At 45.2% G+C, this 144179-nt stretch overlaps 2 protein-coding genes across 2 annotated transcripts; one reads left to right on the top strand and one right to left on the bottom strand.

Moving 5' to 3' along the window:
- Positions 1-55413: 55413 nt before the first annotated feature.
- On the bottom strand, positions 55414-91467 carry EXOC5 (exocyst complex component 5). Its single transcript, XM_035103761.2, has 18 exons — positions 91303-91467; positions 81373-81467; positions 79989-80136; positions 78662-78856; positions 70285-70349; positions 68067-68095; positions 67833-67942; positions 66801-66845; positions 66572-66712; positions 65122-65204; positions 63629-63838; positions 62549-62696; positions 60658-60766; positions 60108-60228; positions 58751-58837; positions 58176-58284; positions 56233-56448; positions 55414-55684 (listed from the first exon to the last, which is right to left on the bottom strand). The coding sequence occupies exons 1-18, from the start codon at positions 91411-91413 to the stop codon at positions 55496-55498; spliced, it is 2211 nt and encodes a 736-aa protein (XP_034959652.1). The 5' UTR covers positions 91414-91467; the 3' UTR covers positions 55414-55495.
- A 110-nt stretch (positions 91468-91577) lies between these two features.
- Positions 91578-112226, top strand: AP5M1 (adaptor related protein complex 5 subunit mu 1). The gene is made up of 8 exons (XM_035103736.2): positions 91578-92674; positions 98199-98847; positions 99681-99908; positions 101115-101254; positions 101715-101800; positions 105905-106020; positions 106671-106767; positions 107762-112226. Exons 1-8 carry the CDS (start codon positions 92607-92609, stop codon positions 107842-107844), a joined length of 1467 nt encoding a protein of 488 aa, XP_034959627.1. The 5' UTR covers positions 91578-92606; the 3' UTR covers positions 107845-112226.
- Positions 112227-144179: the final 31953 nt, after the last annotated feature.

Here is a 144179-nt window from a genome sequence, read left to right as displayed (position 1 = left end):
CCATCTGCTGAGCGTAGGGGGCATATGCCATGATTTATTGGCCCATGTTTGGGAAGTTGTTATTAAACCTTGTAAAGATATATTTGCATCTCTTCAGTGTTTCCATCTGTGTGGTCCACTCTGCACGCACTCTGTGACATGTTTCAATGCCCAATAAAAATTCCGGGAGCATGTCAGATAAGGATTCAATCTGTGTATCAGCAACAAGCTCTGGTGAAAGGTGGGTATTGCATGATGAGCAGCCGCGCTAGGAAAGAATCCTTTGGAGCAGCAACAAGCCAAAACTTCCCCACATGAATGCTTCCAGGCCACGACTGCTCCCTCACATGGGCAATAACAGAGTTATGATCTTCATCAAAAGGATGCAAGAAGAATTATCCTGGATGAAGTCAAAGCACCCTGGCGCCCTCTTTTCAGCAGACCCTGCATGAAAGCGATGACCATTTCCAGTTAGCCACCTAGACCTGAGGGTAGACTGTCTCTAAACGAGGAGCTTCTGATTCACACCCATGGCTAACCTATCCTCAACGGGATTGTCTAATCCCTTTCAAAGAGACCAGTGCTGAGGGATCAACACCACACCTTGAATTACATAAGTTGACTGGAAGGACAGATCCTGAAGCTGAGGCTCCAATACTTTGGCCACCTCATGAGAAGAGAAGACTCCCTGGAAAAGACCCTGATGTTGGGAAAGATTGAGGGCACTAGGAGAAGGGGACGACAGAGGACAAGATGCTTAGACAGTGTTCTCGAAGCTACAAACATGAGTCTGACCAAACTGCGGGAGGCAGTGCAAGACAGGAGTGCCTGGTGTGCTCTGGTCCAGGGGGTCACGAAGAGTCAGACACGACTAAACGACTAAACAACAGTGTTCAGGTGTATTTTGTTTGGTCTGACCAGAACCTGTTCCCAAGCAGTTTCACTGAGTTTTGGGGAGGGTGCAGAAAGAGTTTCCCTGCTTCTCTCTGCACTGAGCGCATGCGTTTTATTTTATTGTTAATTAATTCTATGCCACTTTTTTATTAAAAAAACAAAACAAAACCCAACAACCTAGAGATCCTCCCAAAACAGCTCACGGCCATGGAGAAATTATAAGCAAAAGACAAGAAATGAAAAACAACATCTTCTGAACCCAAACACTCACAAATAGGAAATTAAAAACAGCCATAAGCTAACAGCAAAATGAAAACAAAACAGCATATGGCATCGTAACAGCCAGCCTAACATAGTCAAATCCCAGGATACAAAAATAATAATAAAATCAAGTGCAATATTAAATGAAGACCACTCTGACTTTCCTGGCTAAAAGCAGGCTAGAAATTTCAGGAGAGCCAGTGTGGTGTAGTGGTTAAGAGTGGTAGACTCGTAATCTGGTGAACCGGGTTTGATTCCCCGCTCCTCCACATGCAGCTGCTGGTTGACCTTGGGATAGTCACACTTCTCTGAAGTCTCTCAGCCTCACTCACCTCACAGAGTGTTTGTGGTGGGGGAGGAAGGGAAAGGAGAATGTTAGCCACTTTGAGACTCCTTCAGGTAGTGATAAAGCGGGATATCAAATCCAAACTCCTCCTCCTCCTCCTCTTCTTCTTCTTCTTCTTCTTCTTCTTCTTCTCCTCCTCCTCCTTCTCCTTCTCCTTCTCCTTCTCCTTCCTTCCTCCCTTCCTCCCTTCCTCCCTTCCTTCCTTTCTTTCTTTCTTTCTTTCTTTCTTTTTGGGGTGGGGGATATAGCTCTTGGGGAAGGATCCCACATCCTTGAATGCGTTGATCAGGTCATGATGCCATGGACCAAGTTCAAAAAACATTGAAAAAACCTGAAAGAATATCATTTGTACCCTGCCCCCCTGGCTGGGTTGCCCCAGCCACTCTGGGTGGCTTCCAACAGATATAAAAACGTAATAAAACATCAAACATTAAAAACTTCTTGAAACAGGAGAAGCCCAGTGGGACTGCCAGTTGAGTCACCCACACCATACATTGAAAGCACTCTTATACAACTTGAACAGTCATGGCCGTGTCAGTGTGTTTCGTATGATGGCTGAGCCAGCTGGCCTGGGGTGCATTGCAAGGGGTTGGACTAAATGACCTTTGGGGTCCCTTCCAACTCTACAATTCTATGATTCTGTGACTGGCTCTCAGTTTGCCTGCTCAGTCAGGGGCCTTTCCCAGCGGCGTTGTCTGTGTGATGATGATTACTACTATTTACTGCCGCTCCCAGGCAAATCTCTTTTATGGACTTTTAATAATGACTTCCTAGAACCGAAGACATTGGGAGAAGGCAACAAGGCAAGAGAGCCGGCCCAGGACAAGAGTAACCAAATCCGCTGAACGAACCAAATCAAATCTGAAATGTTTCGCAACAGCATCTCACTCTTTGGAAAACAAGGCTCGTTTCTTCTCTGGCAACGACCAAACTGTCGCCAAGGACATAAATCCTCGCCGGTTGTGTTTGAGGGCATCCCATGAACCTTAACAAAAACCACAAAGAGGCTGTATTTACATTCTCCGCAACAGGAGTGCAGCTTAGTCAACAGAGATACCTGGAAGCAGGAGACTTCTTCAAACATTGCAGGCTGGGCAGAAGCAAGCAGAGGCTGGGCAGCGGGGAGGAAGACAGAACAAAACAGAATAGACAAAAAGGTTGGTGTAAGGCTAAGGAATAAGGATAGATCTGCACCAGCTACCTGAGCTCTCTGTAACTTACCCTGTAACTTGCAGCCATCAATCCTTCTGCCTCTACCCAGAGTGACGTTTGTTCCAATGCAGCAGTAAAGAGCAGGTTTTCCTGGGGAAAGAGGAAGGGCAAAATGAAAACCTCTCAGACCCACAGAATCATAGAATCCTTTATAATAAAGTGCAAGTGTCTCTGCGTCCAGTCCCTGTGTCTGTGGGATTGCGCTATTGTGCATGTGCCCCATGAACAGCCGTTGGGACTTGGAGTGCAGAGACTTCGGACAGCCGGGCGGAACTGTTGAAGCGGCGGGTGTGCACAGGCACGCGGCGGGCATGCAGGCACGCGGCGAGCACACAGCGGGATGCGCTCTGCGCATGTCCCCGAGGTTGCTAGAGCAACAGGTCTGTACTAGCACCCGTTAATTTAACAGGCTTCATGATACAAGTGCAGAAATAAAGGGACAGATGGAAATGTGAATGAACCCTAAGTTTCTTAGTGTGTGTGATGGAAACTACCCCATAATATAATTCCTTACACTTCTGCACACAAAATAATGGTTCCCCTTTCACTTTTTAAAAATATGTTGCTGGTTTTTTATATATATAAAAAGCACTCTGGAACATGCCAAAGGTGCATGTCATTCAACTGGGAGCTGCCATTTTAATTTCCCACAATGCCCCTGACATAGCATTGTCCCAGGCCTTGTGGGAAATTTAAACGGCAGCTGCCTGCGTGTGTGTTTGACTGAAAAAAGAGGTGGCACCTCCGCAGGACACGTTTTCAAAGGTTCCACCCCCCCCTAAAAAAAAAAAACACCTACAGCACGCAGTTGGTGCTAACTCTGAGCATAGCTGGAATGGCAGAAGACTTTTCTGGCCTGGGTTCAGCAGTTGTCAAAAAGAACTGGCCTCTTACAAACGTTTGCAGATGGATGAGCATAAAGCACAGCTGGTCTTTCTGCTCGCATTGATGCAATTAACCAGCCTGCCAAGCAGTGATTTTTCTGGACTTGAGCATTCCCAAAATGTGACAAACAGGAACAGAATGTTGTTACCCATGGCAGACGATGCTACACAAAGGCCGAAAAACCAAGCTGATGCAGGGGCCAGGAAACATCCCCTTCCCACAGGACAGCGCATAGCGCCTCCTGAACGCTATTCAGGTGTGTGTTCATGCTGGAACAAACAGGGCGGGGGGGGGGGGAGAGAGACTGAGCCCCAAGTGACACCATTCAGCTCTTCCTAAACAGGCGTCATGAATTCATCTGTTTGTCTTATTTCAGGAAATCTATGCACCTCTTTATTGTAAAAGCAAAGAAACCTCGAAGCGGTTTACGAAAAAGATAAAAACAATAATTTAAGCAGGGCTGCCATATGTCCAGATTATCCCGGTGGTTTGCCCTGGATTTTTTGGGCATTTTTTTGCCCAAACTTTGCGGTTTGTCTAAAAAAGAAGCTGAACAACTTTTGGGGTTGTTCTGGTTTACTTTTTTGAAATATGACAACCCAAATTTAAGACTTTCAAAAAGTTAAAACAACAATAAACCAAACACAGATTAAATCTTCTATCAACTTTCCAAACATCTTGGTAGGCTTGCAACAACAACAAAAGGCTTTTAGCAGGCATCTGCCTGATATCAATAGGCAGGGAGTTCCAAAGTGTAGGTGCTGCCACACTAAAATAACCATTTCTTACAGATGTGTAATGGGTGTTATGTGGCATCTGTAACAGTGATGTTTCTGGAGACTGAAGAGGTCGAGTGGACGCGTAGGAAGCGACCCAATCTCATAAGTAAACTGGTCCCAAGTTTACTTACTTACTTACTTACTTAGTTGGTCTTTAAGGTGCTACTGAAGGAATTTTTTTTATTTTGGTCCCAAGTTGTTATGAGCTTTACCTATACAGTATATATATATAAATGTAAACTGGCCATGTGGGTGTGTCTCCACTTTTCTCCGAAACCACTTGACCGATTGCGTTCAAATTTCGACACAACATCCCAAGTGAATATGCGAGTGACCATATACAGATGTCACACCTGGGCCACGTAAAACCCCAAAAAACCTATGTTCCAGAACTCACAACTCAGATGAAACTGCATGCTGGGAAATAGAAGCCAGAAGCTCCGTCTCCAAGGCCAAGCCGAGATCGTGACGTCACCAACCGACATGCTATAACCACCACAAAGGCCATTCCTCCACAAAGGCCGGCGCCGGGATTCTGCCCGTAGCCCCCCACGTCCAACCGTCACAGACAGACCACGCCACGCTGACACTGCGTCGAAAAGCAGACCACGTCCCTCCGTTCCCTGCCCCCCCCAACGCCGAATACCTGACATACAGGCCGGGATACGCCGACACCAACGGACTCATAGGGATGACCCGGGGGGACCTGGGAGGGGGTGGGGAAAGTCACAGGGATGAGCCGAGGGGTGGGGGCAGGAGGGGGAGTGCAGGGAGGGGGTGGGGCTGGTCACAGGGATGTGCCGGGGAATGGGGAGAGGAGGGGGCAAAAGATCTCAAACAAAATGAAGGGGCACTCTGAAGCTGAGGGCAGTCTCAAGGGGAACTCTGAGGCTCCATTTAACAGACTGAGCCACAGCAACGCATGGCTGGGCCAGCTAGTATACTATAAACAGCAACTTGGACCTGACTAACAAGTTGATATGTTTTTGTTACTCACATTTGTATTGGGCGGGGTGCACCTTTCTATAATAGCAGTGGCAGCAGAGCTAATGTGGAATTTTGTGGAAGCCACCAATTTTCTCCCAAGAATGCCCTGGAATTGCACAACATCTGAAGCATTCTTTTGAAAATAACATGGCAGCCCCCAACAAAAGCAGCTGCCCACAGACAACAGAAGGGGGAAAAAGACCAGTAGCATTTGATTCTTCCTCTCAACATCTTCCTATTCCAGATGTTTGATGCGACGGGCTTCAAACTGTAACTGAGCCCAAGGTTGTCTGTGTTTCCTCCTCCCTCCTCCTCTCCGAATTCCTTTTCCTTTTGTGATGTGTAAGCCAGAGAGAAGGAATGATGTCGTTACTGACATTTGGCAAGAAAAGAGTGTATGTATGTATGTATGTATGTATGTATGTATGTATGTATGTATAAATTACCTAATCCAGGAACCTTTATCAGCTGAAAAGTGGAATGGATATTATTTTAATCCTGGTGTACATTTTCGTTGGAGAACAGAGCTCTGGGCACCACAGCCCCATAACAAGATGTGCTGGGGGGTAATATCCCATGGCCAGCACTGACAGTTCAGTTGGTTTCTGTAATATAGAAGAAGTGAGAAGGATAGAACCACGACACCCCGTGTCACTGAAAAGGGGGTGTAAAAGAAGAGATGTACAATGTGTGGAACAGCAGCTGCAGCGGGAAAGTGTGTGTGTGTGTGTGTGTGTGTGTGTGTGTGTGTGTGTGTGTGTGTGTGTGTTCAAGGCCTTTTGTCAGAAAAGGGGGTGGGGGGAGGCAGAAAGAGAGAAATCCTGTACAGCAGCATTTCAATTAACAAAGTAGGATTGGTTTACCTGATAAAATGCTCCCCGTGTGAGTGTAATTGCATATTTATGCCCCACAGAGATTTTTTAATTTCTGTTCAGTTTGTTTGCCTTGAAAGTATTTGTCACTAGAAAAGGGTTCTTGATGTGTAATTTTTAAGGCAGTGTGAGCCGACTGCGCAGCATGTTTTCGTTTTAGATTTATTTCACCGCGGAAGGGTTTGGGAGACGATGCCTTTTGCAGCCCTGTAAATACAATATAATCTTTCTCAAGAAGAGAGGCAATATTTCAAAAAGCAACAGAGAGAAAGCACACTGAATGGATACTGTCAAGGACCTGTTATTATAGTTTTCAGACTCTGCAATGTTTCCTATTTTTCTTCCTTTAAAAAAAATCCTCTGTGGCTTGGAACAACTTTTATATCCCTTCCAATATTTTATTCTTTTGTCACTTGCCAAATGGAGGCATCTCCCCCTGTATCAATTACAAAACAAAACTCAAAGTAGCATATCCCTTTGCATATTGTAACATGAAGTTTGATTTACCCCTCATTAACTCAGCGTGTAGTGAGTTCATACAGAAATAGTGGAAGACAATGCGTGGTGTTAGAAGTGGGATGGACTGTGGCCTTCTCAGAAGAACACAAGAAGTGTGCCACCCACAGAGTCTGAAACGGGAAGTGCAGCAGAAAAGTGGGTAAGATGAAAAACGGGTAGTAAACTCTACTCCCCTAACACCCATTTAGAGGCCCCATGCACTTTTGACAATGCCTTGGACGAAAGGGCACAGGCAACTACCAACTATAGATGGATGGCAAATGAAGATGATGGACTTTATTGAACTCGCCAAACTGACTAGGAGACTCCGCGATCAGGAAGAAGAGATGGTGGAAGAAGATTGGAAGAAATTTAAAATATATTTGAAGAAATATTGTAATATTTAATTCTAGAAACCTTAGGGAAGTGGAGACAGGCTTTTGGGGTAGAATTTGGAGTTATATTTAGTGTTTTACCATATCGATGTGATATAAATATTAAAATGGAATAAATTGAGAATGGATAAATTTTCAAATAGTGAAATTGCTCGAGAGGATTAGAATTGAAATTCAGGTGGGAGGGGCTAGGGGAAGTCACCAAAGGATGTTAAGAAAAATTATGAAATTGTAAGAATTATGTGTGTGTTTTTTTTGTGCTTGTATTTTTGTGTGTGTGTTCTTATAAAATGAATAAAAATTATTTTTTAAAAGAAAGAAAGAAAGAAAGAAAGGGCACAGGCAATAGTAGAGCTTTGATCTCCAGCTTACAGGAGAAAAGACAAACCCGAACAGGCTGTCTGAACTTTTTGAGGCCTACTGTGTGGCGAGGAAGGACTCCTCCATAACAGAAGAACCTTTTCAATGAGAGAAACCAGAGCCCAACATAGACAACTGACCAATGGTTAACCCAACTGCAGTTCATCCTCAGAGATGGATCTTTGACCGATGGGGATGGCCTGCTAAAGGACAGGATCCTAATGAGATCAAATGCAAAAGGCATCTAGGAGAAACTGCTCGTGAAGGATAACATCACATTAGAAAACGCCTTAAGAATAGCCAGAGTGCATGATAAGAGGTTTTCTGCTCTGGTCCAGTAAAACGCTTGCGCTGCGCAGACCAGAAACAGTTCTCTTTGCAGAGCATTAAGCACAGCGGCTGGATTCTTGTTGTGGTAGCAAAAGCCTTGTAGCTTTGCAGAAACAATCCATGGAAGCCCAACTTTCGAAGACAGCTTTATTGCAGAAAAATAACAGAAACACTTCCAGAGCTTTCAGACATGACCGCTCCATACCCCCCAGGCAAACAAAACAAACACTCTATATATACTGAGCATCTTAACAACTTAACGACTTAACAACTTAAATCACATGACCTTGCTAATTTGCCAGCGTCTTAGGTTTAAAGTCCTAACACATGAAACATCTAAAGCACAAATGAAAATGCTCAACAGCAATAAGCAAAATGTGTGGTATGACAGAGAAGCAAGGGTTCAATTGCACAGACCGTGTACGGAAAGAAAAATGCACGGCAAGAAAGCAAACCTCTGAGGTCTGCAGCAGATGGGCACTGTAACATGTCAAGGGAGATTTGTGTCCAGCTATAGGGCGATATGAAAGAATTACCACAAAGCAAACCGTTCTGCAAAGGCATGCCGTGGAAATGGACCTCAATTAGTCATCAAAGCCATTCATTTCAATGGGTCTAACTCTGAGTATGACTAGCATTGACTATACTGTATCCCCATATGTTCAAATAGATACCCATACAAGGCTGATTATGATGATAAGATATACTCTTAAGTTCTTGTTTACTTCAAGGCAGAGCGGTTACTCACTTTTTATGCCCATAAGAAGAGGCCGTTGATTGATGAACAGGCTAACACAACTACATAGTTGGCTTGCAGCCATTGCAAATGTCTATTCTCTTTAAATAGTCTTACCAAGGATCTGTGGTCTGTTATGACAGGGAAGGGAACGCCCATACAGGTACTGGTGAAACTTCTTTAGGCAAATTATTAGTAGTAGTTATTTGTACCCTGCCCATCTGACTAGGTTGCCCCAGCCACGCTGAGGCATGTGATTGCTGTACTTTTCATTTCCAGCTGAGAATAGACCCATTCTGATTTATTTAGTGTCCTGCAGCATAACCAAAGAGGCATTTTCCCACTGGATCTATTTCATGGGACAGAACAGCCCCAGACCTTAGGATATCCAGTTCTTCTCTGAAGTCTTTATTATTTGCAGAACAAGTGGCATTAACACAACTGGTCTACAAATGAAATAAGAAACTAGAGTTATATATACAGATCTCTGCTCCCTTCAGCCATCCGGCCGGAGAGACAGGCTCACAGACTTTCCCATATTCTGGCCAACAAACTGACCAACACTGACTGTCTCGCACTAAATTGCATCTCTCCACAACATGCCCTCATAAAGGCACCTGTTTCTGGGGAGAATTCGCGTTGCTAAGCAGATGCTTTAGGTGTGGCCTCACAAGGATGTGCTTCAAGGCCATGCTTCAAGGCTCCTTTCAAGTTTATTTTGGAAACACACCAACAGTAGATGCTTGGGGGTTGGGAGCAGCCTAAGGACACTGCCTTGTCATCGGTGTTGAATAAGATTTGGCTGCTATTCTGATCTGCTTTTGTGGGAGGGGGGTGGAGAGGGGGCAGCAAAATGTATTGTCCTGGGGACCAGTTATACACATCCATACCCTCCAACATTTCTCCAATGAAAATAGGGATGTCCTAGGGCAGGCATAGGCAACCTTGGCTCTCCAGATGTTTTGGAACTACAATTCCCATGATCCCTGGCTAACAGGGCCAGTGGTCAGGGATCATGGGAGTTGTAGTTCCAAAACATCTGGGGAGCCAAGGTTGCCTATGCCCGTCCTAGGGGGAAGCAGGACATTCTGGGATCAAATCAGAAACCAGGACAGCTTCCGTAAATCTGGGACTGTCCCTAGAAAATAGGGACACTTGGAGGGTCTGCACATCTGGTGACAGTTACAGCTGTTCCTATTTTATCTACAAGCCGCCTTGAGATAGAAATAATAATAATAATTATCATAGGTTAGCAGTTCACAATGCCTTTTCAACAGCAATTGGGACACTCAGAAGTTGCTGTTGCAGCGAGAGTGGTGCGGAGGGGGGACTTAACACTCATTACTTTTTGTGCCCCACAGGATCTGAGAATATGATGCTGCCTTTAAAAGGTTTTCAGATATATTGACATGCAGGACTGGCTAAATATCTGCTTTTCATTTGTTTTCAATACTTTGGGCCCCTGTGCATTGCAGTGTCTGTCTGTCTGCAGAGTCTCCAGTTCAGTTTGGTGATAACCACTGAAATGCTAAACAGAACAAGCAAGGTTTTGTAGCCTGAAGTAACCCGTAGGTGCCACATCAACCCATCTCTCCCTTTAGACACCCACGTGGAAAAGATAACACACCATATTCAGCATAAGGACCTTGTCAATTCTCTTCTGAATTTAAAATTCACAAATATATGCATGTCTATAGAAAACTGGAGTGGAGGCATTTGGGAAGGAGGAGGGAAGGGGGAAATGGGAGAGAAGCATCATAATCTCTACAGTCAGAGTTACTGATACAGGTTTGGTTTGTTGTTTAATATTTACCCACCTTATCCACTGAGACTCAGAGCAGGGAATTGCATTTTCAAAGGCAAGGAAGAATATTGATGAATCTATACACTAGGGGTAGGGAATCTGTGCCCCCCCCAAGATATTGTTGTATTCCAAGTCCCATCAGTCCCAGACAGCGCTGGCCGAAAGTCAGGGATGATAGGAGTTGGCAACACCTGGAGGGCCAGAGGTTCCCCATCCTTGCTGCACAGAAATTCCAAAATCTCAGACAGTCTGTAGGTAAAACAGGTTTCATTCTGCTCTTAAAGGATATCACACACAAGTTAGAACTATACAGACTAGGACTGTGGGCAAGAGTGGTATTCTCAGTCAGAGCCGGCCCACCCATGAGGCAAGATGCAGCAACTGCCTCGGGCAGCAGAATCCATGGGGGTAGCAGATCCCAATGTAGATCTTTATTCCCCCCACCCACCCGCTTGTTGCTGATTTAGATTTTCATTCATCCCTTCTTCCCCGGTGGGGTGGTGAATGTCTTTTGTGGTTTGCCTCAGGTGCCAAAATGTCTTGGGCTGGTCCTCTTCCCAGTCCCCATAGGCCAAAGATCTGCTACGCAGAACGATTATACATGAATCCTAAGCATGCCAACTTGAAGCAAAACCTTTAGGATCCCATCCTGAACACTACAACAGGAGGCTCTTGCATGTGAGCAAGGAAAAAAAAACTTTCTAGCCATGTCTGGCATTCACGTTGGCTATCCCTGCTATTAACTTTCACGGACTACAAGCCCACTTTAGACGTTTAACGAAGTCGGCTGTCATCCAAAAAGCATACGGCTGCATTCAGACGTGGAGTTTATCATGCTTGTTTTACCAATTATAATGCTAGGTTCTTCGGTCCCAATTTCTAATGTTCCTTTTGCGCTGCACTGCCTGTTGCATTATGAAACTGCGGCTCTTCGGTTGCTATACCACCACGCCATGCTGCATTTTAAATGGTAGGAAAGGAATGTGTGTCAGGATACCAGTCCAAATTTCGTCAGGTAGCATTACAACGCAAAACACCCACAATCTTCGAAGTTATCACGGTTGCAAATGGATATTTTTTTCCGGGGGGAGGGGGTGTAATATGGAAATGAGTGCTGAAATTCTGGATTCCACTAGATTTCCGCAAGTGGTGTTATGCTGTGTGAAAGATCCCATGGAACGTGGAAAATATCAGGAAAGGAAACAGCAGTTGAACAGAATAAAGTGCTCTCTGAATGCGACCTACTTCATGCAGATCAGTTGCCTTTAGGGCAGTGCTGGGTTGCCTGCTGTTTTTGGACCACAACTCACATCATCCCAAGCTAGCAGGCCCAGTGACCAGGGATGATGGGTATTGTAGTCCAAGAAAAAAAACCTGGAGATATTTAGGGTGTCACACAGCTCTTCGTTGTTTTTGTTACAACTGACTTAACACGGCTACCCATCTGGAATTCGTTTAGACAGGGTTGTGAAACCTGAGCAGCCCTGCAGATGTTTCTGGACTACAACTCCCATCATCCCTGATTCCATTGGCCATGCTGGACGAGACCGATGGAAGCTGGAGTTCTGAGGGGCACCACACTGGTGACATCTGTATTAGACATTACTAGACTAGATAAGCCAATGCTCTTACTTGGTATAACTTTCTTATGTTCAACACGTGTAAAGATGTTTCCTCGGTACAAATGCAGAGTTAAATTAAAAGGATTTGGAGAAATTCTGCAGAGAGACTTAAACTGGTGTGGGTGATAAAGGCAATCTGCTTTAGTGTATCTTTAGCAGAATGTGATAACCCCAGAAAATTCCAGCATTGCGGGGGGGGGGGGGTGGACTAGATAATCGTTGGGGTCCCTTCCAACACTACAATTCTAAGATTCTATGAATGCTAGAACAAAATGATCGTGCTTTTTAAAAACAGAGGCTAAAGCGAATCGAGATATTCATAAATATTTTAAACGTTAAAACATTTGGGTGCTGCTGTTTTATTTACGCCTGAACATTTGAAGGTAATATTTCAAACTGCCCTCTCCTAACGGCCCCCATGTGCATAGCTGCCAAGTTTTCCCTTTTCTCGCGAGGAAGCCTATTCAGCATAAGGGAAAATCCCTTAAAAAAAGGGATAACTTGGCAGCTATGCCCATGTGTGCTCTAAACCACTGAGCCTCTTAGGCTTGCCGATCAGAAGGTCGGCGGTTCAAATCCCCGTGACAGAGTGAGGTCCCATTGCTCGGTCCCAGCTCCTGCCAACTTAGCAGTTCAAAAGCAAACCAGTGCAAGTAGATAAATAGGTACCACTGCGGCGGGAAGGTAAACAGCGTTTCCGTGCGCTGTGGTTTCCGTCACAATGTCCCGTTGCACCAGAAGCAGTTTAGTCCTGCTGGCCACATGACCCAGAAAAGCTTTCTGCGGACAAAGGCCGGCTCCCTCGGCCTGAAAGCAGAGATGGGCACCACACCCCATAGTCAAATTTACTGGACTTATCTGTCCAGGGGTCCTTTACCTTTACCTTATATAGCCTTATTATTATTATAAATTATTATTATTATTATTATTATTATTATTATTATTATTATTATTACACCCCACCCATCTGGGTGGGTTTCCACAGCCACTCTGGCTGGCCTACAACACATAAAAAGTTGTAAAACATTAGACAATTGAAATTAGTTTGCTTGCAAAAATTCTCCTTTGACAGCTATGAAGTTAACTATTGACCAGATACTCTGCAGAATATATTTGCCCGGTAGTCAATGAATATTGGCCTTTGCTAAGAACATTCCTGTTTAAGCAAGCCTACCCAGATGCTTAGAAAGTTTGAGGTCATTTTAATCTGTTTGAGTATTTTAACTTTTGTATGTTTTAAAAGCAGGGTTGTATATTTTTCTTGATTTTCTTGTTTTATCTTTTGCAAACTGCTTTGAGGTTTTGTTGTTTTTTACAATCAAGCAGAGTATAAATTTTGTGAAATAAATATATAAAATAAAATTTGAACCTGACTTTGGCACGTGACACGCAGTGGGTGAGATCCATTAAAATCAATGGGCTTTCATTACTTGCGTCCATTGATGTCGATGGGTCTACTCTGAGTAGGACATAGTTGGATCTCACCCAATGATTTCATATGTGACTGAATGAGCTACTAGACTGACGACGATATTTTATTTATTTATCGGTTGATACCTCATGCGGTTTCGTGCCTCGTGCCTGCCCAGCTCGAAATATCTGAAGTAAAAAAATATAAAATAATAATCTGAGGTAAAAAAATTCAGTATCTGAGGTAAAAAGAACTCAAAAACCAGCATCTGAATGTGAGTTTCAAAATTTCACATTGCAATTGAGAAACTGGGAAAAATAAATAAAATCCAAATGTTTGAGTGAATTTCAAAGATTTATGAATATTCATTTCAGCCCTGGCTTCCATTACAAATGACATTTCCTCGTTCAGACATTGCCCCGGGTTAGCGGTACCATAAGCAGCATTCCGATAAAGATAAAGAATTGTCATTTAAAAAGACATTTGCCCACGCAGAGAGAGAGAAATGGCTGTTGTGGGCAGTTCTTTGTTTTCCTCGCCCGTTTCCGAAATGCGACTGAGTCACAAAAGTGCTTGCGCGTTTGCAAGCGATGCGACGAGGCTGCAAAACAATTGGTGGCTGTGGAATAAATACCTTTTTTTACAGTCTATCAAGGTCAACCTTTTTGCTTGATGTACTTAACTAACCATGTAAAATATTACATCAGCAAGCCTACGGGGCACTTAGAGATAGATCCCTATTTGCATAATGTCCTCTGTTCCCTCCTCTGTGGTCCTTAAGGGTGTTTAGAATAACGGGCTTGCAAGAACATACTTAATCCAATCTCATTTTAGCTTTTTGCTCTTTTAAGATTTCAAAAATTAATAAATCCCCCAGATATTCCAAATTACCATGCGCTTTTATAAGCATAACTTTGTAACTTTAACCCATTTATGAACATGCCCTCCAGGCATATGTACTAATGAATAAGAAATAACATTAGAAGTTTAAAAAGATGGGCTCTCTTTATGAAGTAATGTAGGAAAATCCTGTTAGCTGGATCAAGTACAAAAGTGCGATTTCTTAAAAATAGAAAATCCTTCGCAAAATTACTTGTAATTACAATAACCAAAGGATAAAAAGTAAGAATAGTTGGAGTATTGTCATTATTTCACACACTTTGTGGGGTATTTTTGTGCGCGGAGGATGAAACTCGTCACTGGGGGGGGGGGGAGAGAAACCTGAGGTAAAAGTAATCTCTCAAGCAGAGCTGGCCCACAGTATTTCAGCGCCTGAGGTAGAAAATCCAAATGGCAACTTCTCTTCCAATAATTAACATGGAGCCCACCCACCCACTGCCCTTAATGGCATCCTGAATCTGCCACTTAAGATGGCTCTCAAGTCTACAGGATTCCTCACAGCTCGCCTTTCTTGTTTAAATTTCTCACAGAATCACAGGGAATTAAAAATGCCTTGGGCTTTGGGAGCACAATGTGTGCTTAGCATTTAAGGAAATGTGTGGCAAATAAAACACACATAAGGACCACTTGGGGATCGGATATTCTGAGTTCTAGGCAAAGAATTGACCCCATGGGCCAAATCCTCACCACATTAATTCCCCCCCCCACGAATAATACCCTAGCAAAGGGACACACCAGTGTCAAAAACTGCAGACATCCTGACTCCTTTCTCGTGGTTTATTGTTCTAGGTCAGGGTTTCCCAAACTGGGGTTTCCAGCTGTTTTTAGACTACAGCCACCATCATCCCTGACCACTGGTCCTGCTAGCTAGGGATGGTGGGAGTTGTAGTCCAACAACAGCTGGAGACCCAAGTTTGGGAAACCCTGCTGCAGACCAAGGGCAAGGAGCCTGTTGCTCCCAGACTGTGGAACTCCCTTCCACAAGAGACTTGCCTCACACTTTCCTTTCACTGATATATAGAGATTTTATATTTAAACAGGCCTTTGGCCACTAGCTATTGTGGCCGGTTCTTCTGAGGATGGGTGTTCTACTACAGTATTTGGGGAGGGGTGCTTTTAAATGGTTTTGAGCGTTTTCAGTGCTGTTCACAATAGGGTTGGTTATTTGTGGGGGGGGTTAATATTGGCATTGACTGTGTGTGTTTTAGTTGTACCAGCAACTCCCCTCACGGAGCTACAACTCCCAGAGTTAAATGGGAAGAGGGGTTTGTTGTTAAACCACTCCGGGAATTGTAGCGGTGCAAGGAGGGGGGGTCTCCTAACAACTCTCTGCACCCTTAGCAAACTATAACTCCCATGATTATTTGGGGGAAACCATGACTGTTTAAAATGGTATCGTATTGTTTTGTATTTATAGTGTGGATGGGGCCTCAGTAGGAGACAACTTAGTATGTTCCTTCTTAACCACTTTGGAGTGGTTCTGTCTTGGGCCCAGTCTTATTCAACATCTTTATCAATGACTTGGATGATGGGCTTGAGGGCATCCTGAGCAAGTTTGCAGATGACACCAAATTGGGAGGGGTGGCTAATACCCCAGAGGACAGGATCACACTTCAAAATGACCTTAACAGATTAGACAACTAGGCCAAAGCAAACAAGATCAATTTTAACAGGGAGAAATATAAAGTACTACACTTGGGCAAAAAAAATGAAAGGCACAAATACAGGATGGGGGACACCTGGCTTGAGAGCAGTACATGTGAAAAGGATCTAGGAGTCTTGGTGGACCACAAACTTAACATGAGTCAACAGTGTGATGCAGCAGCTAAAAAAGCCAATGCAATTCTGGGCTGCATCAATAGTATAGCATCTAGATCAGTGGTCCTCAACCCCCGGGCCACGGACCGGTACCGGTCCGTGGATCAATTGGTACCGGGCCGCCCAAGGAACATTTAAATACAATTAAATTAAAATTATTAAATCAAAACAATCTAAAGAAAATATAAACAATCAACGTCCCCCCTCAGCGGGCCGCGGTAAAATTATCAAACATTGACTGGTCCACGGCGATAAAAAGGTTGGGGAGCACTGATCTAGATCAAGGGAAGTAATAGTACCACTGTATTCAAGCTCTGGTCAGACCTCACCTGGAGTACTGTGTCCAGTTCTGGGCACCACAGTTCAGGAACGATACTGAAAAGCTGGAACGTGTCCAGAGGAGGGCAACCAAAATGGTCAAAGGCCTGGAAACAATGCAGTATGAGGAATGGCTTAGGGAGCTGGGTATGTTTAGCCTGGAGAAGAGAAGGTTAAGGGGTGATATGATAGCCATGTTCAAATATATAAAAGTTTGTCACATAGAGGAGGGAGAAAGGTTGTTTTCTGCTGCTCCAGAGAAGCGGATATGGAGCAATGGATTCAAGCTACAAGAAAGAAGATTCCACCTAAACATTAGGAAGAACTTCCTGACAGTAAGAGCTGTTTGACAGTGGAATTTGCTGCCAAGGAGTGTGGTGGAGTCTCCTTCTTTGGAGGTCTTTAAGCAGAGGCTTGACAGCCATCTGTCAGGAATGCTTTGATGGTGTTTCCTGCTTGGCAGGGGGTTGGACTAGATGGCCCTTTTGGTCTCTTCCAACTCTATGATTCTATGATTCTATGAGACTCTTTGATGGATGGATGGATGGATGGATGGATGGATGGATGGATGGATGGATGGATGGATGGATGGATGGATCCTACTACTGTTAGGCCAAGGAGGGAGTTGACCACAAGGATTAAAAAGTCACAATTTGACCACATGGTGCTTTCAAGAGGGAACACAATCCAACAGAGAGGGTTCCATGTAGATAAGGCCTGGCCTTGGCACAGACATGAACCAGAGGAACCAAGACAAAAAATGGTAACCATTCATGAGCAAGACCTACCACAGCCCACCAGGTGGAAGAGTCACAGCTTCCAGACTAGGGATGTGTTCCTATAATCTCCAGCCAGTGCAGCCATGTTGGCCGTGGTTGATATGAGTTGTAGTCCAAAATACCTGATGGACAACACCAGGTTGGTTAGGTCTATAATAGTGGAATCTCCGAGGGTGTCATGGAGATCGGGTGTTTTCAGATAAGGGGGCTTTGAGGAGGCTTAGATGCCATGTTCTTGGGGGAAAGGGTGCCCCCTCAAAAAAAGGGTGGGGCACATTAAATCTGCATCTTTTATAGACACACAGAGAAAGTGTGTTCCTAGTGTGGCTAATCCAGAACAACGCAGAATGAATGGTGCCTGGAATGTGTCCTGCACCACACCCTCCTTTAGGTTTTTGGAATATAGGATTTGCTCTTGTGCTTTTCACAGAAATGAAATTAGGCCGACAGAAGTCTGGGTTCTGGCTCCTGCTCTGCGCTGCTGAACTTGCAGGGAGAGCTGGGAGCCAAAAGTTTTTGGAACAAGTTGCCTCTCTGCAGATGCTGCCATTCATTTGTGTGAGAAACAAGGCCACTTACATCTAATTATGGTTTCTGCTCAAATTAACAGGACAGGAATGACAGCCCCAGAGCAGGGGGTGGAGGAACAGTCTCAGGATGAACTGGGAGACCTTTGCCCAACATGGATTAGGACATTAAGTTGGCTTTGAAGGACACCAAGACGGGGCCTACTTTTCAAAATTAACGGAACGCTTAATTTGTGTCAAAGTGAAGGGCTTATCCATGCAGCCCTGCAAAGCACACTCCAAAAAATTCCCCCCACCACTTCGAGGAATCCTCCCACAAGTCCATCAGAATGCCATATGTGGTTCCCATGGGATAGGGTCGAAAGCTTTGCCGTATCTACCTAAGGCCATTTGAATTACCAGGTCGAATTTCCCTATTTTCACCAGAGAAATGTTGGAGGGTATGGGACTGGTGAGAGTAAGGTTGCATGTTCCGAATGCATTCCCTGCACATAGAAAACTAGTATGTCAGTCAAAAGGCTTCAGTCTAGTTTTCTCCCTGAAGTGCTACATTACTATATGCGCTGAGTGATCCGTTTGCTGATTCTTCCAAAACATGATTCTTCCACCTGTAGGTGAAATCAGTCCAGGAAAGGCATAATTGGATTCGACTGAACATTGGTGTTGGTGTTTGGTGACCTAACACACAAAAATCATATTTTATTCTGCAGCCTTTACTATTTTACCTCATTTATCCTCCTCCTGCTGGGCATGGAGGGGGCAATGAGCTTAACCAGGGCACTGGGGCCACACCTTCTGGGCAGCAGCACTTTCTGGCTTCTGAGACTACACCTAGAATTGCTCTCACAAGTCATAAGGACTAGAGCCTTAAATAAAATTTAAAAAACTGAGATCCTTAGGAAGCTAGATAGAGTGACCAAGCGCTCCATTGTACAGCTATTCTGTGCTTCCACTGTACACATCCAACACTGGTTCTGCTTGATTTCATGGTTAAATTAATCTTCTTTCTCCCTTCCATATTTTTCTTCATTGCTTCCATGCAACCATAAAAAAGACTGTTTTCAGAAGTGGCCGAGCAGTTGCATTCAGGTATACTACCTCTGAACATGAAGGTTCCATATAGCTGTCATACCTGGTAACCATCCATCTTATCATGAACCTGTCTAGGGGGAAGTGTCCTAATTCAATGGCAGAATGACAGAGCACATGGTGGGCAATGTCCCCTACAGGGTGGGAATGTCCCCTGCCTGAAACTCTGGCAAGCTGCTGCCAGCCAGTGCAGGCAAAACTAGGCTAGATGGACCAACAGTCTGACTCAGAATAAGGCAGCTTCCTATGTTCCTAATCCTTAAACACACTCTCACACACACAAAACAAAACAGCTAAGCTAGCGGCCATCAGCACAGCCTGCTCCTCTTGTAAGCTTGTTACCAAGCTCCAAGCTTTCAAGAGAATCTGGAAGATGCCATGTTTTCCTCTGCTGGGAAAACCTTGAACACTCAATCTGTGAAATGAAGACAGCTACCAGCCTTGTGTCCATCCAGCCTTGGACACCATTCTATTCCCCCAGCAGAGACCTCTCTCTAGCCAGCCATTAAGGTTACTGAAACTCGGTTCCAAGGATAAATTCCTGGTGCCACTCTGGCTCGTGTCGACAGGATGAGCTTATCTGGAGGGAATTTGCCATGGAATGTGCTGCAAAACAGATTTCTCATTTGAAGTCCAGTCCAAGTGCAGCAGCAATGGCAAGGAGCAGCTACCCAAATTTTGGACATCCACCCTTTGCTTGTTACCTTTTCAGCTCGTGGTAAGATAATGTTTTCATTCTGCTGCTGCTGCTGCTCAAGAATTTTTACTATTTTATTTTTTGCGGAGTAACCATAAAAGAACCGTTTCTGTTCACAATGAGTTTGCAATATGATAATCATCATCTGAATTCAATGTAGCAATGTGGGGTATGCAAGGTTCACTTTATATGGGAAATTCCCCTTGGAAATTCACACTGAATTCCCAGCTAGTCTGACTTGATTTAGTAATAAATTACTGGACAGAGTCCAAAGAGTATGCGAGAGAGCATTTCCATTAGGACACACGCTGTACAGAAAAATGTGGGATGCAATCCAGTGGGAGCAGTCAAGTACAACATTCCTTGTTTTCCTAGAGTGGACATGCAAGAGAATGTTTGGTCCAACCAGTCGAAACTTCCTGTTCCTCCTGGCCTGGAACATCCTTCCTTTGCATGTGATAGAAGGTGGGTGTGACCTTAACCTGTCCAGGTAACAAAAGGACAAGTCACACAACACACCTCTCTCTTTTTTCCATCTTCTGCAGCCTGCAGCCACTGGGATTATTCCCCCATATGGGGTAAACCTGTTTGTATATGTTTCAAACTTTAAGCCTTAAGCCTGCCTTCAGGGACCACACTGTGCTCTGCCTGATCGTGAGTAAACTTTCTTATTGTTACTTATGAATAAGACTGTGGTGTCTTTATTCTTTTAGGAGGGATTCAAGGGAACTTACCAGGAATGTACAATTCAATCTGAGACAGAGTGAATTGTATAACAGTCAGAGGCTCACACGAGCCTGCAACCAGCTATCTGCTGTGCAGGTGTAAAGGGGAATGTAAACTCTGCTAAGTAAAGGAACTTGCTAACGCAAGTTATGAAGGAAATAAATAAACAATATATCCTCCCCTGCCACCCTGAACATTCCCACAAAAAACATATGTCATCTTAGCTGCTCATCCTCCACCCAACCACCTTCTGCCACCCCAGCACCCCACCATCTCTCACCCAACCAGAGTCCATGAAAACACTTACTCAACCCTTTTTTTTACTGTATGTATCAGAACATACCTTGTACTTTATCTGAACTTGTATTTCCCTTTAACATTCAGCTGTTAGGTTCCTCCTCAATTGATTCTTACCCGTTTTGTAGTCAGGTCACATTCTTGCATACGTGACACTGGTGAGCCCGTGCAATACATTTCCCCCTCTCCCCATGTGCCCCTGCACATCCCCTAAACCCGCTCTGCGGTTTCTGCCAACGGTTCAGAGCAGATTTAGGGGGCGGAGGTGGAGGAGAGGAGGGAAATGAGCAAACCTCATTCCATGCATGCAACAACTTAGCTGAACCCCACTCAGTACTTGTTAGTTGCTTGCTACTCAAAGGTCTTACAACACATTTAAAATACATACATTATTCCATAAAACAGGGGGCGGGGGACAAGTCCCGTAACAACCACAGGAAACTTGGGCAGCACACTAGTAACAAAGCAACACCATTGAAAGCCTTGGGAGGGAAGAAAGTCTTTATCTGGTGCCAAAAATATGTCAGTGAAGGCACCAGGCAAAGCTTGATGGGGAGCACATTTGACAGATGGGGAGCCACAACTGAAAAGGCCACTCCTTTGCAACCATCTTCCTCAAGTGCCTTTGGCTGGCTGGGATGTGTCCTTGAAGTATGATCATATGTCTTGCTCATGTGGAAAACAAGAACGAAGAGATCTTTTGGAGGACGTGAAAGATCATCCCGCTGGAATGTGGGCTGCTAAACAGAGAGAAGAGCCCCATCCATCGTCCAGCCCACTTTGGGCACTGGCCCCAACCCCTCCTGTCATGCAGCCCCCAGAAGGGAATGTGGGCCTCTGGATGAAAAAGGTTTTCCCCACACTTGCCAGAGGGGCATAGGAGGAGGACTGAAGGGAGGGCAAACAGGGGGAGTGTGTGATCAAGCTCACTTGCATGTCCATACGTTTGTCTCACAACCCTTGGATCTGTCTCCCATCTTTCAGGGAGAAGAGCAAAGATCTAGCAGAGGCGTCCGACTCAGTAATGGCTGCAGACGTTTCCTACAGGCATCTGGCTCACCACTGTGAGAGCAGGACTCTTCTTATCGCCACTGTTTCAAGTCTAGTACAAAAGAAACCCATTTTATCAGTTCCCGTCCAGCCCAGGCTGCCTCTGAGTCTGGCAGCTTGAACTCCCTACATGAGCTGTCCAAGGTGCTATTCACATCCTGTTCTCCTGTGTTGCCTGGCCTGGCCTTATGCTGCCTTGCCTTGCCTTGCCTTGCCTTGCCTTGCCTTGCCTTGCCTTGCCTTGCCTTGCCTTGCCTTGCCTTGCTGGACCCTGATGTGCTATGCCAAAATCTCGACTTTGCCCTGCTCTTCAGCTGACTACAAAAAAAAGATTTGATTAAAAAGAAAATACAGGGTATTTAACTGCTATATTACACATGAGGAAAAACTAAAAGTTTTGTGTTTTAACTGGTCAGCTCCAATATGTATTTTATTTATTCATTTATTTATTTCTAAATGTATGTACTGCTCACCTATATAAAATATCAATGTGGTATAAAACAATGCCTACTGATACAGTAAAAGATAAAACCAATACAATATTCAGGCAGTGGTCCAGGTATGGAGAAGTAGCTCTGTGTGTCATTAATCTATGGATTATATACACAAAGTATCAAATGTGGTGACAATAATAATAGTACAACAAAACAAATCAACAACACCACAAACTGGCTAGTTAATATAAAACCAAATTTGCTGGAATAATACCTAGCATAGAGATAGGCTAGTAATCATTCAAATGATAAACATACTATGAACATGAAATGAATAGAAGTACAAGTATATCTAAACAAATACATGCACAGTAAACGTTATATAAACTGGATTAATGGACCGTTCAACAAGTGGCGTGAATCCAAACACGGAACGGCAAACAAGGAGCATCCAGTGGCAGGTGGTGAAATTCTCCCCCCCCCCCAATATATTAATTTTTATAAAACTGAAAGAAAAAAAGCAAACATAAAGAACACAAGAATACAAGAATACAATAAAGAATCACATAAATCACAAAACATAAAAATACAAAATACACATTACAAAAAAGAAGCATATTAAATCCCTCATATGTCTTAACATTGTTGACTTCCTCAACTCCCTCCTTTCTGCTTTCCCTTATATATCATCCTTAGTAATTTCTGTATCATGCTTCAATTATCTTATTATTACCTTAACTAACAAATTTCTATATTATGTTTCAATCATCTATTTTTTTCATATTAATTCTTTAACAACAATTCTTATTATACCTTTCTATCTAAATCTTAATATTCTACTCTACCTCTACAAATCCACCTCTACAGCCTCCCTATACTTCCAAATCTTATCTTAAACATTTCTAATATTACAATTATTTCTTAAATAAATTTTAAATTTTTTCCAATCTTCTTCCGCCGAAGAAGTCTCCCGGTCAACTCGGCCAGTTCCATAAATTCAATCTTCTTCAACTGCCATTTGTCCACTGTAGGTATGCCTTCCGTCTTCCAATTCTTAGCTAAAAGAATCCTTGCTGTTGTGGCGTACAGAAAAAATGTGGTATCTTTTTTTGGTAATTCCTCTCTAACTATCCCAAGTAAAAAAGCTTCTGGTTTCTTAGGTGGTGAAATTCTTTTGTAGGGGAACAGTTAGGGCCAGAGGCACCAGCTTGTGAGGGCTCTGTGTGTGTGTGTGTGTGTGTGTGTGTGTGTGTGTGTGTGTGTGGCTTCAGGGAGCCCTATCCCTCCCACGGTGGCAGCCAAGAGGCAAATAAACAAGAGTTCTTACCAAAGTAGTTTATTCAATATTCACCGAGAGAGGCGAAGGAATGTGGTCTCGCTTAGACAATGGCGTTGCTCCAAGAAAAGTCCCACCCCGTCAGTCCCTCCTAATTCTACGTCATCCCTGCACCAGCTTATCAGTGCCTTCTGCCTCCGAGCTTTCTATTCTACTACTCTCAATGCACGCCTGGTCCTTGGAGAGGGGGGGGGTCAGGAATTCTTCCCAAAGACACTGAGTTTGTCAGCTGCCTCTCCCCTGGTGCTTCCTCCTGCTGCTCTCCCAATATTTCCCTGCTTCTCCCCTCCGCAGCGTCTGAACCATGACCTTCTGCAAACCCCTGTTCTAAATCTACACTGCCCCCCTCTTCTCGAGAAGTTTCAGGGATAGGGGGGCGGTCCCCACCATTCCTCCTCAGTCCCTGACATCGGGTGACGCCACAATGTCCTGACATCATGCAAGCAAGTATCTCGCCTCCCTCCCTAAGCCGGGTAGAAGCTCCCCGGACTTTGGGAAGGCGGCAGGAGAGCTCTTAGACCCATCAGAGCATCATGCCTCCCTCCCTAAACCAGGGAACTGCAACCAGGGATGCTAACACCTAGGGCAGGCATGTCCAAAGTCCATTTCGGGGGCCTAATCCGGTTTAATCTGGTTGGTTTTTCTAATTATAAAAAAGGTCACAACTTCAATTCTTAAAAAAGGTCAACAACTTTGGTCCTTTGATCGGCCCTCACGGCCCTTCACTTCATCAAATCTGGCCCTCTTTGAAAAAAGTTTGGACACCACTGATTAGGGTCTTATCAGTCTCTCACACTGTGTGCCCTAAGGAGTACATTTAATCCTACATATGGTAAACCTACAATCCCCATGTGTCTCAGTCCCATATAACAATGCAATAATGGCAATATTGAAGGTGTGAGGGGGGTGCCTTCAACGTAATCCCACCCCCAAATAAACAATTACCTTTGGTGTCTCCTCTTCAGGGTCAAAGCATTACGGTCAGTCCACGGTTAGCCACAGCAGCCCCAACTGTTGCTGGACCACAACTCCCATTATTATTTACCACTGGTTCTGCTAGCTGTGGGTGATGGGAGATGTTGTCCAATAACAGCTGGGGACCCATGTTTGAGAAATAATAGGTGGGGAACCATGTTTGCTCTAGGGGCTGGCAACCATCATAGATCAAGCTTGCTGCTGTAGCTTTTGCCTCTGACCGGAGTCTAGCGAGATGGCAAAATAAAGAAACAACAGCCTTGTTGGTGATTAAATGAGGCAGGGAGGGGAGGAAATTACAAGAATTACAAGCCTGGTAGATGAAGGGAACGCTTTGACTAGGTGCCCCATGATATTCTTGTAAAGAAGCTGGTAAAATGCGGGCTAGACAATGCTACCATTCAGTGGATTTGTAACTGGCTGACTGACCGAACCCAAAGGGTGCTCATCAATGGCTCCTCCTCATCCTGGAGAGTAGTGACTAGTGGGGTGCCACAGGGTTCTGTCTTGGGCCCAGTCTTATTCAACATCTTTATCAATGACTTGGATGATGGGCTTGAGGGCATCCTGAGCAAGTTTGCAGATGACACCAAATTGGGAGGGGTGGCTAATACCCCAGAGGACAGGATCACACTTCAAAATGACCTTAACAGATTAGACAACTGGGCCAAGGCAAACAAGATGAATTTTAACAGGGAGAAATGTAAAGTACTACACTTGGGCAAAAAAATTGAAAGGCACAAATACAGGATGGGTGACACCTGGCTTGAGAGCAGTACATGTGAAAAGGATCTAGGAGTCTTGGTAGACCACAAACTTGACATGAGCCAGCAGTATGATGCAGCAGCTAAAAAAGTCAATGCAATTCTGGGCTGCATCAATAGGAGTATAGCATCTAGATCTAGGGAAGTAATAGTACCACTGTATTCCGCTCTGGTCAGACCTCACCTGGAGTACTGTGTCCAGTTCTGGGCACCACAGTTCAAGAAGGATACTGACAAGCTGGAACGTGTCCAGAGGAGGGCAACCAAAATGGCCAAAGGCCTGGAAACAATGCCTTATGAGGAACGGCTTAGGGAGCTGGGTATGTTTAGCCTGGAGAAGAGAAGGTTAAGGGGTGATATGATAGCCATGTTCAAATATATAAAAGGGTGTCATATAGAGGGGGGAGAAAGGTTGTTTTCTGCTGCTCCAGAGAAGCAGACACGGAGCAATGGATTCAATGGATTCAAGCTACAAGAAAGAAGATTCCACCTAAACATTAGGAAGAATTTCCTGACAGTAAGTGGAATTTGCTGCCAAGGAGTGTGGTGGAGTCTCCTTCTTTGGGGGGTCTTTAAGCCATCTGTCAGGAATGCTTTGATGGTGTTTCCTTCTTGGCAGGGGGTTGGACTGGATGGCCCTTATGGTCTATTCCAACTCTATGATTCTATGAAATGGGTGGCAAATCTATGGCTTATATTCCTCTGTAGTGCAGCTGCCTCACCTCAAAAAGGATATTGCAGAGTTGGAAAAGGTTTGCCCAAATTATTGAGGGGATGGAACGACTCCCCTACAAAGAAAGTTTGCAGCCTTTGGGACTTTTTAGTTTAGAGAAAAGGCAAGTGAGAGGTAACAAGATAGAAGTTTATAAAACAGCATGGTGAAAGTAGATGGATAAAAGGTTTTCTCCGTTTCTCATAATGTAGGAACTCGTGGCTAAATGCTAGAAGTTTCAGAACTGATAAAAGAAAGCGCATTTTTCACACAGTGCATAGTTAAACTGCGGAACTCTCTCCCACAGGAGCTGTTGACAGCCACCACATTAAACGGCTTTAAAAGAGGATTAGTCTAATTCACGGAGGGCAAGGCTGTTGGCTCTTGTGCTCTGGTCCCGTTTGAAGGCTTGCTGCAAGCATCTGGTCGGCCATTGCGAGAACAGGATGCTGGACCATTGGCACTTCTTATGTCCCTATGGTCCCTACTCACCTGCAACCCCTACATGGTCTTCAGCATCCAAATGTCCCGGTTCTAGGTCAAGGATAGGCAAGCTGTGCCCTTCTAGATGTTGCTGGGTGACGACAGCGCCCTTTGTTCCTGAGCATTAGCCATGCAAGCTGAGGTTGACAGGACTCAGGGAGCAACAGGCTCCTTGGCGTTGCTCTGCAGCGGGGCTTCCCAAGCTTGGGTCTCCAGCTGTGGGGTTTTTTGGGGGGGACTACAACTCCCATCACCCCTAGCCAGCAGGACCAGTGGTCACGGATGATGGGAATTGTAGTCCACAAAAAAAAGCTGGAGACCCAAGTTTGGGAAACACTGCTCTACAGGCTGTGTTCAAGTATGCAACATAGCTGCCAAGTCTCCCGTATTCCCTGGGAAATCCCCGTTTTTCCAGCTGTTCCTAGCTGAAAAAACAGATTTTTTTTGTTTTGCCCCGGTTTATTCTGGTGCGGTGGCCATTTTGGAACTGGGCGGAGCATGCTCAGAAGCGACTTTTGATGCTGCTCTGCCCAGTTCCAAAATGGCTGCAGTGCGACTTCTGGTGCGACGGTCATTTTGGAACTGGGCAAAGCAGCATCAAAAGTCACTTCTGTTTTTTTTTTTTTAATACATTTTATTCCAATTTTCCAAATTCAACAAATTAACAAAACCAATCTTTTATACAAGATCTTATATTCACATCTTTTACCTTGCTCCGCCGAGCTATGACTTCCCCCCCTCCCTTCATGCGGGTTTCTTGTTAATTCCTTTTTTTTGCAGTTCCTTTTTTAACATATTGGTCAATTCGTAAGGTTTATTTTAGTCCTGCGAGAGTTTTTAATGATCTACAGTTTTTCTCCATATAGTCCACATATTTACTCCAGTCCTTTTGAAACCTTGTCTCCCCCTGGTCACGAATCTTGCATGTCAATCTAGCATGTTCAGCATAGTCCATCATTTTTATCTGCCACTCCACAATTGTAGGTAATTCCTGTAATTTCCATTTTTGGGCTAACAAAGTCCTAGCCGCGGTTGTTGCATACATAAACGGTGTTTGATCTTCTTTTCTAATCTCTCCTCCTATTATTCCTAACAAAAATGCTTCTGGTTTTTTTGGAAAGGTATATCTAAACATCTTTTTCAATTCATTATATAAACTTTCCCAAAATCTTTTAACTTTTTCGCATGTCCACCACATATGATAAAATTCACCATCTTTCTCTTTACATTTCCAGCAACTTTTATCACCCATTCTATACATTTTAGCTAACTTAACTGGAGTTAAATACCATCTGTACATCATCTTATATACATTTTCTTTCAAGGCAGTACATGCTGTAAATCTTAAAGTTTGATTCCATAATTTCAACCACGCATCATATTCAATATTATGCCCCAAATCTTTTGCCCATTTAATCATCACTTCTTTTGTCAACTCATCTTTTGTATACCACTCCAACAACAGATCATACATCTTTGCCAAAAGCTTTGTTTTGCCTTCTAGCACTTCTATTTGAAATTTGGATCTTTTATCCTCAAAACCTATTTTTCTATCTTCTTTAAGCACATCATTTATTTGATGGTATTCTATCCATCCTGTTAACACTCCTTTAATGTCCTCAAAAGGTTTTAAACTCCATCCTTTTTCAGTTTTCGTCAAGATTTCCTCATACGTGGCCCGCCTCTTTTCCATATTTACTTTCTTAACTGTTAATACCTCTGCTGGTGAGACCCACCAGGGTGTTTTAGTCTCTAACAGCCTTTTATTTCTTTCCCACACCTCGTACAGAGATCTTCTTATCACATGATTCGTAAACCCGGTATGTGATTTCTTTTTGTCATAACATAAATATGCATGCCATCCAAATCTATTGTTAAAACCTTCCAAATCTAACAAGTCCGTATTCTCTAGAGTTATCCATTCTTTTATCCAACAGATACAGGACGCTTCATAATAAAGTCTCAAGTCTGGCAGGGCGAATCCACCTCTTTCTTTCTTATCTACCAAAATCTTATGTTTTATTCTAGGTTTTCTCCCCTGCCAGACAAATCTTGATAAAATCTTTTGCCACTCTTGGAATTGCCTCGTACCTTTAACCACAGGTATAGTTTGAAATAGGAATAACATCTTAGGTAATACATTCATCTTTATTGTTGCAATTCTTCCTAAGAATGACATTTTCATATTAGTCCATCTTTCCAGGTCTTTCTTTATTTCCTTCCATACTTGTTCGTAATTATCACTATAAAGATTAATATTCTTTGCTGTCATCCATATTCCCAAATATTTTACCTTTTTAGCCACGTCGAGTCCATGTTTTAACTGTAATTCCTGTTTTTCTTCTTTCGTCATATTCATTGCCATAACCTTGTTTTTTTGTCTATTTAATTTGAATCCTGCCAATTGACCAAATTTCTCCATTACTTCTATAGCTTCTGCAACACTTTCCTTTGGATTTTCCAATGTTAAAACCAAATCATCTGCGAAGGCTTTCACTTTAAATTGCTTTGCACCATCAAAAGTCACTTCTGAACATGCTCTGCCCAGTTCCAAAATGGCGGCAGCGCTACTTCTGGTCTGCTACTTTCGGCCCGGTCCCGAAAGCAACTTGGCAGGTATGGTATGCAACCATATTTTTTTCCTCTGTCAGGGCCAAGTATCTCTGTTCCACTGCTGCAACCTACAGCCTTTCCCCTCAAAGCCAAACAAGCCTTTAAAAGCTGCTGAGCATATGAGATAAGGAGGTTTAATCTCACCTGTACTATTAAAATGATATCACTGAGCCCCTTCCCTTCCTCTGCTTTGGCATCTGTGCTAGTTAAACTAATGCAAAATAATAATAAAAAATCATGCTTTTTCTTTCTTTGTGGGAACTCAGATCAAGCACCTATGCCTTAAGTACCATGAGCCCAATAAACAATTTATTTTTAATTGCCAGCAGATATAAAGATGTGTGAGGTTTATGATTAGTGGTTCTCGATAGTATTATCATCATCAAATCAGGGTTATGATAGCCATGTGTACTGCCTTTCTCTTCTCTCTGATTTGAATTTGTATAAATGCCTACTGTCCCCCCGAACCCCTCCCCAGACTGGCATTCTTCCACCCAGCAAGGGACATTTTAATTTCATGTGCATTTTGAAGGAGTTGTTAAATTGCATCCATGCCTATTTGCTTTTGTTTTTCCTTAATGGATCCGGCGATGGATACTCTGAATGGATACTAATCTGTAGGTATCCAGAAAGTATCAGAGCAATGTACTGTAGCATCAATTGCACCAGGCCTCCGTTTATTTGGAGTTGAATAATGCCACACAAGAGATGCACATAACATCAACTTTGCTGGATTAGAGAGGGGGACCTCGTGCTCTAAATCATGATTGTCAATCATCGCCCGGGATTAAGGGATATGGTTTAAAAACCTAAAAAGGTAGCACTTCCTTTTAACTTCTGCCTACTGTGCATTTTGGATTATCGCAGCCCAGAAATAGCCTTGCTTGAGTCAAGGCTGCCTCCCTTCTTCCACGGGAAGGAATGCATCTCTTTTGCCATCTGCCCAGCTCACTTTCAGCTGGAATCGGAGCCAGGGAGGGATGCAATGGAGAGGTTTACTACATCTCAACCCGAATGACTGAGCTGCCGTTCAATTGCACTGTCGTCCCCCCCCTTTCCCAGTGAACTGTGCCCGGCACATGAGTAGATTTTCTAGGTGTAGCAATTTCCAAAGCAAAGTGACTCCTTGTCAGCAGTCTCAGCTGTGGGCTGTCAAGACAGAAGCTAAATAAAAAAATTCCTTCAGTAGCACCTTAAAGACCAACTAAGTTTTTATTTTGGTATGAGCTTTCGTGTGCATGCACACTTCGTCAGATAAGTATCTGGTATCTGACGAAGTGTGCATGCACACGAAAGCTCATACCAAAATAAAAACTTAGTTGGTCTTTAAGGTGCTACTGAAGGAATTTTTTTATTTTGCTTCGACTCGGACCAACAGGGCTACCTACCTGTAACTAAGACAGAAGCTGTAAAGCAAAGATTTGGGGAAAATATTTCTTGGATTTCAGACCCTCCAAGTGTCCCTATTTTCCAGGGACAGTCCCGGATTGACAGAAGCCACCCTGGTTACTGATTTGATCTCAGAATGTCCTGTTTTTCCTTTTGTTGTTGTTTAGTCATTTAGTCGTGTCCGACTCTTCGTGACCCCATGGACCAGAGCACGCCAGGCACTCCTGTCTTCCACTGCCTCCCGCAGCTTGTTCAAACTCATGTTCGTAGCTTCGAGAACACTGTCCAACCATCTCGTCCTCTGTCGTCCCCTTCTCCTTGTTGTGCCCTCCATCTTTCCCAACATCAGGGTCTTTTCCAACGATTCTTCTCTTCTCATGAGGTGGCCAAAGTATTGGAGCCTCAGCTTCACAATCTGTCCTTCCAGTGAGAACTCAGGGCTGATTTCCTTCAGAATGGATAGGTTTGATCTTCTTGCAGTCCATGGGACTCTCAAGAGTCTTCTCCAGCCCCATAATTCAAAAGCATCAATTCTTCGGCGATCAGCCTTCTTTATGGTCCAGCTCTCACTTCCATACATCACTACTGGAAAAACCATAGCTTTAACTATACGGACCTTTGTCAGCAAGGTGATGTCTCTGCTTTTTAAGATGCTGTCTAGGTTTGTCATTGCTTTTCTCCCAAGAAGCAGGCGTCTTTTAATTTCGTGACTGCTGTCACCATCTGCAGTGATCATGGAACCCAAGAAAGTAAAATCTCTCACTGCCTCCATTTCTTCCCCTTCTATTTGCCAGAAGGTGATGGGACCAGTGGCCATGATCTTGGTTTCTTTGATGTTGAGCTTCAGACCATATTTTGTGCTCTCCTCTTTCACTCTCATTAAAAGTTTCTTTAATTCCTCCTCACTTTCTGCCATCAAGGTTGTGTCATCTGCATATCTGAGGTTGTTGACATTTCTTCCGACAATCTTAATTCCGGCTTGGGATTCATCCACTCCAGCCTTTCGCATGATGAATTCTGCATATAAGTTAAATAAGCAGGGAGACAATATACAGCCTTGTCGTATACCTTTCCCAATTTTGAACCTTAGGATGTTCCTATTTTCATCGGAGAAATGTTGGAGGGCATGGTAGGATGTCCCAGTTTTCATCAGAGAAATGTTGGGCAGTATGGAGCTATGCAACCCCCAAGTCAAGGACCCAAGTCTGAAGGCAGCCCTGTATAGGGAAGTTTTTTTATGTTCAATGTTTTATTATGTTTTTATGTTTATTGGAAGCCGCCCAGAGTAGCTGGGGCAATGCAGTCTGATGGGCGGGGAATAAATAATAAAATTATTGTTATTGTTATTAAATAGGACATCCCTATTTTCATCAGAGAAATGTTGGAGGGCATGAAATTATTGAAATTATTTATTGTAAATGTTAAGAGTGGGTTTCTGTTTAATTTTCATATGCTGATATTATTCTATACTATTGTAATGATTGTTGAACGTTACATTATTTGATTGCTTATTTTAAAGCTATGTTTTATTATCATATTTTTGTATTGCATTAGATAGTTATAAGGTTGTTTTGTATTTCATGAGATTCTGTTTCTTCAGCTTGTAAACCGCTTTGAGTATTGTATGATAGAAAGGCGGTATACAAATTAAAAGTGATGATGATGATGATGATGGGATTTAATCATTTACACAAGTAAAATACAATAAGACAAGGACTGAGAGTGGTAAATGAGCCAGGAGTGACCCTATCTAAAAAGGTTTGTGGTTTGTGGTTGTTATTCTTCCAAGAGCATAGTTAGTAGATTGAGTTATGAATAAAAATGTGGGAGGATGTAGTTGAGTGGCAGAGCACATGCTTTCATTGCAGAAGACTCCTGGTTCAGTCCCCAATGACATCTCCAGTTAGGGGTGGTTGGACTCAATATAAGGCAGTTCAGTAGCTTTCTCTGTTCCTATGTTTCCATATTTGAATCTACTAGATTCCGCCCTCGATCTCAGCTCCTTTCTGCAGTATGGGGGTAATAACACACTGGTCTACCTTACAGGGTTGTTGTAAGAATTGTCCAGAGAAACTCTACCTCCCACCCAATGAGGGACTATGGGAGAAAGTGAATCCCTTTGAAGTCCCTGGTCCTGCTTCTGCAGTTTGGCCGGCCAGGGGGGCTCCTGCGCCTGAAAATTTCATCCACTTTTGCCAAAAGCAGGGGAAAGGTATAACTGTTTCTCGAATCCCTGTTACGGCAAATGGGGAATACGGAACTTTGTTTTATACCAAGTGGTTCAGAGGACCCAAATTACAGATCAGAACCCCAATTACAGATCAAAGTGGAAGATTGACACAGAAGCAGATTGGATTTTTTAAAGAAAAAACAACAACAGATACAAGGCAAATCTTGGGGTCCATGCACCCTGGCATGTGAAGCATATATTTTACGGTTTTTGCTATGCATTATAGCTGTCAGCAAAAAAAAAAAAAAAAAGCTTTCCAGAATCTCCTCCTGCGCTGAAACAAAGGAGCCCCTAGATAAAAAGAGAAACCCAGTCCCCACTCCTTTAAAACAAGAGAGAAAAGAAGGTAAGGGTACAAAGAAATGGGGAAAAAATCTTATCAACACCTAACCTTTTAATCTGATTATTGCAACAACATGTTAATTTATTTGGGGGGGGGAGGGGGAGAAGTTTGGCAGTTTGTTAAATTGCTAACACCGTTGTGAATGGCAGACTCAACAGGTCGCTTCATTGAATGCCTGCAGCCGCTCCTGGCGGAGAAATTCCAAATTTGGACTTAATTAATATTCCTAGCCCTGGTTTCCATAGTTTCTTTTTAAACACGAGTACCAGCAGAACCTTGGCAGCAACTTTGCCCATATTCTCAGTAATAACACCCCTCTGGCTGTCAATATATATAAAAGGGGAAACATTTTTTGCATACCTAGAACAGCCTGCCTTTTACCCCCCCCCCCCAAATCTTTTGTTTCACCCCTGCTGTCTCGCCCCCCTCAAAAGAGGGGGGGTGGCAAAGTTTTTTTTGGTAGGGTTTCATGATTATCATTTTTTTAATAACACGTTTATTTATTTATTTATTTGCTTTGCCCAACTTAATCAGTTTAACTCTTTCCTAGCTTGTGTTATGCAAATGCATGTGCATGCACACAAACGTATGTGTGTGTGTGTGTAGTGCTTTTTCTCTTAAAAAAATGTTTAGGGGTACTCTCATTTTCCTACTCATATTGAAATACTGCCCCTCAATGAGGCCAAACTTAGGTTCACAAAATGTTTAGGGGTATGTGTACCCCTGCGTCCCCCCAGAAAAAAAGATAGATAGATGATAGATAGATAGATAGATAGATAGATAGATAGATAGATAGATAGATGATAGATAGATAGACAGACAGACAGACAGACAGACAGACACCTCTCTCATATCTGAAACTACAATGTTGTTTCAGAGACTGAACTTTTTACAAAGTCATTGCAAATGGAATATTCAGGCCTGGTTTCTTTTTCTTTTTTTCAGATAATCTTTATTAAATTTTCCAAATATACATCAGACACAAAACAGTACATTCATTAATATTTCGAATTCTGGTTTTTCCAATATTTTGAGAAAGGAAAGAAAAAAGAAAAAAAGAGGAAAAAAAGAAAAGAACCTGCAAAAAGCAAAAAGGTAGAAAGGAAAAGAGAAATTTACTAATATTTACTAATATTAAACATATCTTCTGTTGTTGTTCTGCGACTTCCCTTCTTCTTCTTCTGTTTCTTACTGTCGTCAATTCCTTTGGCGTTGTCTCCAGGCCTGGTTTCAACAAGCTACATCCTTAGGCAGCAGCCAAGTCCTTGCCATGCAGCAGATCCCATTGCTAATGCCACATTATAAAGTGGCTGGGTCCGGGAGCTGAAACTTCATTCCACACAATGCCCCTAATTCATTAGAGCTCTGGGGGATTCTGGGGAATTAACTGGCGCCTCCCAGCTGCCCGCAGCCTCTGCCATCGCATAAGAAGAACTTGGACTGGGTCAAAGGCCCACCCGGTCCAGCATTCTGTTCTCGCACTGGCCAACCGGACGCCTCTGAGAAGCCCAGAAGCAGATCTTGAATGCAGCAGCACCTCTACCAGCTTGCGATTCATCGCAGAATTGTAGAGTTGGAAGGGACTCCAGAGATCATGCAGCCCAACCCCCTGCAATGCAGGAATCTTTTTGCCCAACATGGGACCCGAACACCTGAGGTTAAGGGTCTCATGTTCCACCAACTGAGCTAGAGGCATTTTCTTTCTCTGGTCTCCTTCTTTTCACCCAAGTGCAGGATTGCTCTAACGAATGATGAGAAATTGATAACATTCCCCTCTTCCTGTTTTCAGAGTTGACAACTAACGCTATGCTCACCTGTTTTGTTTCCCTGCAGATGAGGGTCATTCGTTTTTCTAGAGATGTGTGAATTCCAAAGGACTACCAATTCCAAAGGAACAGAATTCCAAAGGCATTTCTGGTCTTGTATTTTTTTTTCAGAAAGTGCGAATTAGGTAGATTCACCTTTAAACGCGAACATTATTGACTTTCTCCTCCGTTCCTATGCCCAGCCTTAGTTGGAGATGTCGGGAATAAAACCTGACATCAAACTCCACCTTCCATGTGACAACCCTTCAGCTATCTGAAGATGGTTATCAGGCAATATACCACCTCCAACACAGGGTTGCCTTTTGGGGGCCAACAAGCCCATCTGGGTGGATTTTTACATTTTAAAGGAAATGTCCAGTTTGGGGGGAGTTGGGTAGCTTGGGCTCAGGCTCAGGGTACTCTGCATGCCACGGCCGCTGCCAGCCTGAGCAGAGGAAAGAGGCATGCTGGCATGGCGGCAGTGGCCTCGTGCACCCACGCCTATCTGCCACTTTTCCCAGCTCAGGCTGGCAGCAGCTCGGGCTGCCCTCTTTTCTGCTCTTCAAAATATGGTAACCTTCCTCCAACAGTAAACAGAGCCATTGTGGCTAGTAGCCATTGATAGCCTTAACCCTCCAATAATAATGGTGAGAAATCCTATTATTATTATTATTATTATTATTATTCCTGATTACATCCAAGAGGCCCACAGACAACTTTCCAATACTGCCTTTTACATGAAATTGGACTCAGACCCCACACAAGCATACAAAAAAGAACTGAACAAGATTATTAAGGAGCTACCCCTACACATCCAAGAACAGATCCTCACAAACACACCAGCGGAACCTCGGCCAGGAACTTTCTATCTTCTACCCAAAATACACAAACCAGGAAACCCAGGACGCCCCATCATCTCAGGTATTGGCACCATTACAGTGGGTGTTTCCGGCTATATGGACTCTGTTCTGAAACCATATGCTATCAGTGCTCCCAGCTACGTACGTGACACCACAGATTTTCTGAGGAAAATACAATATTTGAACAATCTTCCTAACAATACTATACTAGCCACTATGGATGTGGAATCTCTATATACCAACATCCCACACAATGATGGTTTACAAGCCATAAGGAACACCATTTCAGATAAAACCACAGCGGACTTTGCTACCAAACTCTGCCACTTTGTCCTTACCCACAACCACTTCAAATTTGGTGATGACCTGTTCCTCCAGATCAGCGGCACAGCCATGGGCACCCGCATGGCCCCACAGTATGCCAACATCTTCATGGCAGATTTAGAACAACGTTTCCTTAACTCCTACCCACTCAAACCTCTCCTGTACCTGCGATACATTGACGATATTTTTATTATCTGGACACATGGACAACAGACCCTGGAAACCTTCCACCAGACATTCAATGACTTTCACCCCACCATCAACCTAACAATGAACCAATCTATGCAAGAAATACATTTTTTGGACACTACTATAAAAATACAGGATGGACGTATAGACACCACCTTATACAGAAAACCAACTGACCGACAAACATATCTACATGCTTCTAGCTACCATCCCAAACATACCAAACAATCCATCGTATACAGCCAGGCCTTACGTTACAACCGCATCTGTTCCAACTCTACAGACAGAGAATCTCACCTAAGAGATCTACAGCAAACCTTTTTAGAACTAAAATATCCACCTGATGAAGTTAAACAACAGATCAACAGAGCCAGACAGATACCTAGAGAGAACCTGCTGCAAGACAGACCCAAAAAAGAAAATAACAGAACACCACTAGTCATCACATACAGCTCCCAAGCTAAAACAGTACAACGCATCATCAGAGATCTACAGCCTCTCCTGGACAATGACCGCTCCCTTTCTCAAGCTCTGGGAGGAAGACCTTTCATTGCCTACAGACAGCCACCCAATCTTAAACAACTCCTCACCCACAAGAATACAACCACCAGACTTAACATGGACACTGGTACCAGAGCCTGCAATAAACCCAGATGCCAACTTTGCTGCCACATACACCCAGACAACACCATTACTGGCCCCAACAACATCCAACATACCATCTCAGGACTATTTAATTGCTCATCCTCTAACATTGTGTATGCCATCAAATGCCAACAGTGCCCTTCAGCTCTCTATATTGGACAAACAGGCCAAACCCTACGCCAAAGGATAAATGGACATAAATCTGACATCAGGAACCAGAAGACAGAAAAACCAGTAGGAGAACACTTCAATCTCCCAGGACATTCTATACAAGATCTCAAAGTAGCTGTCTTACTACAAAAGAATTTCAGAAATAGACTGGAAAGAGAAGTTGCTGAATTGCAACTTATCACCAAGCTCAAAACCATGGAGGGACCTGGTTTGAACAGAGATATCGGGTTCTTATCTCATTATACATGATAAGCGATCTTCAGCCATCTCAACCCTTGCTTTTTCATGCAAAACCATTTGCAGTCGTTTGCGGTCATCAACAGCTATCAGTCAGTCAATCACCCATTTCCACCACCCTTCTGAGTGATCCCCCCTCCCCATCCCCACCCCTCCCCACCCCTTCTCTACATAAGTGCCTGGAAACTTCCATTTCACTGTATCTGAAGAAGTGTGCATGCACACGAAAGCTCATACCAAAATAAAAACTTAGTTGGTCTTTAAGGTGCTACTGAAGGAATTTTTTTATTTTACTTCGATCCAGACCAACACGGCTACCTACCTGTAACCATTATTATTATTATTATTATTATTATTATTATTATTATCCTCGTCACCCTCATTTAAATAATAATAACAACAACAATAATAATTTATTATTTATACCCCGCCCATCTGGCTGGGTTTCCCCAGCCACTCTGGGTGGCTTCCAACCAAATATTAAAAACAGTACAGCATCAAACATTAAAAACTTCCCTAAACAGGGCTGCCTTCAGTTGTCTTCTAAAAGTAAAGTAGTTGATTATTGCCTTGACATCTGCTGGGAGGGTGCCACTACAGGGCGGGTGCCACTACCGAGAAGGCCCTCTGTCTGGTTCCCTGCAACCTCACTTCTCGCAATGAGGGAACCGCCAGAAGGCCCTTGGTGCTGGATCTCAGTGTCCGGGCTGAATGATGGGGGTGGAGATGCTCCTTCAGGTATACTGGACCGAGGCCGTTTAGGGCTTTAAAGGTCAGCACCAACACTTGTGCTCGGAAACGTACTGGGAGCCAATGCAGATCTCTCAGGATCGGTGTTATATGGTCCCGGCAGCCACTCCCAATCACCAGTCTAGCTGCCGCATTCTGGATTAATTGTATTTTCCGGGTCATCTTCAAAGGTAGCCCCACGTAGAGTGCATTGCAGTAGTCCAAGCGAGAGATAACCAGAGCATGCACCACTCTGGCGAGACAATCTGCGGGCAGGTAGGGTCTCAGCCTGCGTACCAGATGGAGCTGATAGACAGCTGCCCTGGACACAGAATTAACCTGCGCCTCCATGGACAGCTGTGAGTCCAAAATGACTCCCAGGCTGCGCACCTGGTCCTTTAGGGGCACAGTTACCCCATTCAGGACCAGGGAGTCCTCCACACCTGCCCGCCTCCTGTCCCCCAGAAACAGTACTTCTGTCTTGTCAGGATTCAATCTGGTAGCCGCCATCCATCCTCTAACCGCCTCCAGGCACTCACACAGGACCTTCACTGCCCTCACAGGTTCTGATTTGAAAGAGAGGTAGAGCTGGGTGTCATCCGCATACTGATGGACACCCAGCCCAAACCCCCTGATGATCTCCCCCAGCAGCTGCATGTAGATGTTAAAAAGCATGGGGGAGAGATGCAACTTGTCCTGGCGCATCTAAACTCATGGCATCCTTGAGTCTGGTGCCTCTCACCCTAAGATTTCCCTCTTTCCTCTGCAGAATAATAAACCTCCAGCTCGTGCCCTGCCAATGCAATCCAACATGGAAAGAGGCCTCACTCAGACCTACAGTGATTGTTAGAAGGACCAAATCACACCTGGTTGCCTCCGGGCGATGAACAGGTGAGCAGAGTGTCAAGGTGGGGCAGGCACACCTGCACGGTGAGCCCGTAATTGCTGCCAGCCGTGCGAACAGGCAGGTTGAGCTGGAGAGAATCAAAACCTGAGCAGGGGGGCTCCAAGCCTGCCTTTTTAAAAAATTGCCAGCCTCTTATTCAAAGTAGCCACGCGATGGCTTTAACCCTGTGATTTGATTCAACCTTCTCCCGAGTGAAAAATAAAACAAACAGCATAATAATCATTTGGGGATGGGCTGTGTCTTTTGCTGATAGTGCTATGTGCTGATATTGGACATTTCTTAGAAATGTTTTTCCCCTTCCAGTGCTTTTTCTCTTAAACAAAAAATTGTTTAGGGGTACTCTCATTTTCCTACTATCATCCTATATAATAAAATGCAAGTGTCTCTGCGTCCAGTATTCCCTGTGTCCCTGGGTTTGCGCTACTGCGCATGTGCCCCACGGACACAGGGATTGCACGCAGAGACTTGACGCACACACACACACACGCTCTCCCCACCCCCCCCACCCCTCTGCCTACCGTTTCCCTCACAGTCCTCAGAAGAATCGCTGCCTTCTCCTGGGTGCCCGCTGGCCAGCTGGGCTCAGCGGAGCGCCCCGATGAAGCGGCGGCCGTGGGAAAGGCCAGCCGGCCCCCCCACGCGCCGGCCCCGCCGAAAAAGGCCAAATGTTCTAGCGCCCGTTTATTAAACGGGCTGAATGACACTAGTATTGAAATCTTGCCCCTCAATGAGGTCAAACTTAGATTTACAAAATGTTTAGGGGTATGCGTACCCCCAGAAAAAAGCACTGCCCCTTTCCAGCTTTTAACTGAGCCCCTCGTCATGTTATCTAAATGATAGCATTCGGCAGAAACAATTCCCCAAACTGCCCACTTTCCTGCGGTTGTCTGCCTCGTATGGCAGGCAGGCCAGAGATGCAAGCAGCGAGATGGCTTCTGTTATTCCTCTCCAGAAAGCATCATTGCCTTGCTTCTTTGCTGCAGCCAGGGTCTCTGCAAGCTTTCCGATTCAAGGAACCCTTCGCACAGAGGCTTTTCTGCCAAGGAACTTCTGAACGCGGAAGAGGATTCGCAGGCGCACGTTTGACGCCGCCCGCAATAAAGTGCCTTCGGGTCAGCGCCTTCCCACAGTGCATTGTGGGAAATCAAAATGGCACCTTGCTTGAACCACTCGGAGCCGGGGGGCGGGGGCGGGCAGGCATCAGCCATGTGTCCTGTTGAGACCATGAGGCTAGAAGTTGTGCATTCATTAAGAACTGTACAGCTAACTTACAGTACAATACTCCTCAGACATGTATTTTGTGTTTAACGGGTCTGACTCCCAGGTAAGTGGCTAAAGCAGGCATCCCCAAACTGCGGCCCTCCAGATGTTTTGGCCTACAGCTCTCATGATCCCTAGCTAACAGGACCAGTGGTCGGGGAAGATGGGAATTGTAGTCCAAAACATCTGGAGGGCCGAAGTTTGGGGATGCCTGGGCCAAAGGATGGCAGCCCAGGGTTACCATTTGGTGAAAACAGAGTTGACAGCCATATCTCCACAATCAGGGCCAGCAGGACATAGTTGAAATCCCTTCATAAGTATGGTTGCCAGAGGAACAGAAATGCCCTTCCATGGCAGCCATTTTGTGCAATGCCACGCCCCCTCCCCAATGCTGCCATTGTGTGACTGGTGCCCACAACACTCTCTCAAAATTTGATATGTGCTCACTGGTCCAAAAAGGTTGGCAAGCCCTGGGTAGCATGGCTTTCTGAGCCTTGGTGGCTAGCACCAAAAACTGGTAGGGTTCGGAGATCCACTGATTGCAGGCTAAATAGTAGGCCTATTGCTACAGACCCCAAATCTCAATAGATTTCCACAAGGGCAGCTGCTTACCAAGAGAGAGGAAATGTGTCACAAAGATTGGGTATTCTGATTTGCATAAAACTTTCAGGTGTTAATTCATATGTAGGGGGCAAATTTGGAAACAAATGCTGCAATTTAAATAGAAGTGCAAAGCGCAGGGACAACCCAGTGAGATGGGCGGCGTGCAAGTAATAAATTCTTCTTCTTCTTCTTCTTCTTCTTCTTCTTCTTCTTCTTCTTCTTCTTCTTCTTCTTCTTCTTCTTCTTCTTCTTCTTCTTCTTCTCCTCCTCCTCCTCCTCCTCCTCCTCCTCCTCCTCCTCCTCCTCCTCCTCCTCCTCCTCCTCCTCCTCACCTTAGTGGATAAAGGTTGCAGCAGTTCAACCTCTGCTCCCCATCTTTAAACTGGATACCTTCAGCTAGAGGACCACCCTCTGTAAAACAGGCCACACGGCCACCACAGCTTCCACCCTGCCTGAACTTCAGGCAAACTCAGAAGCTAAATCTACTCCATGTTTCCTTAAATTCAGGCGGAGGGGCTCGTATTCGCGATATTATTTATTCTTTCTTTTCCATAATAGAAGAAAGAAAGCCGGTTCAGAAAGATAATTCGCCTCAGCTAAGCTAAGTCTTTAATTTTTGTCTCAATGGGGTTCTTATTTCACACTGGATGTAGCAGGTGGTAGCAATATCAGGCTACTGTTCCTCTCTGCGTTGCTTCCCGCCGCTCCACCCCCCCTTTTTTTTGCACAGGATTGTTCCAAACACATTGCACTATCTTTTGCCCAATGAAGTCTTCAAGAACGGGCTAGAGGAGGCTCTGGAATTTGTATGTCTATAGTCTCTCTCTCTCTCTCTCTCTCTCTCTCTCTCTCTCTCTCACACACACACACACACACACACACACACACAGCCTCATACACAACATGTTGCAGTGGAGTGTTGTGGTATAATTGTTTCTGACAGATTTGTTGTTGTTTTTTTAAAAAAGAAAAGTGCTGTCCCTTTCTCACTATGCATGATAATAGCTCCAAGCCAAGGAACTAACTGGGAGAAAAGACAGGCTCACCAGGACAGGAAGGTGAAAAATAAAAAGACAAGAAGGGGAAAAAGAAAGAAAAAATGAGAAAGAGGGGGAGACCCCATATTTCCGCTTAATAAATATAACTCCCTTCATTCACGGCTGCTGTAGTTCAGCAACATCTGGAATAATAATAATAATAATAATTTATGATTTATACCCTGCCCATCTGGCCGGGTTCCCCCAGCCACTCTGGGCGGCTTCCAACAAAATATTAAAATACAGAAATTCATCAAACATTAAAAGCTTCCCTAAACAGGGCTGCCTTGAGATGCCTTCTAAAGGTCTGGTAATTGTTGTTCTTTTTGACCTCTGGTGGGAGGGCATTCCACAGGGTGGGTGCCACTACCGAGAAGGCCCTCTGCCTGGTTCCCTGTAACTTGGCTTCTCGTAGCGGGGGAACCTCGGCGCTGGACCTCAGTGACCGGGAAGAATGATGGGGGTGGAGACGCTCCTTCAGGTATAGGAAGGCTGAAGATTCCCCATACCTGGTTTAGGGGGATACCATTCCCTGCAGCATGTGCCGCCCAAGGCAGTTGCTTCCCCTTGCCAAATGGTAGGGCTGGTCCTCTTTCAGACAAGAGCATAATTATTATTATTATTATTATTATTATTATTATTATTATTATTATTTATTTATACCCCGCCCATCGGCGGCTTCCAACAAAATATTTAAAATGCATTAAAACACCAGTCATTGAAAACTTCCCTAAACAGGGCTGCCTTCAGATGTCTTCTAAACGTCAGATAGCTTATTTCTTTGACATCTGATGGGAAGGCGTTCCACAGGGCGGGCGCCACTACCAAGAAGGCCCTGTGCCTGGTTCCCTGTAACCTCGCCGTGGGGGAACCGCCAGAAGGTCCTTGGCGCTGGAACTCAGTGTCCAGGCTGAACGATGGGGGTGGAGACGCTCCTTCAGGTATACTGGACCGAGGCCGTTTAGGGCTTTAAAGGTCAGCACCAACACTTTGAATTGTGCTCGGAAACGTACTGGGACCCAATGTAGGTCTTTCAAGACCGGTGTTACGTGGTCTTGGCGGCCGCTCCCAGTCACAAGTCTAGCAGCCGCATTCTGTGTTACTTGTAGTTTCCGGGTCACCTTCAAAGGTAGCCCCACATAGAGCGCATTGCAGTAGTCCAAGCGAGAGATAACTAGAGCATATACCACTCTGGCGAGACAGTCTGCAGGCAGGTAGGGTCTCAGCCTGCGTACCAGATGGAGCTGATAAACAGCTGCCCGGACACAAAATTAACTTGCGCCTCCATGGACAGCTGTGAGTCCAAAATGACTCCCAGGCTGTGCACCTGGTCCTTCACTGGTTCTGATTTGAAAGAGAGGTAGAGCTGGGTATCATCCGCATACTGATGAACACCCAGCCCAAACCCCCTGATGAGCGGCTGCATGTAGATATTAAAAAGCATGGGGGAGAGGACAGAACCCTGAGGCACCCCACAAGTGAGAGCCCAGGGGTCTGAACACTCATTTCCCCCCATCACCACTTTCTGAACACGGCCCAGGAGGAAGGAGCAGAATTGTAGTCCCAAAACAGCTGGAGGGCCGAGTTTGAGGATGCCTGTTGTAACCAGAAGCGTTCGTAACCAGAGGTACCAGTGTAGTTAAAAGAGTGCTTAGGGAACTGTTGTCTCAACCCAAACAAGCATCATCTCCTTCTTCCTTCCCTTCTTGTAGAAAAACTTCCACTCGTTAAATGTTTTTGAAAAGTTTGTCTTCATCGTACATTCCCCCCCCCAATTTGCTTTGTTTCTGCCCCTTCCCCTCGCTGGCCCCCCCTCGGCAGAACACAGCAATATAAATACTGCTAACACTGTGGAAATGAATTATTGACCATTTTAATACATGTTGCACAGTACATATTAATATAGAAAAATACATGTTATCAGCACTGTGCTGTTGACTGTCTACTAATCCATTCCACCTGCTCAAATATTAGTGCAAATAATTATATATTTGTAATGCATCATTGCTGTCTAGTTGGAATCCATGCCGGCGGAATAAACGTCTCTTTGGAGGCAATGTTTGCCATCATGGGGACAATGCACCGTATTCACACACTCAAATTGACTTTGGATAGATAAGTAAGGTGATTGAGCAACCTTCAAAAAATCCACTTGTCTAAGACTTAGCTAGTTATTTTAATGAATTGTTTACAGTCAAATGAATGTTACCACCACACACACAAAAAGGGGGTGGGGAAATGTCACCTTTCATATGGACGGCCAAATATGATGGCTTCTCTCAAAATACTCAACAGGGGCCTTGTGAATGATGACCAGGTTTCAAAGGCCAGCGATACTTGCACAGACAAGTCTGCTCACATGCCAGAATGTTAGGTTTGCACATTTAGAATGGATTAAAGTGCTCTGCCTCGATTTCCTTTTTTTTAAACAGACTTTCTGCAGTTTGGAAAGTGAGAGGGAATTTCCCTGAGAAGTGCAGGGTGAATGAATGACTTAAGACAGGGGTCAGCAAACTTTTTCAGCAGGGGCCGGTCCACTGTCCCTCAGACCTTGTGAAGGGCCAAACTATATTTTGGGAAGAAAAAAAATGGACGAATTCTTATGTCCCACAAATAACCCAGAGATGCATTTTAAATAAAAGGACACATTCTACTCATGTAAAAACACGCCGATACCCGGACTGTCTGCGGGCCAGATTGAGAAGGCGATTGGGCTGGATCCAGCCCCCGGGCCTTAGTTCGTCTACCCATGACTTAAGGGAATAAGGATAAGGATAAGAATAATTGCAACAACAGCTTACAACAAAATATTAAAAATACATGAAAATATCAAACATTTAAAACTTCCCTAAACAGGGCTGCCTTCAGATGTCTTCTAAAAGTAAGGTGGTTGTTTATTTCATTGACATGCGAGGGCGTTCCACAGGGTGGGCGCCACCACCGAGAAGGCCCTCTGCCTGGTTCCCTGTAACCTCACTTCTTGCAGTGAGGGAACCGCCAGAAGACCCTTGGAGCATAGCTGCCAAGTTTTCGCTTTTCTCGCAAGGAAGCCTATTCAGCATAAGGGAAAATCCCTGTAAAAAAGGGATAACTTGGCAGCTATGCCTTGGAGCTGGACCTCAGTGTCCGGGCTGAGCGATGGGGGTAGAGATGCTCCTTCAGGTATCCTGGGCCAAGGCCGTTTACTGTTTAGTATTACCGATATATTCTAATGGATTGTTGAATATTGCTTTATTGTTAAAGTTATTGTGACCTTTTTCTGTATTGGATCAGATTGTTATTTAGGTGTGTGATCTTTGCTGCCTATTTCGTTGTTTCTTCAGTTTGTAAACCGCCTTGGTATAGTAATATAGGAAGGCGGGATACACATTAAAAGTGAAATGAAATTTTTAAATATTTAATGTTTTATTATGTATTTATATATGTTGGAAGCCACCCAGAGTGCGTGGAGGAGCCCAGGCAGATGGATGGGGTACAAATAGTAGAATAATAATAATAATAATAATAATAATAATAATAATAATAATAATAATGGAATCAGGTGTCCCTATTTTCATTGGAGAAATGTTGGAGGGTATGCTCTTTTTATATTCTTACATTATGGGATGAGGCGGCTTCTTATGTTTGGTTGAAGCTTGAGCAATGCTGAAACTCGTAAAGCAATTTGTGCGCTTCCCCCCCCCTCCACATTCTGAGCTCACCCCAGGACTGTGGAAATTTGTATGTTTGTGTTTTCAGGGCTTCAAAAGAGCTACCCAAGTGTTTCCGCTGCTCTTAAAATGTTACGGCTGCCTTCACCGTTTATGACTCCCCATCAGCTTGTTTCTAAGCATTTAAATATCTTTCTTTTCTACAATCCTCCTCCAGGTTCCCTTTTCACAATATGTATACTTCTTTTTTTTCCCCCACCCCTCCCAAGTTGCATGGATGGAGTTGTAACTACTGCACTCTGCCTTTCTCCCCTTTCATTATCGTCACCCCTTCGGCTGCAAAGCAAAACGGAATACAAAACACCAAGTTGTGTTAAAAAATTATAGGACTTGTAAATTGGGTGGGGAGGGGGAAACACATCTGTTATTTTCTGCCCTATTGGCAATTTCCTATTTTAACCAATTGGAGGGCGTATAATTACACCCGCCCCCCTCTCAAGACCCCGCTTGATTGCCGCTCATTAAATGCCAACGTTAGAAGAGGGAGCCGTGGAAAGGCAGCACTTTTAACTCATTACCTGGAAATAAAAAAGGCATTTTTGAAATTTAGTTGTGGATAGTACTTAAAATTATATTGAGGTGCGACTGGAAAATATTTTCCCAAATTGCACGCCGTAATAGCTATAATACTTTGAAATGCACAGCGAGTTTAAATTCACCCCCTCCCCAGTGCAAATTTTGTTCTTCAAATTACTTTTGTGTTGTGCTTGAGCGGGGAGGGGGGGGGCATGTTCCACCAGCGAGCTCTCTTGGGCCCCACTGATGGGAAAATATAGACTGTACATGAAAGCGCTTAAGCGCATAAGAAGGGCCTGCTGTCCAGCAGCCTGTTCTTGCAGTTGCTGCCCACATGCCTGTGGGAAAACGACAAGCAGGACGTGAGCATGAGGGCACCATCTCCCCTCCTGTGGCCTCCAGCAACTGGGATTCAGAATCATGACCACCCCTGACTGCGGAGGCAGCAGGTTAAGGAAGGCTAAGGAGTAGTCAAAGGTGCCCAGTTTGAGTTACAGGTAGGTAACTCAAACTGGGCACCTTTGTCATCACCTCCTAGCAAATAGAAGGGGAAGAAATGGAGGCAGTGAGAGATTTTACTTTCTTGGGCTCCTTGATCACTGCAGATGGTGACAGCAGTCACGAAATTAAAAGACGCCTGCTTCTTGGGAGAAAAGCAATGACAAACCTAGACAGCATCTTAAAAAGCAGAGACATCACCTGGCCTACAAAGGTCCGTATAGTTAAAGCTATGGTTTTCCCAGTAGTGATGTATGGAAGTGAGAGCTGGACCATAAAGAAGGAGCTGGAGGAGACTCTTGAGAGTCCCATGGACTGCAAGAAGATCAAACCTATCCATTCTGAAGGAAATCAGCCCTGAGTGCTCCCTGGAAGGACAGATCATGAAACTGTGGCGCCAATACTTTGGCCACCTCATGAGAAGAGAAGACTCCCTGGAAAAGACCCTGATGTTGGGAAAGATGAAGGGCACAAGGAGAAGGGGACGACAGAGGATGAGATGGTTGGGCAGTGTTCTTGAAGCTACCAACATGAGTTTGACCAAACTGCAGGAGGCAGTGCAAGACAGGAGTGCCTGGCGTGCCCTGGTCCATGGGGTCACAAAGAGTCGGACACGACTAAACGACTAAACAACAACAACAACAAGCACCTTAGAGACCAACTAAGTTTGTCATTGGTATGAGCTTCCGTGTGCATGCACACTTCTTCAGATATACTGAAACAGAAGTCACCAGACCCTTAAGTATAGTGAGAGGGTGGGGAGGGTTATTACTCAGAAGGGTGGTGGGAATGGGTGATGGGCTGATAGGTGTGGTAAACCTGTGGACGACTGTTAAAGACTGCAATTGGTCTTGCAGGAATAAGCTGTGTTATTACAAAAGAATTTCAGAGATAAACTGGAAAGAGAAATTTGCTGAATTGAAACTTATCAACAAACTTAAAACCATGGAGAGACCTGGTCTGAATAGAGACATTGGATTCTTATCTCATTACACATGCTAAAGCTATTTTTAGCCATCTCACTCCTTGCTTTTTCCTCTATCGTGTCACGCGCAGAAGCGGCACTCTACTTATGGAATTTTGGGGGTGTGAACGGCACCCCGGATCGGATCGCGTCCGTAAGTAGAGGTACCACTGTAATAGTAGTAGTAGTAATAATAATAATAATAATAATAATAATAATAATAATAATAATTACTCTTGGGAGTCTCATGGGCTGCAAGAAGATCAAACCTATCCATTCTGAAGGAAATCAGCCCTGAGTGCTCACTGGAAGGACAGATCCTGCAGCTGAGGCTCCAATGCTTTGGCCACCTCATGAGAAGAGAAGACTCCCTGGAAAAGACCCTGATGTTGGGAAAGATTGAGGGCACTAGGAGAAGGGGACGACAGAGGATGAGATGGTTGGATAGTGTTCTTGAAGCTACGAACATGAGTCAGACCAAACTGCGGGAGGCAGTGGAAGACAGGAGTGCCTGGCATGCTCTGGTCCATGGGGTCACGAAGAGTCGGACACGACTAAACAACAACAACAACAATAATTAATAGTAATTGCTCCATCTAACCCAGTGTTGGATGCACTGATTCATAGTGGCTCTCCAAAATTTAAATGGGAAGTCTCTTTAGCCCTACCAAAGTTGCCGGATTTGCAAGCTAGAGTTTGAACCTGGGCATTCTGCACGCAAAGAGCACCTTCACGCATTGCTCAGGGGCAGAGCATCGGCTTTGCATACAGAAAGCCCCAAGCTCAATCCTCAGCATCTGCAAATAGGACCAGGAAAGACTCCCAGTCTGAAACCCTGATGAGCTGCTGCCAGTCAGAGTAGGCAATTGAGCTCAACAGCTCACTGGTCCGATTTGGTGTAAGGTAGCCTTTCCTCATCTGACGCCCTCCAGAAATTGCCAGACTTCAGTTCCCATCGGTCCAAGCTGGCTCCAGCAGATTGTGTTGGCTCCAGCAGAGGGGAGCTGAAGCCCAGGATACCTGGAGGGGGGTCAGATTGGAGTAAGCTGGTTTAAAAGGAGGCAGCACAAACGGGAAATGACCCCACGCCATCTTTGCAGGACCTGACGTGATGCACCTCCAAGTTTCAGCACTGGGTACTGAGCTGAGACTGCTCACAATAACACCCCAAACTGGTACCGGAGCAAACGGCTTTGAAGAGTAAGTAGCCTGGTGGCAGCAAGTTCTGGCTTCTCTCCGTTTTGAACCCGGCAATCATTGCCTTTCTGCAGGCAGGAATGATTACAGATGGGAGATATTGAACAAAAGCATGTGAATAGAACAGAACCCCAGAATGGAGAACGCTGTTGCAGCGATGGTTGTATGACTGAGTTTAAAGGAACCACCCACAACTTCCTCTGTTAGTATTGATGTTTGTGGCCAAGCTGACTAAAGGGACATCTATAACAGCATTAGAACTTTATTTTGAAAGTGTGTGTGTGTGTGTGTGTGTGTGTGTGTGTGTGCAACCATAGGGAGTTTTGAAGTACTCTTCTGGTGCGATTTGCAGACATACAATGATGCCAAACGCTTATTGCTTGCCATTCTGAAATCTTTCACAAATGGACTAAATCCCCCCCCCCGCTTTTTTTTTTTTTTTTGCAGAATGATTTGTAATACTGGTGAGCAAAACAGGAATGCTGGCACTTAAGATTCAGAGGTATCAGAGAGGTATGTTTGGAATCCACATCACAGCTCGCAAAAATGGCAGCTGTACAGCTAGTGCCTTCCTTCTCCAGTGTCCACGGAACGCTTTGTGCCTCTGCCATGGCCAGCGAAGAGAGCAATGCAAGGAGACAAAGCAGGCATTTTCCCAGAATGCTTTGGGAAAGCTTGGCATGGCTCTCCCTCGCTCCTTTATCACAATAATACTGAGCTTGTATGTATTCACCCCCCCCCCAAAAAAAACTACAGCGCTATAAATCAGGCAGTACTTATTGGGCCTGGAGACATTCAAAAAGGTTTGCAGGAAGATCCTTGCGGCTTGAAGTGTTAAGTCCAGGCCTGAGAGAGATAGAAGACCTTTTGTAAGATGCACTAAAAAACACAGGCCAGTCATCTCCTTGGGGGCGAGCCAACTGGGATTGTTTGGTCCCAATAGTATGACATAAACTGCCCTCATGAGCATACGCGGACTCAAAATGTTTTATTTGTATTTTACCCAGCCTCAAGGCATGCAGGAAAGCACAGGTATGCCCAATCCCAGCTGCCCTCCATCATCTCATTCGCACTACAGAATGGAGACAGGATCTAGTTCTAAACCAGAGGGAGCGAGAGATGATCGAGAGATGCTCCTTCGCATACTAAATCTGCCTTGCTGGCAACTCTTTATAAAGATGCACATGTACCAAAAAATTAGCAAACTTCTCTAAAGTATTTCCAACAGATTATTTTCTGTTTAAAGCAGAAGCAGAAAAAGTTCCATGCCACTTCTGAGAGAGGGAAGGAGCTAAAACTTCGCCTACGAATGTATGGGGAACATTAAGCACATTGGATTTGGCTCAGTTTGTGTATACATGATTCTATAGTTAATAAAATATAGACTGCATGTTGTCTTGCTACGTTCTGAACATGGTCTTATGAATGGGGAAAGGAGGCCCTGTTAACAGTTTCATGGGGCTTTTAGATCTCAGCAGAACTAAGTCAACGTGTAGTCAGGTGTATTCCCTTAGGAGCATTGTGAAAATTGTGAGGAGATACTACACAGATTTAAGTCAGTTACTGGAGGGTTCAGCACCGCTCTCCATCTATACACACTGCTAACATGTGTGTGTCATGATTCTTATTTACACCCACGTAACAAGCACAGTCCCCTTCATGGATCAATGCCTTGTCGTGGCGAAGGGGCTTGAATAACTCAGAGAAGCTATGAGCTATGCCATGCAGGGCCACCCAAGATGGACAGGTCATAGTGGAGAGTTTTGACTAAACGTGATCCACCTGGAGAAGGAACTGGCAAGCCACTCCAGTATCCCTGCCAAGAAAACTCCATGGACAAAGACAACAGGCATATAAAAGTTATGACGCTGGAAGATGAGCCCCTCAGGTCGGAAGGCGTCCAACATGCTACTGGGGAAGAGCGGAGGACAAGTACAAGTAGATTCAGAGCTGATGAAGCGGCTGGGCCAAAGCCGAAAGGACGCTCAGTTGCGGATATGCCTGGAAGCGAAAGGAAAGTCCGATGCTGTAAAGAAAAATATTGCATAGGAACCTGGAATGTAAGAACCATGAGTGGAGGTAAGCTGGATGTGGTCAAAAATGAGATGACAAGAATAAATATCGACATCCTGGGCATCAGTGAACTAAAATGGAAGGGAATGGGCGAATTCAGTTCGGGTGACTATCATATCTACTACTGTGGGCAAGAATCCTGTAGCAGAAATGGAGTGGCCCTCATAGTCAACAAAAGAGTGGCAAAAGCTGTAATGGGATGCAATCTCAAAAATGACAGAATGATCTCGATACGAATCCAAGGCAGACCTTTTAACATCACAGTAATCCAAGTTTATGCACCAACTACCGGTGCTGAAGAAAGTGAAATTGACCAATTCTATGAAGACCTACAACAACTTCTAGAAATGACACCAAAGAAGGATGTTCTTCTCATTACAGGGGATTGGAATGCTAAAGTAGGGAATCAAGAGATAAAAGGAACAACTGGCAAGTTTGGCCTTGGAGTTCAAAATGAAGCAGGGCAAAGGCTAATAGAGTTCTGTCAAGAGAACAAGCTGGTCATCACAAACACTCTCTTCCAACAACACAAGAGACGACTCTACACATGGATATCACCAAATGGGCAGCATCGAAATCAGATTGATTATATTCTCTGCAGCCAAAGATGGAGAAGCTCTATACAGTCAGCAAAAACAAGACCTGGAGCTGACTGTAACTCAGATCATCAGCTTCTTATAGCAAAATTCCAGCTTAAACTGAAGAAAGTAGGAAAAACCACTGGGCCAGTAAGATACAATCTGAATCAAATCCCTTATGAATACACAGTGGAAGTGAGGAACAGGTTTAAGGATTTAGATTTGGTGGACAGAGTGCCTGAAGAACTATGGATGGAGGCTCGTAACATTATACAGGAGGCAGCAACGAGAACCATCCCAAGGAAAAGGAAATGCAAGAAAGCAAAATGGCTATCCAACGAGGCCTTACAAATAGCAGAGGAGAGGAGGCAAGCAAAATGCAAGGGAGATAGGGAAAGATACAGGAAACTGAATGCAGATTTCCAAAAAACAGCAAGGAGAGACAAGAGGGTCTTCTTAAATGAGCAATGCAAAGAAATAGAGGAAAACAATAGAATGGGGAAAACCAGAGATCTGTTCAAGAAAATTGGAGATATGAAAGGAACATTTCGTACAAAGATTACCATAATCAAGGACAAAAGTGGTAAGGACCTAACAGAAGCAGAAGACATCAAGAAGAGGTGGCAAGAATACACAGAGGAATTATACCAGAAAGATATGGAGGTCTCATACACCCCAGGTAGTGTGGTTGCTGACCTTGAGCCAGACATCTTGGAGAGTGAAGTCAAATGGGCCTTAGAAAGCATTGCTAATAACAAGGCCAGTGGAAGTGATGATATTCCAGCTGAACTATTTAAAATTTTAAAAGATGATGCTGTTAAGGTGCTACACCCAATATGCCAGCAAGTTTGGAAAACTCAGCAATGGCCAGAGGATTGGAGAAGATCAGTCTACATCCCAATTCCAAAGAAGGGCAGTGCCAAAGAATGCTCCAACTACCGCACAATTGCGCTCATTTCACACGCTAGCAAGGTTATGCTTAAAATTCTACAAGGCAGGCTTAGGCAGTATGTGGACCGAGAACTCCCAGAAGTGCAAGCTGGATTTCAAAAGGGCAGAGGAACCAGAGACCAAATAGCAAACATGCGCTGGATTATGGAGAAAGCTAGAGAGTTCCAGAAAAACGTCTACTTCTGCTTCATTGACTATGCCAAAGCCTTTGACTGTGTCGACCACAGCAAACTATGGCAAGTTCTTAAAGAAATGGGAGTGCCTGATCACCTCATCTGTCTCCTGAGAAATCTCTATGTGGGACAAGAAGCTACAGTTAGAACTGGATATGGAACAACTGATTGGTTCAAAATTGGGAAAGGAGTACGACAAGGTTGTATATTGTCTCCCTGCTTATTTAACTTATATGCAGAATTCATCATGCGAAAGGCTGGACTAGATGAATCCCAAGCCGGAATTAAGATTGCCGGAAGAAATATCAACAACCTCAGATATGCAGATGACACAACCTTGATGGCAGAAAGCGAGGAGGAATTAAAGAACCTTTTAATGAGGGTGAAAGAGGAGAGCGCAAAATATGGTCTGAAGCTCAACATCAAAAAAACCAAGATCATGGCCACTGGTCCCATCACCTCCTGGCAAATAGAAGGGGAAGAAATGGAGGCAGTGAGAGATTTTACTTTCTTGGGCTCCTTGATCACTGCAGATGGTGACAGCAGTCACGAAATTAAAAGACGCCTGCTTCTTGGGAGAAAAGCAATGACAAACCTAGACAGCATCTTAAAAAGCAGAGACATCACCTTGCCGACAAAGGTCCGTATAGTTAAAGCTATGGTTTTCCCAGTAGTGATGTATGGAAGTGAGAGCTGGACCATAAAGAAGGCTGATCGTTGAAGAATTGATGCTTTTGAATTATGGTACTGGAGGAGACTCTTGAGAGTCCCATGGACTGCTAGAAGATCAAACCTATCCATTCTTAAGGAAATCAGCCCTGAGTGCTCCCTGGAAGGACAGATCGTGAAGCTGAGGCTCCAATACTTTGGCCACCTCATGAGAAGAGAAGAATCCTTGGAAAAGACCCTGATGTTGGGAAAGATTGAGGGCACTAGGAGAAGGGGACGACAGAGGACAAGATGGTTGGACAGTGTTCTCGAAGCTACGAACATGAGTTTGACCAAACTGCGGGAGGCAGTGCAAGACAGGAGTGCCTGGCGTGCTATGGTCCATGGGGTCACGAAGAGTCGGACACGACTAAACGACTAAACAACAACAACAAGCACAGTGAGAGATTTTACTTTCCTGGGCTCCTTGATCACTGCAGATGGTGACAGCAGTCGCGAAATTAAAAGACGCCTGCTTCTTGGGAGAAAAGCAATGACAAACCTAGACAGCATCTTAAAAAGCAGAGACATCACCTTGCCAACAAAGGTCCGTATAGTTAAAGCTATGGTTTTCCCAGTAGTGATGTATGGAAGTGAGAGCTGGACCATAAAGAAGGCTGGTCGCCGAAAAATTGATGCTTTTGAATTATGGTGCTGGAGGAGACTCTTGAGAGTCCCATGGACTGCAAGAAGATCAAACTTATCCATTCTTAAGGAAATCAGCCCTGAGTGCTCACTGGAAGGACAGATCGTGAAGCTGAGGCTCCAATACTTTGGCTACCTCATGAGAAGAGAAGACTCCCTGGAAAAGACCCTGGTGTTGGGAAAGATTGAGGGCACAAGGAGAAGGGGGCAACAGAGGATGAGATGGTTGGACAGTGTTCTCGAAGCTACCAACATGAGTCTGACCAAACTACGGGAGGCAGTGGAAGACAGGAGTGCCTGGCGTGCTCTGGTCCATGGGGTCACGAAGAGTCGGACACGACTAAACAACTAACCAACAAGCACAAGTCGTCTGTCCAAAGCTTTTCCCATCATGGCATCCGCAAGGAAGTGAAAAGATCCAGCTGCTGAGCTTCAGTGCATCAAGCCACTGTCAAAGGTTCAGGAACTCTTTGTGGGATACAATTCATTGATACAGTCAAATGCAACATTCCTTATTTCCCTAGAGTGGGTTGTTGATCTTTCGCTGCCATGCTGCTCTCCTGCAGCCATTTTGTTCTCTTAATGTAGTTTTGCCATCTGCTGGCTCTCAGCCAGCAACACATGAGTTCAGTCTCCATATGAGACAAACTCAGACTTTGTTATGTAATTATTAAGTAAAGCCTGCCTTTCTGGAATCAAATCGTGAACTGAAGTGTGAGTAAACTTTTTACTACTTTACTCAGAAAGGCTCTTGTGTCTTTATTCTTTTGAGGGGGATTAAAGGGGACACCAGGAAATAATCTTAACTAAGAGAGTCAAACAAATCTGCAAACTACGGTAGCTTCCAGCTATATTGAGGGGAATCTGCTCTGCTACATCACCTACTAGTGTGAGTGAAGGAAGGGGAAAACTCATCTAATATATCCTTTCCTACTGTCTTTAACATTCCCACACTCTTCATGGGGGAAAGGGGGTGGGTCAACCCCACAAGCTGTTGCCTGCCCCAGATACACTAATCCCCATCACTATGTTTTATCAGGATCATTCTGCATAGATGTGCACAAGCCCCATCAGCGGAAGGAAAAGGAGGCAGCAAGACATGGGCCGCTGGTGGCTACTGGGAGCAAGGAAAGGCATGGCGAGAAAGGAAATGGAAAAGAGAAAGGAAGAGCCAGGAGACTTGTTCAGCTGAACAGAGATGCCTGCCATAGAACGAGAGCTCTGCCTCGGGAACATCATTTAACTCTGCGGGGGGAGACGATTCCTGATGCTTTCCCAACTCTCTCGGAGCAGATCCCAAGTTTCCTCATGCAAAATTTTACACCTGTGGCGGGTGTCATTTTGAGAGAGCACAAAGTGGTTTTAAGGAACGCCCATCTACGAAAAGCGTCTATTCCCTTCCCTCCACAGGGTAACCGTAAGGTGTTAGGTTGCAGCTCAGGCAAAGGAATCCACATTGGATTTTCTGAAATACAAATCACTCTTTTTGAACCAGTGCTGAAAATGTATTTATTTGTTTTTATTTATTTAATTAATTCATTCAGAAGACAGGAAGTCAGAAAGACTGGCCACGTGGCATTCCGATGAACAGGCAATAGGAAGTGCTTTTTGCAGAATCTTAATTTCTGGAGGTTGTTTATTTTACACGGAAGAAGAAAAGAGGACAAATGGAAAGGCCCAGTTTAAGTTACACCGGGACATTTTTCTACTGAGAGTGCTCTCTCTCTCTCTCTCTCTCTCTCTCTCTCTCTAGCCCCCTCCCCAATCCGGCCCCCACCCCACCCCACCCTCAGAAGAAGCCGCCACTGTGCTCTCTAGCAAGCCAAGTCCCAGCAAACACTTGGGTTTTGCTTCTTCTGCGCTCTCAGCTGAAGTGGCGGCCGAGGCGAGCGGATCTGTAGTCAAGGCGGAGCTGTACAAAGGAATGGAGGATGTTCTTGTCCAGAATAGCAAGTTGCTCTCCTGAGCAGACCTGCTTCAAGTTATCCGGAGCTACGACAAGGAGGTTGCAAAGGGAGTGGAGCGTGTCAAAAAGTTGCAGGACCAGTGCAATCTGTAGCAATGGGGGGGGAAGCAAAGCAAGATCAATTTAAATACCCAATGGTGCTTTTCAGATACACCACAGGCCTAGAGATGATAGTGGTACCTCGATTTTCAAACGCCTCCGTAGTTGAATGTTTCGAAACTTGAACACCAAAATCCCGGAAGTAAATGCCATGGTTTTTGAACGCGCCTCAGAAGTTAAACAGGAAACGCAGCTTCTGTATTGAGTTTTCCGTATTGAGGCTTCCGTATTGAGGCTTCCGCTTTCAGTTTTCAATTTCGGAACGTTTCGGAACTCAAACGGACTTCCGGAACGGATTAGATTTGAAAACCGAGATACCACTGTATTAGCAAAACATTATTTGCATAATGCGCCCCAACGCCCAGACATTTCTCTTACCTTTGTTCATAAACGCAACAAACCTTGGAGGCTGACAGTTTGATTATTCCCACTTTACAAATAGGTAAATCCCGTTTTAACATTAGGCCACCCAGCCAAATACAAGGACAAGGTGCAGCATCTCCAATTGCTTTGGGCATGCCTTGTTGGCCACATACCTTGAACTCTTTGGCATATTTCCGGTATTCAGCCACATCACAGATTGCCAACATGCCACCCATGCAGCTGTAGGAATATTGTTGCAGGTGCTCATAGATGAGTCGGTGGAAGCGAACTCCAAACTCCGTCAGAACACCATCCACGTTTTTGCCATCCATAGAATTCCTGATCTTTCCCACTTGCTTTCTGACATAGATGCAGACTTTGGCACAGGCCTGAAAAGTAAGCAGGAAAGTTAGGAGGAGAAAAAGGAAAGGGCTCTGTCAGGCTTGGCAGCCACTCGGGGTGGAAATTGTGGGGTGTGTGTTGGGTTTCTGAACTGACGACTGGGGAAAGGTGACACCTCACATACTGTGTTCATACAACATTTTTCAACTGAATAAAGAATGGACACTTCACTCTTTCGCAAACCTCTCAGCTGCCCTCTTGGAAGAAGATGAGTTCAATACTTTTAGATGGCCTTCCTGGAATGTGAAACTCCCAGGAACTGCAACAAAATACAGTTTGCATTCTTGTGCCCACTTGTCTGAGAGTAAACCCCATTTAACTCAATGGGATTCACTCATAAGGAAATTTTTCTAGAACTGGCTTGCAATCCCTGCTTATTACACTTGTTTAAAGTGAAAAAATTATTGGTGATACGGCAGTTATTTGAAGTGACTAATGTACAAGAATCATACTTGAGATTTACCGTAATCATTTTTTTCCCATCTGACAAGTAGTTTTGTGTAACCCAGAGGTTTGCATGCAGAAAGAGATGCTGATGCAACAAAAAGGTTCACTATATCTATTTCATACCTCTTATTTTAAAAAGCATTCAGATATCCCAGTGGAAGTATCTGAAAGTAAATCCCACTGATGTTACTCAAACGCTAATATTAAGTAAGCAGTAGTGGTCTTGATGTGCACCCATCTCTCTCTCATGCACTCACACCAGATAAATAAATAGAATACTATAATTGTAGAATTGGAAGGGACACTAAGGGTCATTTAGTCCAACCCCCTGCAATGCAGGAATATCGACTGAAGCATCCCTGGCAGATGGCCATCCAACCTCTGCTTAAAAACCTCCAAGGAAGGAGAGTCCACCGCCTCCCGAGGGAGACCGTTCCACTGTCAAACAGCTCTTGCTGTCAGAAAGTTCTTCCTGATGTCTAGTCAGAATCTCTCGTAACTTGAATCCATGTGCTACAATTACCCCAATACTTTGGCTGCTACCAAAGTCAGTCAAGGTTCTGGAGTTATACTATCCTTATATTATGTTAATGCATGAGAAGGCCTTCAAATGTGGTCGCAAAATGTGCACTGCTATTAAAATAAGCTCCCTGGCAATTTAGGCATCATTCATTCTGAGCGTTTTACTCCATGTGCAACATTTGGATTTCTTCATACATTGTGGCTCTGCTGGTGGCAACCACAGAGATCTAGGAGAGCCTGAAGAGCACAGTGAGGAATGTATTCATTTTTACTCTATGCTTTTTGAATGTGGCACACTTCAGCTGGGGTGCTGGGGGCTACTCCGCAGGGTGGGAGGGTGGGTTTGGCTGCTGGTGCGGTATAAATGCTAAATCGCAGTAGTAAATACAGTGTGGCTTAGTACCTAAAAGGATACAGCCTTATTGCAGGGGGCTGGGCTAAACTATCTGCAAGCCTCGCCCTGCTCTATGCTTCCACATTCTTATGATTTCTATACAGCACAACAGGACACCAATGACTAAAAACGCTGAGCATTTAGGAACCACTATTGTTCTCGCCCAGGCTGAAATCGCACAATGGAAAAGCATCAGCATTCCTAGAAGAGTGAAGAAAACTTGACTATTAAGTGAGGTGCACGTGTGATAAAATGCGTATGCTGAGCAGAGTCAGCAGGGAAGAACGCCAGCGGCAGTCCAATTACTTGCCGTGTCACTTGTCATTGACTAATCTATATATAGTTACTCACATTAGTGTACTGAATCAGAACATTGTTCTCATCTTCTGGTTTGAAATCGGTCTTCCTTTGTTCCGCCGCCAAGATGTGCTTCATCTGCCCAATCATGCAATTCAGCGTCCTTCAAAGTTAAAATACCAGGTGGCTGTTTTAAAGTGAGCATTTTGAGCCCCACAAAGCCCAAGCCAACACGATCCCCTTTCTCAAAGCAACCGCTAACTTGTGGTGAAGTGTGCCGTTGCAGGCCTACTCCCCTGGGCTTCCAGAAATGGTGGGCCGCTAAAGAGCAGCAGAGGCGATTTAAAACTTCACTATTAAAATTAGAGATAACACGCACATTATTCATATAACACGATCCCAATACACTGCACTTCACAAAAAAGCAGCATGGCTGTCCCTTCTTCCAAGGGACTTGCAATCAGAACTAGACACTGGGGTGGAGGGATGGCTAGACACATGTCCACAATTCCCCCCACCCTTCAATTTTCATTATTTGCCAGAAGAATGAACTGTACCAACCCACGGACAGCTGATGCAAAAGGGGAAACTGAGTGATAGCTCTGAAAGGTGATAAAACCCTCACTTGCCTGTCAATGCCCATGTCCAGCTTCACCTCCATTTGTTCTGTGACGTCCTTTTTCTTTTGAAGACATTCGGAGAGCTTGGGAGAAGAGCTGTGATAAATGGAGGGAGGGGAAGTCGTTAAGCTACCATTCTCTGCCACACACACATCGACTCCAAGCACCCTCGATCCCAGGGCACGTGAATCTGCAAGGGTTTCCCAGTTCGTCCACCCTGTCATTTTTGCCTCTCGTGAAAGAGGCCTCCTAGTCGCAGTTATGTGTGGGACAAGCTACGTGAGAGGGAGAACCTGGCTGTGCAGCTGTTGGGGGTGCAGTGTGGAGGCAAGTATGGAAAAGTATTACATATGCAGAAGACTATCCAAAGAGCCCAGCTGGATCAGATAAAAGGGAGCCCACCTAGTCCAGCTCCTCTTTCTTGCTGTGACCAACCAGGTGTCTATGGAAAGCCCAGCAGTAGACCTGAGGGCGACAGGCCTCTCCTATTGATCTTCCCCAGTGACTGTCATTCAGAGTTAGCCTATAGCAGGCATGTCAAACCTGCGGCCCTCCAGATGTTTTGGCCTACAACTCCCATGATCCCTAGCTAGCAGGACCAGTGGTTGGGGAAGATGGGAATTGTAGTTCAAAACATCTGGAGGGCCGCAGGTTTGACATGCCTGGCCTATAGCCATCATGTCTAATAGCCACTGATACCTTTTATCACTCATGTAATGCCATTCGTGGGCATCGTTATCCAACAGAATACTGAAAATCTCAGCTTCCAAGTTAACTAACTTAATTTGGAAAAAATGCAAAAGAAGGTTTTTAAACCTCCAGAGGATTACATGGAAATATGTGATCTCTCAGAAGTAGGCATGGGGGCTTCCAGTAGGTCAGGGTGCAAGAAATCCCAGAGTGTCTGCCTCCATGTCCTCCTTCCGAAGTCCCAGAACCCTCTATTTATTTCCTTCAAATCCAGTTCCAATGCTTCCTTTCCTACTTCAGCCTCTGCCAAGCAACTTAAATGTGTGCGATAAATCAGGCCTTGGGTGTAAATGGGGATGATAATCACATGGTAAAAACCTGCAGATAGAGCAACCAAACTACTGATTCCTACTGCATCTTTGCCCTGCTGGAGCGTGTGGACTGCTTGTTCTGGAGCTTTTATGTGACATTTAGAAAACACCTAAAGGCAGCCCTGTTTAGGGAAGTTTTTAATCTGTGATATTTTAATGTATTTTGGTATTTGTTGGAAGCCGCCCAGGTGGGCGGGGTATAAATAATTAATAATAATAATTTTTGCCTCTACAAAGAAACATTTACGAGTCAGAATGCAAACTCTACATGGCTTCTTGGCTTGAAGACACAACAGATAACCTACCTAACCAATGGCATCAGATGATCATTGAACTGCTTGTCAAAGAGGTGAAAAATGGTATTAGCCTGGTTCACGACATCCAGGAAGTAAAGATTTGCAGTCTTGGCATCTGGAGAAGGAATTCCTAGAGGCAAGCAAATAATGAAACCGGTAAAAACATTTAAATGAGTCTAAGGAAACAAACCATCCACAAGCATCAGGAAACCTGAGAATCAGTTAGCAGAATCGCAGCGATAACAAGGACACTGACTTTAAGCTGTATGAAGGTTAAGTGTTTGATATTCTTATTTCTTTAAAAGCTGAAAATGGGACTAGTCCAATCAATTTCATTGGTGTCGCTCCTAAATTATATACATATCAGCAATTTTAAGAATGGTGTTTACATTACATTTTGTTTGTTTACCGCTAGGGCTAGTTACATCAGAATGCTGCAGCCTCAGTTTAATGAACTTTTAAGTCGTTTCCAAAAATGTATAGTTTCAAAGAAGGGTCACATATTTTAGCTACGTTACAGTGCAATATTTATTGGGAATAAAGGCAGTACTGCACTTACCAGCCAACCCAATTTCCAGAGCATAATCAATGTGCTCGATGCATAAGAACTCCACGAGCAAAGAGAAAATTCTGAAGGCATTTTTCGGCAGATCTGAAGGGTCAGAAAGCTTTAAAAGTGGAAAGTGCTTGTTAGGACCTTTCTGGCACTGAGATGTGAAGAATTATATGCAAACTATTTTAAACACAGACAGCTTTGCACGGATTCATGCAAAGACCAACCAAAACCACGTAATTATGAAGAGTTGGAGAAACTTGCAAGTGACAAGCTTTTGTTAGCCGTCCTAAGGACTAGGGCTGGGCGATATCTGGTTTTCAACATCCTGATATATCACCAGCTAAGCATGACTATGTATGAAATAAGGATGGAGCTATGCAGAGCCACAGACTGACTTCACGGTTTTTCCCGCATCGTGATTTTTGCCGGCGCCTGCTCTTGTGATTTGCTGCCCTCTGCAGGAGGCAGGGAGAGCTGAGCCAACAGAGTTAACAGGGGCTGCAGGAATCGAGAGAAGCATTGGCCGGCTCCACATCTTTTCCCACACTGTGATTTTTGCATCGCGTACACACATACCATGATTTGCGATACACTGCCAGGTCAAAAATTATGTTATCACGATATGGACTTCAAACCACTGTTGGGCGATATATCGCCCAGCCCTACTAAGGACCCCTACCGTTATTTCCTGAAAAGGAATTTCTGAAAAAAGAAGGGGTGGGGTACTGAGGGCCACTCCCTTCTAAGCAACATGCCAATTGTGGGTGGGGACAGTAGCAGGCAATGAATGGAAAACGTTGGCCTTGTATAGTGCAATAGGTTTTTTGCACGTCTCTCTCTCTATTCCCCTTTCAGACAAGCAAGAGGCGTGATCAGAGTTCAAGGACACATTCCAGTCAGGTATAAACGCTGAAGGAAGGTGTGAAGGAAGTCTGGGTGAGGGGAGAGCTCCATGGGCTGGACAGAGAGCCTGGGAGGCTGCATTCTGCCTAGGGCCCAGGGTTCCCCACTCCCTTCTGGGCCCCTCACAGCTCCTTGCATCTTTCATGAAACAACCCTTCCTCCTGCTCCTCTTGCCCTTCTCGCCCTCTCTCCAGACTCCAGTGCTATCATCCCTTTCCCCCAGAAAATGCTATTGGGAGCTGGGTGAAAAGGAGGAGAGCAACCACACACAGTAGTGAGCTTGGCAATCTGGACTGAAGGCACATCTATAATTATACCAAGGGAAGGTGGGGCGAAAAAAAAACCACTATTGAACTGCAAAAGGGAATCCAGAAGGGGAAACTACGGTCTTGCAGCTCCCGTCAATTTCACTCTAGTCCCAACAGCAAAACTTTATTAATGAATATACTTAGGGAAGATGGGTTTGATCAGCTTAGACTCAAACCTATCCATTGTGAAGGAAATCAGCCCCAAGTGCTCACTGGAAGGACAGATCGTGAAGCCGAGGCTCCAATACTTTGGCCACCTCATGAGAAGAGAAGACTCCCTGGAAAAGACCCTGGTGTTGGGAAAGATTGAGGGCACTATTTATTTATTTATTTATTTATTTATTTATTTATTTATTTATTTTAAATACCACCCTAAACCCACAGGTAAATGCCCAACTACTAGTTGAAGCTCCTCCAGATTATCTCAGGGACTGAGCTGGGATATAGGGGCTCAGGAAGAAACACTTATCTCATGCATCTATATGCCACTTTTCTACTAAAAAAAAAGTTTTCAAAAATAGCAAAGAACTAAGGTAATTAAAAAAAACTATTAGAAGATTTAAAAACAGCAAAATGGAGCACACACTCAGAAAATGTTTGTCTCCACACAGCAACACTCACAGTGTATTCTGATAAACCATTAGAGATAGCCTAAAATAATTCTATTAAATGAGTGTACACACCCTGTGGCACCTTTCAAAGGCTTGCTTAGTTTCTTGCAAAAGATTAACCACCACATCCTGGGACAGGAAAGTTTCGCCGTGGGTGTCAATACTGGGGCCCAATGGCAGGTTTGTCCGCTGCCGTATTCGCTCTTTGAATTCTTGAATGCTAGAAAGAGATGGACCAAGCAGGAACCATTTACCCAAGTGAAGCCTGGTTATGCAAACCAGGGTTAACTTTTCAGCCACATGAAGAACAATGCTAGACATTTTAAATACAGAATGCAAATTCCTCAGATTTTTGAAGAAAAAACAACAAATGCCACACCATCAATACGAAAGAAATGGAGACAAGCAACTCATATGAAGAAAGTTAAAGCTGGTACAGCAGAGGCAAGCCTGCCTGTGGGATGCAGAACCATTTCTTTTGTCCTCCTATCGTCTCTGGCACAAGAGGTTTTGCAGTGTTTCAAAACCAGCAAAGCCCGTTGGACAAGGAATAATAATAGGGCAAAAGGTATGCATGTGTCCACCACAGGGAATGCCTTCACTCTTGTGCTGCCTCCAACACTCTCTTAAAAGCTACTGCTTATGCCAAGTTAGCACAGCCAGGAAACAGAGAGGTGGTCTTGGTGGCTATAGCTACAGCAAGGAAACAACTTTCTGCTGGAGTATCACTATGGGCTGGACAAAATCCTTCTAGCATCCACATGCAACACATATATTGTAAACCTATGGGGTATACGTGGTATACAGCTGGCAATTTCTCCTGCCATCCTAGCAGTTCGAAAGCACACCAGTGTGAGTAGATAAATAGGCACCGCTGCGGCAGGAAGGTAAACTGTGTTGCCGTGTGTTCCATCACGGTGTTCCATTTATTTCACACAACAAACTTCCCTGCAAAGTTTTTAGCTTGGTTTTGTGACTGCATTATTAAGACATGCAAGCAACCATTGCAGCAGACAGCAAACAAAATTATAAATGTGTGCATACCAGTATCGTAAACAAAAGACTTGTCCTTAATGTGGGTTTGAGAATACTGCAAACTTAAAATCAAGAAAGAAAGAAGCACAGTAAACAAGACTGGAAGCCAAACCTTACCCTCCACTTCCAATGGCTCTCTTTTGGTGGTTTTTCGACTCATAATAGCGCTGCAATATCATGGAGCTCCTGCTTCTCAAATAACCAATTTCCACCTCGATGTAATTCTCCAAGTAGGAAACGAAGATGGATTTGATAAGCTTAGACAAGAAAGTCTGCTTATCAGTGCCCAAGTTAAACTCCATCAATTTGCTCGAAAGATTAGTAGTCCTTTATGTTAAGGAAGGGAGAGAGGGGAGGGAGCAAGAAGGAAAGCATTAGCAGGAGGTAACATTCAAGTATAAAGTATTTGCAGTGTTCACTAAGGGGTTTGGAGTGAGGGGTCTGGCCACAGCAAACGCTACAGCACTGCCAAAGGACTTTGGACCTGGTCTACTGATTCAGGTAAGTACCCATGTCTGGCGCAGTAGAAATACATTTTTAAAAATTCCAGTAGCACCTTAGAAACCAACTAAGTTTGTTCTGGGTATAAGCTTTTGTGTGCATGCACACAGATACACTGAAGCAGAAGTCACCAGGCACCAGCACACCAGGTGCTACTAGACAATTTTTTACTTTTTTAAATTCATTTTACTACAGTTCAGTTTGAGAATGTCAACCCCAACCCTTCCCGGATGATTTTCACTTTACTGGAAGAGGGATAGCTTACTTAGTCTACTAACTTGGCTCCCCATACCCTGTTATCATAGAATCATAGAAATGTAGAGTTGGAAGAAACTCCAAGGGTGCTACTCTCCTTGTTTATTTAGTGTGAAGGCATCCACCTTCACACAGTGCAATCCTCTCATCCCAGTCACCCTCGTGCCACTCCTCCTTCACCACCAATCAAGGCTCCTGCTGCCCTGAGTACAAATAGTACTGAATATAATATTCAGTATTCACCTGGGGCCACCAGTAACAGTCGCTGTTCTTTGACGCATTTCTTGTGATGCCAGAAAGCCCTGGCTAGTGGCACTTTCTGAACACCACAGAAGCAGAGGTGTCTAGTCTTCCCCCCAGCCCTGAATTTCTCCTTTTGTATTACAGCAAATTTAGGCATGGGTGCACATGTAGGAAGGCACAGAGGTCCGCAGGCACACATTATAAGCACACATTATTTTTTAAGAAGAAGAAACAGCCCACAGTTCTGTGAGGAAATGGCATCTATGGACAGAATACAGTCATACCTCGACAACCAAACGATTCGACTTCCGAAGGTTTCGACTTCCGAAGTCGACAACCCCGGAAGTCTTTTCGCTGCGCGCGCCCTGCACCTGCGCAAAGCAGCGCGCACGGTCGGCGCATGCACAGAAGTGCGAAATCGCGCTTCGCGCATGCACAAAAACCCCGCTTCGACAACCGAAGACTCCGACTTACGAAGACAGCCGCAGAACAGATCGTCTTCGTAAGTCGAGGTACCACTTTGTGAAGTGCTGGAGGACAAAAAAAGGGAGGGGAACACCAGCAGACCTTGCCCGTGCCCACTTTTAAAATTTGTAACATATAGCACCAACCTTGTATACAGTTCATAGAGGCTCTGAAGATACTGCTCTGCGTCAGATTTCTTGTGCTCTTCCAACTGATCTTTTATATAACTCTGTGAAATGAAAACCAGCACTGGTAGTTCTTGATCTTTCTTAGAGGGGCATGCAACCTGAACACATTCATATATAATAATCCAGTTTTGAGAAACTACCACTATTCTACCTCTTTTTCTATATGTTGGAGAGAGTGGGAGTGGAGATGGGGCTATCCCAATCCCCTTTCTATCATTTCCACTAATGTGGTGTATGAACATCCCCTTGAACCACCCACCTCCCCATTATAGGAGGGGAGCCAAAGTACTTGGATCCAGTATTAAGCACAGATATACACACTGCTAGCACAGGCACCAGGGGCCCAGCCTACTCACAAATTGTTCCTCCATCCCTTCACCATACTCAGGGATGCAGTCAGGTGGAAAATCCCTGGTCCCAGAGGGGAAGCAACACAGTTCATAAAGAGCAGAGGACGGGCAACAGGCAAGGGACAGAAGGAGCCGCTCTGTGGAATATGATGCTCACTTGGCAGTTGCTTGAGGTGCCACCCATTCTCAGCAGCAAAAAGCCCCACAATCTATTCCTTGCTCATGCCCACAAAGATTCTGTGCAGTTGGCTATTACTATTTTCAGTGTACATAATGGAATCTGAGGCTATGTTTTTGTGACTTGCCCATTAAGGCCCATAATACCGACCATATAACTCTGGTCCTAAGAGACCTGCATTGGCTCCCAGTACATTTCCGAGCACAATTCATGGTGTTGGTGCTGACCTTGAAAGCCCTAAACGGCCTGAAGGAGCATCTCCACACTCATCGTTCAGCCCAGGCACTAAGATCCAGCGCCAAGGGCCTTCTGTTGGTTCCCTCCCTGTGAGATGTGAGGTTACAGGGAACCAGGCAGAGGGCCTTCTTGGTAGTGGCACCTGCCCTATGGAATGCCCTCCCATCGGATGTCAGGGAAATAAGCAACTACCTTACTTTTAAAAGACATCTGAAGGCAGGCCTGTTTAGGGAAGTTTTTAATGTTTAATGCTGTATTGTGTTTTTAATATCCAATTGGGAGCCGCCCAGAGTGGCTGAGGAAACCCAGCCAGATGGGCAGGGTATAAATAAAAAAAATATTATTATTATATATTATTACGATTAGAACCAAGCTGTGGAGTTCAAAGCCTTGTACCACAAAAAGATTCTCCCACACGACTTCTATAGCATTGGGGGAGCAAGCACAGCACAGAGCCATAACTGCACAACATATATCAAACAATGCATTCTTGCGCCAAAAAGCTTCAAGGATTTTAGTAATTAAGGTTGCTACAGATAACAATTCTGAAAAGGAATGTACTACACAAAGAACACAATGAAACAACAGTAACTTGTTTGTATTTGAAAAATACTTAAAATGTGCTTTTAAAAGTTTGAGTCACCTGAAGTCTGATTTCGAAGATGTTCTGGATGAGTTTGGCCATTACAGTCTCAGGGCTGCTAAATATATCGCCAACCTGCTTGTTCACATTTTGGCAGAGGACAGTAGTATCTTCAAATATATCGTTCCTCAAGTAGGCACCCTGAGTAAGTTAGGAGAGAGTTGCCACCATTAAAATATCCACAGTTGCAAAACAATGTTATTTAGATCCTTCATAAGCAAAACCTTACCTCTTGGCACTGTTTTATATACACATCGACACAGTGAGAATAGCCCTATTAAAAACAAAAAAGGGGATTGAAATTTAGGAACATTGCGACTACCATTAATGACTGTTTCACATCCTGTTTTGACAAGGGCGCTGGGGGAGGAACTCTCTTCCTCCCAGCTCTCTTTCTTTGCTTGGCCCCCGGGGAGCTCCAATTTGCCAGCAACATACTACTGGGAGTACAAAATAACCAGGAGAACAGATGGGTCTGCTGGATGGACCATTGGTCTCTCCCCAAAAAGTGGCACTTCACTGCACATGCTAATGGCTATTAAATCTGTCGAACTCGACAACCTCTCAGGCACATTATTTGCTTAACAAAATTGGAAGCAACAGACCTGGCACTACCCATTCAATGGACATTCCCCGCTACCCATAAACTTGAGTACAACTGCCATCCATGCAGGTAAACGGTACAAAAGTCAAACATACAGGGGGCAAAACAAACTGCTTTTTCCAATGGCACAATGTTCTATGTGCTGGGAATCGCTTTGCTGTAGCCACATCATCTGGATGGATTAAGTAATGGCTGCAATCTGGAAGGCCCTCTTTTGAGCCAAATCATTTGGATACCTATTTTTCAAAACCCTTGCTGATTGGCTGAGGCTGCAGCGCTATGCATGGCCTGCGATCGCTCCAGTTGGAGAACAGCCTTTACCAAAAGTGTCATGGGCTTTGAAGACAATTGAACTCAGGACGCAAGGGAGAAACGTGCTAAGAGGAAGGCACGCCTAGCAAATCCACACTGTGATCAACTCCCGCCTGGAAACCAATGTCCCCACTGTGGAAGGACGTGTGGATCCAGAACTGGCCTCCACAGTCACTTACGGACCCATTGTTAAAACTGTGTTTATGGAAGACAATCTTACTCGGCTACGAGTGATCGCCAAAGAAAGAAGCTAGTTATAAGTAAGTCTTCCTGAGTTCAATGGGGCTCACTCCCAGGTAAGTGTGCACAGGATTCAAACCTTAGAAAGAGACTCTCGCCCCTTACCTTAAAGTGAAGCAGGACTGCAGTTACTTCTCTCATCCTGTGGATTTGCCCCCTTCTTTGTGCACTGGTAAACTCCTGAATCAGTTGGCACTCCAAATCGTGATACTTACCTGAATGCAAGGGGAAAGGAGGTGGGGGGTATAAAATAACATTCCACAAGTTAGTGAAAAGGGAGCAATAAGGATATTTTCAAGTCAATTTAAGAAATTCATGGCAGCAGAGAGAAGAACTTACTTGCTATTTTGGATTTTACTTCTGAAAACCTATTGACAAAAAAACATTAAAATTAAAGGCTTGCACTTCAACCTTCAGGCAACCTTCACACATCACATTTTTACATTTTTTTATGATTTCTACACCACCTCCCCCAATTTCAAGGTGGTACGCAGCAGTATGTTAAAATATTATCAGAGAATCTCATATACAGTACAGTATATTAATATATATATCGAAACATCAACATACAAGAAGACAATGCAATGGAAAAAATTAGGGCAGAGTTACAGTTGTAATTATTTTTAGGTGCAGCCCTCAAAATATTTTGGCAGGAAACCAATATAGCACTATGGCAATTGTCCTGTCAGCACAAGCTTTTCAGCTGCACAGACAGAATTATCCCCCCTCATAAGGCAAAAGTCCTTATGTGGGCTTCTGCTAGCAGAACTAGCTAGTTGTGTCTACTGATAAATGACTCTGATAGGACAAAACATGTGCTACACAAGTACGCTCTCTCAGAAGACGGAACTGAAGGCCCCTCCATGTCAAGCTCTGCTTCAGGGGCTCTGCCCCTTTTCGGGCCCACAGGCAGATTTGGAAACTGGAGAAACTTGTTACGAACATCACATCTGCTCTGCAACCTTGTGATGGTGCAGCCTCAAAGATGCACAAGGCAAACAGGTACAGAGAAGAATTTATAAGCTAAGCCAACTCCCAGCACATTTTCAAACATGCAAGTTCTTCCTCAGGGGCCATCCCAATCAAGATACGAAAGTAACCTTCTAGAGAGCAAGTAACTAGAACATGTCTGCCTTATCTTAATTGTGGTTTCCCCCAAAAGAGAATTTCCAAGTTCAAGAAGTGTCAGGAATCGGCCTGGAAATAAATTTGTTTCCAAGGCACTGTGGTCTCTACCTTTTGCATGTCCTTGCCATGCTGTGTGGCCTTCCTTCTGTCTGAAGCTAATGGCACAGCTGCCTGAAGCTCTGCTTCTGATATCAGCCATAGGGCAGAGGTCTGAGGACTCACAAAGCTGATCTCCACACTGGAAAGAAGAAAGCCCTCTACAACAATGAATGAACCTTTGGCTTAAAACGGAAAGCTAGCCCCGCTCTTTTTGCCAGGGTGCCACATTCATCCTTGGCCAAGGTGGAGAGATTACCAACCCCTCTCTGCCGGTCAAAGGATCAGTCTGATAACTAGGGAGGGGGCAATTTGAATCCCTATCAGGGTGTTGGGCTCTATACACCCCAGCACCAAGTCTATGTAATACATTTGCTTCTGTTTTACATATTCTGTCGTCACTGCTGCCAGAAAGATGTTTGGAGAGTCCGGATCAGGTCCCCAATTAACAAACCTCTGCTTTAGAAGCAAGTGAATCCTACAATGAACAGCCGCACTGCCTGCAGACTACTTGGGACAAGTCTGCGGAAGGCAAAAAAAACCCCAACTGGCTGCAAAAAATGGAAGGAGTGGTGTTCAAGGAGCTCTCAAGAGGCAGTTCATGCTGCTCCTACTCAGAGTAGACACACTAAAGTTAATAAACATGACTGCCATAGGTTCATCAACTTCAATGGATCTACTCTGAGTAAGACTTAGCTGAATACTTAATGTGGTGCAGTGAAGAGAGGGATGAAGATGCAGGAGAGCTGCGTTGGGTTTCATTCTCCACTCAGCCATAGAATCATAGAGTTGGAAGAGACCACAAGGGCCATCCAGTCCAACCCCCTGCCAAGCCATGATAGTCACTGGGTTACCATTGGACCAGTTACCGTTTTCTCTGCATCATCATCTTACAGGGTTCCTATGAGAATAAAATGGGAGAGGACGGGCGGGAGAAAGAGACCACCTAGGTCACTATGAGCTCCTTGGAGGAAAGGTGGGATAAAAACTCAGAGCAGAGTACTTGGGTAAAGTCTGCCTTCTACTGGCTGAGTAAATCTGCAATCCTATGCACAGTTTACCTTTGAACATAATGGCACGTAATTCTGAGTAAACAGGCATAGGATTGCACTGTAAATCATCTGCCATGTTGTCATCTACCGCAGAAGTGGAAAATGTTGTTATAATTAAAGTATTTTTAATGATTTTTTTTTCACTTGAAATGTACTGTTTTGATTTCAGCTCATGACTACTCCCCCACCCCACTTCCCCCCCCTTTAAAATGCTAGCAAGAGTCAGTTGCATTCCATCAGAAATCACAAAGACCATTTTACAGCTGTCAGTCATACTTCACCTGTCGAAAGGTAACTCCTGTGCTATCAGGTGCAGTTTCTGGATAATATCAGCTGCCTCTTCAATCTATTAGGAGAAGACATACAATTTACCACAAGAGATAAACCACGGAAGCAGATAACTTGCTCCCTCAAATGGAAATAATTTCCTAATGCCCTTCTTAATGCACGGAAGTGATAGCCATCACTTATTTCTGAAAATTCCCACAATCGATCCAATGAGTGGCCTGGAACTCCCCCCCCCTCACTCCCCCACTCCAATATTTTGAATCCTCTTCCTAAAATGATTTGCTAAGAGTTTATTTCAAGCTTTAGTTTCTTGCCTTTATTCATGAAACTTGCAATCATCTCCTTTATGGAAATGGGCCAGACTAATAATTTTTGGGACATTCCTCTAGTTCTTAAGCCTGTTACTCCTTTTAGCACAGCTGCTGCAGGACAGGCTAAAGTGGAGTATAAAGGTTCTCTGATAAGTCACAAGGTAAATTATTCTGCAGCCATTGCAGACAGACCTTGGGTTGTGCTATCCTTTCCTCTGTATGCCTTCTCCCAATCTAAAGTGAGAGCCAGTCCGGTTCAGTGTTTACTATACAAAATTGAGCAATGTAGACCAATGGTCTCACTCGGTAGAAGGCGACTTCCTATGTTCCTCACTGGCTGACCATGGGCCAGTCACCTCACCCTGTCTAACCTACCACACAGGTTTGTCGTGAATATAAAATATGGGAGGAGGAAGAACACTGTAAGCCACCCTGGGCTCCATGGAAGAAGAACGTGATTCAAAATGTCCAAATGATTAATCTTTGATAAGGAGAAGTTCTCAAAATAAGAGAAACCCCAGAGCTCCAATCTTTAAAAGCAAAGAGCTAACCCTGGGCCTGTATGAAGGAAACATTCAACTAAGGCTGAACCAAAAACTCCAGTGTTAAAAACATCCTATGTATATAAAACAGTTTATGCAAAATTCTAGTCTGTGTGGTGCAGAGCAAGATGGCCTTGCCTGACAAGGTGAAGCCCGTGATTCATCTCTTCATGATTGCTTGTCATGACAGGCAAGGGTAGCTGAGCAGGTTTTATCACTCAGGCTGGTAAACTTCAGTGAGATTTCTAAAGCTGCGCTAAAAATAGGCAAAAATTACAGTTCTGAAAACTGCTTAGTAGGCAATCAAAACCCTTTGAAGTATAAAGTGGCCCTGTGAACACAGAGACGGTTGGAGATTTGGTTGTGGACAAAAACCCAAAGGGCATCCTGTGGGAAGTGATGAAAACTTATTGCCAAGATCTCAGAAGGGCTTGATCTTGCAAGGCTGGGAAACAAGCTGGGAAGATGAGGCGGGAGAGCCATTCTCCCTTGTCTGTGCTTTGGAATTTTGCTCCTAATCCAGCTGTACTTTGCCAGGTCTCAGACCAAGAGCATCTTGAATCAGGCAGAGGTGCATTAAGGTAATTGGGTGAAGCACACAATAATATCCCATTCAAGCATGTGAGTAGAGAGGAAGAGGTCAGTGCAGTTCTATCGAGCTCTGAGGATGCTGTGGGAGCAGTACAAACAGATCACGTTGTAGGTGCATTGTAAGCCAAAGATATTAGTAAATTATATAGCTACGAATGGAAAGGGATTTCTGGATTATAGAATCAAAGAGCACCTGCTAGCATAGGCCACCTCCTAGGGCAGTCTTCCCCAGCCTGGTGGACTCCAGATGCACTGGCTGATGGGACTTGGAAGGTGAAATAGGTATTTGATCCCTTTGCAAAAGATGACTTAGCAAAACCCTTGTTGGCAATTACAGAGGTCAGACGTTTCTTGTAGGTGGCCACCAGGTTTGCACACATCTCAGGAGGTATTTTGTCCCAATCCTCTTTGCAGATCCTCTCCAAGTCAGTAAGATTTTGAGGCTGATATGTAGTTACTCGAACCTTCAGCTCCCTCCACAGATTTTTGATGGGATTAAGGTCTGGAGACTGGCTAGGCCACTCCAGGACCTTAATGTGCTTCTTTCTGAGCAACTCCTTTGTTGCCTTGGCCGTGTGTTTTGGGTCATTGTTTGCTGGAATACCCATCCTTGACCCATTTTCAACGCCCTGGCTGAGGGAAGGAGGTGCTCACCCAAGATTTGATGACACATGGTCCCGTCAATCATCCCTTCGATGCGGTGAAGGTGTCCTGTCCCCTTAGCAGAAAAACACCCCCAAAGCATAATATGTCCCCCTCCATGTTTGACGGTGGGGATGGTATTCTTGGGGTCGTAGGCAGGATTCCTCCTCCTCCAAACATGGCGAGTTGATGCAAAAGAGCTTGATTTTGGTCTCATCTGACCACAACACTTTCACCCAGTTCTCCTCTGGGTCATTCAGATGTGCATTGGCAAACTGCAGACGGGCCTGTACATGTGCTGTCTTGAGCAAGGGGACCTTGCGGGCTCTGCAAGATCTCCGTCCTCCACGGCGTAGTGTGTTACCAATTGTTTTCATGGTGACTATGGTCCCAGCTGCCCTGAGATCATTGACAAGTCCCGTCCCGTCCCCAGTGTAGTTCTGGGCTGCTTCATCACCGTTCTCATGATCATTGTAACTCCACGAGATGAGATCTTGCATGGAGCCCCAGACCGAGGGAGGTTGACAGTTATTTTGTGTTTCTTCCATTTGTGAATTATTGCACCAACTGTTGCCACCTTCTCATCAAGCTGCTTGGCAATAGTTTTGTAGCTCAGTTCAGCCTTATGCAGGTCTACAATCTTTTCCCTGACATCCTTGGACAGCTCTTTGGTCTTGGTCATGGTGGCTACTTTGGAATCTGCTGGACTGATTGCTTCTGTCGACAGGTGTCTTTTGTACAGGTACTGTAACGAGCTGGGATTACAGGTTACATACAGTGAAGATACCAGGTAGCCTGACATCTGGCTGGTTGGTAGGGGATCAAATACTTATTTCACACATTATAATGCACGTCAATCTCTGACTTTTGTCTTCTGGGTTTCTGGGGGTTTTCCTGTTGTTGGGCCATTCCATTGTCACGGGTGGGACACTTGGACCATGTTTTTTGGTATTCACACATGTGTAAGAATGTAAATATACATAAAAATTAACAACCAAAATTTGAACTATGTTCTTAATAAGATACTGAACATTTTACTAATTTTTTATTATTTTTATGGATATTTTTGACAATTTTATTAAATGTTAAAGTATTGTCACGGGTGGGACAAAAAAAGGACATGGGGCTTGAGATAAGTTTGATTTATGGAAAAACTCTGTGAGTTGGGAGGTGAATCAATTATAAACTCAGCATATTTGTTTAAATCAATGTTTATTGGTTACAACTATGCAATCAGAAATCCAGGTTAAGAAATTTAATGATACAAAATTAAGGAAAAAATGCTGTCACGGGTGGGACAATGAAATGTCACGGGTGGGACGCGTCTGGCATACACTTGATTTAACATACAATTAAGGTTGTTAAAAATAGAATAATTACAAAAAACCTTTTGCTATTACTATACTTACTATCTACCATAGCCTACAAAGTATAATGTTGTATTTACAGTGGTACCTCGGTTTACGAACACCTCGGTTTACGAACTTTCGGTTTACGAACTATCCTAACCCGGAAGTTAGTAAACCGAGGTGCCGGAGGTCTACTGAGCGTCCGATGCCTTCGGGGAGGCCGGGCCTTCGCTCCGATGCCTCCTGGAGGCCCGCAGCGAAGGCCCGGCCTCCCCGAAGACATCGGAGCAAAGGCCAAACCTCCCCAAAGGCATCGGAGCGTCGGATACCTTCGGGGAGGCTGGGCTTCGCTCCGATGCGTTTGCGGAGGCCGGGGAGCGTTTCCGTGACTGGGCTGCAGTCACGAAAGTGCTCCCCGGCCTCCGCAAAGGCATCGGAGCCGGGACTTCGCTCCGATGCCTTTGCGGAGGCCGGGGACCGCTTTCGCGGCTCCCCGGCCTCCGCAAAGGCATCGGAGCGAAGTCCCGGCTCCGATGCCTTCCGGAGGCCGGGGAGCGTTCCGGGGACTGCTTTCGCGGCTGCACAGCCCAGTCGCGGAAACGCTCCCCGGCCTCCGGAAAGCATCGGAGCCGGGACTTCGCTCCAATGCCTTTGCGGAGGCCGGGGAGCCGCGAAAGCGGTCCCCGGCCTCCGCAAAGGCATCAGAGCGAAGTCCCGGCTCCGATGCCTTCCGGAGGCTGGGGCTTTGCTCCGATGCCTTTGCGGAGGCCGGGACCGCTTTCGCGGCTGCAGCATCGGAGCAAAGCGGTTAATCCGTTCTAGGGGGTGTTTTTCCTCGTCTAGAACGGATTAATCAACTTCCCATTACTTTCAATGGGAAAGTTCACTTCGGTTTACGAACACTTCGGTTTAAGAACAGACTTCTGGAACCAATTGTGTTCGTAAACCGAGGTTCCATTGTACTAAAATTAAAATCTATTAAAAAAATATTTTCTTGATTTTGATTTGCTGATTTCAACTGTTGGATTATCAATCTCATAGCTGCCAAGTTTTCCCTTTTCTCGCGAGGAAGCCTATTCAGCATAAGGGAAAATCCCTTAAAAAAAGGGATAACTTGGCAGCTATGCAATCTTAAATAAGGCATAGGCCTCTTGGACTGTCATATTCATATGCTGCTTTTGGATTTTGATTCTTTTTCCACTTGTCGGATCTTTAATAGATTTGACATCCTTAAATCCTGGTGCCTGCCTGCTAATATCATCTGAATTATAAAACTCATGGACCTTTGAGATATTATCTTGTGAAATAATAGAACTTTTGGTGTTCTGTTTAGGGCTTTTATCATATACAGTCGTACCTCGGGTTGTGAACTTCGCAAACCGGGAAGTATTTTGCCGCGCGCGCATGCGCAAAAGGCGGTTTGGGCCCTTTTCGGGTTACGAACTTTTCGGGTTACGAACTGCGACCCGGAACGGATCGCGTTCGTAACCCGAGGTACCACTGTAGTGGTTTTGGCGCTTGAGGTGAACTCTCATACACAAGCTTTCGTAACATGGCTATTCTTTATTCTTTTCCGTGGACTTAATGGCAACACTCTTTTAACTTTGGTAACAGCCTTTCCAAGAGATTGTGGGCATTTAAATGACCCAATCTCTGGAATAGTAGTGTCGCCAATTGGCCTAGATTTTTTTCTTTTATCTTTTGTCTGTACTTTCTTTTGCGCTCAGTTTCTTTCCGTCTGTATTCCATAAGTGATTTTGCAGACAAATTCTTTACCAACTTTTCTCGCCTCTTCTTATCTCTGACCCTCTCCTTTTCTTTGAAGCTTTCACATTCGTTTTTATCTTGTTTTAGTTTTTCACGCAGCTTTCTCATACGTTCTGCAGATGTAGTCTTTCCCATTTTGTGTATTGATTCAAAGGTTATATTATCTGTATTACTGTATGTATTCGTACTAGGGTAAAGTAACGGTAACTGCCTTTATGTTCCAGAAGGAACAGCTACTATTGATTCATTCAAGCAGCTGCATTTGGCGCCTTAGTCTTATTGGTTTCCACCAAAAGGCAGCTTTGTGATTGCTTGAGATTGTTCCCTCCAAAATGTATCCCTTTCTAGCTAGTTCCCCTCTCCTCAGTCCCTCAGTCTTGTTTGCCAGAATAAAGAATTGTTACATGAGGAATCTGTCTCCTGTCTGCAGAGAGCTGAAATCATTTGCTGAAATCACTAACTCAAGCTACAACAGTAAAACAAGTTGAAAACTGTCACGGGTGGGACAGAAAAAGAATTATTAAAATTTCATGGTGTTTACATTAATTAACTGCATTTTTATTATTGATAGGTGTGTTATACTCTAATACATACTCCCACAATAAAACAAACATAACCTATAAATTAGTTTTATCACAAAATAAACTTTTGTACCTTTTGCTGTCACGGGTGGGACACTGAAACAGCATCCCATTCAATAATAAAAATAAAATAGAAATAACTTACCTATTTAAAAATTTTCAAGTCCAATGTGTAGACAAAGTTCTTCACTTTAATAATATACCAACAATGACAACCACAATTTTTGTTTATCTTTAAAAAATAATGCCAACCTAAATGAACAAAATTAAGCTACACAATCAGAAAAATGATACTGAAACTTCAAGCTCAGATTTCTCATGAAAAAAAATAATTTCAAATTCTTTTTTCCTTTGGAATATTGAACTTTAATATGTTTAGTTAATGAAACTATAAGTAAAATAAGTATATTTTAAAAATAATTTTTTTCTAATCAGGCTCATTTTTCACGGAATGGCCCTGTTATTCTGTCTCCCACAGCTACACTAAACCTACCATTAAATTACACACACACACACACACACACACACACACAGTGTAAAGGCAGGGGGTTACTGCATTTACTGATGGGGAAAAGGCTTTTGACTGCATGGAATGGGAGCATGACTTTCATGGATTAAAAGCTGCTAGCACCAGAACATTTATCAACTGGTTTATCAACTGCCCTCTTCCACATATGTACAGTCATAAATGTTAATTTAACAGTGACAACTTAATTTACTTGTGAGACTAGACAAGGTGGCCCCTTGTCCTCACTTCTGTTAAAATTCGGAGCTCCTTGCTGTTATGATAAGAAACCATTCTAAAGATCAAAGGTTTAGAAATCAGCAGGAAAGAATTTTAAGTGTGCACATATGCTGACAGTGTTGCTGTTATTTCCTACTCAACCAGAACAGTCATTAAAAGATAACACCAATCAAGTTAAAAAATGAACAACAGAAGGTCTGAGGTATCATGCTTACATTTAACTAAAAGGAAGATGGTAACATACTGGAAATAAATAACCCATTTCAGTTTTAGAAAGAGCAAAAACAAGGTGCTTTATAGGAACAACTATGGAAGCTTGAAAAGAAAAATCAGATTTAGATAACTCAACTCTGTTGAAACTTGTTTTTGATGGGAGGATAACAAGAACTATGATGAACATTAATTTTTGGAATGATGCAGAAAAGGAGAAAACACTGTGTTCAAAATACCAGAGTACAGTATACTTTTAGCAGGATGCTATTCCCAACCTTGTTATGATTAAAAGCTAATTAAAAGCCCCTTAGGGAAAATACATTTCTAGTTTCCTTATAGAGCATTTGGGATAAGTTTAGGTAACGGCTATCTCCAAATCTGTCCACTGACACTCAATCTACATTTCAATGAATTTGGGAGTAGTGGATGCTTTAAAAAGTGCGAATGTTTCGGAATAAATAAGTACATGAACCCAAATGGAAATGTATGAACTGCATGAGAACATACTATCAGATTAAGGAAGCAGTAGGAGAGAATAAGCCACCTTTGTTTGAATTATTTCATATCAGAAACTTCTTAATTGAAAATATAAGATGCTGAAAGACCTTGCATATCATAAAAGAAGGATATAAAAAAGACACTCAAGTACTGTTACAGATATATAAACTGTTAATACAAAAGGACAATAAAAAGTAATCTATGTATTAAAATGAGAGGAAAAGTTGATGATAATGCTGGAGGAAAAGACTTGGGAAATATACTGTACATGGAAGAGAGTAACTCTGTATGCTTGGCCCTTAAAGAAAATTGCTACAAAAGGTTAGCTCAATGGTATTTGATGTTTGTACCGAGAAACTGGCATAAGAGTGGTTTGCAAACCAGGGTATCAAACTAGGATCTGATCGAATGTCATGGAAAACTGTGGTTTGACAAAGCCTCAGTTATCTGTCTCTAAGCCAGGGATGTGAGGGGAGGAGTAAGTGCTCAGGCACAAAGCTCATTCTCGATCCAGCAAAAAACAGTTTATCAAACAAGATGGCAACACTTGAACCAGGCCACAGTAAAGCCTTAAAAGTAACAGCCTGGTGCAAAACAGTGAAGTCAGATTTGCAGAAAGACACACACACATACTTATCTGCAAAATTTATTTTAACAACACACCTCAGTTTTTTCTGTATGTCCCCAGGAAGAGGAGGAGTACATTAATCATTCTGTAGAGCTGAAAGACGCATCCTGATAATACTTATAGCTACAAAGAGGGATTACCCAAGAAACATATAGCAGGGAAATGTTCATTCACAAGTGAGAAGAATTAGGGCAAGAGTTTCAGAAGAAGGAGAGGAAGAAGAAGAAAACACAAGAGATTTCCAAAGTATTCTAAAAAGTTACTCTCTCAGCATTCTTCCAAGTCGCTTATGATTTTTGCAAAATGGAAAAGTGACAGCATTGCCACATTGAGAACGGCTGAATCTGCAGGCAAATGAAGTTAATCTGTACTCCAGAACAATAGCGCTTGGACAAGTCGCTCGCTAGGGAGTCAGAGCGTGGAAAAGTTGCAGCAAGGGGTTGTAATTAGGGCAACTCAGCTTATGGCGTGCAACTTCTTTCAATTCTGCTGACGGGCCTTACCTTTTCAGGGTTGGTGAAAACGTCAGACTTCAGCTCTCCATCTAGAAACTCATTAAAGTATTTCATCAGTTTGTGAGCCTCCACTAGCCGTTGCCGTGGCGTGTTTACCCCCTCCAGCAGGTCGCCAAGGTGACAGACTTTAGTTGCCACGTAGCTGACATGCTCATCTAGCTCTTGGAAGTGTTGGAAGGCAACCTGGGAGAAGCGGGGAGACAAAGTAATAGCAGTTGTGTTTACTGTAATTAAGGAAAGTCAAGCTATTCAATAACATTCTAAAGAGCAAAAGCACAGAAGCCAATAAAGCGAAAGATTCAGTACTCGTGCGGATCTTAACAAAGATTCAGTATGGTTAGTGACTGACTGTCTGCCTAGTTGTTCACACAGATTGGTTCCAACCATTTGGTGAAGTATCCGGAATAATTCATATTATTCCACTTAAGATTAAATTCGTGTTATATACAAGCAGCTAAATCTGGCTAAATCACACACACTATTGAGCGCTAGAATTTGGAGTTCCCCATTTGCAGATTGCTGCATAACCAGCAGGACTAGGTAATGGTTGCAGATATAGAAGCTAATGCACTCAAAGCAACTGGAGGAAAGTCGCTTAGATAAATATTAAGGTAAGCTGAGTTGCCATTGTCTCACCTCCCATTCCTTCCCAATGGTGGCTGACGAGAAGCAAGAGATTGATCCCACTATCATAGTAACTACCTATTCAGAACGGTGAAGATGCCCTCTTTTGCCTAGTTGCCAATTTTTGTTATTGAAGAATGTCAAATATATCTGTTTTAGTTAATTTCCATTTGTAACACTGATCTTTAAAGGATCTATCTGTTCACTAATGTTTGATAATGTGAAATATCCTTGTATATCTAGAACTGATTTTTACGCTCAATGTTTATTCTGATGCTAAAGAGGTTAATAGTGTTTCGTAGAATATGGAAATTTCCTTTAAAAATTCGCATTTGCATTTTAAGATGTCTCAAACTGCATTGTAAACCGCTTAAGAGATTTTATTAAATATAAATGCTATATAAATTGTCCGAATAAATAAAATGATATGTCTTGAACACACGCCTTCCCTTACAATAAATAACAGATACCACCCCTTCACATTTTCTTTGCAGTTAAGTGTGTGGGAAGGCAGTGGCAATTGCAGAGAGACTGCTAGTATGTGCCTCTACCACTCCTAGATTGGACATTCAAGGGACAAAAATTACATCAAAACCTGATGTATAAGCTTAAGACACAATCTAGCACAAGTTCTCCCATGCAAAATAAACTGAAACGATGAGAGAACGTGGATTGAGCCCTGACTTCTTACCTGGTTGCTTTTCTGCAACTCTTGAACCTTCTTGGCAAATTCCTTGGCTTCTCTCTGGACTTGCTGCTCTAGCTTTTCCACTCTTCTCTGGATTCTTTCATCTAGCAACTTGAGTTCATTGATATGATTCACAAATTCTTCTTGTAATCTGAAAGGTTTTGTTTTTTTAAGGGTTTGAGAAAGCAGATTGCAGAATCATGATGACATTGTGTGATTGGTGTTACCAAATAGTTCTGAAGGCGCTGGTGAAGGTACATCAGTACTAAGACTGAAATGCTTAAAAAAAAACCCCACACAACCTAACTTCTATAGCATTTCTTCATTTTATTATAAGCATTTCTGTCCTACCCTTCCCCTGTATCCCAAAAACTTCTGTCCCTAGTCTAACTGAAGTCTTCTTGCAGGATCCGAATTTGTCCCATAAAGTGATACTTTCACAGCAAACATCTGGCCCTCAATTAGTTTAGATAAGGAAAACCAAATAAGTTTACCCCATTAAAAAAACAAATCTAGGCTTCACATAACTGGTCATCCCCACACCGTAAGTCTAGCAAGTACATAGAACAACCTTGGGACCCCTAAAGACCTTTCATGAAAACATGTGGGTGCACAGTTGTATAAAACAGGAATCCCAAAGTGGGCAAAAGACACACAGAGTCCCAAGTCCCAGTTAAAGGATTTCAAAAGGATTTAGAAAGGCCTCTGGACCTAGTGAAGAACTAGGTTCAAGGTCCAATGCCATTAAAGCCTGGCAGCCTTTATGCCCAGCTACGCACCTGAATAAGCTACCCTGCCAGCCTTAAAAATAGCAAAATCAAACTCTAGAGGAATTGGGAAAATAAGACAGCCATGAGAAAATCGATCTGCTTATTAAAATGGATTAAAAGAATGTTGTGAAATGGCACTTAACCTTATCAAAATACCCCTATTCACTCCACTGCACCCACACCTAGCAATTATGTCATATTGAATTCTATACTAAACTAGCAACTTGCAAGAATTGGTCAAGTATAGCAGTTTAGGGATTAATCCTCCAAGTTCCTTAACCATGCTCTTAATGTTACTTGTAGAAGCCAAAATGGCCATGTCAATAAGCCACGTAAGACCCATTCCTTCTCCAATCTGGGCTTTCAGAAGAAACTTCTCCCTTTCTCCCATTTACTTCTTTTTTCTATGTTATACTTCCTCAACCCCCAACACGCTATTCTGAAAACCACCTAAGGGGCTTGCATGGGGGACATGGAGGAGGGGGTGTCATAGTACTCCAGCGGCTTTCACAGCTGGCGTTTATTGGGTACTTATATGATTTGCACAGTGCTTGCTCTTTGTTAAGAGATGGTTAAAAGTGTTCATTGTGCGGCTGGATTATGTGGCCGGATTTTACCTTTTGGGATCAAAAGCTTCCACGCTACCTCGGGAACCTCCGCCAGGAGTCCTCCACGCCAGGCGTTCAATGTACTCATCTGCCACAAAGGGCTCCTAACCACACAAGAAAAGAATCACTTTTTTACAGCAAGCCACAGCAGGAAGTGCAAGATACATATTGTTTACACCTCGCTGAGTGAAAGCGGCTAAAAGCTTTTTCTGCAGTGAATGCTTTACAGACCATAGATAATAGGGCCAGTGGCACTTTACACATTTGTGCACGTAATCTAAAAATTAGGCATTTTGAATATAGTGAACATCTCGTTCATTGCTTGCAGCAGCTCCCAGCCTTTTACACTCCAGGACCTGTCATTCACTTCAAAGCCCAATCAGGATCTAGGCCCAATGCATTCAACAGTGTGCTCACTCAATGGTGACGCTAGCGATTTGTACAGAGGGACCTTCCAATCCATCAGCTCAGAGAGAGGCTGGATTAGACAAGGAAAGTCGCAAGCTGTTCCCTCACTTAAGTTCGTCAGCCTCTGCTATCAACTTCCCACACTCTAATAAATATCATTTGTCTTTCTGCCATGCAGCTCCTTATGGGTGGAGGGGCCATATCTCAGTTGTAGGGGAACACGCTCTGAATGCGCAAAGGGCCAGGTTCAGTGCCACCATTTCCATTTACAAAGATCTCAGGTAGCAGGAAGCCTCTTTCCTTGCCTGTTCCTTCACTGCTGTGAGTCTCACCTGCCACCCCACATTATTCATTTATCTGTCCCAAACCCCAAGCACATTTCTATCTTCATGTGGATTGTAAACTTCATAGGAAGAATGTATCCCTTCTGTATGGCACCAGGAACACAATCTGTTTACTTTGGAGGGTTTTTACATTTACAAAATTGATGATGATGATGATGATGATGATGATAGGTTTCTTATCCACCCTTCACCACAAGGTCCAAGGGCAGGTTACAGCAATTCAAAAGTCAGTATTAAAAACAGCTTAAAATAAATTACAGATCAGTCCTACACAGAGTTGTAGAAGCTCATCAAGAATAGATATTATGGGGGGGGGGGTAATTAATTGCAAAAAAAAAATTACAAAAGGAATAAAATGGAAAAAGCAAAGAAAATGTAATCTTATATCTCTGAGCTAATTCAAAAACCTAGATTACTGGAAAGTGATATGAGGTTTTAAAAACATGATATTGAGGGCAATAGCAATAAGCCATCTTTTTCCAAATTCAAAGCGCTCAGAGGCCACAAGCAGTTTTTTATTCCAGGCATTTTTAATATCAGTGCCAAGTGTTAGCACCTTGAAAAACAATACCCGACTAGATAGACAAGTTATTCCACACCTACAGTGCACCAAAGTTATACCACAAGTTTGTTCTGTTTAGTGGCAAAGCCAAGCTTCTCCTTTGGTTTAACTTGTCTTTTTAGCATTCCATTGCTACATTTGTTTGTGATGCAATTGTTCCATGGGGCATAGAGATTTTTTTTTTTTTTAAAGGTAGACATGGTCACCACACAGTTTTAAATACTGTATCAAGTTCAGAAATCCATTATGAATTTCGTATCTGATTCAAAGGGACAATATAGAACATAAGAATGAGACCACTGTGAAATTTGGTATGGACGTTTGCAAACATTTCCAAAGGAGTAACCATATTAGGGTCTTGCAACAAAAACAATCAGAGAGTCTTGTAGCACCGTAAAAACTATGTCATAATAAATTTGTTAGTCTCTAAGGAGCCACAAGGCTCTTTGATCACATTTACAAAACTTTTTTCTGTTTATAGTTCAAGTACCTGCTGGACCCCTGTTTTAAAAAACCTGCTAGATCAGACAACAGGCCTACCTAGTCCTGTATCCTGTTTCCCAACCAGACGCCCACAAGCAAAGTGTTGCAACGTGCCTCTTGAACAATGTGTATTCCCTAAGTGGCATCTGCACCCCGTAGAGTCTCTCACCAGGCAAGGGTGATGTGCAATTCCCTCCTCAACAGAGATTGTCTGATCACTATTATTAATACTCTATTAACCTAAGGACTGGACTCCCGCAATGTGTTGTTATATGGGACTGCCTCTGAAGACTTATTTGAAACCTCAGTTAACACAAAGTGCAGCTGCCACACTGCTAGCTGGGAACAGTTCTGGGAAGGTAGCTCAGCAGGTCGCTTAAACAGACAACACTAGTTGTCAGTCCATTTCAGCATGAGCCTTTGTTCATCTTCTGAGACCCTCCTCTTGGTTGTTGTGCTAGGTGCTAGGCAGGGAACCAGGCAAAGGGCCTTCTCGGTAGTGGTGCCCGCCCTGTGGAACACCTTCCCACCAGATGTCAAAGAGAAAAACAGCTACCAGATTTTTAGAAGACGTCTGAAGGCAGCCCTGTTGAGGGAGGCATTTAATGTTTAATAGATTACTGTATTTTATTTTTCTGTTGGAAGCCGCCCAGAGTGGCTGGGGAAACCCAGCCAGATGGGCGGGGTGTAAATATATTATTATTATTATTATTATTATTATTATTATTATTATTATTAGGAAGGAGGTGTTTGGGGAGAGACAGAATGATCTCGATACGAATCCAAGGCAGACCTTTTAACATCACAGTAATCCAAGTTTATGCACCAACTACCGGAGCTGAAGAAAGTGAAATTGACCAATTCTATGAAGACCTACAACACCTTCTAGAAATGACACCAAAGAAGGATGTTCTTCTCATTACAGGGGATTGGAATGCTAAAGTAGGGAATCAAGAGATAAAAGGAACAACTGGCAAGTTTGGCCTTGGAGTTCAAAATGAAGCAGGGCAAAGGCTAATAGAGTTCTGTCAAGAGAACAAGCTGGTCATCACAAACACTCTCTTCCAACAACACAAGAGACGACTCTACACATGGATATCACCAAATGGGCAGCATCGAAATCAGATTGATTATATTCTCTGCAGCCAAAGATGGAGAAGCTCTATACAATCAGCAAAAACAAGACCTGGAGCTGACTGTAACTCAGATCATCAGCTTCTTATAGCAAAATTCCAGCTTAAACTGAAGAAAGTAGGAAAAACCACTGGGCCAGTAAGATACAATCTAAATCAAATCCCTTATGAATACACAGTGGAAGTGAGGAACAGGTTTAAGGATTTAGATTTGGTGGACAGAGTGCCTAATGAACTATGGATGGAGGCTCGTAACATTATACAGGAGGCAGCAACGAAAACCATCCCAAGGAAAAGGAAATGCAAGAAAGCAAAATGGCTGTCCAACGAGGCCTTACAAATAGCAGAGGAGAGGAGGCAAGCAAAATGCAAGGGAGATAGGGAAAGATACAGGAAACTGAATGCAGATTTCCAAAAAACAGCAAGGAGAGACAAGAGGGTCTTCTTAAATGAGCAATGCAAAGAAATAGAGGAAAACAATAGAATGGGGAAAACCAGAGATCTGTTCAAGAAAATTGGAGATATGAAAGGAACATTTCGTACAAAGATTACCATAATCAAGGACAAAAGTGGTAAGGACCTAACAGAAGCAGAAGACATCAAGAAGAGGTGGCAAGAATACACAGAGGAATTATACCAGAAAGACATGGAGGTTTCGTACACCCCAGGTAGTGTGGTTGCTGACCTTGAGCCAGACATCTTGGAGAGTGAAGTCAAATGGGCCTTAGAAAGCACTGCTAATAACAAGGCCAGTGGAAGTGATGATATTCCAGCTGAACTATTTAAAATTTTAAAAGATGATGCTGTTAAGGTGCTACACCCAATATGCCAGCAAGTTTGGAAAACTCAGCAATGGCCAGAGGATTGGAGAAGATCAGTCTACATCCCAATTCCAAAGAAGGGCAGTGCCAAAGAATGCTCCAACTACCGCACAATTGCGCTCATTTCACACGCTAGCAAGGTTATGCTTAAAATTCTACAAGGCAGGCTTAGGCAGTATGTGGACCGAGAACTCCCAGAAGTGCAAGCTGGATTTCGAAAGGGCAGAGGAACCAGAGACCAAATAGCAAACATGCGCTGGATTATGGAGAAAGCTAGAGAGTTCCAGAAAAACGTCTACTTCTGCTTCATTGACTATGCAAAAGCCTTTGACTGTGTCGACCACAGCAAACTATGGCAAGTTCTTAAAGAAATGGGAGTGCCTGATCACCTCATCTGTCTCCTGAGAAATCTCTATGTGGGACAAGAAGCTACAGTTAGAACTGGATATGGAACAACTGAGTGGTTCAAAATTGGGAAAGGAGTACGACAAGGTTGTATATTGTCTCCCTGCTTATTTAACTTATATGCAGAATTCATCATGCGAAAGGCTGGACTAGATGAATCCCAAGCCGGAATTAAGATTGCCGGAAGAAATATCAACAACCTCAGATATGCAGATGACACAACCTTGATGGCAGAAAGTGAGGAGGAATTAAAGAACCTTTTAATGAGGGTGAAAGAGGAGAGCGCAAAATATGGTCTGAAGCTCAACATCAAAAAAACCAAGATCATGGCCACTGGTCCCATCACCTCCTGGCAAATAGAAGGGGAAGAAATGGAGGCAGTGAGAGATTTTACCTTCTTGGGCTCCTTGATCACTGCAGATGGTGACAGCAGTCACGAAATTAAAAGACGCCTGCTTCTTGGGAGAAAAGCAATGACAAACCTAGACAGCATCTTAAAAAGCAGAGACATCACCTTGCCGACAAAGGTCCGTATAGTTAAAGCTATGGTTTTCCCAGTAGTGATGTATGGAAGTGAGAGCTGGACCATAAAGAAGGCTGATCGCCGAAGAATTGATGCTTTTGAATTATGGTGCTGGAGGAGACTCTTGAGAGTCCCATGGACTGCAAGAAGATCAAACCTATCCATTCTGAAGGAAATCAGTCCTGAGTGCTCCCTGGAAGGACAGATCGTGAAGCTGAGGCTCCAATACTTTGGCCACCTCATGAGAAGAGAAGAATGCTTGGAAAAGACCCTGATGTTGGGAAAGATTGAGGGCACTAGGAGAAGGGGACGTCAGAGGACAAGGTGGTTGGACAGTGTTCTCGAAGCTACGAACATGAGTTTGACCAAACTGCGGGAGGCAGTGCAAGACAGGAGTGCCTGGCGTGCTCTGGTCCATGGGGTCACGAAGAGTCGGACACGACTAAACGACTAAACAACAACAACAACAACAAGTTTGGGGAGAGGGTGCTCTTGGCTGTGAAGCTCTGTCAATAGAATGCCCGCCCCAGAGACACCTGCCTGGTGCCAACCTTGATGTATTTTCAGCAGCAGGCAAATACTTCAAACCCCCCCCCCCGGGCAATCCAACATGTTTTATATCTGTCCGTTTTAGTTTTATGGATTTACTGATTTCACTGGTCCCTGGCTACTGCTTCTAAGATCTGAACAGATTTAACATAGCGTTTTATTGTCTGCATAGCATGCCACCCTGGGAGGCATGCACCACAATCATATGTGAGTCCACGAAGCAAAAAGGTTGCTTCCAGACCTGGGTTTATTGTGAGATTGGTGCTCCTCAAGTGTGCAAGCTCACAGTGTCCAAACAACATTATTAGCATAAAAAGCCAGAATGTACTTCCCTCCACCCCCAAATAAAGTCAGATTTACCCTTTCTGAAGAAAACCCAACATACTAAAAAAAACACCCTGTTGCCAGCAACCCATCTGCAATATCCAAATACCCATTTACAACCCATCCAGAAAATACCTAAAGCCTTACTGAATGCCCAGGATGTATTCAGGTAAGTATGCATGGGCTTATGGCCTTACACTGAAGGGATGTCTATATGTTTCATAAACATTCTGGGTAGAACACAAACGAAGCACAATGAAGTGGAAAGCAAGCTACCAAATGACAGTCAAAGTGCTGGCCAAGGTCCACTGTGATCATGAACTACTTTTTAAAATGGATGGAAACCTAGCACAAAATGAATCATTAGGGCATACGTTGCCCAAACTGAACACAATCCGGAAAAATTTATGATATAATGCAGAGGAGGAACGTTTATTCCAATGGAAGGTCAATTTCCTCTGTACACCTGCCAACTGTGAGAACACCCTACACTGCCCACTTTTTCTGTAATCTACAATACATATTGCATTGCTAGCTAATGGGGCTGCCTGCAAAACGGGAAGACTCTGCATGGCCTACACTTAATTGTAAAGCCAGTAAAAACTTTTGGCTAGTGGCATATTGTCTACCACAGTTGTACATTTACAGTGCAACCCTAACCATTACAGTACTCAGAAATTAAGCCCAACTGAATTCAGGAGACACTCTCTCCAGCTAAGTATGCAGAGCGCCACAGACCTAGAGATCCAAGGTTTACATTCTCTGGAAACCTCTTTGTATTTAAGGATGGCTGATAGATCTGCACAGATGAAATCATCTGTTTTCCCCCTCTCTTCCACTAATCACAGAGGTCATGTTACAGTACGATGAGTGCATGCCAGTGTTACATTATGCAGCAGCGTAGCGAGCCGCCGCGACACCTGGGGCAGCAAATTGCCATGCACCCAGGGGCACGTGGCGTCGCTACGTGACGACGCATGCATTGCTACGTAATGACGCCTGCGTACAACGTAGAGGGGGATCGCAACCCCCCGCGACTTCACAATGGAGCCTAAACAGAGCATCCAGGCTCCAGGTAGATAGCCCACTGGTGCAGCACGCCCGCCGCACCAGCGGGGTATCTGCCTGGAGCTTGGACGCTCTGTGTAGGCTCCGTTTTGAAGTCGCAGGGGGGTGCGATCCCCTCTACGTTGTACGCATGCGCAGCATCCTGCTGCACATGTGTGCTACATAGAGGGGGACCCCCCACACACGTGACATCAAAATGGAGCCTAAACGGAGCCTCCAGCCTAGAAAGCCTCGCTCGGTGCGGCGGGCGGGTGCCACCCTGGAGTTGGACGGGGGTGACAGTCGGCGCTCCCCGACTCCCAAGCCTCCAGCCTCCAGGTAAAAAGCGTGCTCAGCGCAGCTACTCCTGGTGATTATGCTTCCTTAGCATGCCTCCCATTTACATATAAATATTGCAGCGTTCACAGCATCATAGAATTGTAGAGTTGGTAGGGACCCTAAGGGTCACCTATTCCAACCCTCTGCTATGCAGGATTCAATGCAGAGGAAACTGCAGAGGAAGTGGAAGGAAATGGAGGCAGGGTGAAACAAGGAAAGAGTTCAAGGTTCTTTTGGTTGCATGTGCTTAGGCCAAGTTATAGGCACAGTTACAGTCAGGCTCTGGAATTGGGGGTTGTTCCAAAGGCAAAAAATTACCCCTGTGCATCTTCACACTTGTTCACAACGGAAACCACCTCGCAGGTCCTAGTACAAGCTGAAAAATAGGGATATAAATTTAACAGACCAACTGATGCTATTTAACGTGCCTTGCTTTTATCAAATATATTATCTCTAAGTTGGAAGGTGGTTGGGGCCACTTCATGAGCTGAAAGGTGGAGGAGAAATGTTTACATAAATAAATAAAATATGGCAGCTGCTTCTTGTAGCCTGTAAACATAAACACACACACACGTCCATTTGCAGGGTATTTCAAAGAAACTTGTCCGGCCTAAGGTGCGACTGGTCACTTCATTTAGCCAGTCTCTTTCCTAGCAGGGCTCCTGTCCTTGAACAGCTACAGAAGTGGAGGAAATGCAGCAAATGAAATCTCATCTCCATGCCAGCTGCACTTCTGCCTGAAATGCAGCTGTTATGGGCCCAAGGGGAAGACATGCCAAGAAAAGTAAGAGTGGCAACCATAGACCATCTCTTAATACAAATCAGTACAGTATTTGACTTCTTCGGCAGCTTAGGGCTGCAAGGAATACTCAAGGCCAGAGCAGTGGAGGCTGTTCCAACAGGGCAGATGGGGAGCTACCCCACCAGCCCCCACCTGCCTGCCTTCTTACTTACAAGCACTGGCTGTCAGCCTCCTCCTCCTTAGTCTGCTGCCTTTGGAGAACTCATCAGGAAAGAGGATGGATATTAAACTGGAATTTGTTGGTTCTTTCTGACCCTGGCCTCCTTGCTTTCTGCCCTTTCGGTCCCAATAGGTTCCAGTCAGTACTGGACAAGGGATTAGTTCAATGCCCTGATTACCTCAATATTGGAGGAAAGTGGGCTAAGACATCATTTATCAAACAAACTCTTAAGACCTTTCCCCTCCAATAAAAATAACCTTAGAAGTTCTACTACAGTATTTTGGGGGGAACAGCAGCAAAGCCACCAATTCTGGGGGGGAACTTGCCTGTTACTGTATTATTATTATTATTATTGCTCTGAATTTGTCTCTCTGGCTAAACTTCATTATATTTCCAGACACAACCCAATGAAGCATCTCACTCACCCTACTACACCTCCAAAACAGTGGCTCCCCAATTTCCACCCACCGTTCACAATCTCTCGCTACCCATCTCATTCGCCGTGTGCAACACATGAGGCTTCCCAATTTGCTATTATTATTATTATTATTTAATCCTAGTAAAGCATCAACACCAACAGCTGCACGACAAGCAAATAACCCAGCAGGAGAATCTTTTGCCTGTCGCTGCATCTCCATCTCGGGGAGGGGGGGGGGCTCATTTCTCCATTTCATGGCTGTCAAAGTAAGGGGTGAGGGGAAAGTCTAGGTACTAGACACTCCCCCCTCCAATCCCTTCCCCTCTAAGACCAACCTTATGCCTCCTTATTTCTGAACTAACAGACACAAGATGCTACCCCACTACATCGCTGACAGCTCCCCACCTTCCCCTGCAAAACACACACCTATTTTGCTCTCTCCAGACCCTCATTGCCCCACTGACAGCTCCCTTCCACCACCGCTTGCCTTTCCTTCCCTCTCCCCTTCAATGACACTCCCCCCTCCCCAAAATCAGCTCAACCTAAACCCTCTTCCTCCCTCAGCAGACATAGAAAAAGGCAAGTTTGTAAACAAAGGAGCATCCCATCTGCACCTCTTTGCCCACCCATCTTCCTCTCCCCTCTGCTCCCCTCATCTCCATGTATGAACTTAATAGGGCTTTGCTTATTTTTTGCTTGCTATTATTATTATTTGCTTGCTATTCTTGCTATGTTGTTAATATTGTTTTATAGATTATAAATACTTGTTAATAGATTACAGACAGATCATATTTGTTAATCATACGACTTTTGCTTTAATTCTGGTGTTTAGCTTATTTCTTAGCTGTTGCTTTGTCAACAGCGTTTTCGCAGGTTCCGACTGCTTCTCCGGTGATTTGTTAACTATTCTATATGATTTATGCTGCATTTGCGACGTTCAGCGCTGCTATAAAAGCAGCATAGAAAATGCAATAGCTAAATCAATGAAACCGCCCCTTGTCGCTATGATTGCCTTCAATACTTCACTCCCCAGAGGGAGACAAGACCACCCCACACCCCCCCCCCCAAGAGAAACAATCTGCCTATTTCCTCACCTCATAGAAAACACTCCCTACTTAGGGGGTGCCCCACTGCAGGAGAGGGGGCATCACCCCACATGGTATCATCCCAAATAAGGAGAGGGGGTGCCACCCCACATGAGAAGAGGGATATCCCCCCCACATGAGGAGAGGCGGTATCCCCCACATGATAGAGGGTGCCACCCCACAGGAGGAAAGGGTGTGCCCCCACAGGAGGAGAGGGATACCCCCCACATGATGAGAGGAGGTATCCCCCACATGATAGGGGGTGCCACCCCACATGAGGAGAGGGCTATCGGCTTACAACACCCCCACATTAGGGGAGGGGGTCCACCCCACATGAAGAAAGGGTGTGCCCCCCACATGAGAAGAGGGATACCCCCCACATGAGAGAGGGACATCTCCCCCCCCCCATGAGGAAGAGAGGGGAGCGGGCAACACCCCATTCTCTCCCCCCCCCCATCTTTCCTCAGTGACAGCTCCCTCTTTCCCACCTCACAGGCCCCCCCTTTACCTCCGGGTCGCGCCCCCCAACCCCTCACCTCGAAGAGCTCGGGCGTGACGGCCGCCATGGTGCCGGTCCCTGCTCCGTCGCCGTCCCTCAGCCGCCCCCGCAGGCCCGCCGCCCGCCGCCCGGACCAGGCCTCCTCCATGGCCTCTCTCGGCGGAGGCCGAGTCCCGAGCCCTCCTCCTCCCGCTGCTGCTGCTCCTCCTCCGCCGGAAACCGTCCCTCACCAGGCCGCGGCTGGGCGCTTCCCCGGCTCCTCGGGGCCTGCCAGGCGGCTCCGCCCAGGCAGAGGCGACCCAGTCAGCTGGTGCTGCTGCCGGCGCTGTCGCCGCCGCCGCCGGCTAGGCCCCAAAGCCGCGCCTCGGAGGAAGCGAGAAGGCCCGGCAGAGGAAGGCGGCCTGAGGGGGCTGAGGAGGCGGAGGCCGCTCCTGAGGAGAGGGGCGAGGGGAGGGACTCAGGCCTGTCAGCAGCACCTGTGGGGGGCATTTGAAAAGTGGGGTGCGGGGGTATCCCACGGAGCGAAGGGGGGAGGGGGGGGTCTCCTTCTGGTAGCAAGGGTAGGAAGGTGAGAATATACAGGTATATATATTCTCCATATATATGCCTTGAACACCCCAACTGGCTTTCTCTCTGTATATAAACTGCCTTAAACTCCCCATAGAGAGAGAGAGAGCGCCTGTTGGGGAGTTTAAGGCAGGGGTGGTCACGGTGGGAGGAATCTGCTCCAGGGATCGGAAGACCCTCTAAATAGGGGAGCTCTGAATAGGGGAAGGGGTGCGCGCCCCCTACTCTGGACTGCAAGAGCTTCTGGGACAGAAAAAGGGAGAGAAATCTGGTTCCTTGTGTCTTTTTTTCTGATTGCAAGGGTGCAATTAGGGTGCAAGCTCCCAATTGCAAGGGGATAGTGGGGTTGGGGGTCTTCAGCCTGGAACTGGTAGGGGTCTCTGCTTTTGGAGTGTTGCCTTTGCTGATTTGCGAAGCTAGGGCATTGTTTGGGGGTGCGGGTGTTTTTGGGGTGCCTGTGACTTTTTGAAGGCCTGCTACCCCGGGGAAGCGAATCGTCGGAGGGCTGTCATTGTTTTTTAGTAGATTTGGGGTTGGGGCACAGCTGGTGAGAGGTGTGCCCTAACCTGTGGGCCAAATTCTGGTTGAGGAACAGGGGAACCGGTGCTCATCCAGGGGAGAAGCTAGCAGTGGCTCTGGGGTTGAGGAACTTGGGGTGGGGTTCCTGATCAGAAATTTCCCTTGGCACCCGAATGATGCCTGCGAGAAGAAGTTCCTAGGCTACGTGGCTGTCACGAACGTGGTGGTCCTTCGCAACCCGTTAAGCCACCCGCAATGGCCTTGAGGGGACTCTGGCTCATCGGCTACGAACAAGGGGCATGTGGCACCGTGCTGTTTTCCAGGTAATACGCTGTAGTGAACCTACGTAAGAGTGGTCAGTATGTTCCTTTCACCACCCAGTCACCCAGTGGCTGTTTCCCTGCCCTCTCTCGGCCATTGTGAAGCAGAACGGCCTCTTGTGAGTTGAGCCATCACATAAGGAGCATCTCTTTAAGTGATGGGTCATATCTTGAGGACAGAACACCATGCTTTGCATTCAGAAGTTTCCAGGTTCAACCCTGGGCATCTGCAGTCAAACTAGATTGGGCAGATTAAATGAGAAAGACCCTCCTCCGCCGCCTGAAACTTTGAGAACCTGCTGCCAGTCAGAGTAGACAGTACTGCGCTGGATGGGCGAATAGTCTGAACTGATGCAAAACAACTTCTGTGGTTGCTGTTCCTGCGTAGCTTTTCTACTGCCCAGTTTTCCCTGGGATTGCCAGCTTGAGATAAAGACTGAGGATGATCTCCATTAGAGGAACCAGCCCACCAATGACATTGTGACTTACTGTGATTTTGTTTTCCTAACATGCGAGCCAAGGCATCTGAAAACAAAAGGCATATTTACACTACATTCCCTCTCCCCAAAGATCTCAGGCAATTGTAGTTTGGAGCGTCGGCATGGGATAGCGCTCTTAACAAACCCGAGCTACAATTACCAATATCCTTTTCGAAAGTCATGGCAGTTGAAATTCTATAGTGTCGGGGAAAGACACTATATGTGTCGGGGAAAGACAATACTGGGCAATAAGGCAGTTTCCTATATTCTTCCTATACAGTAAGCCTGCAACACACGCACAGGTTGCATTCTGGGGATATTTGCGCCAAAAGCCAAAATCGCATATAGTCAAAAGACATTGGGTGCAATGGTGGGTAGGATTGCCAAAGTCTTTTTTTGCTGGACATCCACCCTCTTTTTATTATTTGCACGTAAAGATGAATAAGTTAAATCTACATACGTTGCAGGCTTCTTCTTCTCTGGCGATCACTCATATCTGAGTAAGATTGTCGGATTTAACAATGGGTCCGTAAGTGACTGTGGAGGCCAATTCTGGATCCACATGTCCTTCCACAGTGGGGACATTGGTTTCCGGGCGGGAGTTGATCATGATGTGGATTTGCCAAGCGCGCCTTCCTCTTAGACGTTTCTCCCTTGCGTCCTGAGATCGAGTGTCTTCAAAGCCCATGATACCTTTGGTAAATGCTGTTCTCCAACTGGAGCACTCGCAGGCCAGTGTTTCCCAGTTGTCAGTGTTCATACTACATTTTTTTAGATTTTGCCTTGAAACAGTCTTTAAACCTCTTTTGTTGACCACCAGCATTACGCTTTCCATTTTTAAGTTCGGAATAGAGTAGTTGCTTTGGAAGACGATTATCAGGCATCCGCACAACATGTTGTTGAAGAATCAGTGCTTCAACACTGGTGATCTTTGCTTCTTCCAGTACACTGATATTAGTTTGCCTGTCTGCCCAAGTGATGTGTAAATTTTTTCTGAGATACCATTGATGGAATCTTTCGAGGAGTTGGAGATGGCGTTTATAAGTGCTCCATGTTTCACAAGCATATAGTAAGGTTGGTAGTACAATAGCTTTGTAAACAAGCATTTTGGTTTCCCTGTGAATGTCTCTGTTCTCAAACACTCTGCACTTCAATCGGGAGAAAGCCGCACTTGCAGAGCTCAGGCGATACTGGATTTTGGCATCAATGTTGGCCCTTGTGGAAAGGTAACTGCCTAGGTAGGAGAAGTGATCAACATTTTCCAACAGTACAGTAACATTGTATTTTGGGTGGTGAGGTACATTGGTGCGGCCCACAGGAGGCAATTATTTATTATCTCCAATGTTTTTGTTCTGGGTCTATACTTGGGGGTTTGCGTTGCGCAAGCATGGAGGGAATAACCAGGGGATTCCTCACCCTCTAGTACAGCACTGTCTTCCTGAACAGGACCAAGAATGTGGCTGTCATCAGTGCAACGTTGCAATCACAAAACCCTAGTGGCAACTTGCTCTGTGCTTTTGTGTCTCAGCTGCTCCAAAGGCCAGTGTAATTGACTATGAGCTGTGCCTCCTCTCCAGCTTCATGGCTGGAAAAAAGAGATTTGAGCTCATGGAGCTTCGCAGAAAACAGTGGAACACCCTCAGTTGCAAGCAGAATCATGGACCCCTTCCCCGTTTTTCTGGAGTGGCTATCTGGAATAGCAACACTCCGAAGAATGCATAAAACAGGTTGGTGACGTGTTCCTCCATATTGCAGAGCTCAGAAACCACATCAAGTGTCCTAAACATAATGTGTACTCTGCCTCCAATACTGTATTATACCATTTTCCTCCTGTTTCCCTATGGGGACAAAATTCTTGGCAACCTTGGATGGGCTACGTGCCCTGGGTCCTGCATTTACATAGGAGCAAATGCCTTATTCTGAGTCAGACCATTAGTTCACATAGCTCAATATTGTCTACGCTGTTTGGCAGCAGCTGTCTAGGGTTTCAGGCATGCCTTTGCATGGTGGAGGAGTGGCGAGCGCCTCTCCAGTCGCTATGCATGTGACATTGCATAAAATATGCATGTCGCACATGGATGTGCAGTCATGCGGGCACCTAATTTTGCTTCCTCAGAAAGGAGGAGAAGAATTTGCCTGGAGTGCCCATGTTATGGATGTGGGGAGAAGAAGGGTCTATCCCACAGCCCAGACAACCCAGTGAGCTGATCAGGATTTATAAGTCAAATTTTATTTCTATTTTTATTTCTGGACTTTTTGGAAATTCCTTTTTGGTTTATATACTTTTGAAATGCGAGTTCGAACTTTATTTTTAATAAGACTTGAAGAATGCAGCCAGTCTGTTAAAATGGAGTCGAGAAAATAAACTGCGACCTTATTCCACCCCATGTGACAAGTTTTGACCTTGACAGGATTGAACTATGTCAACAAAAAGGTACTCGCCTGAGTTCCAGCGGACTGTTTTGACCTTAATGTGGGAAGTAAGAATAGAACTATGTCAAGAGGAGACACAACAGCAAGAGTTACAGCAACAATTCCAGATGGTGATGGCAGAATATGACTTCTTAGAGGATGAAGCTATTGAAACTGAAGAAGACGAGTGTGAGAATGACAATGATGGGGACTGTGATTTGGAAGGAAAAGATGAAGATGAGGACTGTGATAATATAACACAAAATGAAGCCCACCAGGAAAAAAATGATGATTTTACTCTACCAAAAGTCGGATGGAGTGCCTCCCCTTTGAGGGGGGCACGATTGGATTTACTGGAACTCCAGAATGCCCACAGGGAAGAGGGAAAAAATAGGCAGAGAAGAGAAGAAGCTCAGGGGTCTTGTATGGAGGCCTGGATGGCAAAAGGCTGTAAACGAGGTGGGGTGAAGGGAAAGTGAAGTTGTGATTATAAGGATGGATTAACAGGATTATAACTGGACTGCTGACTACGGAACTTGCTGGATTGGGGGGGTGGAGCCGGTAATCGGGGATGTAAGGTTAGATTGAGAATAGTTATAGTTTTAAAAGTGAATTGATTTTGGAAAAAGGTGAAAATATGGAGGCTTATAGAGGGGGTAAAAATTAGGCACGGGAAGAAAAAATGGGAGTTTGATTTTTCAGTGATTGGACATTAGGTGAAAATGATAATAGCTAATTTAAAAGTAGTATAAGGTATAAAGGTGTATTTTATAAAGTAAGAAACTGTTGAAGATGATAAAAAAGGGAGGAAAACCGGGGAAAGGGGGAGGGTGGGGAAGCACACAAAATATGGTTTAAATTATGAATGGAAGAAAGATTTATTTTTTTTCTTGTTTTGTATTGTCTTTTTTCTTTTTTGTCACTTTTTTCTTCTCTTTTTTCTCTTTTCTTTCTTTTTATTCTTTTTTTGGTATGACAATAGATGGTTGGATGGATGACCTCCTGCGTACTGCCCTGGTTTACTGGAGCTCCCTGGTGGCAGGGGGGGGCTTTGGGGGCAGGGGAGGGGGAGGAGGACAGAAATCCAATCATAAAATGGACCATTTCTGACTGTTCACCTGCGTGGGATACTTCTGTGGCAGGGGAGGACCCATGGAGGGGGGTGGGAAGAAGGTGGAAAAGGTGTTCATGTATGTACCGTCTTTTGTAATTTGTAAAATCAATAAAAATTATGTTTAAAAAAAAAAAGAAGGGTCTATCCCAGTATACAAAGTCGTGATGAGCGTGTGAACATTGCACGCACTTTCACTCACAGGTCTCTGTTTCTTTCACATGAGCATTGGAAGGGTTAAAGAGAAACATAAAGAGCATATGCCAATTCTGTAAAATCTCTACACAAACTGTGATTGTGATTGTTGAGGTTCAGCAGTAATTGTAGTCTGCATTGTAGACTCAGGAATACTTCAGCCATCCTTCAGCCAAAATGGGAATTAGAGACAACAAATAAAAACCTTCCACCATGCCAGGTTCAAACACCGATTCCACATAATGCCAATTATCCCCTTTTGTTCATTCCTACTGTACTTTAAAGTGACACTGTCAACTTGATATTTGGAATTAAATTAATTTTGATGGGGGGAAATTGAGCTTCTGACAGTGGCGTCTTTTAAAAATAATTACTGTACAACGTAGTAGTTAAATCCAATTGTTTAATATAAAAAAAGGTTTTTCTGTTCTCCTGTGGATATTACAAGGGTTTGATATTTCTTTTACTCCTCTGAATAAGGGGAGAATTAACTATGGAGCTGTAGTTAATAAAGGAAGATACAGAAGCAGTTGACAATCAGTTGAAGAATCGGAGCCTACAAACAGCAGGAAAGGTTTCTCAAATTTAGGGGGCTGGAAAAGGACATGAGCACAGAAACAAATGAATTGTCTGTTTTATTGGTAATAGAACTGTAAACAGGCAGGGCTCCAGGTTTACCAAAGTATTGGGTCACAACTCAAGCCTTGGAGTGCTTGCAAAGCCTCATTCCCCTGGGTATAGATAACATCTTGTGTGAAGTGGAACTTCAGATGAAGGCCTGTGTGTACAATGACCTGATTCATGCTGTGATTTCTCCCCAGAAAAGGACTCTGCAAAAACAGCCATTGTGCAGATAGGTGTCTTCATGGAGCATCCACCTCGCACATGAATTGTAAAAGCAGCTTGGGTCAGTTTAGGGTCAGTTTGGTGCCATGCAGCTCAGAACAATTTGGAGCAAGCAACAACAACAACAACAATTTTATTATTTGTACCCCGCCCATCTGACTGGGTTGCCACAGCCACTCTGGTTGGCTTCCAGCAGATAAAAAAACACAATAAATCATCAAACATTAAAAACTTCCATATACAGGGCTGCCTTCAGATGTCTTCTAAAATTGTATAGTTATTTATCTCTTTGACATCTGCTGGGAGGGAGTTCCACAGGGAGGGGGCCACCACCGAGAAGGCCCTCTGCCCGGTTCCCTATAACTTCATCTTTCAGTGAGGGAACCGCCAGAAGGCCCTGGGAGCTGGGCCTCAGTGTCCGGGCTGAATGTCTCAAGCAACATAATGTTAACTTTCCTTCAACCAGTGTGTTTCCACATTGCAGGCGTTACCCCACGGTTGAAAAGCGAGCAAAATACCTCAACGGAGCAAGTTATGTGGCCGTGCCTGAAGACGGCCCTTTCCTTAAAACACTGCTTTTTGAACTGAGACTGGCCGATGAAGACCAGAGCTTCATAGAGCGTAGGGATGGCTGCTCCCGAATCAACAAGACTTCGGTCTATGCCCTTCAGACCGAAAGTGGAGACCTTTGGCCTGTGGTGGCCTTCCAGAAGAGCGGGTTGGTTTACGCCGGCCTCCCATTGGTAGAGCAGCCCTTGGCGCCACGTCCACCTCTCATCAGCATCAGTGGGGTCTCTCAGGCTTTTGCGGTCTTGTCGGGACTGCTGGCTTTCATGAACTCCAGCCAGAAGAGCAAAGCAGAGAGGACTTCCAAAATTGGCCAGCTCCCAGGCTTGCTTATGCAGAGCTGTCCTCTTGGCACCCCGCTGGATATGAACTTGAACGGCTCGCCGTTGGAAAACAATCACGTTGCTCCAAGTGGCCATCCTCAGAAACCGCCAGCTTGGAGAACCAGCATGTACAAGGGGAAGCCTCAAGTTAATGTCTGCATTACTGAAAAAGTCAAGTCTGTGCAGTATGACAAAAGGGATGTGTCAGACATGTGGCAGGTTTATGGAACTGTAACTTGCAAGGTGAGACACTTTTCTGGCGCAAATCTCTCTAACCTATTTGACACATGAATGCACCTGGAAAAGCAAAAAATCAGCTCTTTTTTATCTTGGCATTTGGGGAAGCTGAACCTAATATTTTTAATGCTTCAGCATGCCGCAGAGGAGAGGCTTCTTTTTTTAGATTTGTGAACTATACCAGACTGAAAATCTCGCTTTACAGATATGCTCCTGCATACCTCCCTCCTCGTTTTGCTAGCTGAATAAAGAGTTAAAAGATGCCACTGCTAATTCCGATATCATTTTTTCAGTGTTTAGATTTCATCCTGCGGCGCTTGCATTATTCATCCTCATAATAGCCCTGCGAGCTGAGAGACACTGTCTCAGTTCAGACATTGTAGGTTGTACTTATAATACATTAAAATAGTAAGAATAGTAATGATATTGATAATACAATTCTAGTTATAGTCAGCAACATCTGGAAGGTTGGAGGTTCCTCTTATACTGTGGTTTATATGACATTCCTGCGATAGCTCAGTTGGTGAAGTATGAGACTTAATTTTCAGGGTCGTGGGTTCAAGCCCCACATTGGGCAAAAAGATTCCTGCATTGCAGGAAGTTGGGACTAGATGAGCCTCGTGCTCCCTTCCAATGCTACAATTCTAATTTCTATAATGTTGGAACTAAAAAACCTGAAGAGTAGAAATGTGGATCCCTAAGTGTGCTATTATAGCTATTAACTATTTAAAGGGAAGCCTTTCTAGGAGGTTGTGAAGTGGGCCGTTCTCTAAGGAGGTCTTTTCTGTTCTCATGGATAACTAGGGATGCTTTGAAGACTTATTTTTTTGTCTTTGAAGTGCGACATCGAAGGCACTGCTCCCAACGTGACCATCAGCTTGAACCTCCCTGCCAACGGCTCTCCTCTCCAGGATATTTTGGCCCACCCTTGTGTTACGTCCCTCGACTCTGCCGTTCTGACTTCCAGCAGCGTTGACGTAATGGACGACGCTGCCTTCAGTGGGCCTTACAAATTCCCTTTAATACCTCCTCCAGACCCCTTCGACCTGTGCTTTTATACTTCCCAGGTAAGGCTGCACGATTTGCAATGTTAATCCAGCAGCGGGGTCAGGCACTTGCCAGAGTCGGTACCCCAGCAAGAGGCGCCCAGACCCCCTGGCCCTGCTGCTGCTCCTCGCTGTTCCCCCACCCTCTGGCCTGATGGGGATGACCAAGTGAGCAGCAATGGCAGTGAGGATAGGGAGCAGTTAGCACCACTGGTGATGAAGTGGCGGTGATCGGGACCTGATCCGGAGAAGGAAGGCGTGGGGGGGGAGGAGGAGAGGGAGGATGATGGCCATCTGTCATGGATGCATTAGCTGTAATTCCTGCGTAGCAGGGGGTGAACTGGGTGACCCCTGGGATCCTTTGCAACTCTAAGATTCTATGAGCAGGAAAGAATCTGGGCTGGCACACTTACCAGATTTATGAAGGCTGCAGAAGCAAGAGACCTGCCTGCCTGCCTGCCTGCCTGATCAGTTATCCATTTAAAAATACTGGTTTGGTTTAATTATTTACAGCATGGCACCACGTAATGTGAAGTTTAAGGGTTAAAAGCAACACTTTTAAGCTGGGCGCTGTCAGACTGGCACAGCACAGGTGCAATATCATCAAATTATCAGTCCCAGTTAATAATCTTGCGCCCCTTTCCCAGACCAACTGTGGTTTCCGGACCGTTGTTAAATGCAGCCGCACGTACAGAGATTTGCATCTATGGAAGGCAAAGTTACAGTCACACCTTCCTGTATAATAACGTGGCCTCTCATAACAAAGCCTGGTCTCTTCTCATCTCTGTCTCTCTGAAAGGAATCTGCAAGTTAGCAATGGCCCTCCATCTCATTACATGCTTTGAGTGTGGCATTGGGCAAGTTTTTGGCCTCCATCCTAGAAATATTTCCAGCACCCTGCTGATCAGTGGTTTAGCGAATCTAGCTTGCAAATGAGTTGTTAATTCCTGTTTTCCATCAGAATTAAGCACTTTCTGCCTAATTATCTTACTGTTTAGCAATCAGAGAGTTTATATCTGACATCTGGAAGCTGCCAACCCATTTTAATTTTATTTATTTTACTTTATTCTAGAATATGCACTCTCTCATGCCTCCAAAGAGGCCTCTGGGCAACTTGAAAACCTACAACCATTAAAAAAAAAACCTACAACCATCAATTGATAAAACTCATAAGAATGGTTTTGAAATATGAATATAAAGAATTCAACTCTCTCTCCTCCCACTCAGGTGCCTGTTCCACCAATTTTGGGGTTTTATCAGCTAAAAGAGGAAGAATCACAGTGGAAGTTCACCATTCAGCTGAAGCTTCATGAAAGTGTGAAAAACACTTTTGAGTACTGTGAGGCCCGTATTCCCTTTCTCAACAGGTGAGAATCCTGCAATTGTCCCCTCTTTTCTGGGAGTGGGATTTTCAAGAACCAGCATGTTTCCTTCCCTGGGGGCAGGTAAAAGTTGTCGTTGGAACGAGGCTTGAAATAGAGCATAGCCCAATGTCATATCTAGCCCAGTGTTGGGAAACCTTTGACCTCCCAGATGTTGCTCAGTGCTGCTCATCACCATGGGCAATGAATAAAGACTGGACCAGAAGTTCACCTTTTACCAATATGATGGAAAGGGGGGAGGTGTCTCCACTTGCCCCACAGCTGGAACCATTTACAACAGAGGAGTGATGAAGGCTACTGCTTACATCGTCTCCTGGTGCAAATCTTTAATTTGCACCAGATTCACCTCGTACAGAAAGAGTGCACTGTTGCCGGTTATTTAACGAAGGGGTTCCAGGTAAGCCCCAGGTTGCCGTAACGGGGTTTGTTCTTCTGTTGGCGACAGGGGACCCATTACACACCTGGAATACAAAGTCAGCTACGGCCAGCTTGAGGTGGCGAAAGAGAAAAGCTTGCTGGTTTGGGTCATAGGTAAGAGAAAACCTATTCCCCCCCTTTTCCTACTGGAGGATGGCTGCTTACTGAACATGTTTGAAAAGGCGTCACAGCCACCTTGCTGGCTACTCCGTCCACTCTTAGGCCATGGGAAGATCAGCCAAATTCTCATTAAAGCCTTTTCCCTCCCGGTGGGCTTTGCCAACCAGGACTTCTTTTACTTCTCTAGCATAGAGTTGGCGGCCAAGAGTGTGAGCTCTGAACTCAGGCCAGGCATGCTCTCATCTCAGGCAAAAACTCCGTGCATCCCATTTTAGGCAGCCAGCTGGCCCTCAGTTTCCCTTGCTGTAATGTGGGGGCAATGATAATTCTGACCTTTCCCACAGAGATATCATTAGCGTTATTTAGCTCGTGTATTTGAAGGGCACACTTGTAAATTACTGTCAGTATCCCTCCTCTCAGCCATCACAGCCCCTTCCTCCATATTCTCTGCTCTGCCTTCCTGCTTTCTCCTTAACTAGCCTTTCTCCTCCTTTATTTGGTTCATATGTGCCTAAGGAATAGCCTTGGGACGTGGGTGGCGCTGTGGTCTAAACCATAGAGCCTAGGGATTGCTGATCAGAAGGTCGGTGGTTCGAATCCCCGCGACGGGGTGAGCTCCTGTTGTTCGGTCCCAGCTCCTGCCAACCTAGCAGTTCGAAAGCATGTCAAAGTGCAAGTAGGTACTGCTCTGGCGGGAAGGTAAATGGCATTTCCGTGCACTGCTCTGGTTCGCCAGAAGCGGCTTTGTCATGCTGGCCACATGACCCGGAAGCTGTCAAATGCCGGCTCCCTCGGCCTATAGAGCGAGATGAGCACCGCGACCCCAGAGTCGTCTGTGACTAGACCTAATGGCCAGGGGTACTTTTACCTTTACCTTAAAGGAATAGCCTTGGGGCATTTAAAATGTATAATAATAATAATTTTATTATTTCTACCCTGCCCATCCGGCTGAGTTGCCCCGACCACAAACAAATTTTGTTTGTTTATTACCTTTCATTTAAGAGTTGCTTCCTATGAAGCATCTCAAAGCAGTTCAACGAGAAAAATGTCAACAGTAACATCGTGTGTAAAAATAATTCCACATATAGAAGCAATAGCAGAGCCAATACAGATGCAGACTGGGATAAGAATATCCCCTTAAAATGGAAGGTCTTCAATAGGGACCGAAAGAGCAGTAGACAGTGGGTGCCTGTCTGATACGTAAGTGGAAGATGTTTCAAAGTATAGGTGTGACCACTGTAAAAGTCCAGTTTCTATGTACATACATGCAACATTTTCTATTTATGCTGCCTTTCCATAGTTAAAACCATGCTCAAGGTAGGGGGGCGGAATGTTGCAGAATTCAAAACACAACAGAAGTAGCCATAAGCAATAATGAAAACACCAGAAAGTACACAACCAAATTTCCACATAAATCATAGTGAAGGTACAAAAGAAAGCTACAAAAAATTAATGTCAAAACTCCCTAAGCAATACCACAGCCTAAGAGTCTGTTCAGCAGCCTCGGCTATTGTAGCTGGAGTCAGTCGGGGTGCTGCCCTCCCAGGCCAGGTGGGGAAAGGCCTGCAAGGCAGGGAGCAGGGTCTTCCAGGACTCACAGCCAAGATGTGGATTGGACATCCTGTGGAATGGACCCTCTGATGAGATTGTGCCTGCAAGAGGCCCTATCCTGCAGAGTAGCAACGGCTGTCTAGGGAGTTCAGTTGGGTCCCAGTGTGGTGTAGTGGTTAAGAGCAGTGGACTCATAATCTGGTGAAGTGGGTTCGATTCCCCGCTCCTCCACATGCAGCTGCTGGGTGATGCAGCTGCTGGGTGATCATGTCTTCTGGGGCTGCGTTCCTGCATGAATCACGCAACCCGCGTAAGATTGCGGACCCGAAAGATGTGCTTGGGGGGGGCGTGCTCTCACTAGAGAACAAGGCACCCCAAAATGTGTGTCTCTGGGGCATTGTGCAAGATCATCACCCCCCAAAAAGCACTTTGGGGAGAAACCATGGCATGAGAACCGGGCACTGTGCTCTCCTGTGAAAAAAAAAAAACCAGAATGTCCCGGTTATATTGGGACACTAGAAGGCTATGCTTATACCTCAAGCCAGTGTGGTGTAGTGGTTAAGAGCAGTAGACTCGTAATCTGGGAAACCGGGTTCGCGTCTCCGCTCCTCCACCTGCAGCTGCTGGGTGACCTTGGGCTAGTCACACTTCTCTGAAGTCTCTCAGCCTCACTCACCTCCCAGGGTGTTTGTTGTGGGGGAAGAAGGGAAAGGAGATTGTTAGCCGCTTTGAGACTCCTTCGGGTAGTGATAAAGCAGGATATCAAATCCAAACTACTACTCCTCCTCCTCCTCTTCTTCTTCTTCTTCTTCTTCTTCTTCTTCTTCTTCTTCTTCTTCTTCTTCTTCTTCTTCTTCTTCTTCTTCTTCTTCTTCTGTTATCTGTGATGCCAAAGATTCAACCAGCACCCCTAGATATGCTCTGCCACTCAGCCTAAAGCACATGGGTCTTGCAGGTAGACAGGAGGCAACACAGTTGGGGGGGGGACTTCTATCATCTAATGAAAGACCAGCCAGGAAGCTGGATTTGGGGTGAGAGACCCCCATGGAGACATTAGATTCTGCAGCCAGCAACTCCTTGAATAGACTTGAGCAAATAATAATTCTCAGCACTCGGTCTGATTTATTTCACAGGCCTATTGTAGTTCCCATTTATTTTTATTCCCACAAAAAGAGCTGCATTGTACTTTATTAGCGTCAGTGGTGTCTCACTCTGTGAACAAGTTCCCAAGCTGCATGTGTCAGATACGGGACACTTTAATTCTTAGAACTGCTTATTCTGATATTTGGGTTAGCCAAAATTTAAAACCTTGGCTCAACCTTGGAAAATCTTAAATAGCACCTGAGGATATTTACCTCTTGGTTGTCGAATTCCCTCCATGCCCTGCAGCCCCTTCCTAGGTTGCCTTTAGGCAAACCACAAACAATTCTATCCGCCTCAGTCCTTCTTCCCTCCATCTGCAGTATGGGGATAAAAATACTGAGCTACATTATGAAGCTTGCTGTAAAGGGGACTGAAATAAACCTTAACAATGTGAAGTTCCTGGAATATTCAGACGTGAGGAGTCAATTCTAAGTGATGCAATGTATTTATTTCAACAATTTGTATGCCACTTACTCAGAGTTGCCTCAGAGTAACGTGCTGGTGATCCAATACAATAAGACAAAAATGTGTTAAAATCAGAATTCTGTTAAAATTGTAAGAACTCACTCATTTAGTGCTGTGGTGCCTAAACTTTGGAACTCCCTGCCTGGTGAGATCAGGCAGGCACCTTCACCATGCTCTTTTCAGCGCCTGCTAAAAACATTATTGGAAACATGCTTGGAAAGTTGAGGAAATTTTAATCTGTTTCAGTATTTTAATTTTTGTACGTTTTAAAGTATGGCTTCACATTTTTCTTGGTTTCATTGTTTTCTCTTTTTGTAAACCTCTTTGAGGTTGTGTGTGTGTGTGTGTGTGTGTGTGTGGTTCTTTTTTACAATCAAGCAGTGTATAAATTTTATGAAATGAAATAAATAAAATGGGAGGGGGTTCTGGCTGACCTCAACTGGAAGGGCATTCCACAGAGCTCCTGCTGGTTATGAGCTGTGCGTTCAAGCCATGGGGAACCACTAACAGTTACTCCTAAAGTTTCTTCCTCCTCCACCACCACCACCTCCTCCTCCTCTTCTTCTTCTTCTTCTTCTTCTTCTTCTTCCAGCATTGGGGCAGTATTTGCCTGTAAAGGGTTTAGGTCCAAACCAGAGGTGCAGGTGGCCAGATCCATGTTTTTAAACCAAATAGGAAGTAGGGAGGGTGGCTGATTTAAAGATCCATGGGCTGGGTTTCTTCACTCAGGACTTAACTCAGCCTTCACTCAGGACTTAAAAGTACCCCAGGTGGAGCTGCCCCAACAGTTCTCTCAAGTTACGAGTGGTCCCTTTAGGAGCTGGTTCCCGTGGGCTCCAAATCCTGGGCTTCACCCCCCACCCCCACCCCTTCTTAGAAGTCTTACATAAATGCTATTGCTATTATTACAACTCTGAAACCTTTCTTTTTCTTTTAAAGGACAAAAATTCCCCAAGTCATTGGAAATTTCCCTTTCTGGGACTGTCGCTTTTGGCGCCTTGAGTCAGGAGCAGCAGATTGACCCTGTGTGTACTGGAAGCACCGCTTACATCAAAGTAAGCCATCCTCTTCAAGAGAAGCTGGGACTTAGTTGTGCAGTTGTGTCGTCGTCGTCCCCACCCCCCAAAAAATGGATGGATTGGGCACTGTTTTCATCAGAAAACTTTGTTAGGGCCTTCAACCTGGATATGGGTGGGTTTTAGGAAACAAGATGCAGGAATACCAAAACAGTTCAAGGGGTATAAGAGCTTTCACTAGCTGTAGGAAGTAACCTCATTGTGCAAAGATTAGATAGGATACACCGTATTTCCCCGTGTATTAGACGAAGTTTTTTGACTCAAAAATTGTGTCAAAAAACAGGGGTTGTCCAATACACAGATAGTGGCATGGGGGCGGGGGAGAAAAGCGACGCACCAGCCAGCCGGTTCGGAGCGCAACTCCCCCCCCCCCCCCCCCGGTGCTGCTGCACATGGGAAACTATCTAGGGAGTGTGTCGGGGGGGAGGGGGAGAGCTCAACAACTTTGGCCCATCTCCCCTCATTTACTTAAAATGGAGTCTCCCCAAAATAGGAGGGGGTCTTATTCATGGGGGCATCTTATAGTTGGAAAAATACGGTATATTCTCCCTAGTCTATGGGGACGGGGAGGTGTTTGAGCAGAAATGAGGATCTGTACATCTTACTGTTTTCTGCTTGGTTGTGCTTAGCTTTATTTTAGAATCCTGGATTTCACCCTGACCGGATGTTACACAGACCAACATTCCATCCAGGTCTTTTCTTCAGGAAAACCAAAGATCAGTACAGGTGAGCAGGGTAACATCTGCCGCTGGTTTCACGTTAAAACACCTTTAGCAAGGTATAAATAGGTAAACTTGCCTTGGAGCCTCCATTTCAAAATTACATTCTGCAGAATTTATCATTATTGTTATTAATTAAATTTCTACACCACCCTCCATGCGGCGACCACAGTGCAGTTTACCATATGAGAACACAAAAATGCAACAGAAACAATAACACGCACAGTTTAAAAGGCCATAGATTTAATTAGCCAAAAGCCTGGGGGGAAAGGAGTGTTTTTGCCCTTCGCCTAAAGATATACAATGAAGGTGCCAGGCGAACCTCCCTGGGGAGAGCATTCCACAAGCAGGGAGCCACTGCAGAGGAAGGCCTGTTCTTGTGTTGCCGCCTTCCGGACCTCTCGAGGAGGGGGCACACAAAGAAGGGCCTCAGATGTTGATTGCAGGGTCTGGGTCAGTTCATATGGGGAGAGGCAGTCCTTAGGTATTGCAGTCCTCCTGAGCCATTTAAGGCTTTATAGGACAAAGCTAGCACTTTGAATCTGGCACCTCCCAACCATCCAGTCTAGGGAACTACCCACTAACAGAGCCTCGGTCTTGCCTGGATTGAGCTTCAATTTGTTGGCTCTCATCCAGTCCATTACCGAGGAAAGACATCGGTCCAGCGCTTCCACTGCCTCACCTGCAGATGCAAAGGAGAAATAGAGCTGCGTGCCATCAGCATATTGCTGCCAACATGCTCCAAAATGTAGCTTTCAACTATATGATTTGTTGAGTAAAAACGTTATGGCCTTTTATTACGTCTAGCATAAACGTGTTGTTTTTTTAAAATTATGAAATTACAATCTCAAATGTATTTTAATCATTTGTGCTTTTGTGTGTTTTGATATATTGTATAGCAGCTTATTTCTCTCTCCTCTCTCTCTCTCTCTCTCTCTCTCTCTCTCTCTCTCTCTCTCTCTCTCTCGTGTGTGTGTGTGTGTGTTTTATTTTAATTTCAGCTCGAGAATTGCTTTCTTCAGATTATTACATCTGGAATTCCAAAGCCCCGGCACCTGTAGTGTATAGAACTTTGCTTTTCTAATTTCCCCTCAATTTTGTACTTTAAATGGGAAAAAAAGTACTGAAATATTTTAACTGATCTGTTCATTATTTAAGCTCTGGTTTGGGGGGGGGGGAAACAACAAACATCCTTATTTCGCTTAAATGTTGTTTATTGTTTTGTGAGTCTGCCCACCCCTTTCGTAGCTACCTGTAGCCAATGACATTGTATGGCTTTCTTTCACCACCAACACATCATCAATGTTCTTCAACTGGTCGTCCTGCCTTTCTAGAAATCTAGATATAGGAATGCTATGGAGTGGGATCTTTATTGGGGGGGGGGGCAGACTCTTGCAGGTGCTGTGGACCTTAGTGTAATAGCCTTTTTAACTTCCTGTTGGGCACAACCATCTCTCCTCTTTGGCCAAGCCCATTTGTAAAGAAACCTGTATGACGTAATCCTGTTTTGAAAGTAACTCCGTGCATGTGCAGAGTGCCTTTCACTCAACACTGAGCAACTGCAGTCTGGCGCTGTGCCATTGGAATTCTAGAGCTGGCCTTCCTTCCGGGGCTGTTCACCCATTAGGAAAGACAGAGCAAAGTATTTGATTCACAACTCAATTCGTGCTTCTTGAAATGGATCTTTAAATCTACAAGCCTAAAGGTAAAACTACAAGCCTATTACATTAGTCGGTGCAAGTTGACAGGGGGTGAAATCCTTTTCCAAAGGCCACAGTGCGGCTTAACGGCATAAAAACACAAAATGCATAAAATAATGAGAAACAATTGCCCCCCTCCCCCATTTAAAAGGCCATAGATTGTCAGATGCTGCTGCAAAGCATTCTGACTAGCTTTAACAGCTTCCAAGCTCCTCTTCCATATAAACCCAGCAAGCCGAAGAACAAACTATTCCAATTTTTTTGAAACAGAGAAGTCACAAAAGCTGCATGCTAATTCTACATTTTAAAAAAATCCACTGGTATCTTCAGGAATACAGGAAACGGTTTCAGCAGGCTGTTGGAATAAATGGGCAAAATTGTGAAAGGTGGGGGGAAACTTTGGGACCCTGGAGAGTAGCACAAAAGGAGAGACAAACAGCATCTTTCATCACCAGGCACAATGGCCAGACTTTTGTTTAACTGTGTTGCTGTGTGATAAATAAGATCAGTGATTGTGTATGGGGAGAAGTTTCAAAAACTATAATTTGAAAAACTGCTCAGGTTGAGATACCAATCTGACGGCTGGTTCAGCATCATAAAGAGGAGATTGATTAGCGCAAGCCACAATGCTCGGCCAAAAAAAGACTGCTTGGCAAAACTTCTGAAAGGACAGCCAGGGTGTGCTGAAATTAAAACCCCCTGTTTCTCAAAGATACCATCTAGGAGATACCACCTGTATGCAGACATTAGTTTGCTTCTTGGTAGTTAGAATATGTGTGTATAACACTGTGTACACACATAAGGACAGAAGAGCCTGCCGAATCAGGCCAGTGGCCCACCTAGTCCAGCAACCTGCTCTCACAGGGGCCAACCAGGGGCCAATTGTGGGGAACCCACAATTTGTCCAGTCCTCTTTTAAAGCCATCCAAGTTGGTGGCCATCACTGCCTTCTGGGGGAGAGAGTTCTGTGAAGAAGGACTTTCTGTTCTCTGTCCCGAATCATCCATCATTTTAACTCCATTGGATGTCCCTAGTGTTACAAGGGAGAGAGGGAGAAAAACTTGATCCACTTTCTTTACATACAGTGGAACCTAGGTTTTCAAACGCATTCCATTCCGGAAGACCGCTCAACTTCCGAAATGTTCGAAAACTAAGGATCAATGGGGTGGCTGCAAATAGAATCATAGAGTTGGAAGAGACCACAAGGGCCATCCAGTCCAACCCCCTGCTGAGCAGGAAACACCGTCAAAGCATTCTTGACATATGCCTGTCAAGCCTCTTGGTAGCAAATTCCACTGCCGGACAGCTCTTACTGTCAGGAAGTTCTTCCTAATGTTTAGGTGGAATCTTCTTTCTTGTAGTTTGAATCCATTGCTCCGTGTCCACTTCTCTGGAGCAGCAGAAAACAACCTTTCTCCCTCCTCTATATGACATCCTTTTATATATTTGAACATGGCTATCATATCACCCCTTAACCTTCTCTTCTCCAGGCTAAACATACCCAGCTCCCTAAGCCATTCCTCATAAGGCATTGTTTCCAGGCCTTTGACCATTTTGATTGCCCTCTTCTGGACACGTTCCAGCTTGTCAGTATCCTTCTTGAACTGTGGTGCCCAGAACTGGACACAGTACTCCAGGTAAGGTCTGACCAGAGCAGAATACAGTGGTACTATTACTTCCCTTGATCTAGATGCTATACTCCTATTGATGCAGCCCAGAATTGCATTGGCTTTTTTAGCTGCTGCATCACACTGTTGACTCATGTCAAGTTTGTGGTCTACCAAGACTCCTAGATCCTTTTCACCCTTTTCAAGTTTATTATTTATACCCCGCCCATCTGGCCGGGTTCCCCCAGCCACTCTGGGTGGCTTCCAACAAAATATTAAAATACAGAAATTCATCAAACATTAAAAGCTTCCCTAAACAGGGCTGCCTTGAGATGCCTTCTAAAGTTCTGGTGATTGTTGTTATCTTTGACCTCTGTTGGGAGGGCAAAGTCAATTGGGGGGAAGGAACGCACCTCGGAAGCTGCTCGACTTCCGAGGCACATTTGAAAACGGAAGTAATTACTTCTGGGTTTCCTGCATTCGGGTTCCGAATTGTTTGGCTTCCGAGACGCTCAAAAACCAAGGTTCCACTGTACAAGGTGCAGATGAGTTGGTAAATGGCTCCTGCACTGGGCCACTTCAGGTGGCAGATTTATCATTCTGTTCCAGCTGGTGTCATAGGAACACCAGAAGCTGCCTTCTACCGAGTCAAACCCTTAGTCCACCTAGCGCAATATTGCCTGCGCTGGCTATCCCAGATGCAAGGCATGCCTCTCTCCTAGCCCTACCCAGAGACTGAACCTGGAACCTTCTGCAAGCCGAGCAGGTGCCCAGCCACCAAGCTACGAATGTTCTCCGTCTCTTGGCTCCAGCGCCCTTCCTCAGCTTTGCCGTACTGGCTTTGAAAGCGATTGGCCGAAGTAACGCAGAGCCAAAAGAAGTCTGGGAAGGAGCAGCTGATTCCCCAGGAGAAGAAATCAGGGGTGCGCAGGAGGAAGAAGGAGACTCCCCATCGGTCGGCGCCAAGCAGACTGAGACGCCTGTTGGGAGGGGAAAGTCCATTGCTCTCTGTGGTAAACTCTCCTCCCGTCGCAGGACAAAGGCAGCACCCCTGTGTGCATTCCAAGGAGATCAGCTGGACATCCCAGCGCTGCTTTTGATTCTGTCTAGAAACCTATCTTTTCAAGATAATTTCTTTCACAAAACAAAAAAGTAAGGGGGGGTTGGGGTGGAAGACAAAAGTCTGTTTCCCATTTGGTAGGTGACCTGTTTAATGTTTTCTCTGTGTCTGGGAACTCCTTAGTGTAATTACCGACCTTTGAACTCCCCAACTAATCCGGAGCTATTTTGTATTCCTGACTCATCTTGAAGGCTGGACCTCTCTTTTCTTCCGAGTCTGCTGCCACAATTAAAGAAGAAACAGCTGCATTTCAAAGAGATTCCAATTCCAGAAGCTAAATCGTGATTGACACGTTCTTATTCTAAGCTATAAGAAACTCGTAAGAGTCCTTTCTTGGGTTAAAACTTCAATCATTTTCTAAAAAATTATCTCAATATGGATTTTATTCATTTTCTTTGAGAGCCATTCTTTGCACAGACACACACACACTGCGTTGGTGGCAAATATGAACTGCTAGCATAAGGGAGTCTTGGGAGTCTGAGCCATCTTCTTGAGACAGAAATGGGCAAATTCCGTTTAGTGTCAAAAATTACGATTAGGGAATCAGACACCTGCCACATAGCCTAGCGTGGTTCCAGACAGCCAAAAGATGAAGGAAGTGGGACGTTCTTGAAGTCGGACACCAACGGCGAAGGCTTCTCATCAACCCAACAGTGAAAGCCGCCAATAGGAATTCACAGTTTTGCCAGTTTAGGAATGTATAATCTCTTATTCCAGTTTAGCATAACTTCTTTCGGTTCCTTAACCCAAGGAGCAGTAGTTTTGCAAAAATGCAAATTATTAGTCATTAATTCCCCCCCCCCCAAAAAAATCTCTGAATGTCTGCTTTGAAACGGCTAGCAAAATAATAAGATATTGAGATAACGCTGGCAGCCGTTTCTGGAATTGGAGGCAACACAGGTGGCCAAACTGAACAGTTGGAAGTAAGGAATTGTGGAAATAGCCAGGCTCCTTAAGTGGATGCTCTGGGTTTACTAAAAAAAAAAAACCTTTTACAGAATGTGCAGCCGCAATCCAAATACATAAAATTCACTTGAGTTCAATTTCCAGATTTGTTTTGGGCAATGCAGATGCTTATTTAAGATTGGGGGGGGGTAGCTGTCCACATGGTGCTGCTCTGCTTTCGGCTTGCAGTGTCTCGAAAGGAGCTTGCAGAAGGGAGCAAGTTAACTAGCTTGCAATCCTATACTCGCCTACCTGGGACAAAGTCCCTCTGCCTTCAGCGGGGCTTACTGTGTAGACATGTATAGAACTGCACCGTTACCTTTTAATTTTAGTGTCACATTTATATCCCGCTCTTCCTGCAAGGAGCACACGTGGTTCTCCCCTGCCCTCTCTATTTTATCCTCACAACAACCCTGCGAGGCTGGCTAGGCTGAGAGATAGTGACTGGCCCAAGGTGACCCAGTGAGCTTCACGGCTGAGTGGAAATCTGAACCCTAGTATCTCACAGGTCTTAGTCCAGCACTCTTAACCACTGCACCACACTAGGTCTATAATTACAATTTCTTTTGTACAGTCTCGCCTGTATTAGCTTTCTCTGAGTTGCTTCTGCAGCAAATTTATCACTACTATGTCAAGACCCAGCAAAGTTCCACTTCACCGTTTGGCTTCAGGTCAAGTCCGACTGCTTCGAGATGTCTGTGAGAAGCAGGGATAGGGAATATTTTTAGGTCCGCAGGCTGGATCCTGACCAGGATCAGCCCCGCAAGCCAAAGTTTTATCATTGGGCACCTGTCAATCACCTGCCATCACAATGAGATCAAGTGCAGCTAGAAGATTCTTTTGTTGGTTGCAGAATTTTGCAGAATCCCCTAAGGGGGTGGGGTTCCCTCATTTGAAAAGGATGAGAAATAAAAATTTCTAGGTATTCTGTCATCGTTATATCAAGGATGATTACATTTGTTCACCACTTTTTACAAATCTAAGCGACTTACAGAAAATTTTAAAAATGCAGAATGATGTACCAAACATTTACAATCCGAAACACTACCTAATACCTGGGGGGTGGGGGCAATAAAAAAAGAAGAATGCCTTTCTATGGCTGCAATAGACCCACAAGCAAACACCTTTTGTGGTCTCCCCCAGACACATCTGGAAGAATGAAACCCATGAGAACGGAAAGATGGCAAAGAAGCCAGGACGCTGCCTTTACCCTGATTCAGACCATTGTTCTATCTAGCTCAGTATTCTCTACACTGACTGGCAGCAGCACTTCTAGCCCTTCCTGGAGATTCTCACGACTGCAAACCTGGGATGTTTGCATGCTAGGCAGATGCCCAAGCACCCAACCACAGCTTTCCCCTTGAAGGAAGCTGCTTTATCCTAAGACCAATTGGTCCAACGAGCTCAAGTCTACACTGACTGGCAGAGGCTCTCCAGGAGGAGTCCAGGTAGGGGGCATTCCCAGCCCTACCAGGAGAAGCCAAGGGATCAACACAAATTTCTAGAAAGCCTTCGGGAAACCCCAATGCCTCTTAGAGATTAAACTAGCTTGCAGGGTGGTGTGGCACATTCAAATCCCCCAATCTCAAGTTTACTTGTTCATTTAATTCAGAAGATAACCTCCCCACACCTTGAAAGCCGTCTACTTGCTCCCCCAGTGCAAAAAATCATCTAGGCATTCAGTGCTAGAATATTTAATTGGCAATGTTTTTACTCAGCACCATTTGTGTTATTTAAAACACACAGACACAAATTTCAAGAAGCAGGTGTTTTTAAACAAGTCGCCCATCGCTATCATTTTTTGCCCCTCCCCTAAAAGCTCACCAATTCTTCACTTTTGGGTGTTCCAAGTTCCGGAAGGAAATTGAATACCAGTAATCGGGGAAGCGGCAGAAATGAATGTATACAAGGCAGAAGAGAGGGAGGAAGAGGACATTTGTTTAGCTCCTACAGATCTGGAATGTAAGTATCCCAAAAGCACAAGTGTAAGACTCGGGTGAAATGGCACATTTAGGGTGCGTGCGTGTGATGCTGAGCTGCAGAATACTAGGAACACCAGATTCTGTCTTACATTGAGTCAGACCATTGTTCGAGCTGCCTCTGGAACGTGTCCAGAAGAGGGCAACCAAAATGGTCAAAGGCCTGGAAACGATGCCTTATGAGGAACGGCTTAGGGATCTGGGTATGTTTAGCCTGGAGAAGAGAAGGTTAAGGGGTGATATGATAGCCATGTTCAAATATATAAAAGGATGTCATATAGAGGAGGGAGAAAGGTTGTTTTCCGCTGCTCCAGAGAAGCGGACACCGAGCAATGGATTCAAGCTACAAGAAAGAAGATTCCACCTAAACATTAGGAAGAACTTCCTGACAGTAAGAGCTGGTTGTCAGTGGAATTTGCTGCCAAGGAGTGTGGCGGAGTCTCCTTCTTTGGAGGTCTTTAAGCAGAGGCTTGACAGGCATATGTCAAGAATGCTTTGATGGTGTTTCCTGCTTGGCAGGGGGTTGGACTGGATGGCCCTTGTGGTCTCTTCCAACTCTATGATTCTATGATTCTGCATTGCCCACACAGGCAAGCAGTAGCTCTCCAGGGCATCAGGTAGGGGTTATTGCCAGTCTGACCTGGAGATGCTGGAGGTTGACTCTGGCCTTCTGCAAACCATGTGCTCTACCCCCTGAATAACAAACTTTCCCAATAGGTGTTTAAAAAGCTGCCTCATACCAGGCCAAACCTCATTTAACTCAGTGTTGCCTTCTCTGACTGGCAGCTGCTCTCCAGTGTTCAAGGCAGGGGATATTCTCGAACATCAGAAGAGGCTGCTGGATCAGGCCAGTGGCCCATCTAGTCCAGCATCCTTGTTCTCAGAGCGGTCAGCCAAATGCCTCTTGGAAACCCGCAGAAGCAAGATTTGTGCGCAAGAGCTCTCTCTCCTGTCCTATAGAAGCGCGCTGCACCCAACTCCCAATTCTCCCTTGAAATTCCAGGGACTGAACCAGGGAATTTCTGCATTCAAAAGATGCTCTACCGCTGAGCTACGGCCCTACACATAGTTCAGCCCTCCATGAAGTTCAGTGGGGGAACTCGACCCAGTCACTCTCTTTCTCTCATCCTAAACCACTTCATTTGCTTGCTGCAAGGATAAAACAGAAGCCTTAGGCTTAGCCAATCTTTTAGGGAAGGGGGATTTCTGTGTCCGGTTCTGGGCACCAAGACTGAAGAGGACACTAGCAAGCTGGAAGGTGTGCAGAGGTGGTTGATCTGGAAACCAAGCCTTATGAGGAGCAGTTGAAGGAGCTGGGTATGTTTGGCCTGGTAAAGAGGAGACTGAGAGGAGATACGATAGCCATCTTCAAATATCTTAAGGGCTGTCCACATGGAGGAGGGAGCATGCTTGTTTTTTCCCTGCTCTGGAGGGTAGGACTCGAACCCCTGGCTTCAAGTTGCAAGAAAGGAGATTCCGACTAAACATCAGGAAGAACTTTCTGGTGGTGAGAGCCAGACAGTGGAACGGTCTCCCTCGGGAGGTGGTGGGCTCTCCTTCCTTGGAGGTTTCTAAGCAGAGGTTGGATGGCCATCTGTCAAGGATTCCTGATTTTTCTCTGGCATTATGTGTTTTATAAGGGATTTGTACCAAGAAAGAAAGAAAGAGAGAAAGAGAGAGAGAGAGGCATAAAAAAATAAGAGATTTGTACTTTGTATTGCTGAATTTTAGCAGTATTTATGGATTACAACTGAAAGTGAGGTGCTTCATTTCACCTTCCAAAGAAATGCCATAAATAAATAAGTAATACAGTGGTACCTCTACTTACGAATTTACAGTCATACCTCGGTTTAAGTACGCCTTGGTTTGAGTATTTTCAGTTTAAGTACTCCACTTATGGAAGGATGCAGTTTGAATTTTCTGCCTCTGGGACGAAAACAAAGGTCTCGCACAGTACTCTTCACACTTCTTATACCTTACATGCTGGTGACTGAGAATCATTTGCCAAAAACAGCACTGATAAAACAAAGTTTTTGCACGAAGTGATTTCCCCACCCCATGGCACTATCTCACAGTGTGATGCAGCAGCAAAAAAAGCTAATGTTATTCTAGGCTGCATCAACAGAAGTATAGTGTCCAGATCAAGGGAAGTAATAGTACCACTCTATTCTGCCTTAGTCATACCATACTTGGAATACTGTGTCCAGTTCTGGGCACCACACTTTAAGAAGGATGTTGACAACCAGGAAGGAGTGCAGAGGAGGGCAACCAAGATGATCAAAGGTCTGGAAATGAAACCTTATGAGGAGCTCTTGAAGGAGATACGATAGCCATCTTCAAATATCTTAAGGGCTGTCCACATGGAGGAGGGAGCATGCTTGTTTTTTCCCTCCTCTGGAGGGTAGGACTCGAACCCATGGCTTCAAGTTGCAAGAAAGGAGATTCCGACTAAACATCAGGAAGACCTTTCTGATAGTAAGAGCTGTTAAGCAGTGGGACAGACTCCCACGGGAGGTGGTGGACTCTCTTTCCTTGCAGGTTTTTAAACAGGTTGGATGGCCATCTGTCATGGATGCTTTAGCTGAGATTCCCACATTTCAGGGGGGGTTGACTAGATGACCCCTGTATAAATGTAGTTTTTTGATGGAAAAAACTAGGTTTTGTTGTTGTTGTTTAGTCGTTTAGTCGTGTCTGACTCTTCGTGACCCCATGGACCATAGCATGCTAGGCACTCCTGTATTCCACTGCCTCCCGCCAGGGCCGGCTCTAGGTATAGTCCCGGTGGCATGGGGCCGGCAGGAGGGGCGCTGCGCGGCAAACATGCTGCGCGCTGCGAGGGCGGGGGCGCCGGAGCGATCTACGCGCCTCAGCACCAGGGCGCCCGACCTGCTCGAGACTGCCCTGTCTCCCGCAGTTTGGTCAAATTCATGTTCGTAGCTTCGAGAACACTGTCCAACCATCTCATCTTCTGTCGTCCCCTTCTCCTAGTGCCCTCAATCTTTCCCAACATCAGGGTCTTTTCCAGGGAGTCTTCTCTTCTCATGAGGTGGCCAAAGTATTGGAGCCTCAGCTTCAGGATCTGTCCTTCCAGGGAGCACTCAGGGCTGATTTCCTTCAGGATGGATAGGTTTGATCTTCTTGCAGTCCATGGGACTAGATGACCCCTGTATAAATGTAGTTTTTTGATGGAAAAACTAGGTTTAGGAAACCTAAATTTTCAGCATTAGGGCATGATGGAATCAAAAGTTTTTGATGGTGAAAATTATTACAAAGACATGCTCTTTCTCAATAAAGAATAAAATGTATGGGTCTCTTTTGTCTTGAAACAAATTTTACATTTTTTGGACATCGGGGGGTGGGGGTGGCTACTGGGTACAACTTTTCTACAATCCATAGCTGAAATAGAAAAAAATTAATGAAACAGAGTTGTTCACCTTAAAATCTAAAATAATATTGGTTATTACAGGGGTTTTTTCAAAAATGCAGACTTGTTTTTCAGTTTAGGGATATTTAAAACTATGAAAATTGGCTATATCGTGAAATCAATCTAAAAAAAAATCGGCCAGAAACTTTAAATGATGACATGTAAGGAAATAAGACTTGGCAACAAAAAGATTAAAAGAATGTAAAAATTATGCATTATATTCAATTTTGCAAGTCCTGCTCATAGCTAACCTAAGTCAGTCATGCGCATTAACTTCCATGAGTCTACTCTGAGGAGGACTATAACACTGGCTCACAGCTCCCCGCTTTACCTCCACAAACAATAGTTAGGCTTAACTTCCTGCCTTGAATGGATACCACTAAATATATATATGTATATATGTGGTTTTGAATATGACCGTGGCGGAACAGAAGGGTCACAGCAGACGCTCAGAACAGGCTTTTCCAAGGGGGCGGGAGGTCAAAAAGAAGACGGAAAAGAGAGGAGAAAGGAGGGGGGATGTTAATAAACAGCCTTTTGGGGGGTTTAAAGGGTTTTCGCCGTCTTTTTTTAAGGATTACATCTTAAATTCCAACAAATCAGATTTGGGAGTTACTGAAATTGATCCATCCCTCATCCAAACTTTGCAATACTTGGCTGTCCTGACATCATTTAGATAGTGAGCTGTATTATCAGATTAGGGGGGAGACCTATTGTTCAGGGCTAGTGAAAGGTGGGGGGGGGTGAGACCTTGGGGAGGCCGGCAGAATTCGGAACCTTTTAACCTGGCTGAAGCCTGTATGGTCCCTGTTATGCAAATACCCCCCAATCCTCTGCTAAGTTCACTGGAAATAATTTTCTTGAATGACAGGTTTATTCAGCGAGGATTCAGTTGGTGATTAATCCCCCTTTGATCTAGGGAATTTTACTTAACTAGCAGTTACCTCGTTTTGACAAAGTGCAACCGAGATTGGGGGGGGGAGCAGAGCAGGGCAGGGGGGGCAAGGAGGACGCAGCCAGGGGGTGTGTTTCATTCTCCCTGAACCCTTTTCTCTCCCCCCCCCACCTCCAAAAGAAAAGGAGAAAAGAAAAAAAGAGACAAGAAAAAACCATGGCACCCCCAACTGGGACAAGAAAGGAGTTTGGAATGCCATCCGCTTGCGGTATTTGAAATCAAATTCTGAGTTAGAAAGTCAACGGGATGGCAGATGGAGTTTGGTCCGCACACAAGAGATCGGCAGGCATCCTAGCTTGCATGGGGGGGGGGGTTGTTTGCTCAGGGAAAGCGGCCTCATCCAGGGATGACAACCGAGAAACGCAACAGCACGCCCTGAAAGCCCAGGCCCAACAAGGATGTCTGAAGCAGAACGGATTCCAACACGGGTTTTTCCCGTTTTATTCGACGCGGGGCATCAATCGGCCGTCAAATGAATAGGCATCTTCTCCCTTCGGCACGGCAAGTTAGCAGCCCAGGCAAGACAATGATCTCCTCCTCCTCCTCCCCTGGCTTGTCCCCTGCTAGGCTCGGTATTATGGCTATTAATTAAAATTCCCCCATGGTGCCCTCAAAGCAGCTGGCCGAAAATGCAACGCAAGGTAAAAAATACACCAAACCCATCAATTTGTTTTACCAAGGAGAACCACCCTGAAACCCACAAGAAGCGGCGGGCCAGTTTTTCCTGCGTCTGGGACATCCACAACTGGGAAGAAGTCATCTGCAAAAGGATTGGTTTCTCCTGATTTTCTAAAAAGGAGATCAGCCTTCCTAGGCCTTGAGTCTTTATAGATGGGATTGCATTACAAAGAAGGTGCTAGTCCTCATGGTTGCCCAGGTGGATATCTTTTCCTTCCTTTCCTTATGGGATATTAGCAGGGCCGGATTTAGGTTTGATGAGATCCTAAGCTCCTGAAGGTAATGGGGCCCTTTCTATGTCCAGCTGTCCTTTGTCAACAACAAATTGTCGCTGGTTGCTTTGTGTGTGTGTGAATATACGCTATATGGTAATTTATGGGCACCCTATATATAGAAAGGAGCAAACCAGTGATATTTTATGGAGTAGGCTGGCAGGCAGGGCCCATTACTTACATCATTTCTGAGCCGCTCTCAGATAACCTGTAATCTCTGTGTCTGAAAAGTGTTTCATATTCTTCCCTGTTCACATCACACGTTCCACTGGGGACAAAAGAGAATCTGGTGGAAACACATGTGATTGGCTCTGCCCATTTGTGGTATACATGTATACCACACAGGCCTGGATTTAGGTTTGATGAGATCCTAAGCTACTGAAGGTAATGGAGCCCTTTCTATGTCCAGCTGTCCTTTGTATTTTCCCCCTTTAAATTGTTTTGGGGGCCGCAAGAGAGTGGGGCCCTAAGCTGTAGCTTGTATAGCTTGTACGCAAATCCGGCACTGGACATAAGGAAGAATCCAGTCATGTAGGACCACAGATTAAAGTCAATATTTAGGGTTTTAAGAGGACCGTTTGAAGGGTTGTCAGAGGAGAGTCCCCTGCTTGAGGAAGGTATGTTGTTGTTGCTGCTGTTGTTGTTGTTGTTGTAACCCATCTGTTAACGAGAGACAATGGACTGCGCCTCTGGGTGAAGCCAAGCTGCTGGAGAATCACAGCACCTGCTGTGGCTGCAAAGACGGGTAACTCGTAACTGAAGTGATCTCCCTGGGGCACAAGCCTGGGCAGTGTGTCTGAAGGTCCTGGGCTTCCCAGACAAGACACACACCCCAAGCCTCACTGATGTGCTCCAAAGGAGAGCAGAGCAACGTGTTTGACCCCAGCATGGCTGCAGGAGTTGCTGGAAGGCGCCATCCAACCACCTTAGGGACTGCACTCTGGATTTGTGTATATATTATTATTATTATTATTATTATTATTATTATTATTATTATTATTATATTTGTTGTTGTTTAGTCGTGACCAACTCTTCGTGACCCCATGGACCAGAGCACGCCAGGCACTCCTGTCTTGCACCGCCTCCGGCAGTTTGGTCAGACTCATGTTGGTAGCTTCGAGAACACTGTCCAACCATCTCGTCCTCTGTCGTCCCCTTCTCCTAGTGCCCTCCATCTTTCCCAACATCAGGCTCTTTTCCAAGGATTCTTCTCTTCTCATGAGGTGGCCAAAGTATTGGAGCCTCAGCTTCAGGATCTGTCCTTCCAGTGAGCACTCAGGGCTGATTTCCTTCAGAATGGATAGGTTTGATCTTCTTGCAGTCCATGGGACTCTCAAGAGTCTCCTCCAGCACCACAATTCAAAAGCATCAATTCTTCGGCGATCAGCCTTCTTTATGGTCCAGCTCTCACTTCCATACATCACTACTGGGAAAACCATAGCTTTAACTATACGGACCTTTGTAGGCAAGGTGATGTCTCTGCTTTTTAAGATGCTGTCTAGGTTTGTCATTGCTTTTCTCCGAAGAAGCAGGCGTCTTTTAATTTCGTGACTGCTGTCACCATCTGCAGTGATCAAGGAGCCCAAGAAAGTAAATTCTCTCACTGCCTCCATTTCTTGTTCCTGCCACCGTACAACATCAACTTCACTGAACTGGTCATGTTGTGTGGATGCCTGATGATCGTCTTCCAAAGCAACTACTCTATTCCGAACTTAAAAATGGAAAGCGTAATGCTGGTGGTCAACAAAAGAGGTTTAAAGACAAATCTTTAAGACAAATCTATAGACAAATCTTTAAAAATGTAAAATAAAAAAAATTCCTTCAGTAGCACCTAAAAGACCAACTAAGTTTTTATTTTGGTATGAGCTTTCGTGTGCATGCACACTTCGTCAGATACTCTCTGATGTATCTGATGTATCTGATACTTCAGATGTATCTGAAGTGTGCATGCACACGAAAGCTCATACCAAAATAAAAACTTAGTTGGTTTTTTAGGTGCTACTGAAGGATTTTTTTTATTTTACTTCGACCCAGACCAACACGGCTACCTACCTGTAACCTTTAAAAATGTAGTACTATAAACACCGACAACTGGGAAACACTGGCCTGCAAGCGCTCCAGTTGGAGAACAGCTTTTTCCAAAGGTGTCATGGGCTTTGAAAATACTCAAACTCAGGGCGAAAGGGAGAAACGTGCTAAGAGGAAGGCACGCTTGCCAAACCCTCACCGTGATCAACTCCCGCCTGGAAACCAATGTCCCCACTGTGGAAGGACGTGTGGATCCAGAATTGGCCTCCACAGTCACTTACAGACCCATTGTTAAAATCGTGTTTATGGAAGACAATCTTACTGGGCTATGAATGATCGTCGAAGAAGAAGAAGCAGGTTCAGGTAGTCTGGAACCAATGCCTAAGCAACCACTCACATGCTATAATCAATAAAGTTGTGGCCAAAATTTAATGCCAAAAACCTTAAACTAAAATCTGTGTCTATTGTGTCTCATTTGGGGGGGGGTTGGGGGTTGGGGGGGTCTTCACACGCAAAATACATAAAATAAAAGCAACCTCCACCCGAGAAAAATCACATTTTAAAAGGGCATAGGATCCTCGCAACTTTTAAAGTAAGACAGTGAACAAACTTGGACAAAAAACGCTCATTGGAAAGATCATGATCTCAGAAATGTCTGCAGCAATATTTATTGGCACCCCAATTGGCTTATAGGGTTTACTGCTTGGTCCTTTCTTCTCCCAAAGATGTCCTTCAAGACAGCAGGTATGGATTTGTCCTCGGGGTTTACTCCCAAAGCCTTTCTCACAAATGTGTAAAGCCAGAAGGCAGCGGCGGAGGTTTAGGATCAGAGTTTTCCATCTCCTAGATGGGCTACCTTCCCAGTGGACAAGCCCCACCTGCCCCTAAGGGTGGTGTAGAAATGTAATAAACAAGAAAGCAAGCAAAGGCATCCGTATCTTTCACTTAATAATAATAATAATAATAATAATAATAATAATAATAATTTTTTATTTATACCCCGCCCTCCCCAGTCAAAAACCGGGCTCAGGGCAGCTCACACCAACAAAACCACAATAAAACATAAAAACAATTAATTAAAATACAGATTAAAATACAGTATTAAAATTTAAAATGCAGCCTCATTTCAAGTAGTCCATAAATCCAGGCCATGAGGGAGGAAAACACAGGGGTCAGGCTAAGTCCAACCCAAAGGCCAGGCGGAACAGCTCTGTCTTGCAGGCCCTGCGGAAAGATGACAAATCCCGCAGGGCCCTGGTCTCCTGGGAAAGAGCGTTCCACCAAGTTGGGGCCAATACTGAAAAGGCCCTGGCTCTAGTAGAGGCCAATCTAGCCACCTTATGGCTCGGGATCTCCAAAGTATTGTTTTTGTGGACCTTAAGGTCCAGGAGAGGCGGTCCCGTAGGTACAAGGGTCCCAAGCCGCATAGGCCTTTAAAGGTCAAAACCAGCACCTTAAACCTGATCCTGTACTCCACCGGGAGCCAGTGCAGCTGGTAAAGCACTGGATGAATGTGATCCCGCGGCCGGGACCCCGTAAAGATGCACCCCTCTCCTGTCTTTCACCTGGCTGGGATGAAAAGGGGCAGGCAAGTTTCACCATAGGAACAGAAGAAGAGTCTTCTGGTTCCAGCATCTTGTTCACACAGTGGCCAAATGCCCTCAAGGGAAACCCATAAGTTTCCTCTGCCTGAGAGCTATGAATTGCTTCTGGCCGGCAAAACAGACAATATTGAGTTAGGTGGCCGGAAAAAAATACATATCACCTGGGAAGACAGGTGAACTAATACCAGTGTACTTGAAGAAGCAAAGATCACCAGTGTTGAATGAATGATTCTTCAACATCAACTTCGTTGGACTGGTCATGTTGTGCGGATGCCTGATTATCATCTTCCAAAGCAACTACTCTATTCCGAATTCTAAAATGGAAAGTGTAAGGCTGGTGGTCAACAAAAGAGGATTAAAGACTCTCTCAAGGCAAATCTAAAAAAAGAAATGTAGTATAAACACTGACAACTGGGAAACACTGGCATGCGAGCGCTCCAGTTGGAGAACAGCCTTTACCAAAGGTGTCATGGGCTTTGAAGACACTCGGACGCAAGGGAGAAACATGCTAAGAGGAAGGCACGCTTGGCAAATCCACACCGTGGTCAACTCCTGCCCGGAAACCAATGTCCCCACTGTGGAAGGACGTGTGGATCCAGAATTGGCCTCCACAGTCACTTATGGACTTATTGTTAAACTCATTGTTTATGGAAGACAATCTTACGTGGCCACGAGTGATTGCCAAAGAAGAAGAAGAAGAGGAAGAGGAAGAGGAAGAGGAAGAAGAAGAAGAAGAAGAAGAAGAAGAAGAAGAAGAAGAAGAAGAAGAAGGTGGACCAAAACGATGGGATACAGCACAAGCTAGCTTGATACATCCTCATGGTTTCTCTCTACGCAAATTTCCAGGGCTCCTCTCTCATTTCAGCAGAGGATGATTCCAGGCTTCCTAGCGGCTGGATTGACGCGGCGGGTTGTTGAGGGTCCGCGGCCCCCATTGCCGTCGATTGGGTCAATAATGCATAAACTACGGAGGATTTAAAGCCTAGACAGAAACAGCTTAAGGCCTATTACAGTGTAGTGGGCTTTGCAAATAAATCCCTTTTAAGAAATGTCCAAATCTAGAGTTATATGACAGCTCGCAGGCGAAGGCTGGTAGGAGATCTTGGACGTTGCAGTGTACAAATAAATGCCACTTAGAACGGTGAGTCTCGGGGTGGTTAACATGCTGTCCAACAGATGTTGCGGGCTGCAACTCCCAGTATCCCTGACTGGGGGCCCCTAGGTGTCATGAGCCCCGCCGAGCCATCAGGACTGGGATGGGGTAGACAGGATCAGATGGCAGTGGAATATTATTATTATTATTATTATTATTATTATTATTATTATTATTATTTATACCCCACCCATCTGGCTGGGTTTCCCCAGGCACTTTGGGCAGTTCCCAACAGAATATCAAAAACACGATAAAACATCAAACATTTAAAACTTCCCTAAACAAGGCTGCCTTCAAATGTCTTTTAAAAGTTAGATCAGGCATTCCCAAACTGCGGCCCTCCAGATGTTTTGGCCTACAACTCCCATGATCCCTAGCTAACAGGCCCAGTGGTCGGGGAAGGTGGGAATTGTAGTCCAAAACATCTGGAGGGCCGAAGTTTGGGGATGCCTGAGTTAGATAGTTGTTTATTTCCATGACATCTGATAGGAGGGCGTTCCACAGGGCGGGTGCCACCACCAAGAAGGCCCTCTGCCTCGTTCCCTGTAACCTCACTTCTCCCAGCAAGGGAACCGCCAAAAGACCCTTGCCACTGGACCTCAGTGGATCCGGGCAGAACGATGGGGGTGGAGACGCTCCTTCAGGTATTCTGGGCCGAGGCCATTTAAGGCTTTCAAGGTCAGCACCAACACTTTGAATTGTGCCAGGAAACGTACTGGGAACCAATGTAGGCCTTTCAGGACTGGTGTTATATGGTCTCAGCTGAACATGGTGACTGAATGGTGGGAATCTGGGTTGTTTGGGGGGGGATGTTTTGGAAGGGGGAGCTGGGATGCTGGCTCTCCTCTCTGACCCTCCTGCGGAGTGGAAAGCCTTGGGTGCGGGGCGGGGAGAGAGAGAGAGCTCATAATCATTTTATTATAAGGAGGATGCAGCCTTGTCATCGAGAATTAGGTGTCATCTTAGCAGATGGGAGCAAAGAAACACCCCCCCCAGTGGTGTGCTCACTTGCAAGCTCCCCCAGGAGGCAGTGAGGGACCCCAACTGAAGGAAGTAGCCTTCGGCTATAGATAAGATCATCACATACCTACCCCGCAAGAACAGCTGCCAAACAGGTCTGGCAGCGACAGTGGGCAAGGCACACATCTTTGCAGGGACAACATTCCTTACAAAGTAAAGTGCACGTGTGTGTTAAGTTTATCTTTGAGCAAGAACTGAATCTGATTTCTCCCCACTTCATTAAGTTCAAATTATTGGCAAAATATTCTCTCACATTAAAGAAAGGAGTTGAGTTGGAGGAGACCATGGGGAGGGGGATCCAATCCAACCTGCCAGGCAGGAAACACCATCAGAGTATTCCTGACGTGGCTATCAAGCCTCTGCATGGAAACCTCTAGGGAAGGAGAGTCCACCACATTACCTGCAGGCAAATTCCACTGCCGAACAGCTCTCGCTGCCGGGAGGTTCTTCCTGACGTATGGGTGGAATACTCTTGTAGTTTGAATCCATGGTTTGTGTCTACTTTTCTGGGGTAGCAGAAAGCAACCCTTCACCCCCTCAACCTTCTCTTCTCCAGGCTAAACATACCCAGCCTCCTAAGCTGTTCCTCAAAAAGGCACTCCTTAAAGATAGGAAAGAAATGCTAGTCAGGCTACATTTCTGGGGGCCCCAAGCCATGACTCTCCCATGGACAATATATGAGCTTGTAAAATAATATAATAAGGAAATACTTTGCCCCATCATCTTGCTTAATGGGAATTTACAAGACCCCCGCTGTGGGGGGCCTCCGGCTTGCCCAACGCAAGGCTGGAATGTACCAACGCAGCCAAGGCTGGAATGTATCAACGTGGCACTCCAGAACGGAGGGGTAGGACTGCCCCACCCCACAGGAACAAGGGTATATAATGTAGCTACAAACTCAACACAGTGTGTTGCTTTGAACGCATCACCTTTCTGCCCTGCTTGCATGGCGGAAATAAAAAGCTCTTTTCTCTAAAGCACCCGGTGTCGTTTGACTCCTTTCTTCCTCCACGGTGGCCATGTTGGACTAGGCTATGGCTGGCAGCCTACATAACTAGATCCAAAGGCAGACCTAGGTGGTTTGGTTGCACTGGGCCCATTTTGGGCGCACTGGGCACACAGCCTCTGGGGTGCCACAGTAGGTGTTGCCACTATGACATTTGACAGAAGGTGAGAGGTGGGGGGGGCACTGGATTTTGGCATCACGTGGGGCACTTTGAAATTTGATGCGCCAAGGTCTGCCAATACTGAAAATAATTTTATCTTGTGTTCTGACTCTGCAGAGACCGGTAGGAGCACCTTGATCACCTGGGTCCATTCTACTCATGGCACCAGACCCTATGGAATATCACAGGGCAGTGCCTCCCCCCAAAATTGGGCATTCCCCCCCCCATTCCCCCTGCCCTGTGGAATGCCCTTCCCCATGGCCCATGCGAAGAAGCACCCATCGGTTGCTTCAGGTACTGTATCTTGTGTCTTTTTGCCCAGGTTTTCCCAGACCTCTAAGATTGGACCCTGTGATTGATGAATTCCCTTTTATCTCCTTTTATAATACTGTTTTTTTTACGTTTCCACCACCTCTGCTTTTATGGTGCCATATAATTGGCTTTTATGTTGCTTTCCCCCCCCCCTTGCGAATACCGCTCAGAGCTTTTCTAAGCGGTTTAGAAATGCTTTTAATTCATTAAATGCTTTAAACATCAATCCATCGACCGATTGATATTTATTCCAGGAGTCAAAGAAAGCATCACATCCCTGAAAGCAGAGGTGGTGAACTGGATCCACCCGGAGGGGGGGGGGAACAGGTCCTGAGTCCCCACCCCCACCCTCCCAGGGCCACTTTGACAGGTGGGCGGAGCAACTCTCCTGTCCATCACCCAACACCACCTTGATGCCAGGAGATTCAGCTTCAAAGGAAAGAATTGGAATCCCATCCTTGGCCTGCTCCTGATTCTCCCTTCCTTGGTTTTTTTTATCTCAAGCTGCACCTGCAACAGGAGATGTTTCAAGGTTTCAAAGGCAATCTTCCTCTGCAGATTTCCTTGTTTGTTTGTTTTCTATAACTCTTAGTTACAGTTATCTCTTGGTGGTGTAAATCAAGCTGAGCATGATGGCGATGCGCTGTCTCCATGGCAGGGTCGGATTTAGGTTTGATGAGGCCCTAAGCTACTGAAGGTAATGGAGCCCTTTCTATGTCCAGCTGTCCTTTGTCAACGACAAATGGTCGCTGTTTTTTGTGTGGAATATATGCTATATGGTAATTTATGGACCTCAAAGGTAGGTGGCGCTGTGGGTTAAACCACAGAGCCTAGGGCTTGCCAATCAGAAGGTCGGTGGTTCGAATCCCCGTGACGAGGTGAGCTCCTGTTGCTCGGTCCCAGCTCCTGCCAACCTAGCAGTTCGAAGGCACGTCAAAGTGCAAGTAGATAAATAGGTACCACTCCAAGCGGGAAGGTAAACGGCGTTTCCATGTGCTGCTCTGGTTCGCCAGAAGCAGCTTAGTCATGCTGGCCACATGACCTGGAAGCTATACGCCGGCTCCCTCGGCCAATAATGCGAGATGAGCGCGCAACCCCAGAGTCGGTCATGACTGGACCTAATGATCAGGGGTCCCTTTACCTTTACTAATAGGTATCTAAAGCAATTTGCACATAACAAAATACTGTATGTATTTTATAAAAGTAATTGTTGAACTGAAATACAATTAAGAAGAAGTATATTAATAGTGGGGGTGGGGGTGGCGCTGTGATCTAAACCACAGAGCCTAGGCCTTGCTGATCGGAAAGTGGACTATGTCATAGTTGAGGCAAACCTCTTTTTTTGTTGCCCACCAGCATTATACTTTTCATTTTAAACCGGAAACCAATGTCCCCACTGTGGAAGGACGTGTGGATCCAGAATTGACCTGCACAGTCACTTACGGTCTCACTGTTAAATCTGTGTTTATAGAAGACAATCTTACTCAGCCACAAGTGATCACAGAAGGAGGAGGAGAGGATGGAGATGGAGGAGGAGGAGGAGGAGGAGGAGGAGGAGGAGGAGGAGGAGGAGTTGTGGCACCTCAATCGCACCCACCACTTGATTCCCTGTGCAGGTGAACTTTCTTCACTGCCCTAAATTTGACGCTGATGGCAGATGCCCTGGCCACCCCACACCAACTGCCCCACTGTCTTTGATGCCCAAAGTCCTCCGTCCCCCAGATTGCAAGGGGGCAGACCAGCTTGCCATGTGATGGATGTCTTCAGAAGCCTGTAAGATGTAGCCTTGCTCCAAAGCTTGCCAGGTCCCGTTCCCTAGTCGCACAGCCTGCTCTACAGACCAGAATAGGTTACTGATTGGGGAGGGGGAGCATTAGAGAAGGCAGCATTTCAAAGGAATGAGCATCACGTTCAAAGGCCACGTCTGCCCCCTGGTGGTTTAAAAATGCCCCAAATCATTCTCCCTGCTCCCAAAGTTCAGACAGAAGTGCGGGTCTTTATGGAAGGCAAACAGGACCATTCTACAAGGGTGAGATATCAGCAGGCTTTGGGGGAGAGCAGTCTCTAGGTTTGCAGATGTGAACACCCCAAAAATCCCAACAAATCACATAATACTGACTGCATACCCCCCAACATTTCCCTGATGAAAATAGGGATGTCCTATTCCATTACCGGTAGTTAGGGACGCGGGTGGCACTGTGGGTTAAACCACAGAGCCTAGGGCTTGCCGATCAGAAGGTCGGTGGTTCGAATCCCCACGACGGGATGAGCTCCCGTTGCTCAGTCCCTGCTCCTGCCAACCTAGCAGTTTGAAAGCACGTCAAAGTGCAAGTAGATAAATAGGTATCGCTTTGGCGGGAAGGTAAACGGCGTTTCCGTGTGCTGCTCTGGTTCGCCAGAAGCGGCTTTGTCATGCTGGCCACATGACCTGGAAGCTATACGCCGGCTCCCTCGGCCAATAATGCGAGATGAGCGCGCAACCCCAGAGTCGGTCATGACTGGACCTAATGATCAGGCCGCAACCCCAGAGTCAGTCACGATCCTTTTTATTCTATTATTATTATTATTATTATTATTATTATTATTATTCCCCACCTTTCTAACTGGGTTGCCCCAGCCACTCTGGGCAGCTTCCAACATATATAAAAATATAATAAACATTAGAAGTTTTTTTAAAAAAAAAAACTTCCCCATACAGGGCTGCCTTCAGATGTCTTCTAAAGCTGGTATAGTTCGCCATCTCCTCGGCTCGGAGGTCACATAACTCCATACCTCCTTATGAAAATAGGGACATCCTTAAGGAAAAGCGGGACATTCTGGGATCAAATCAGAAACCGGGATGGCTTCTGTCAATCCGGGACTGTCCCTGGAAAATAGGGGCAGTATGCCAACTTGCTGTGAACTAAACCGAAAAGGTTTAGTTGTGGAGTGTGCACCCGTTTACCCCACTGCCTTTCCCCCAGGAAAACCCACGGTTTAGCACTGAAATGGAACAAACAGCAATTGGGTTTTCCGCAGATTCCCGTTTGTTCCGATTTAGCACCAGGCAGCAAGTTTTATGGGGGAAAGCAGGGCAAGTGAGAGTGTGGACAAGCCCTAAGAGTTATCCAGCCTCAAAGCTCATCCTTCATCTTTCTAAGTGACCGTTGTCGGCATTCCTCCCGATTAGAGTCGACTGCAAAGGAACTACTACTCATGCAGAGATGCAGCGGGCAGCCTCCCTCCACTGAACCAACCATATCTGATGCAAAGACTTGGCAGGGTTGCCTGCCCAGACTGAAGGCATATTGCAAGCAGGCCAGGATTGAGCAGCAAAGCATTCAGAGAGGCATCTCCTTTCACTTTTCCTCTGGTTCCCATTTTCCCGAACTTAAATCCAGCTCACCACATTCCTATATCAATGTGCATTTTTTAAAGGTCCTTGCTGGGTTTGGGGTGTCTGTGTGTGTGAGTAAATCATCTGGATTTGAGTGTGCATTTTACCGATGCATACATTTTCCTGTGCAATTTTACCAAGTTTACTCATTTTTGCAAGCCAGTTCCTCTAAAATAATACATCGTTTTCACTAGGCACGCTTTCCCGTAATCTTTTGTGCGCATCTTTGTACACAGACAGTTTGGTTGGAGAACCACACAGCAAAGGTCAGTGCAAATTTTGATGGATATCGGCCTTTCAGTTTGTGCATAATTTCAGGAAACGCAAAGCAGTTCAGGTTCCCATTAAACTGTGAACTGAGCTGCCGTAGCTCATTGGCAGAGCATCTGCTTTGAATGCAGAAGGTCTCAAGTTCAATCCCTGGCATCTCCAGGTAGAGATTATTATTTATTTATTTATTTATTTATTTATTTATTTATACCCCGCCCATCTGGCTGGGTTTCCCCCACCACTCTGGGCAGCTTCCAGCAAATACCAAAATACATTAAAATATCACAGATTAAAAACTTCCCTAAACAGGGCTGCCTTTAGGTGTTTTCTAAATGTCAGGTAGTTGTTTATCTCCTTGACCTCCGATGGGAGGGCGTTCCACAGGGCGGGTGCCACTACCGAGAAGGCCCTCTGCCTGGTTCCCTGTAGCTTTGCTTCTCGCAGTGAGGGAACCGCTAGAAGGCCCTCGGCGCTGGATCTCAGTGTCTGGGCTAAACAATGGGGGTGGAGACGCTCCTTCAGGTATACTGGGTCAAGGCTGTTTAGGGCTTTAAAGGTCAGCACCAACACTTTGAATTGTGCTCGGAAACGTACTGGGAGCCAATGTAGGTCTCTTAGGACTGGTGTTATGTGGTCTCGGCGGCCACTCCCAGTCACCTGTCTAGCTGCCGCATTCTGGATTAATTGCAGTTTCCAGGTCACCTTCAAAGGTAGCCCCACGCAGAGCGCATTGCAGTAGTCCAAGTGGGAGATAACTAGAGCATGCACCACTCTGGTGAGACTGTCCGTGGGCAGGTAGGGTCTCAGCCTGCGTACCAGATGGAGCTGGTAGACAGCTGCCCTGGACACTGAATTAACCTGCGCCTCCATGGACAGCTGTGAGTCCAAAATGACTCCCAGGCTGCGCACCTGGTCCTTTAGGGGCACAGTTACCCCATTCAGGACCAGGGAGCCCCCAGTGACACAATGGACCAGTGTCTTGCCGTTAACCAGAATGGTGGGTGGTTTGAGCCCACCCAGGAATCCTGCATTGCAGGGGGTGAGGTGACCCTTGGAATCCCTTCCAACTCTGCAATTCTATAATTCTATGATTGCTGACCCTGCCAGCATATAACATCTGTGCTCAGAGATCTGCACTGCATTGCCAATTTGCTACTGGGCCAAGTTCAGGGTGTTACTATTAGTACAGAAAGCTCTTAATAATAGGGGGACGGTTTACCTGCAAGATCGCCTCACCGCACCTGCACCCAGTCGACCCCTTTGATCAGCAGAAGCAGCATCACTACAGGTGCCACAAAACACCCATTCCACTTTGAAAAGAATTTGATCCATGATCACTGCAGGTGGTGACAGCAGTCACGAAATTAAAAGACGCCTGCTTCTTGGGAGAAAAGCAATGACAAACCTAGACAGCATCTTAAAAAGCAGAGACATCACCTTGCCGACAAAGGTCCGTATAGTTAAAGCTATGGTTTTCCCAGTAGTGATGTATGGGAGAGCTGGACCATAAAGATGGCTGATCGCCGAAGAATTGATGCTTTTGAATTATGGTGCTGGATGAGACTCTTGAGAGTCCCATGGACTGCAAGAAGATCAAACCTCTCCATTCTGAAGGAAATCAGCCCTGAGTGCTCACTGGAAGGACAGATCGTGAAGCTGAGGCTCCAATACTTTGGCCACCTCATGAGAAGAGAAGAATCCTTGGAAAAGACCTTGATGTTGGGAAAGATGGAGGGCACTAGGAGAAGGGGACGTCAGAGGACGAGATGGTTGGACAGTGTTCTTGAAGCTACGAACAGGAGTTTGACCAAACTGCGGGAGACAGTGCAAGACAGGAGTGCCTGGCGTGCTCTGGTCCATGGGGTCATGAAGAGTCGGACATGACTAAACAACCAAACAACAACCTTCACTTTAGTCTTTTCAGCAGCTGCATTTTTGCTAAGCCTACCCAGATGTTTAGAAAGTTGGTGCAAGTTAAAATCTCTTTTTGGTCTACGGCTATTTTAACTTTCTGAGTGTCTTAAATCATTGGTGTTAATTTTTCTTATGGAAAATTTTACTGTTACGCCTTTGAGTTCTTGTTGTTGTTGTTGTTGTTTTGCAAACCGCTTTGTGTGTGTCTTTCACACTCGAGTTGTGCCTAAATCTTATGCCGTAAATGAATGCCTTAGCTGAAATCTCTGGGAGAATTTCCCTTAAAAACCTGCAGCTACGAAGCAGGACCGAGAAGCTCCCCTCAAACCCCTCTCTTTCCACCTCTCCTCACCTTTTCAACAGGTGTATTATATCTTGTTACTGCACCGGAGCCCAGCTCAGGTCTGGACGTGAAATTCTAGCCTTGCGCACGGGACCGAGCGCTGGCACTCTGGATTCAATTAGCTCACCGAGTGGAACTGCCAGCGAAACTGAATACGAGTCAAACAAGAGAAACTACCAGGCCAAATTAATAGAACTAGATCCTTTTACAGGCTTCCTTCACAATCCTGATCACAGACCTTGAAAAGCAAATTGGAACAAGCAAATTGCTGTTGAAAAAATCTTTCACCACCAGCTCCCAGCGACTCATTGCTGGGAGTCAGAGGTTGGGGAGAGAGAGAAACTTCAGGGCTGGGTCTGAACAAAGGGAGCATTCTCAGAACAAGGGGTGTGTGTGTGTGCATCAATTCTTGGTTTTGAACTACTATGGCAGAAGGAAGTGAATATTCGTGTTTTCAGGCTGAAAAGCGGCCGATAGCAACGGGTGTCGGTTCTGAGTGCAAAAAAAGAAGATAATTCAGCTTTTCATAATGTTTCATTTTGGCCAGTGGGCAATGGAGCACATCCTGCACCCAAAATGCAACTGTGATCAATTTATTAGAATTATCATGTGAACGTGATGAATGAGTGCTGATTTTAAACTCCAGAATATAGATTTTAGCTGAAGAAGTGCTATTTTTAATGCAATGAAGTTTATAGGGAATTTTCAATTTCGCCTACTGAGTCTGACCCTTGATACTGATTTTGTATATGCTGCTGAATGGTCTTTGACCGCAATAAAGATTCATTGATTGAACATAAGAACGTAAGGGGGGAGCTATTGTTTTGCTGCTTTTACTTATTTACTTGTTTTTATCCTATATTTTATTCTGTGAACCGCCCTGAAATCTTATGATGGGCTGTATATAAATCTAATAAATAAAATAAAATAATGATAACAATAAAAAGGGAAAGGGGAAGGACCCCTGGACGGTTAAGTCCAGGCAAAGATGACTATGGGGTTGCGGCGCTCATCTCGCTTTCAGGCCAAGGGAACCAGTGTTTGTCCACAGACAGCTTCCTGGGTCATGTGGCCAGCAGGACTAAACCACTTCCTGGCACAACGGGACACTGTGACGGAAACCAGAGTGCACGGAAACGCCGTTTACCTTCCTGCCACAGCGGTACCTATTTATCTACTCGCACTGGTGGGCTTTCAAACTGCTAAGTTGGCAGGAGCTGGGACAGAGCAATGGGAGCTCACTCCGTTGCGGGGATTCGAACCGCTGACCTTCTGATCGGCAAACCCAAGAGGCTCAGTGGTTTAGACCACAGCGCCACTCGCATCCAATTCCCTGTTGGATCAGACCAAAGACCCATCTGGTCCAGTGTCTCCTGGAGGAGAAAGATTCGGCGATGGAATTTGCATTCTCTTTTTTTAATACATTTACTGTATTTTGGGGTTTTCAGATTTACAGACCATCACAAAGAGAATAAGACAATATCCATAAATCCCTTTGGACTTCCCTCCTCCTTTTGGGGGTCCTTAATGTTAACTTTTTCTCCTGCATCTTCTCTGTTAATCCAATTCTATTAAATCTTCAATAAAGCCATGGTCCAATTTTTAACTACAAGTACTGTATCATTCCAATCCTACTAATAATTTTAATTATTTGATTATTGATGTAAACCTCCAGAACATAGTTTGTATAATTAAGTTTCTATCTATATCTTCAGTACATGTTATTTTATTGCTATGGCTAGTGACTGATGCAAAGAAAGATTCTTCTAAATGTTGAAAATGATTTTTTTAAAAAAAATAAAATAAAAATAAATTATATATTTCCCCCATTCCTTATTGAAATTTTGGTTTTCCTGATTCCAAATTCTTCCAGTAAGTTTTGCCATTTCTGCATAGTCCAGGAGTTTAATCTGCCATTCTTCCTTGGTAGGAACTGTGCCTTCTTTCCATCTCTGGGCTAATAGTGTCTGGACACCTGGAATTCCAGCAGCTACAGTTCCTAAAAGAAAAGCTTCTGGTTTCTTAGAAAAGGTTATTTTAAACAATTCCTGCATTGTGGGGGGATGGCCCTTGGGGTCCCTTCCAACTCTACGATTCTACGGCCATTCAGACGATCTGCCAGGACTTTCCATTCGTTCCAATATCACCGGCGCCTCTTGAATCGCAGCCGCTTTCCCCTGTGGACCGTTTAATATAATTTCCAGCGTTTTTGACTTATTTTTAGCCCCCATTTCCCCCTTCACCCAGTAACATAGCTGAAATAATTACCCCCTTCCCCCTCCCTCGCCTCTCCCCCCAAGGCTTATATTTACCTATTTGTTAAAAGGATTTCTCCTGCTGGCGTGCTGTTGCTGTGACAAGGAGACTTTGAACGCACAGTAGGCAAAATAATATTGTATATTGCACAGCAAACCCCCTGCAATTGAATGTTAATTTAACCAATAAAGTAACGGCACGGCAATTAGGAGAATAATCATTTCTTATCTCTTAACGGGGTTAAAAGTAGAAGTCAGATTTACCCTGTAGCGCTCACCGGCTCAGAAATTGCTTCATGAGTCATTGGAAGGAGGCAGCCCTGTAACTTGGCTGTGGCTTGCTAATGCAAAAATGCAGGAGCCCAGGGCGGCCTCCTTACTCTTATTCCTCCTCCCAACTCATCCGACTCCCTCCATGTTTAGTTTGCACCCACTAAGCATCACAGCAAACCACCCAGAGTTACCTTGAAAAAATAAAGTCCTCCATGGATTTCTCCATTAAGCAGAACATTCACACCCACACCCACAAAAACACACACACACACACACACACACACACACACAAAATCTGGGTAAGAAAGCATAGGAACATAGGAAGGCGCCAAACAGTCGTACCTTGGTATTTGAACAGAATGCGTTCAAATAAATTCTTCCTTCCCCAAAAAAGTTCGGAAACCGGAACACTCACTTCCAGGTTCCGATCTTTCGGGAGCCAGAGTACCAAGGCATTCGACAACCAAGTTATGACTGTATACTGAATTTGACCAATGGTCCATGTAGCTCAGTGTTGTCTACACTCATGGTTCTCAAAGGGTGTGGCAGGAGAGGACGGCAAGTGTGGCAGGAAGAGTCAAGGGCAGGCATGTCAAACCTGCGGCCCTCCAGATGTTTTGGACTACAATTCCCATCTTCCCCGACCACTGGTCCTGTTAGGTAGGTATCATGGGAGTTGTAGGCCAAAACATCTGGAGGGCCGCAGGTTTGACATGCCTGGTCAAGGGCAATCCAAGAAACATTTGAACATTGTAGGGTAGTATAGTATCACAATACAGTCGAACCTCTACTTACCACCGCCTTTTCTTATGGTCGTTCCAAGTTGCGACCGCGGCAAACCTGGAAGTAAACGGCAGGTTTGCTGTTTGCGCATGTGTAGGAGCGGTGATCCCTGTTTGCACATGCGCAGAAGCAGGCAATCGTCGCTCGTGCCTGCGCACAACGGCACCTCTCCCAGCGACCCGTTTCGACCTCTGGACGGACCTCGGAATTGATTATGGTCGCAAATAGAGGTTCCACTCTGTACACACACAGGGAGAGCTAATTTTCTAGAAAAAGAGGTGCCGGAACTCACCGGGAACTTCCTTGTTCTCTTATAAGGGGAATGGCACCCACCAGAGAGGTACCAGAACTCAGTTATGGCAAGTTCCATCACACACACACACACACACAAACAAGGAAACAAAAAAACAACAACAACAACCAGGAACAGTATCAGGCCTCTCTTTATAAGCATTGGCTATTCTTCAACAGTTCTCTGTGACATATTGTCATGAGCAAGAATTTCCAGCTCTGACAAATATGAAAAATCAGAAAAGAGAAAGACTTATTTGGGTTGATGTGGAGATGAGAGTTTGAGGCTGGGACCAGAGGGGGAAGCTCTCACATGAGAGCTGGGAGAATCATAGAATCATAGAGTTGGAAGAGACCACAAGGGCCATCCAGTCCAATCCCCTGCCAAGCAGGAAACACCATCAAAGCATTCCTGACAGATGGCTGTCAAGCCTCTGCTTAAAGACCTCCAAAGAAGGAGACTCCACCACACTCCTTGGCAGCAAATTCCACTGTCGAACAGCTCTTACTGTCAGGAAGTTCTTCCTAATGTTTAGGTGGAATCTTCTTTCTTGTAGCTTGAATCCATTGCTCCGTGTCCGCTTCTCTGGAGCAGCAGAAAACAACCTTTCTCCCTCCTCTATATGACATCCTTTTATATATTTGAAGATGGTTATCATATCACCCCTTAACCTTCTCTTCTCCAGGCTAAACATACCCAGCTCCCTAAGCCGTTCCTCATAAGGCATTGTTTCCAGGCCTTTGACCATTTTGGTTGCCCTCTTCTGGACACGTTCCAGCGTGTCAATATTCACTCTTCTGTGTGGGGAATAAAGGTTAAGATATAATTATGACAGAGGACCTTGTGTTTATTTCTTTTTCTTCTCTCCTTTTTCTACTTTAGTTTCTTCTTTTGCTTATCCGTCCTTCTTTCCCATTTGTCTTCTTTAGATTAATTTGGCTCTTGTTGTATTTTATGTTAGAAACTCTTAATAAAAATTGTTATTAAAAATGGATATGAGTTTGTCTCAAATTAGACTTGACATAAATGAGGTTAACTGGCAAAAGCAAACTCACGGCTCTCATTGAGTTTGTATACATACTTAAGGCACATACGCAGCAGGCTCAGTTATAATTTTATTTTGGGAATGATTCACGTTCTTGCATAGCCGCATTGTTTTATACTTTCTGGGTGTCCTGTGATCATATTATAAAGTGGTTGTATTCTTGGACTACTGCAATGTGCTCTACCTTTGAAGGTGACCCGGAATCTACAATTAACCCAGAATGGGGCAGCTAGACTGGTGACTGGGAGTGGCTGTCGAGACCATAGAACACTGGTCCTGAAAGACCTGCATTGGCTCCCAGTACGTTTCCAAGCACAATTCAAAGTGGTCATTTAAAGCCCTAAACAACCTTGGCCCAGTATACCTGAAGGAGCGTCTCCACCCCCATCATACAGCCTGGACACTGAGATCCAGCTCCGAGGGCCTTCTGGCGGTTACCTCCCTGTGAGAAGTGAGGTTACAGGGAACAAGGCAGAGGGCCTTCTCGGTAGTGGCACCCGCCCTGTGGAATGCCCTCCAATCAGATGTCAAGGAAATAAACAAATACAGTGGTACCTCGACAACCAAACGATTCAACTTCCGAAGGTTTCGACTTCTGAAGCCGACAACCCCAGAAGTCTTTTCGCCCCGCGTCCCCCGCACGTGCGTTCTGCACCTGTGCAAAGTGGCACGCGGGGTCGGCACATGCGCAGAAGTGCAAAATCACGCTCCACGCATGCGCAGAAGCGGCGCTTCGACAACCGAAGACTTCGACTTACGAAGACGGCCGCGGAACGGATCGTCTTCGTAAGTCGAGGTACCACTGTATCATACTTTTAGAAGACATCTGAAGGCGGCCCTGTATCGGGAAGTTTTTTATGTCTGACGTTTTACCAATTTTTATATGCTGTAAGCAGCCCAGAGTGGCTGGGGAAGCCCAGCCAGATGGGCGGGGTGTAAATAAAATAATAATATTATTATTATAAATTAAAACGACAATAACAGAACCAATGGTTAAAAGGAGACTGAACAGTGCAATCATGCCATGGTTGCTGTTCCTAAATTCCCAGGGGAAATTAAAAGATGTCTTTGCCAGGGACCCAAACGACGACAAGATGGGTGCCAAGCAAGCTTCTTTCGGGGAGCATTCGATAAATGGAGAGTTCTACAGAGAAGGCCTGTTGCTTTGCCCTCACCCCCTGGACATCCCCCTGAAGTGTCATGCAGAGAACAGAAGAAGAGCCTGCTGGATCAGGCCAAAGGCCCACCTAGTCCAGCATCCTGTTCCCACAGTGGAAAACCAGGTGCCCGTGTGGGAAACTTGCAAGACCCCAGCACAAGAGCCCTTCCTGCGGTTTCCATTCACTGGCATTCAGCAGCATTACTTCCTCTAACTGTGGAGACAGAGCATATTGCAGCCTCAGGTGAGCAGGGTTACACCTGGAAAGGTGGTCCAGCAGTGGCTTTGCATCGCCCTACAAAAATGTCACATCTACTCTGTCCCAAAAGTGGCCCTGGTGACCGTCAAGCCACAAGCTTTGCATCTCAAAATGCAAAAGTGGTCTATTTTCTTCTTCTTCTTCTTTGCGCCGCTGATGTTTGTGAAATGCGAAGATCCATTCTCCTGCTTTATCTCTGGAGTTTTTTCTGCTAGCTGGAAAAAGTGGGTCAGCCTGTTCTATCTCCCTCCCCCTGCCCCCCCCTCTTTCCTTCGTTCTCTTGTTTGCTTCTAAATCCTCAGAGAGGGCGGAGAAGAGGAGCGAAGGATTGACTTTCTATATACTCCCATTTTATGCTTTCTATTTCGGAGGCCGGTGGATTGTCTTGATTTCGCTTCACCTTGAGAAGGAGATGTTAGGAAAGGGGCTGGAGTGTGTGTGATTTGGGGGGGGGCGTGTTGTCCAAAGATGGACAGCGAGCCAAGAAGACGGCATTCCGATACGGTATTGTTTGCCGACTGAGAGGGGCAGGATTTGCTTCGCTGTGTGCTTTGCAAGGTGGATGCCATGAGCACCAGCCAGCCACCTACAGTACTGGCATTTTGGTGCCTGCTTAAAGCTCATCTTCTCATCCAGGCTTCCCCCGAGGGCTGATCCTGCTAAGTTTGGGGTATTAAGCTGCTCTGCTGATTAGCGATGCATTTTGCGCTCGCTCCATGGATGCAGTTTTATTGTGGATCATATTCTGCTCGCCGCCATGACACCTTTTTTTCTTAAGGTTGGTGGGGCAGACATTTTTTTGCAAATAAATAGATTAAAATAAATCTATATTCAGCACAACCACTTCCGTCTTCAAAATAGCCAAAGAAATGTGATCTTCCCCATCCGTTCCGGAGAGCTGAAATACAGCTTGAAAGAGGAATCGGCGCTCACACTATCGGCTTCCACCCTTTGCAGACTTTCTTTTCAAATTGTTTCTGAATCCTGCATGACCAGAGGCGAATCGAAAAGGCTACCGAGCCATTTTGCAACCTGAATGACGGACATGCAAACTAACGAATCTAGTGCTGGCTTAATCACTAGTCATATTGCAGAATTGTAGGGTTGGAAGGGGCCACGAGAATGCAAGAATCTGTCGCCCAATGTGGGACTCAAACCCACGACCCTGAGATTATGAGTTTTGATTCCCCCCCCCATAAAATCAAATAAAATAAAAAATAAAGATTATGAGTCTCATGCGCTGCCGACTGAGCAATCTCTCCCCCCCCCTTTTTAATTTTAAAGTTACATGAACATATATCTGTTTACTCAACACTCAATTAACCAAACACCTTTTTTTGGGGGGGGGGAGTCCACAACTGCTCTGGTAACTGGGAGATTTTCACCCTCTCCCATGCTATTATAGGTGATAGCCAGTAAATGCTGAAGCTTTGAACTTGCACTTAGAGAGTTTGTCGTTTTGTATTCCAGCTGAAAATATGGTCTAAAGCTCAACATCAAAAAAACCAAGATCATGGCCACTGGTCCCATCACCTCCTGGCAAATAGAAGGGGAAGAAATGGAGGCAGTGAGAGATTTTACTTTCTTGGGCTCCTTGATCACTGCACATGGTGACAGCAGTCACGAAATTAAAAGACGCCTGCTTCTTGGGAGAAAAGCAATGACAAACCTAGACAGCATCTTAAAAAGCAAAGACATCACCTTGCCGACAAAGGTCCATATACGGTAGTTAAAGCTATGGTTTTCCCAGTAGTGATGTATGGAAGTGAGAGCTGGACCATAAAGAAGGCTGATCGCCGAAGAATTGATGCTTTTGAATTATGGTGCTGGAGGAGACTCTTGAGAGTCCCATGGACTGCAAGAAGATCAAACCTATCCATTCTGAAGGAAATCAGCCCTGAGTGCTCACTGGAAGGACAGATCGCGAAGCTGAGGCTCCAATACTTTGGCCACCTCATGAGAAGAGAAGACTCCCTGGGAAAGACCCTGATGTTGGGAAAGATGGAGGGCACAAGGAGAAGGGGACGACAGAGGACGAGATGGCCGGACAGTGTTCTCGAAGCCACCAACATGAGTCTGACCAAACTGCGGGAGGCAGTGGAAGACAGGAGTGCCTGGCGTGCTCTGGTCCATGGGGTCACAAAGAGTCGGACATGACTAAACAACCAAACAACAACAACCTTCACTTTAGTCTTTTCAGCAGCTGCATTTTTGCTATGGTCCATGGGGTCACGAAGAGTCGGACACGACTAAACGACTAAACAACAACAACAAGTTCAGCCCAGAATATACAGTGGTAACAAATTAAGTTCTTAACCAGAGGTACCACTGTATTTGAAATGAATGGAGGAAAGAGGCTTCCATAACAGCTTCAACAGTCTAAACATGTTAGGAGCACCTTTGCCCTGGAACAAAGCAACCATCTGCCTGCCATCACCCAGGAAAAACAGAAATGGGATCTCAAGCGGGTTACTGCTGGGCCCAAAGCCTACGTAGAAGACCAAAGGGTACCCCCAGTTCCCATCAAACACTCCCCCCTCCAGCATGGCCAATGAACAAAGCATGATGGGAGTTGTAGTTGAGCACAGGTGGAGGGTCTCAGGCTCCACATCCCAAAATTATTCCAAAATAATGTTGGAAACCTGGAATAATGTTGGGGGGGGGGTTATCCTGGATAGATCCAAGTGATGCTGTGACTTCATTTTCTGGGTGAACTAAGGGCTTCTGAGCACTTAGGAAAACGCTATACAAATCAGCATCTCAACCATAAAGAGGGCACCATTGGTTCATAGCATTATGTGATTGTCCACGTATTCCCCGTTAATCCCCTTTGTGTCTGGATTAGCTCTCCTGGCACAGGGCTCTGATGTAAGGGTGACAGGAAGGAAACTGAGACGGAAGCAGGAGTGGGAATAGGAAAGGTTTATAAAGGTACGCAGGTAAGTTTTGCACACACGGTGGCTGCTCCGGCAAACGCTGCCCCACATACGCCGTGATGAGAGGGTTAAATTTGCCAGGCTAAAACGTTCCTCTATAACCGGGCATCTGGCTGATTAAAACCATCTTTTAATTTTGTTTGTGGGAGGGGGTTATTGGTGGTTGTTGTTTCTTGTTATGATATTATTTCGTGTTTACATTTTGTATTTTTACACTATAGACTGCCCTATAGTCTTTGGATGGAGAGTGGTATATAAATTTAATACATACATACATAGTATATACATACATACATAAAGGTAAAGGTAAAGCGGCCCCTGACCATCAGGTCCAGTCGTGTCCGACTCTGGGGTTGCGGCGCTCGTCTCGCTCTATAGGCCGAGGGAGCCGGCGTTTGTCCGCAGACAGCTTCCGGGTCATGTGGCCAGCATGACAAAGCTGCTTCTGGTGAACCAGAGCAGCGCACGGAAACGCCGTTTACCTTCCCGCCGGAGCGGTCCCTATTTATCTACTTGCATTTTGATGTGCTTTCGAACTGCTAGGTGGGCAGGAGCTGGGACCGAGCAACAGGAGCTCACCCTGTTGCAGGGATTCGAACCGCCGACCTTCTGATCAGCAAGCCCTAGGCTCTGTGGTTTAACCCACAGCGCCACCTGGTTCACATACATACATACATACATACACACGTACATACATACATACGGTACATGCATAATGTGTGTGAAGAAGGAAATCCCATAGCTTTTCAAAGTGCATCATAGAATTGTAGAGCTGGAAGGGACCTTGAGGAATCTCAGCTAATGCATCCATGACTGATGATGTTTTAATGTATTTTTAACCTTCTGTTGGAAGCTGCCCAGAGTGGCTGGGGAAACCCAGTCAGATGGGCAGGGTAGAAATAATCCTATATAATAATGTCCATGTTGTCCCTGCGTCCAGATGTCCCGTGTGTCCCTGGGGTACTGCGCATGTCCCCCAGAGACACAGGGATTGGACGGAGGGACAACCAGGGACACAGGGATTGGACCCGTGCTCTCGGGACACAGGGAACAGCCAACTGCCGCTCCGCCAACCGCCGCTCCGAAGCCCAGTCTCATGCTGGAGGTGCGCGGTGAGGCGGCGGGGGAGAGAAGCGCTCCCCCCCCCGGCAGCCTTGCCGCACACCTCCGGCATGGGACGGCGCTTCCTCGGGGAACCCGAGGAAGCCGAAGCGGCAGCGGGCGCGGAGGGAGGCCCGCTTTGGCTTGGCAGCGGCGGGAAGAAGGGGAGGAATTCCTCCCCTTTTTCCCGCCGCCGCCAAGCCAGTCCCGGAGCCGAATTGCGGCGCGGCGGGGTTTTTCGCCGTTTGCCTCCCCCTCGAGGGAAGGCAAACGGCGAAAAGCCCCCGCTGCGGCCTGGCTTGGCGGTGGCGGGAAGACCCGCCACCGCCAAGCCAGTCCCGGAGCCGAATTGCGGCGCGGCGGGGTTTTTTGCCGTTTGCCTCCCCCAGGGGAAGGCAAACGGCGAAAAGCCCCCGCTGCGGACTGGCTTGGCGGTGGCGGGAACATCCCGCCACCGCCAAGCCAGTCCCGGAGCCGAATTGCGGCGCGGCGGGGTTTTTCGCTGTTTGCCTCCCCCAGGGGAAGGCAAACGGCGAAAACCCCCCGCTGCGGACTGGCTTGGCGGTGGCGGGAAGACCCGCCACCGCCAAGCCAGTCCCGGAGCCGATTTGCGGCGCGGCGGGGTTTTTCGCCGTTTGCCTCCCGGAGCCGATTTGCGGCGCGGCGGGGTTTTTCGCCGTTTGCCTCCCCCAGGGGAAGGCAAACGGCGAAAAACCCCCGCTGCGGACTGGCTTGGCGGTGGCGGGAAGACCCGCCACCGCCAAGCCAGTCCCGGAGCCGATTTGCGGCGCGGCGGGGTTTTTCGCCGTTTGCCTCCCGGAGCCGATTTGCGGCGCGGCGGGGTTTTTCGCCGTTTGCCTCCCCCAGGGGAAGGCAAACGGCGAAAAACCCCCGCTGCGGACTGGCTTGGCGGTGGCGGGAAGACCCGCCACCGCCAAGCCAGTCCCGGAGCCGAATTGCGGCGCGGCGGGGTTTTTTGCCGTTTGCCTCCCCCAGGGGAAGGCAAACGGCGAAAAGCCCCCGCTGCGGACTGGCTTGGCGGTGGCGGGAACATCCCGCCACCGCCAAGCCAGTCCCGGAGCCGAATTGCGGCGCGGCGGGGTTTTTCGCTGTTTGCCTCCCCCAGGGGAAGGCAAACGGCGAAAACCCCCCGCTGCGGACTGGCTTGGCGGTGGCGGGAAGACCCGCCACCGCCAAGCCAGTCCCGGAGCCGATTTGCGGCGCGGCGGGGTTTTTCGCCGTTTGCCTCCCGGAGCCGATTTGCGGCGCGGCGGGGTTTTTCGCCGTTTGCCTCCCCCAGGGGAAGGCAAACGGCGAAAAACCCCCGCTGCGGACTGGCTTGGCGGTGGCGGGAAGACCCGCCACCGCCAAGCCAGTCCCGGAGCCGATTTGCGGCGCGGCGGGGTTTTTCGCCGTTTGCCTCCCCCAGGGGAAGGCAAACGGCGAAAAA

Source organism: Zootoca vivipara, chromosome 1 (assembly GCF_963506605.1).
Source record: "Zootoca vivipara chromosome 1, rZooViv1.1, whole genome shotgun sequence".
NCBI lineage: Eukaryota > Metazoa > Chordata > Lepidosauria > Squamata > Lacertidae > Zootoca > Zootoca vivipara.
The sequence above is the reverse complement of the archived record's forward strand: the minus strand, read 5'-3'. Positions and strand labels throughout refer to the sequence as shown.

Excerpts from the sequence above, each read along its gene's own strand:
- AP5M1 (XM_035103736.2), top strand. The coding sequence starts at position 92,607 with ATGGCCTTGAGGGGACTCTGGCTCATCGGCTACGAACAAGGGGCATGT. Across the intron at positions 98,848-99,680 it reads ATGGAACTGTAACTTGCAAG|TGCGACATCGAAGGCACTGC; the intron begins GTGAGACACTTT and ends TTGTCTTTGAAG. Across the intron at positions 99,909-101,114 it reads TGTGCTTTTATACTTCCCAG|GTGCCTGTTCCACCAATTTT; the intron begins GTAAGGCTGCAC and ends CCTCCCACTCAG.
- EXOC5 (XM_035103761.2), bottom strand. The coding sequence starts at position 91,413 with ATGGAGGAGGCCTGGTCCGGGCGGCGGGCGGCGGGCCTGCGGGGGCGG. Across the intron at positions 70,350-78,661 it reads TTTTCACCAACCCTGAAAAG|ATTGAAGAGGCAGCTGATAT; the intron begins GTAAGGCCCGTC and ends TTCTCCTAATAG. Across the intron at positions 63,839-65,121 it reads CTCTATGAACTGTATACAAG|GACTACTAATCTTTCGAGCA; the intron begins GTTGGTGCTATA and ends CTTAACATAAAG.